General features: G+C 61.4%; 2 protein-coding genes across 3 annotated transcripts; one reads left to right on the top strand and one right to left on the bottom strand.

The window, feature by feature from the left end:
* The first annotated feature begins 522 nt into the window (after positions 1-522).
* Positions 523-102,493, top strand: NOS1AP (nitric oxide synthase 1 adaptor protein). Of its 2 annotated transcripts, none has more exons than XM_084867061.1 (12): positions 523-815; positions 25,687-25,758; positions 64,805-64,894; positions 65,427-65,485; positions 73,125-73,233; positions 80,202-80,343; positions 85,895-86,061; positions 86,904-87,071; positions 91,181-91,346; positions 92,059-92,202; positions 100,766-101,060; positions 101,278-102,493. In XM_084867061.1, the coding sequence occupies exons 1-12, from the start codon at positions 711-713 to the stop codon at positions 101,726-101,728; spliced, it is 1,968 nt and encodes a 655-aa protein (XP_084723187.1). In that variant the 5' UTR covers positions 523-710; the 3' UTR covers positions 101,729-102,493. The 2 variants fall into 2 exon arrangements, with proteins under 2 accessions (XP_084723187.1, XP_084723186.1); XM_084867060.1 differs by having other exon boundaries at positions 65,412-65,485.
* Positions 94,784-98,688, bottom strand: SPATA46 (spermatogenesis associated 46). The gene is made up of 3 exons (XM_084866501.1): positions 96,673-98,688; positions 96,286-96,408; positions 94,784-96,171 (listed from the first exon to the last, which is right to left on the bottom strand). Exons 1-3 carry the CDS (start codon positions 97,006-97,008, stop codon positions 95,320-95,322), a joined length of 1,311 nt encoding a protein of 436 aa, XP_084722627.1. The 5' UTR covers positions 97,009-98,688; the 3' UTR covers positions 94,784-95,319.
* Positions 102,494-121,896: the final 19,403 nt, after the last annotated feature.

Genomic DNA, 121,896 nt, shown 5'->3' with positions numbered 1-121,896 from the left:
GAACCGGCATCTAGCAGCAGGCAACCGGTGCTCCAGCTCCTCTGAAGGCAGAGTGAATGCAGGCCACATGGTGTAATGGTTAGCACTCAGGACTCTGAAGGCAGAGGGCCGGCTCCTGAAGGTGTCCGCCAAGAAGGGAAAGGCCTGAGCCTCCTGTCCTGTGCCCATGGCGAGGCTGAGGCTTCCACACGCCGGGTCCGCTCAGACAGCACTGCTCCCCGGACAGCGCAGGAGTCCGGGGCAGCCTCGGCTCCCCAGAGGGGCCCAGAGTTCATGTTGGGCAGCATGGGCCTTCCTGTGGGGCAGAAACAAAAATGCCGCCCTCCGTCCTGCAAAGCCCAACAAGAGCACAACCAAGCCCGCGCAGGGCTCTGCCAGCCAGGAGGTCTCCCGACCTGGAATCCGGAACAAAGGCAGGGAGTCCCGCGTCGGCCGCAGGGGGGCGCTCCCGCTCCGCTGGCGCGCGGGGCGTGGCCTCGGCGGAGTGGGCGTGGCCTCGGCGCGGGGCGGGGCCGGCGGCCGGAGGAGGAGCGGCCCGCGCTGAGCCGGCGTCTCCGTGACAGGCGCTCTCGCCGCCGCCGCTGCCGCCGCCTTTTCTTCCCGGTCCGGCCGCCCCGCCGCCGCGCCCGCCGCCTCCTCCGGCAGGAACTGCGGCCCAGCGCCCGGGCGGCCCGCGCCCAGCGCCCTGCGGCCCGCAGCCCGTGGGCACCATGCCCAGCAAGACCAAGTACAACCTTGTGGACGACGGGCACGACCTGCGGATCCCGCTGCACAACGAGGACGCCTTCCAGCACGGCATCTGCTTCGAGGCCAAGGTGAGGGCGGGGCCCCGGGCGGGCGACCGCCGACCTGGCCCGCCTGGACCCGGGGCTGCGGCCTCTGCAGAGGGCCTCTGTGGAGCCGCGGCTCCTGCCCCAGATTGTGGAGCACCCGAGAAGTTCGCGGATTGCTCCCCCTCCCTGCAGACCCCCACCCCCTCCCTCTGCAGGCCCGCCCTCCCCCATCTCCCCCCTCCACCTCCCCCCTGCACACTCCTGCCCCTCCCCCTGCAGGCCCTCCCCTCCCCCTCCCCCCTGCAAACCCTCCCCTTCCCCCCTGCAGGCCGGTCCTCACTGGCCACACTGATGAAGTTACTTCCCAGACCCTCACCCTGAGAAGGGCACCTGGTGGCTGGCACAGCCTGGTGGTCCTGGGCGGTGCGGGAGCTCTGGTGTTATTTACCTACCGATGCGGAGCGGTGCTTCAGGAGCGTTCACAGGGGCTGCAACTCCCCCCGGAGGCGATCTTGCCAGCCCCTGGCAGGTTAGGCCCAGGGCCAGCGCTGAAGGGGGCAGGGGGACACGTTTGCTAGTTTTGTGGCACAATGCTAAGTTTCAGCAGCTGGCAGGGCACCACGCTGGTGAAGTCAGGGGGTGACTGGAAATCCCAGGCTGGGCCAGAGCCCCAACCTGCCCTTGGGAGGGGGCGGGGCCTCAGTTGTGGCCCCTGAGCTGTGATGCGCCTCCCCCCCCTCCCGCCCCCCCATGTGCTTCTCACTGAGGAGCCGGTTTCTGGTCTCAGCCGGGCTCCCTTCCGAGGGCGCACCTCCCGGACGGACAGCTGGTGTCCGCGCCCCTGCCCCTCAGGCTGGGTGGATGCAGGAGGACCGGGCCGTCAGGTGGCTGCCTCCTTCCTCCGGAGACGCCGGGGCGGCTCTGGCTGTGCAGGCAGCGGCGCTGGGTCTCCCGAGGCCTGTGCTGGGGATCTGCCGCCTTTGGGCCTGAGCAGCCTTCCCCCAAGGTGGTGGCCGCGGCAGGGCCCGGCCGGACCTCGGGCGCCGTGGCGGGCTGAGCGTGTCCCTGCGGGCTGGGCCGGGTGCAGCCGGACCCCCCTTGCTCTCTCAGGGCAGTCTGGTCGGTCTGAGGGGCGTTTGGGTTAGATTTTGTCCGGCCTGTTGCCTTGGTGAGCAGGTTTTTTACATTTTAAAGTCTGAGCTCCCAGCACTGTCTTAGTGACTGAATCTCCTTGGACACACGCACGCTGGGAACTTGGCTTCGTCGTGTTTGGTTCACTAGCACTCCATTTTTCAAGAAAGAGGGTAAGAAGAGAGAAAATTTAAAATGTTTGTAAGCCTTGTTGTTTCTTTCTCGCAGTCTCTGCATTTGATCTCACAACCTAACGTGCATGAGAACCACCAGAGGAAGCTCTGCTTTCTGGCACCCCGATTCTAACTGGGCGAGTCCTGGGGGAGCCCAGGGCTGTGGGCGTTAACGGGCCACCACGCGACGTGATGCAGGCGGCTGAGGCTGGGCTGGGAAGCACTGGGCTCGAAGCTTGCCTCCAACGTGTTGGGCCTTGCCCTCCCTCCCCTGGCGTCTTTGTGGGGTGTCTAGGGTGTCTGGGGGTGTGCTGTAGTTCCTGTGGCGACCTCCTGGGCTCCCTCCCAGTGGAGCTCCATCAGGGGCTTCTGGCTGGGCTCCCACACAGACCCAGACAGGGGACGCAGCTTCTGCTCTCAGCAGGATGGGGTGGAGGGGGAAGGACAGGCTGACTTTGAGGCCTGGATCCTAGTTCCCAGCTTCAGTCCTTGGTCCTGACACCTGCGTGTTTAAACCGTGTCAGCCAAGACCCCAGCGGAAGCCGCTGTGGGCCACGTGCCCCTGGCAGGCGGGCGCTGGCTGTTCCCACCCTCCCCAGGGCGCCTGCGGAACCACAGTCGCCGGCTCCGGGGTTGAAGGCCTGGCTTGCTCTGGAAAAGCACAGGCTGTAAAATGGAAATGCGCTGCTGCTGCCAGGCCAGGTACCCTTGGTGAGCGCGCCAGGCCCTTCCCCCGCTGGCAGGCTGGCAGGAACAAGCGGAGGCGGGACTGGCAGGTGCCGCTGGCTTCCCGGCTCCGCGGGGATGGAGGCCGTGGCCGGGTGAAGGGCACGGGGTCAGTCTGTGCAGGTCACCGCACACCGTGCTCAGTGAAGCAGAATCCCGTGCTTTTCCTGCACAGCCTCTCGCGGCCCTCGCTGCTGCCCTGGCGCGGGTCCTCTTGTCCCGTAACCCCGTGCACGGCCACCTGGATCGAAAGCTGAAGCTTTGACTTTGGACTCCCCGCCCATGGCTCGCCGAGCTGGGCTGGGCGGCTGAGCTCGGCTCCCTCCGCAGCGGGCCTGGTTCTGAGTGCTGGGCTGGGAGCTGCCCTGGTGGGTGTGTGGCCCTCGGTGCTGCCACGCCCTCCGTCCACGCTCCCCTCGGTGAGGACACCGAACGGCGGCCACCAGGCGCAGCGGAGCGTCCGCGGCCGCTGTGCCTCCGTCCGGAGTGGGTTTGGATTTGCACGGACTGTCACACGGACGGACTCGTCAGTGGGAACAGGACTGTTCCTGTTATCTGCCTTTCTTATTTTTTTAAATTTTAATTTAATTTAATTTTATTTTTAAAATATATTTTATTGATTTTTTACAGAGAGGAAGGGAGAGGGAGAGAGAGTTAGAAACGTCAATGAGAGAGAAACATCGACCAGCTGCCTCTTGCACACCCCCTACTGGGGATGTGCCCGCAACCAAGGTACATGCCTTGACCGGAATCAAACCTGGGACCTTTCAGTCTGCAGACCGACGCTCTACCACTGAGCCAAACCGGTTTCGGCTATCTGCCTTTTTTAGATTAAAACAGCGGGGATGGGGAAGGGCCTGGGCGGAGCCACAGGCCTGCGGAGGCGATGGTCAAGCTGGTGCCTGGGAGCTCTTCGAGCCCCGTGCTGCTCACGCGTGGCCGGGCCCTCACACTCACACTCAGCTCGCACTCCGCTCACGTCCGCGGGGAGCAGGCTGCCAGCCTGGGGAGCACCTCAGCTCCCCTCGCACAGCCTCCTCGGTGAGCAGGGCGGAAGGTGTGGTCCCGAGGGCAGGTCATGGGCACCAGGCCCGTCGCTGCATTGGAACAGGCCGGGTCCGGCTCCCTGCACTCAGCGGGCTCCCTGCTGCTGCCCAGCAAGCGGCCTCCGGACCCGGTGGCCCCAATGGCATCTGTTCCATTTGCCGGTGACTCGCGGTCGGGATTCAGGCGGGCGGGGCCTGTCGCACATCGAGGGCGTGTGCCGTGCGGCAGGGCGGCTGGGGGGCCCTTGCCGCTGGGTCCTTGGGCTCCTCCCGGCACGGTGCCCCCACCAGCAGCGGCTTTCGAAGCGGGTGCTTGGAGCAGTGCTGACCTCCAGGCGACCCAGGGTCCTGTTGGCCATCGGCCAGCGCAGGATCCAGGGCGGGAGAAGGGGACGCTTCCTGCTTCTTGACAGGAGAGTGGGCTCCCTCTGTGAGAGCGCGGGTGGGTGGTAGCGCGAAGCTGGCTCGCCACCAAGCGCGTGCCCTGCCTCCGGGTTCCTTGGCTGCGTGGCCTCGGCGAGTGACTTAAACCTCATTAGCATCCGACCTGTGTAAGGAGGACACGCCGGTCACAGCCGCGGCGGCGAGAGTCCCGCGTGTGAGTGCCCAGCACGGGGCCTGCCCAGAGCCGCCGCGCCCTTTGTTGTCCCGAGAATCGCCGTTCAGTTTCCATCCGGAGCCGTGGCGCTCGGCGCCTGATGAGTCAGGCCCATGGTACACGCCTGGTTAAAGATCTGGCCGTGGAATCACTCCGGTTCCTGAAGCTGCAAATCAGACAGCGTGACTGCTCTGTGGGCCTAAAATAGCTGTGGGCTCTCTGGGCAGGAATACGAGGGGGTGGAGGGCGTCTGTGCCCTCCAGTCCCGTCAGGATCGAACACCGCACCTTCGCGCCCTCTTTCTCTGAAGTTCTTGGGCAGACGTTTCTGTGAGCAGGAGGAGTCTGTGTCGTGGGACTGATGAAGACTTGTGATGCATGCACTTCCCTTTCCAGTTTTTATGTCAGCATCGTGTCTCCTAGGCAGGCAGCAGCTGGCTCTCCGCACCTCGTGCCAGGCCCTGCCAGCAAGCCCTGCGCCCCAGTGAGCCCGGTCCTCCCGCTGGGGGGCCGGTGCTTCTTACTGCGTTTCTGCCAGACCCATCTCACTCCCTCGAACCTGGGACCGTGCTGCCCCCTGGGCTCCGGAAGCGGCGGTGCCTCCAGGGCCGTGAACACTCCACCTGGAGGCTGGTGAGACCTGAGCTCCCCCGAGGGCGGGCGGCGGCAGGCAGGGCCCTGCCCAGGGCACCCCGTGCTCAGTGCGCCCCTGGAGGCAGGCTGTCTATGCAGTCACCCTGGTCTGCTGCTCCCCGGGGCTCTGCCGTGCCCTGTCCGGGCTGGACCACCCGTCCTCCAGGCCGAGGCACACCCAGAGCACCAACACCCCAGCGGGCGCTGAGACAGCCATCGCTGCCCGGGCACCGCGCCAAGCTCTTCTGCGAGAGGCGCCCCGATGGCCGTGAGGGGCTCGGCTCTGAGCCTCAGGGACGGGAAGCTGCTCCGCGGGGCGGTGGGTGCTGGCACATGTACGGCCGACAGGTGCCAGGCAGACCTGCCGTGTGGTGGGCACTCCAGGACCCGCTGGGCGGTGCCTTTTGAGAGCGGCACTCACCGCGGGTCAGCGATTTAGCCTTGCGGTGGCCTGGGAGGCGCCGCCCATTTTGCGGAGGGGGAGACTGAGGCCCGTCTCTCTAGGTTGTGTGGGATGGCGGTGGTCTCAGCCTCTCCCATCGCCGACACGCCTGGGCCCAGGCCTGCCTGCTGTTCTAGGGGAGCAGCAGCCACTGCGCCGCCTGGGCCGCCGCCTGGCTCTGGGCGCGGGGCCGAGGCCCTGGGTTCGGCAGCAGGACTGGGCGGAGAGACGCTGCTTCCGAAGGGGCTGTTCCTGCCCATGTGTCCCCCCGCAGGCCCCTCCTGCTTCCCAGCCCGGCTCAGCCCTCTCGGGAGGGAGCCAGCCCAGTGCAGGGTCCCGGTCGGCCTTCCCGCGCCCCTCGGGCTGACGTGCCTCCGGTGGGAGGCGGGCACAGGACAGCGTTCTCCTTCCTGACGAAGGAGCTGGCTGTCTCCACGCTGAGGACAGTGTGTCACTCGCTGCCTGCTTCCCCGCGCGCGCACACATGACACGCACACACATGACACACAACTCACCCTCCCACAGACACACGCACGCACGCACACACACACACACGACACACACACAACTCACACACATACACACAGAGACACCACACACCACACACACACACACACACAGAGACACGCACGCGCACACACACATACACAGACACAGACACACAGACACATACACACACACATGACACACACACACAACTCACACCCCCCCCACACACAGACACACGCACGCACACACACACACGACACACACACACAACTCACACACATACACACAGAGACACCACACACCACACACACACACACACACACACACGCACACACACACACAGAGACACAGACACACAGACACATACACATGCACACACATGACACACACACACAACTCACACACACCCACACCCCACACACACAGACACACGCATGCACACACACACACACGGCACACACACAACTCACACACACACACACAGACACCACACACCACACACACACGACACACACACAACTCACACACACACACACAGACACACGCACGCACACACACACACACGACACACACACAACTCACACACACACAGAGACACCACACACAGATACACGCACGTGCACGCACACATGACACACACACAACTCACACACACACACACACACAGACAGGCACCACACACACAGACACTACATATCACACACACACACACAGACACACGTGCACGCACACACACATGACACACACACAACTCACACACACACAGACACCACACACACACAACTCACACCCACACCCCCCCCACACACAGACACCACATACCACACACACGGGACTCTCTCACATACACACACGGGACTCTCTCACACCCACACACCCACACACCCACACAGACACCGTACACACCACACACATAGACACACACACACACGACTCACACACACACACACACACCACACACACACACCACACACACACACACGTGCACATACACACACACGGACTCACACAACTCACACGCACGCACACATGAGACTCACACACATGGGACACACACACGCACACACACACACACGACTCCATTCCTGCCTCCCGGGCCCACTGGCTGCCTCACGTCGCCCCACCCTGGTGCCCTGGGCACAGGCCTGCGTGGGAAGCTTTCCCGTGTACCTGGAGCCGCCTTAGCTTCGGGTCACTAGCAGCCTTTCCCCGAGGCCAGGAGCCTGCTGCCCTCAGACAAGGGTCCCCACCGCTCCCTGCGGTGGGCACCGGTCCGGCAGAGCCCGGGCATGGAAGGGGCCGCGGCTCTGGCCGGTTGGAGAGCGGTGGCGGGGGCCTGGGCTCGGGGGTGTGCGTTCGGGAAGGCGGCCTCGGAGACCCGGCGGCTCACGCTGTCGCTCACGGCGTGGGCGTTCTTCCGGGCAGGGTGGGTCCTCCTGTCCTGGCAGGGGGGTGCTGCCACCTTTGGGTGCTGTGTGAGGAGACGGGTGTTAGTTCGGTCTCTGTCGGAGGCAGAGCCTCCCCAGTGAGCCGGCGGGCCAGGGAGCTGCCCGCTGCCATGGGGGGTCTGCATGGCGTGGCTCCGCTGACCCCTCGGGGGCAGGCGGGCTCTTCCTCTGACGCCCCAGGAGGCGGGCGCCTTGTGCAGGGAGCGAGCTGCCCCTGCCCCTCGGCCGTGTGACTCCCGGGAAGAAGGGGGACCCCACCGCCTGGCGAGGACGGTGTCGGTGGGTGGGGCCGGGCCGGCGGACACGGGGCTTTCTCTGGCTTTGGCTCAGTGAGAGCTGCTGGTTGTGAGTGTTCTGCCCAGCGAGGCCCCTTCCCGCCTTTCCCTTCCTGCGGGAGAAGCAGGCTTTTCTGGAGGCGTGTGTGTGTGTGTGTGTGTGTGTGAGTCATGTGTGTGTGTGTGTGAGAGTGTGTCTGTGTGTATGAGTGTGTGTGTTTGTGTGTGTGAATGTATGAGTGTCTGTGTGTGAGTGTATGTGGTGTTTGTGTCTGTGAGAGTGTGTGTGTGATGTGTGTGTGTGTGTATGAGTGTGTGTGCAATGTGTGTGTATGTGAGAGAGTGTGTGTATGAGTGTGTGTGCGTATGAGTGTGTGAGTGAATGAGTGTGTGCGTGAGCGTGTGTGTGTGTGTGTGTGTGTGTGTGTATGTGTGTGGTGTGTCTGCTGGCGTCTCTGGGTCATGGCTTCTCCAGCAACCAGCCTGGGTCTGAGAAAACCCAGGGAGCTCAAGGACCATGCTGTCCTTGGGTGCTGGGGCCCCTGAGTCTGCCGCCTCCTCTCCGTCTGTCCGTCTTACGCGTGCTCTGTACACAGAGCCGGGAGGTTCTGGTAGAACGTGTCTGCTCCATCTTTCTGCAAACGGTGTTCATGTGATGCTTTATTATGACCAGTGATTCCATTTCTGAGAATTTATCTGAAAAAATCCAAAAAACTAGTTCCAAAGAATGCATGCGGCCCCTGTTCAAAGCAGCGCAGTGCACAATAGTTAAGATCTGGAAGCAGCTCGGTGCCCACTGCCGGCGAGTGGTCCGTGGACACCAGGAATCCTGTGCAGCCGTAGAAAGAAGAAAACGCACCACCTGAGGCAGCGGGGGGGACCTGGAGAGCATTCTGCTAAGTGAGTAAGTCCGCGAGAGAAAGACAACTGTCATGTGACCTCACTGTGGAAAGACAAGTGTCATGTGACCTCACTGTGGAATCCAATGGACAAACCGAACCGCCAGCCGCCTCAGAGGGCAGGCGCACAGCTCCGGTGGGGAGGCGGGAGGGAGGCGTTGGGGGTGTGAAGGGATTGAGCAAAACAGGAAAGAAGAGAGAACTCCGGGCCTGATCAGCAGCGTGGTGAGGGGGGAGGGGTGGGTGGGAGAGGGCATGGGCATAAATCAATGGTGGTGCCGTGGCTGCCGGGCCGCCGTGTCTGATGTGCCCGCTCCTGGGCAGCGACCCGTTTAGCGGATGTGCTCTGCGGGAAATGCACGACTGCCCTCCTCGGGCAGGGCAGGCCTCAGCCGCGTGCCCTCCTCCGCTGGAGGGGGCGTCGGGGTGCGCCCCTCCTCCTGGCCGCTCGCCTGGGGCGCCTGCACTAGGAGGGGTGGTGCTGAGCTCACCTCGGAGGCTGCAGGGCGAGGGCCTGTCCCCCTGAGGAGCCCTGGCAGCGTCCTTCCAGCCCTTCTGGAAGGTTCTGTGCGGAGAGGCTGCCGGTGGGGCACACGTGTGCGCGCGCGTGTGTGTGTTGTGAACACAGCCTTGGCAACCAGGGCCTCTCGCACCCGAGGACGGATGGCCCACGTGCCCCTTTGTCGCCTGCTTTCTTCCCCACACGCGTGGGGCGCCTTTCCCGGGCCTCCGGCCGCCCCTCCTGCGGCCTCAGGCTTGTCTGGAGTTGGTGTACTTTGGCTTCAGTTACGACAGCGTGGGCCCCGTGTGCGTGGTCGGCCGTGCGTGCAGAGCCCTGCCTGCGAGGGACGCGCCTCGCGGAGATGGTTAGCGATGGACACTTCCCGTTGCCCCGTGGCGCTGAGCGCTGCTGCGTGTCCCGGGCTGTGCGGGGGCGGGCTCAGCTGGCGGGGTGTGTGTGTGTGTGTGTGTGTGTGTGTGTGTGTGTTTCACTGGGACCAGCCAGGCTCTTGTGAGCGACCCACGTTCTTTTGAGTCGTGGGCCCAAGGAGCTCATTGCGAGCGTCGGCTCTCTCCTCCGCAGGCTGCGCCAAGCAGGCCTCGCAGGCCCGGGGCCGTGGGCCTGGGCGGCGGTTCCGGGTTCCAGGGCCCCGCTGAGGGCCACTCGTCTTGATGTGACAAGTCCCCGAGGAGCTGGCTGGTAACTCGCGTCGCCGGCGTTTGGGGAGATGGAGATGCGGTAGCTGGGCCCGCGCGGAGGGTCCATCTCCCTGTGGGGGCGGCCGGAGGGGCAGCCGGGCCCGGGGGCTAGCGCCTCAGGCCGCCCGCAGGGGAGCAGGGTGGGGTCCGCCGGGCCCTCGCCTCCCGCGGCTGCAGCGGGCTTCGCCCACACTTCATTTCCACGGCACCTGGCCTTCTGGCTCTTACATTGCTCAGGGTCTTTTGGGACGTACTCAGGTGAATTGCTAGTCCAGTCCACTCAACTATCTATTCTCTGACTTCCTTCCAACCACGCAATATTCATTCCTTGTGCATACTTACAAAAGGTTCGTCATACCAGAAAAGAATATTCAATGTCATCTTACATGTTGGCCATCTTCTTCATTCCCCAATGACCCTGAATGAAAACTCCTCAGAAAGTGTTTATGTTCCAAACTGACATTATTTGTAATCTCCTATTTTTAAAAGTGGTAGATTTTCCCATTTCCCATTATTTTTGTATTCTTTCTCTTTTCTCTTTATTTACAACCTAACTGACTGGCTGTTTGTAAGGTGACGTAACAGGTGAGCGCAGCATGGATCTGTGCAGGGAGTTCTGCTCTGCCTTCAGCTCTCCCTCCGGTTCTCTGCGGAAGGAATCCGCTTACACGGGAGCATGGAGCCCGGAGCCAGGGCGCCAGGGCTTCCTGTCAGCTGGCCCGTGGCTGCTGAGTCACGGGCGGGTGGGTTCTGAGGAGGCCCTGGGTTCTCTCTTGGGTTCCGGCGACTCCTGTCTGGCTGGTGCCCCGGCTTGCTGTCACCCTTCCCTCTGCGCAGGCCGGACGGAGCTGAAAGTGCGGCTTTGTGACGTTCTGGTCGCTCGTGCGGGCGGCGGGTCACCGCGGGCCTCCGTCTGTGTCATCCCCGTCTGCAGCGCGTCTGGCTGCGTGAAGCTCTGCAGGCCGGTCCTGACCATCGCCCTCTGCGGTCCGGTCCAGCCTGTCTCCGAGCCCCACCGCCACGGCCGTGATGGCGCGACAGCCTCCCTTCCCCGTCCCCCAACCCGCCTCCCCCTGGCTGCCTCCCCTCCCCCTGGCCGCCTCCCCTCCCCCCGCCGCCTCCCCTCCCCCCGCCGCCTCCCCTCCCCCCGGCCGCCTCCCCTCCCCCCGGCCGCCTCCCCTCCCCCTGCCGCCTCCCCTCCCCCCGGCCGCCTCCCCTCCCCCCGGCCGCCTCCCCTCCCCCTGGCCATCTCCCCTCCCCCCGCCCGCCTCCCCTCCCCCCGCCGCCTCCCCTCCCCCCGCCGCCTCCCCTCCTCCTGGCCGCCTCCCCTACCTCAGCCCCTCCAGGCCCTGTCCCTGCCCAGGCTCATGCATGCTTCCTGCGCCTCCTGCCTGTGTGGCCGCTCTTCCCACGTCTGCTTCTGTTTGTCGGGTCGGCGGCTCAGACATGCCCTCGGGCTGGCCCCAGCTCTGCTCCGTGGGCAAAGTGCACAGTCCTTCCGGCTCACGCCCTCACGGCCCGAGGCGGGGGTGGGGAGGCGCTGTCATCCACCGCTCTGGCATCGACTCAGAGCAGACACGCAGCGCCCTAAAAACAACGGTCCGCTGCTCCCAGCGCCAGGCCCTGCCGGCCCTGCCGGCCGCCTCCCCTCATGACCCACGGGCTCAGGGCCGCGGGAGCAGCACGGAGTACCACGCAGCCGCTGCCGGTGGCTGCCGGTGCTTCCCACAGACATTCCGATCCACCCAGCAGCGGGCTGCTGCACACGCGCCTTGGGCCTAAGAGGGCCCTCCTTGCTGGCCGCGCTGGGCGAGGCGTTCTAGGAAGACGCTGGCTAGGCCTGTCCGCCTCACGCCGCCGCGGCTGTGGCACAGAGGCCTGGCTGCTGGCGGCACTAAGGGCAGCAGCCTGGAGGCGGCAGGTCTCTTGGTGCAGGTCTGGTTCCAGGGTCTCGGCACGATTCGAACCCAGGTCTTCCTTCCTTCCTTCCTTCCTTCCTTCCTTCCTTCCTTCCTGGCCAGGCTGCTTGGTAACAGATGGGTGTTGAGTGGGCTTTATTTCTCCAGCAGAATCGTGGGCACTCCCTGTCCAGCAGCCGCGCTCTGCCCAGCAGAGGGTCCCCTTCCTGCTCGGCTCCTCGGGCGGTGCCACCTCCCGAGAGCGGAGGCGGCCGTGTGGTGTGCCCCGCCTCTCGGGCTGTGGCCGGGGCAGCGCTGTCCAGGGCGGGCAGTGGCCATCAGAGCTCCCTCTCGCCGAGCCGGCGCAGGGCCTCTGCGAGGTGGTCTGTCCGCAGTCTTCGCCCGGACGCCCAGAGCCTGCACACGCCCAGGTCGCCCAGGCTGACAGGGATTTAAAAATGACACTGCGCCGAAACCGGTTTGGCTCAGTGGTAGAGCGTCGGTCTGCGGACTGAAAGGTCCCAGGTTCGATTCCGGTCAAGGGCATGTACCTGGGTTGTGGGCACATCCCCAGTAAGGGGTGTGCAAGAGGCAGCTGGTCGATGTTTCTCTCTCATCGACGTTTCTAGCTCTCTATCTCTCTCCCTTCCTCTCTGTGAAAAATCAATAAAATATATTTAAAAAAATAAAATAAAAATGACACTGCTTCTCGGGCCTCACGCGGCCGCACAGACAAAACTCTCCTTGATGGGCAGGCTCGCCTCTGCCCATGGAGCCCCCCTGAGTTGTGAGCGAAGTGGAAGTGCTTCCCGAATTTCCAGGGCTTCTCCTCACTGCTCTGGGGTCAGAGGCGATAGGTGTGCCTGCATTGGTATTGATTGATGTCTGATGCTTGCTCTGTGCTCCGTGTGCGGATGCAGAGGCCTTGGTCGGGGGGCTGGTTCTCAGGGCAGGTACCTCCATCGCAGGCGCGGATTCAGACGGGAGAGGCTCAGTAGGACGGTGGGTCCCCGGGGAGACCTTTGGGTCTTCATGAGAGCACCGTGACTTCTCATGGGGACAGAAGGTAAGCCGGCAGACCCCGGGGACCGTGTCCCTGGGGACACTCCCTGGGAGGTGGGTTGATGTGACTTAGCAGTTGTCAGCCTCAGCGGCTCCGCCTTCCAAGGATGCCCGGGCTCCGTGCCAGCCCCGGGGCCGGCCTCCGAGCCGCGCTGCTCAGTGCACCTGCGGGCGGCCGGGCGGGGGTGCCTCGGTCTCACCGGGGAAACGGGCGGCGGTGCTGTCTGCTCGTGTGGTGGGGTCGTTACCGGCACCCGGTGAGGAACGTGGGAAAATGCTTTGGAAACGGGCAGCTGCCCACGTCGTCCGTGGTGACCACGGAGAGAGCGGATTTGGTGGCAGTGGCACGTGTGTGTCGTCACGCTGGCCCAGGTGTGCATGCAGGGCCGGCGGCCGGGTCACGGGCAGGGCTGGGGAGTGAAGGGACGTCCCTGCGAGGGCGGGTCCTGGGCGCAGCGCCCCGAGGGCTGCTCCTTCTGGGAAAGTGACGCCGGGACTCGGGGAAAGTGCACCCCCTGGCGAGCGGCCGCTCACACGTGGCTCCGGCAGGGCACCCGGGGACACTCCTGAGGGGAGACTGGCTTCGGGGAGATTGGGTGGACGGAGCAGCCAGTCCGCCTCCACCGGAGCGGAGCACGTGGCCTCGGTGGAGAAGCAGGAGCTTCAGGGTCACGGGCAGACTTCGGCAGCACTGTCTGGTCGGGTGAGAGCAGGGCCACGGTTCTTACTCTGGTAGTTGTTCAGCGTCTCAGCTCGGACGGGGTCTGGTGAGTGAGGTGCTCTGAAGCGGACGCGGGAAGATGCCTGGAGGACGGGCCGGGACCGGAGCGTCCCTTGCACACCGATGCCCCCTGCTTCCTGGCACGGTCCTCTCGCCCGTCCGCTCTCCTGCCAGGCGCTCCTGTTTGCTTTGGCTGTTCCCTCCGCCGCGGCCTTTCCTGTTCCCTCCGCCGTGGCCTTTCCTGTTCCCTCCGCCGCGGCCTTTCCTGTTCCCTCCGCCGCGGCCTTTCCTGCGTTTCCTCTGTGGCGTCCTCAGACCGGCCCCAGGTGGAAACGTCGATGTCAACAATACCAGCGATGGGAGTGGCCACGGCGACGGGATGTCATGATGTTGGTGGAGACCCAGGTCCCCGCCTCAGCTCCGAGGCCAGCCCCGGCCACCATTTGCCCGACCTTCCCCAGCCTGCTCACTGCTGCCGCTGCCTCTGCGTCCTCGCTGCCTGAGCTTGGCGCGGACGGCGCTGACGGCGAAGGCAGGCCTGCTCGCCGTGCTCCCGTTTGTTGATGTCCGCATGTGCCACACAGACCTCTCGCTCCCGGACCCCGTCAGCTGCAGCCACGCCTCCTAGGAAAGAACCGATTCTGGGGGCTCCACCGGCCTGTTCCCTCTGGGCTGGCACCAGAGGCGGCTGTGGTTTTCCTGAAGGTCTCACATGGGGCCCAGCATTCCCTCCGGGCGTTGTTCTGGAAGGGCGGTGTTTTGTATGGACTCGGTTTTAGACTAATCCCCCTTTTTATAAGCTGGCAGCAGTGCGAGTTATTGTTGCTTCTTCCATCGCTTTGTGTGAACGATAACCTGCCGGGGTTTAGCTTCCGGTGACGCGTGTCATTCGCGGCTGCTGTGGCTGGTCGTCGGCATTTGGCTGGACGTCACATACCCCCGGGAGCTCTGGGGGCTCCGTCGCACGGAGGAGGCGCTCCCTCACGTCCAGCGTTCCTTCGTTGCCCCACCTCCTCGGCACGGGAAGCCTGTCCTGGTGGCTCTTCTCGGCTACTTCGTGGCTGGGAGCAGCTGGCGTTCGCCGAGGGAAGCGGAACAAAGAGTCCGTCTGGTTCCTGCCCCGTGAGCTGAGGTCAGATGAGCTGGACAGAGGAGGGAAGGACGGAAAGACATTGTCAGAAAATTGTACTTATTCCCCTGGGGAGAGAACATGAATTCAGTTAGGACGCCTCAGGAATCCAATTAAATGGGGTAAAGCACAGGTGACAGCCGCCGAGACGGCATCTGTGCTAATTAAACAACGCAGGAGTGCTCCTGGCAGTCAGCGGCTGCGGGTGGGAGAGGATGACCGGTCCGAGGAAGTCTCCCTCTGATTGGCTGCATCTGACCACTGCCTCTCAGCTGTCCGCGTCCCATCCCTGGTTTTGTGGCTCTGGTTCTGGTCCTTCTCACCTCACTGGGCTGGCTCTTGCCCTTCCCCCCACCATGCACCAAGCTGCCCTGGAAACCTGGGCACAGTCTGCTCCGCAGGCCCTGAGGTCGCAGGCCAGGACGTGCGTGGCTGAGCGGCCAGAAAGCCGAGCCTCGCTCTGGCCACTCAGGTGCCAGCCCCACAGCCGCCCGGCCCCAGCCCCGTCTCCTGGGAGCCGCACCGAGCTCAGGGTGTGCCCTGTGCCCCCTCGCCCTGCGTGGGCGCTCGCTGGAGCGTGGTCTGTCCACGTGTGCGTTAGCTCTCAGACCGCGGTGGCTCTGGTTTTATGTCCTCGTGGCCGCGGCCGCCGGCTGAGTGGCAGCTGGTGGGGGTCAGGCCGCAGCGCCGCGGGGACAGTGCGCAGGCGAGCGTCTGCTGAGGGGTTTGACCTGCTCTGCGCCGGAAGGACACGCTGCCCACACGGAGAGGGCGTCCTCACTCTCTCCCGTCCGGGGGCTCCGGGCTGGGGGGGGGCCGGAGGAAGGGGTTGGCAGCCGGACCGTGGCTGTGACCGCAGGGGGCCCTGCTCTCTGGGGAGCTGGCGTTTGCCTTCTGCCTCCCCAAGGGCCCTGCAGGTCTGTGCGGGAGGGGCAGGCAGGCTTCTCTGTCCCCTGGCCATTACTGTCTCCATCCAGGCTGTGCATAGCAGTGAGTGGTGGGACGCTGACTCTGTGGGATCGGGGAGGGCAGCTGCCTTTACGACCAGCAGTGGCACCGAGGCCGCCCGCTTTCTGATCGGCCACGGCCTCTCCCACCGGACATGGTGCATGTCGGGCCACGTGCTGCTTAAAATTTTCCACAGAACGGAATATCATACACTGATTTCTTTTGAAGTGGGAACTCTCACATTCACGAATTATCCCCAGACTGTCCCCTCGAGCTCCATGTGTGACTGTCGCAGGGCGCGCTGTGGAGTGCGGCTGGCACAACACGGCAGGGCCGAGGCCGGAGTCCGGGGCAAGCTGCCCTGTGAGCGAGCAGAGCCGTGAGGCCAGTCGGGCTGAGAGTGACAGCACCGGAGCTGCTGGCCTGCAGGGGGTGTCCAGTGGCCAGTGCTGCCCAGGCGGGGGACGGCCCGGAGGTGACCCGGCAGGACACAGCATGCACCGTGCCCACCGTGTGGGGCCCTTCACACGACAGTTACAGTTTATGTGCGATTCTACTGAGTCTTATTCTCCCTGCAGCGCAGCCCCGGGCTGGACTCGGGGAGAGCTCGGCCTGGGACCAGAGGGGCCTGTGCCGGGCCGCCCGCTCCCGGGGGCGCTGTCCCCCTGCTCTCTGCGTGCCCCTCCTGCTTCGGGCTGAGGCCTGGGCAGATGTGAAGCCGGCAGTCAGCCAGAGTTGGAGGAGACACGTTGGTAAAAGAACCATAGAGGACTGTTTCGTACCTTTCTTTTCCTTTAATTACCTCTCAGCTGCCTTTAAAAAAAAAAAATTAAATATATATATATATATATATATATATATATATATATATATATATAATTGATTTTTTTACAGAGATGAAGGGAAAGGGATAGAGAGTTAGAAACATCAATGAGAGAGAAACATTGATCAGCTGCCTTCTGCACACCCCCTACTGGGGATGTGCCTGTAACCAAGGTACATGCCCTTGACAGGAATTGAACCTGGGACCCTTCAGTCTGCAGGCCAATGCTCTAGTCACTGAGCCAAACTGGTTAGGGCTTCTTTTACTTTAAAAACAAAACAAAACTTTTATTGATTTCTGTGAGGAAGGGAGAGGGAGAGAGAGAGAGGAACATCAATAATGAAATAGAACCATTGATCAGCTGCCTCCTGCACGCCCCCTACTGGGGATCGAGCCCACTATGGGAATCGAACCCGGGACCCTTCAGTCTGCAGGCCGAGCTCTGTACCTGAGCCACACCGGCCAGGGCTCGGCTGCCTTTGAGCAGAAGTTTCCTGGGGTCTGGGAAGAGTGAGGGCGCCTGGTGGCCGGGTCCTTGCGGGGCGAGGGGTGCTCTCCTGAGGTCTGGTTTGTAAACTGGGGAGGCGGCCCCGAGGATCAGACTGCTGAGGGCGCGGGGCTTGGACTTGGCACAGAAAGAGGTGCTGATGTTTCCGTGAGGCTGGGGCGTGGTGATGCCGAGCAGACGCCACTCTCCACCGATCTGTCCTGGCAGATGGCGGGGAGGTGGCTGAGTGCCGGGTCCCGTGTGCCTGGACCCCTGTCGGGAGGGGGTGGCCGGGCTCCCGCTGGGACGTCCCGAGGGGCTAGTCTCGCTCTCCCAGCACCTGCTCTCCCTCCCTTTGCTGTCTGCCGCCTGCCGCAGGCCACCAGGTGGAGGGGGGGCGCTGCACCCAGGGCCACCAGCCGCGGGGCTGGCCCGGGACCGGGTTCCGCGATGTGGAACTTCCTTCCGTGCTGAGATGGGGACGCTCCAGGCACCGGATGGCTGGTCCTCCAAGTGCTTCCTGGCGGGCTCGGCGGCCCCACCCTGCCTGCTCCCCGGGAGCCTTGCGGTCAGGAGCCAGGAGTGTGCGGGAGGCGTGCTTCCCCGAGGCTGATGAGTGGCAGCATTCCACCCCGGGTGCCTCTCGGCCATCCTGCTGCAGGCGTGACGGGCGGACAGAGGTCCCCGCTGAGACGTGTGCCCTGGTGGTCGCTGGCTGGAGCCTCCTTGGCTCTGGGGGAGGGGGCAGAGCCCCCGCCAGCCGTCTGAGGGCCAGAGCAGACAGGCCTGTCAGGCTGTGCATGTGGGGGCACCCGAGGCCTCCTGCTCCAGGGACGGTGCCCGGGGCTCCCTGTGGACGGTGCTTTGGAACGGGGGGACACAGGAACTGTGGAGAGGGGTGCCGCGGAGCTGTGTGGCAGGCGCAGGCACTCGGCAGGTGCTTGCTCAGCTCCGGGTTACCACTGACTCTGCCGCTCCATCAGAATCTTGATGGAGACACCACTTCAGCCGTGGAAAACCTGGCATCAGAGCCTGCGGCTCTGCCGGTGTCTCAGGATGGCGGGCGAGGGCGGGCAGCGGGCAGGCTCCCTGGTTTCTCAGAGCTTTCCTCTGCACTCCCCCCCTCCCCGTCCTTGTCCTGGGCCCCTTCCTTCTCCCTCGCTGGCTCCTCTGTACTCACGGCCTCCAGACAATCCATCCAGCCCCGGCCCCTCGTTCGGCTGGAGCTGCCACCTCCCCCACGCCTCTTGGCGGCTTCTCTCGCTCGTCTGGGAAGTGGAAAGCGCAGGAGAGGAGCTGGGCTCTGCTGCCGTCTGCCTGCTGCCCCTCTGGCCTCTGCACCCCGTACAGCCTGCAGGGTCCGGCCCCAGTGAGGGGCACCACACAGGGAGCTACGGCGCTGGGTCTGGGCTTCCAGCTCTGACTCTGTCACCTCGTACCCAGAGCATTGGCTTGGAAGCCACAGTGCCCGCGTCGTGGTCTCACCTTCCCCCGCCACCGAGCGGCCCTGAGCAGAGCACTGCCTGTGCACGGCCGTGTCCGGCCACACTGCAGCCGAGAGACCGAGGAGGAACCTCCAGGCCGCCTGTCCGTCTCCCACAGGAGCTGGCCCCCTGCTCTCTGCGCCCCCGGCCCCTGCGGGCTCTTCCTGCCGATGGCCTCTTTGTCCGCGTGGCTCGTCTTACCCCTTTCCTCCCACCTTTGGGTGACAGAAATGGTGGCTGTGACTTAATTGTCAGGCTTCCTGTTCCTTTAGCTTCCCCGATCACTGTGTCTGAAATCATTGCAATGCTCTGCAATGGAGACAGCGGTTAGGACCGGGTGGGCCCCCGTGGGTGTGAGGCAGCTGGTAGTGGGGGTGGAGGCCGGGCTGCCTGGGGGTAACAGCTGGTTAACATCTCCCGGTTCTGGCTGAACCACCACGGCTGCCCCCACTCTCCCCACGGCCCGCCCCCTCTCCCGCTCCCCACAAGCCCCCTCCCCGTGGCTCCCTCCACAGAAGAGCTGCCACAGGTTAAACATCTGAGGCCAGGCCTCGTACCGGGTGCTTGGGCCGGTGGCTGCACCGGTTCAGGGACGGAGCCCAGGAACAGACACGTAACCACAGCTCTGCGGCGGGAGCCCCAGTGTGAGGACCGAGGGAGGAGGAGTGGGGGCCTCGGGGTAGGCTCTGGCCCGTGCCCCTCACGGTGCCGCTGTGGGCAGAACCAGAACCCAGACTCGGAGCCCAGCCCAGACTGACCCAAGCCCAGGTCCTTCCCCTCCACCCGCCCCGCCCCTAGAGTCTGGTCCAGGCTCTGACAGGCCCACCGCGGCCCTGGACACGGCGGGTGGAGGCGTCCATGGGTGATCCGCAGGCCCTTAAAAGAACCCTGTCCCATCCGAGTCCCATGAGGACCCTGGGGCCAGGGGCTCTGAGGACTTGGGGTTCATGCGATGCCCTGAAGGGTCCTGTGCCATCTGGCCAGCCAGGGAGCGAGGGCTTCTGCTGGCACTCATTGCCCTACTCAGGCGTGTGGGGAAGGGGTGAGCCCTGTGGGGAGTATGGGAACTGCGGGGGATGGGGGGAACCGTGATGGGGTGGGGAGCCACGGAGGGGGTGGAGGAGACTTGGGGAGTGAGAAGGGGAGGGCTGGGTGCAGTGTGCTGGGAGGCGGGAGAGGACAACTGTGAGTGGGAGGGGCCGCAGAGACCAACTTGGCCACCAGGTCTGTTCACATCTAGGATGTCTGCTTTGTTGCCCTCAGAGATACAGTGTGCATAGTGAGAACGCGCATTGTGACAGCGTGCATTGTGACAGCACGCATTGTGACAGCACGCATTGCGACAGTGCGCATTGCGATAGCGCACATTGTGAGAACGCACATTGTGACAGCGTGCATTGTAATAGCAGGCATTGTGAGAGCGCGCATTGAGACCGCGCAATTAAGAACGCACATTGTGACCGCACATTGTGAAAATGCACATTGTGACAGCGCGCATTGTGAGAATGCACATTTGACAGCGCGCATTGTGAGAACGCGCATTGTGACAGTGCACATTGTGATAGCAGGCATTGAGACCGTGCATTGTGACAGCGCGCATTGCGACAGCGCGCATTGTGAGAACGCGCATTGTGACAGCACGCATTGTAATAGCAGGCATTGTGAGAGCGCGCATTGAGACCGCGCATCGAAGAACGTACATTGTGACAGCGCGCATTGTGAAAATGCGCATTGTGACAGCGCGCATTGTGAGAACGTGCATTGTGACAGTGCACATTGTGATAGCAGGCATTGTGAGCGCGCATTGTGACAGCGCGCATTGTGACAGCGCGCATTGTGACAGTGCGCATTGTGAGAATGCATATTTGACAGCGCGCATTGTGAAAACGCGCATTGTGACAGCGCACATTGTGATAGCAGGCATTGTGAGAGCGCGCATTGAGACAGCGCGCATTGTGAGAATGCACATTTGACAGCGCGCATTGTGAGAATGCACATTTGACAGCGCGCATTGTGAAAACGCGCATTGTGATAGCAGGCATTGTGATAGCAGGCATTGTGAGAACGCTCATTGTGACAGCGCGCATTGTGATAGCAGGCATTGTGAGAACGCGCATTGTGACAGCGCGCATTGTGATAGCAGGCATTGTGAGAACGCGCATTGTGAGAACGCGCATTGTGACAGCGCGCATTGTGACAGCAGGCATTGTGACAGCGCGCATTGTGACAGCAGGCATTGTGAGAGCGCGCATTGTGAGAACGCGCATTTGACAGCGTGCATTGAGACAACGCGCATTGTGAGAACGCGCATTGTGACTGCGCATTGTGACAGCACATATTGTGATAGCAGGCATTGTGAGAGCATGCATTGTGACAGCACGCATTGAGACAGCGTGTATTGTGAGAACGCACGTTTGACATGCGCATTGAGACAGCGTGCATTGCGAGGGCGCGCATTGTGACCGTGCATTGAGACAGTGCACATTGTGAGAGCGGGTATTGTGACAGCGTGCATTGTGCTGTGACCCCTCGGCTTGTGGTGACAAGGTGTGTACCCGCTGTGTCTGCTCCACACAGGTTTGCACACATGGCAGCCTGGTGGTGGCCGAGCGTAATGGCCTCGTGGCTCCTCTCGGGCCCTGGTGCTCAGGGCGCCACTCTTCCTCTCCCTTGTTTCTCTTGAGCTGCCCCTTTGTGCCAGGGCACTCGTGGAGACACTTGGCATAGCGGGTGGCACTCGAGATGCCTGAGGAGCATGGAGAGGCGCTGCCCCGTACCCTTTGACTCTAAAGACGGGAAGAGCTGTGAGTGCAGAGAGGAGGCCTGGGAGCCGGGTGGCCGGGATGGTGCCGGGAGCGCCCGTCTGTGTGTTAGGAGAGAGGAGTTGGCTCTGGAGACGGTGCTCGTGCGCGAGGGCCCTTCCCAACAGCTGTGCCCGAGCTGCCAGCTCGCCAGGGGGTGGTGAGGCCCGGGCGGGTTGGTCCCGGTGCACCGGACACCATCCCCTCTCAAGGATTGTCTTTGAATGTTGGAAGTTCTAGTTGGAAACTAAACTTTAATATTCTATTATTTTATCCTCCGTGTATGTCTGTGTGTCTCTCTCTGTGTGTGTCTCCCTGTGTATCTGTGTGTGTATCTGTGTGTGTGTGTCTCTCTGTATATCTCCCTGAGTGTCTCTGTGTGTGTGTGTCTGTGTGTGTGTCTCCCTGTGTATCTGTGTGTGTGTCTGTATGTGTTCTCTCTGTGTATCTCCCTGAGTGTCTCTCTGTGTGTGTGTTTCTGTGCATGTGTGTCCATGTCTTTAAAAATCTCAGCCTGGGAGACTGGTGCTGTTTCTGTTTTGGGGTCACCTGTGAGCTTGGCTCCCAGGCGTCCCAGATGGAGGGGTGTTTGGACTCTCTCTGGCCCACACGATGCAGAAAGAGCTTCAGATTCAAGCTGCTGCCTCGGAGAGGGGACTCTGAGGGGTGGCCATGCTACTACAACGTGGGGACACTCATGTCTGAGGAGGAACCAGCATGAAGAATCAGAACCCCAGCCCAGCCCCTCCCCCGAGGTGGTTCCTCTGGCGAATCAGTGCACCAGTGCAGCTGCAGCGCAGGAGGCCGGGGGCGAGCTGAGCGGCCCGGAGCCGAGACTGCCTCGCCTGGAGGAGGGCACGGCAGAGCCCAGCCTGGTTGCCATTCTACTGTCTTGTCCGTGGCAGACCAAAGCAGGCGGTTACCTACATGCACAGCGACACGCTTACTGAGAGGCAGTTCGCACGGCGGACGTTCACTGCTCAGGGTGTGTGTTCTGGCCTCTCAGCACATGTGCCCAGTGTGCGGCCGTGATCCGACGAATGGCAGAACATTGCGTCATCCATTCACCGTGAGGAGAGCCTGTGCCGTCAGCAGCCCCTGCCTCTGTGCCGATGGGTCTGCCGTTCTGGCTGTTCCTGGGCAGTGGGCCCCTCACTCGCAGCCCTGTCCCTCCGCACAGGCCCAGGTCTGGCTCCTTTGCTGCCCGATGTGTGACCGTGTGCACGCCACCTTTCCCGTGGCCCTCCGCTCTCAGGCAGCAGCAGTGTTTCCCTGTGGGCTGCTGCGTGTGATGCTGCACAGCTTTCTGCACCGTGTGGACCAGAGCAGATCCAGACATGTGTCAGTTTTGTGTGGCCACGGCTCCACTTCTCGGGGTGCTTCTGAGCAGCCTCTGACCGACAGAGGCACAGCGAACCGGTGCTGGCAATGGCACTCCCCCTGGAGGGGCTGAGGGTTGGGGGGTGTAAGAGCCCCTTCCTCTCAGATCCCAGTGAGTCAGGGCAGCACGTGAGCTGTGTCGCCTTTCGGAAGGGTTTCAGGTGTACAGGGGCGGGAGCCTGCCCTGCAGCTGTGGTCATGCTGCAGTTGGGGGTCTGTCAGGACACTCCTGACTGTCCACTCAGCCCTTGTAGTTCCCACTGCACATGCACACGCACACGCACATGCACACGCACACGCACACCTGGGCCTGCAGCGTGTCTGCAGCGGGGACTTGCCTGTCACAGCGCGGGCACGGGCACTTCCCGCAGGCCGCCTTCCTCACTCCTCAGCTTGTGCCCAGCCCGCCCTCAGGGCTGGGGCCGCGGGACCACAGGCACGGTGCAGGCTTCAGCACCCCATCCGCCGGCCAGCCCCCCGGTGCAGACCCGGGTGCTGGGAGGAACCTATGTGAGAGCCGTGGGCGGTCAGGACCAGACAGTGAGTACGGAGAGCCTGGCAGACGCCCAGCTGGTGAACACGTGCCACGTTCTTGTTGGCGTTCTGTGACGTCACCTGGACACGATCCTGCCGTTCCTTTCAGCTGGGAGATCGCAGCTCCTCTCAGGGTGGCGGGTCGTCAGGGAGTAACAGACGGCCAGTCCTGGCTGGTGATTTCTGTACGCTCAGGGTGCTAGGTGTGAGCAGGGTGCTAGGTGTGAGCAGAGCGCTAGGTGTGAGCAGGATGCTGGGCGCTAGGTGTGAGCAGGGCGCTAGGTGTGAGCAGAGCGCTAGGTGTGAGCAGGATGCTGGGCGCTAGGTGTGAGCAGGGCGCTAGGTGTGAGCAGGATGCTAGCAGGGTGCTAGGTGTGAGCAGGGCGCTAGGTGTGAGCAGGATGCTAGCAGGGCGCTAGGTGTGAGCAGGGCGCTAGGTGTGAGCAGGATGCTAGCAGGGCGCTAGGTGTGAGCAGGGCGCTAGGTGTGAGCAGGATGCTAGCTTTCTGGCTGCTTGTTGTGTTTTTGGAGAGAGGATCCAGTGTGGAGGAGATGGAGGGATGTGACAGGGTCGGCAGGGTGCAGGGTAGAGACAGGCCTGTGTGGACCTGAAGGGAGAGGCAGTGAGAACGCGGGCGGGGTGGGGAGGTCGGACTGGGAGCCAGGAGCTGGCCTGCGTCTGCTGAGTGCGGAGCCCTCCTGCCTCTGCTGGGAGCGCCCGCCTGTCCCTGGTGTTTTCAGCGAGACGCGGAGAGCTGCACCTTTCCCCCGGAGGCCTGGCCCTGTTCTGTCCACGGGCCTCCTGTCTGTGCGTCCGGAGCTGGTGGTGTGCACTTCCAATGGGGCTCCTCTGAGACCCTCCCGTTGGGATTGGGGCCTCACTTCACCTCCTCTGGCCATCCCGGCTCTGGGGTCCCCACTAGGATCTGGGCGAGCTCTCGGCTGGAGCCGCAGCTGCAGGGGAGCTGGGGGCTGGCTGTGCAGGTGGGGGGTGGCTGTATAGGTGAGGGCTGGCTGTACAGGAGGGGGCTGACTGTATAGGTCAGGGCTGGCTGTACAGGAGGGGGCTGACTGTATAGGTCAGGGCTGGCTGTACAGGAGGGGGCTGACTGTATAGGTGGGGGCTGGCTGTGCAGGTGGGGGGTGGCTGTATAGGTGGGGGCTGGCTGTGCAGGTGGGGGATGGCTCTATAGGTGGGGGCTGGCTGTGCAGGTGGGGGCTGGCTGTGCAGGTGGGGGATGGCTCTATAGGTGGGGGCTGGCTGTGCAGGTGGGGGCTGGCTGTGCAGGTGGGGGATGGCTGGTGGGTGGCTAGCCATGGTGGGTGGACATGCGCTCATTCTGGGAGGAATCCAGTAGGTGTGCAGCATGGCCAGCCAGGGATGGTCACACATGTGTTTGGCCAAGTTCCTTCCGGGAGGGAGCACCTTTCCTGGACGCCGCGTGTAACATGACCTTGCTGGGTCCTGAGGTCCTGGCACTCACGTGCCGGGTGAGGGAACAGGAAGGGAAGGCCGGTTGCCCAGCTAGTCCTGACCGTTCTGGGTTCGGGGAGGACCGGCAGGCGAGCGTCCAGGAGCAGCGTGCAGGTGCCTGGCCGGAAGGCCTTTGAGGTCACTCAGTCATGAGCCCAGACTTGTCCTTCCTGGCTGTGCCGGCCACTGACGTGTTGACACACTGCGGGGCCTGGCAGAGCTCCGCGGGCAGTGCCAGCACAGGCCGATCTGACTGGGCTTTGTGTGCCGGAGCGGTCGCCAGCTGCTCATTCCCGCAGACCCAGTGTGCTCACTGCTCCCCACGCCCGCCGGGCCCTGCACCGTGTGTCAGCACAGCGGTGGGCAGTGCCGGGAAGCTTTTTGCCGAGTTAGGATTTGAACTCTGCTTGCCAGGGCCAGCCGGAGCTCCACATGCAGGGAGAACCGTGGCTCCCGTGGCTACAGCAAACGCCTCTGGGCTGCAGGGGCTGGGTTACTCCGGCCGAGCTCAGAGGCCCGTGCGGGAGCACAGCCCGGGCCGCAGGCGTGCAGCCGGCTGGGGGGCCTTTCCTGCCGGAACCTCGCGCACCTGTGTGTCTGTCCGTCACACAGCGCTGTGCGTAGGTGGGCCCGGAGACTCTGTTCTCCTCACATACTCCTGGCTGCTTGAGCAGTGCCCAGTGAGGGCTTGTTCCGATATCAAACCCAGCCTGGACAATCAGTGAAAATCTTAATACACATTAGTCCATTCCTTCCCTCCAGCTACTCCCCGGCTCAGGGGTCTGCCTTCACTGGGAAAACCGGCCCTTCCTTCCTTTCTGCTGCCGTGGAGGCTTTAATGTGTGCGGCAGGTCTGTGAGGGGGACACCACCTTGCCTGGCGCGGTCCCAGCTCTCGGGCGAGGCGGCCACGGCCACACCCACTCATCTGCGGGGAGAAGCGGGGCACAAGGAAGCAGGAATGTGCTCATTTCCTTCTCTGCATGTAGCCGGACCCGTACCCCTTTGACCCCTGTGAAATGGGGAGCCGATGGGGCCACCGCCCCAGGCCCGCCTGCAGCTCACAGGCTGTGCCGGGCGCTCACACCTTCTCACCTCCCTCTTCTCCCCACAGTACGTCGGGAGCCTGGACGTGCCGCGGCCCAACAGCAGAGTGGAGATCGTGGCAGCCATGCGCCGGATCCGGGTGAGCACGCGGTGCGGCGGACGGTGGCGGGGAGGCGGGTCCCGCCCAAAGGCAGAGCCCGCCTGGTCAGGGTTAGGGTGCGGGGGCCAGGACCTTCCCCCTCCAAGTTGGGGGCTGACCTTGGTCAGGCCAAGGCTGAGGTGGTGGGGGGCTGCGGGGCTGCCACCTCCTGTCTCCGACCTGCTGCTTCCAAGGTGGCCCCGGAGCGAGAGCTCCGAACGGTGGAAACAAAGCCCTTTACTGTGGCAGCATGGAAGATCAGGCTTACTTGGAATTTTAAGAACAAATATGGGATTTTAACAAGACGTCCTTGGCCGGGTGCTGTAGGCTCCGGAGTGTGGGTGCGGGTCCCCTTCAGCAGCAGCGCGGGGACGGGAGCAGGGTCCCCGCGGGCCAGGGCCCTCGCAGGAACGGGAGTCCAGGCCGTGGTTTCATGGCAGGTGGGGTTGGGCCGGCGAATCACTGACTCTTTGGAGTGGGCGGCCCTGTCCCGGACGCAGCCCGGTGGGCTCTGCCTTTGGGCGGGACCCCCCCCCCCCCCGCCACCCGCCCGCCGCGTGGCTGCAGCCAGGAGCTCCGACGGGGCCCTGCTCCAGTGCCTGTGAGCAGCTCGTGGAATTAGAGCGAGAGTCAAGGGGCATCGCTGTCAGCTGCCCCCACAGCGTGGGCTCTGGGTGCTGTCCACCGCCGCCGCGGGGCCGCGCCCGGCCCTCCTCTCCTCTCGGAGGCCGTCGGCGAGCCCGCCGCGGGGAGGCAGGCCTGGTTCTGGGGAGGGACCGCTCGGCTGAGCGGCTCGAGGCCCAGGCTGGACAGGACAGGGCGGGTTCGGGCTGCTGGTGCTCTTGTGGACTCACAGGCCCCCACCCGGCCGGGGAATGGCCATGCCCCAGCACAAAGGTTGGGACAGGGGTCCCAGTGCCCTGCCTGCCCTGGAGTGCCACCTCCCTGGCCCCGCCTGCCCTCGGCGCTGGGCTCCCACAGCGTGGCCCTGCCTGCCAGCTCCCACTGCGGGTCCCCGTGGCGCTAACGGCGCAGCCGAGGGTACCACCACGTTCCCCCGCCCACGTCAGTGGTTCCCACAGCGGGTCCAGCCGTCCTGCAGCTCGTGGGCGCTCCAGGCTCCGGGCTCTGACAGAATTTCACACGCGTGTGTTTGCCTTGGGCCCAGGGCAGGGAGCCTGTTCCGCCCGCGGGAAGGGCCTCTGCCGAGCTGCCCGCTGCGTCCCGCCCACCGCGTGTGCCGCCATGCGGGGGCGGCGCCCTTTCCCGTCTGTGAGTCCCCGCCGCACGTGAGGCGTGTTTGGCTGCACGTGGGATGCCGGCAGGGCTCCGGTGCCGCCTGCCCGGCGGCTGTGGCTGGGTGTCTGGTGTTGGTTGGGTTTTAGTTCCGGCAGCTCCCCGGAATCGCTGTCCCCTGGGCCGGCCGGCTGTCCGCGGTCTGAGCGTCGCCCTAGGGTGCGTGCGGGACCCAGGGACCCGGTGCCACGCCCCGTTGCGTGGCGAGCAGTGACACAGGTTGTGAGTGACATCTTCCCTGACGTGAGCACCTGCCTTTGAATCGGTTGCTTATATAATTAGTGCTTAGTTGTGAGTTTGTGTAAGACCTGTGTGCATGGTGGTTTCTGTCGGTTCTGTGTCTCGTCACTAAAGGTGTTGTAACAGACACCGGCACCACTTTTCTGGTAACGGCTGTAATGAGACGCTTCGCAGAGCGCGCACCCCGCCATCTCCCAGGCGCGGCGGCCGCGGCTCCCTCCCACCGCGCGAGCCGTCAGTGCCCACGGACGTTGGCATCAGCCACAGACACGCTGCCCGCGGCCGGCACCCCTGTCCCGCCAGGTCACTCCGTGCTGTCGCTCGCACCTGCCTGTCCTGGACGCTGCAGACACACGGCCTCAGACAGCCCTGCCTCGGCGTCCGGCTCCTTCCACGGGCACCATGTGGCCCAGGCTCAGCCACCAGGCTTCCATCGGGCCCCGCGCGGCTTGTCACCGAGGCTACGCCGCAGCGTGACACGGCCCGCGTTCCTCATTCAAACAGCAAGCGCCGGCAAAAGGATCTTCTTTAAAAGAGGCTCAGACTATAGGTTTTAGGGGGCACTTGCTGTGGATGGAGCCACGTGTGAGCGAGGGTCCCAACTGCCTCTCAGCCATGGGAGCCATGGGAGCCGCTGGAGCCACAGGAGCCGCGGGCGCCGGGCTGCCTCTCCTCTGCGGCACAGGGCTTTCTCTGATGAGCGGGTCTTGTTCCGGCCGGGAGTGCTGTCTGTGTGCAGCTCATGTGCGGGTGGTGGGAGGGGAGGTGGGGGAGGGACAGCAGCGTGACTGAAGTGTCATGGGGCGTCTGCAGGGCAGACCGCCAGAGCGGGGTGGGCGCTATTTTTACGATGGCTGGACAGGCCTCTGGGCTCCGGTGCACCTGAGTCTTTAGATGCGAATATGGGAGAGAGAGAGACAGAGGGGGTGGGGAGAGAAAGGGAGGGAGGGAGAGAGAGGGGTCCACCAGGCAGAGAGAACAGTGGCGCAGGGTCCCGGGCAGGAGTGGGCTGGGCAGGCCAGGACAGAGTGGCCACTGTGGCTGCGGACGCAGGAGGGAGTGGGACCGGTGGTTATTTCTATGAGTTCACGCCCGGGATCACACTGCAGGCGAATCTGGTTTGCGGCACAGCCACCAGGTGCCGGCCCCCTGGAGGAATCCTTCATCTCCGGAGTCTGAGCAAGGCGGGGCTGGTGTCCACACCGGGCGGAGCTGCTGAGGGCTCTGTGGCCACAGAGAAGACGAGCAAGAACTGGTTGTTACAGCAGCCAGACAGACGCTGCTATGACAGAAGGCGCCTTCCTGTCCTGCAGCCTCTTACACGAGAGGGGAACAGGCGGTGAAGTTTCCGGCCGGCCTGCCCTACTCTGCGCGGCCCGCAGCGCCTGGTCCTGGGCCGCAGCCTGCTGACCTCTCCCCACGCGCGTCACTGCGGCTCGGCCCATCCTCAGCCCGCTCCCTCACGTCCCTGCACAGCGACAGGCGGCACCTGCCCACGGGCTGCGTGGCTGACTTCTGCGGGTTAAAGCTGTAACGGGGTGTCCCCAAATGTGTGCACACTTTAACCACTGATCACTCACTCCATTCCCGCTCCTTTTGGGGTTTAACTGATTTGAAATAAGGGGTGAAGCCAGACGAAGCTTTGACAAAGGAAATTCATCCCAAAGGGCCACTGGCAGCTTTTCATGGGGGAACATAAAAGGCAAAGTGGATGGTACAAAACCAGCAGCAGTCGAATCGAGGGCCCACAAACACCGAGCGGAGTGATTCTTGATGTTTGTGATTCCATTGCTTCGTGTTATCAGGAGTGTAGGGCCAGAACGGTCATCAGTTTGAAAACAGGCTTTGACCAAAAAAGGATTCATTTTTGTAGATTTTGAAAATTAACCGTATGCTAATAAAATCGACTTTAAAATCATTCCAAGAGTGTATACATTTTTGGGACACCCTGTGTATATACACATGCATACTATTTACTACTCACAGTCCCGTACCCATCACTCCGGTCTGTGCCCCGAGCCTTCCCTCACCCCGACGTAAACCTGTTAAACAGGAATCACCCCCTCCGGTCCCGGCGCCTCCTGGCGGCTCTGACTGGGTGAGCCTCTCCTAGGCTCCTCGGCCCGCAGGTCTCCGCCATGCTCTCCAGTGCCGCCTGACTTCACGAAGGGGTGTTTCCCAGACCGTCCGTGTCGGAGCCTGCGCCAGCTCTTCTTCCGTCTGGGCCGGACGGTCTTCTGTGGCGTTTGGCACATGGCACGGCACTTGGACATGGGTGTGTGGCTGCTACTTATTTAACTTACTTATTTTTAAAAGGCTTTATTGTTGAAAATGTTACATATGCCTCCCTTTCCCCCCAAAGCAGCGTGCTATACAGGCAGGGACATGCAGCTGGGAGGGAGGCTGAGTGTCCAGCTGCTGGGCGGCAGCCTCGGACCCGTGGACAGTGGCCACCCCTATGGTGCCCACAGCTGAGCCAGCTTCCTGTCCACTGCCGCCAGTTCTAGTCTCCACGGTCCCCGCGAGCAGGCGAGGCTCCCGCAGGCGGAGGGAGTGCAGCCCTCGGTCCTCACAGCGTTGCCGGGGCCTCGCCCACAATGCCCGCTCTGTGCACGGTGCTCCCCGCGAGGCCGTCAGCCCACCTCACAGGTGAGGAGCCAGCACAGCAGGCTGGAGGCTCGCCCCGATCCCGGGGCGGGGAGTGGGCCCGGCGGACGAAGGCGAGGCCGCAGTCGGGCTCTCGCTGAGGTCCTGCGCAGGCGTGCTGCCGGCTGGGGACAGTGGCCCAGCCTTGTCTGTGTCCCCGCGGTGCCTTCTCCGGCGTGGGAACTGCCGACGGGCCCAGGTTGATGTAAATGGCCTTCACAGGGTTTATGAGCTTCTCCGCACACTGAGGCTCACCAGCCTGAGAGGCACCATCAGGAGGCCCAGAGGCCCCGTCAGCGTCAGCAGTGGACTCCACATGTCCGCAGCCCCCTCTGCTCCGAGCCTCTCCCCGGCGCTGCTTATGCTTTCTCATCTCGTCGGAAGGCAGTGATCCATCGGGATCTCTGCAAACTCGGGCCTCCCTCCGGCGCCTCTCTCAGCGGCCCCACACCAGCCGCCTCGCTGCCTCCCACGCATTCCTCAGGCACGTCTCCCTCCGACCGCCGGCAGGCCGGTCTGGGCGCTGCGCCTCAGGGGCCCTGCAGACGCTGCTGTGCGGGAGCTTCCCGCCTCCTCGCGCTGCCGTCACCTGCAGGCTGGAGGCTGGCCGCTGCGCAGGGCGTGGGCTCCGCTGGCACCCCAGCCCGTGGCGCCCCACTGCCGGCGCCTTGCACGTGCCCCGGGCGCCCCGCCTGGAAGCACCCCTCCCAGGGCGGCGCGAGTCTGTCATCAGGTGTCCTCACAGGCCTTTGGCTTCCCTCCCTTCTAGAAGCTTCCCTCTGGAGCCCTCTGTCTTGGCATTTCTCGGTTGGTACAGGCCACAGGGGGAGAGGCTCCGCCCCGCCCCGGCCTCTCTGGAGGGTGGAGAAAGGGGCTGCTCCACAAGCGGCTCCCAGGGCTGAGGCCCTGTGGGTTGAAGGCGTGGCTGGTGTGTTCGGGCTGCGTGCCCAGGTCCGCCCCTGGCGTGCAGCTTATGCCCGCGATCCCCCACTGGGGCGTGGGCTGGCAGCTCTGAGCATGGGCATCCTGGGCTCTCCTGCTGGGGTCTGACCGGGCAGCCGAGCAGGGGCAGGCGCCACCTCCAGGTGAGGGCCCGTGCCCGCCCTGCCCACAGGTCTGGGGGCCCAGGGGGCGGAGCCGCTGTGCCCTTCCTCCTCAGCACCTGCCCCCTGGCAGCCTGCCCCGCTCTCTCTCTTCCCATAATCCCTTCCTCCACCCGAGCAGGTTTCCTGGTTGGCTGGCACATCTGGTCTTCATTTAGCCGGATGACGCTTACTAGAGTTTGTCTGCCTTTAACCTCACAGCCTCGCCTTGCTGGGCTGGGCTGGGGTCGCAGCCAGGCTGTTCTGAGAGCAGTCGTGCATGGTTTTCACTGAGTCCTTTCCCAGACACCCTGCATCTCATCGCACAGCGAGCGTCCGCGCCTGGTCCCTGTGCACACGGGGCCGCGTGTGCCCCGACGAGTGTCCCTCTGGCCTCACGGAGCACACAGAGCGGCAGCACTCAGCTCCGGGCCAGCACGAGGCCCGTCCTGACTCTCTAGAACCTTCAGTGGCTCCCCAGTGTCTGAGAGTGAAGTCTGGCCCGAGTTCTGAGGGGCGGCAGGCAGGGCCTCCCAGGCTGGCCATTTCCTGTCAAGGCATGATTCTCGGAATGTGTTCTTCCTGTTTGTTTTTCTTCCTCCTCTTTTAAAAAAGGAGCTTTTTAACAGCCTTAGGCCTGCAGGACCTCCCTGAAGGGCGTGCAGGCGGTTCCTGTCCCCAGCGCTTGCCCTCCTGCTGACACTGCAGAGGTGAGTGTGTCCGTGACAAGTGGGCCGGCCATGTGGGTGGCTGACTAAACCCATCCTGTAGCTCCTTGGCTTTCCCTTCATGTCCCTGTTCGGGCCCAGGCCCCCCTGGCACCTCGCGCATTGGCCATCACAGCTCGTGGGCTCCTCTCCGCGGTGCCGCTGGCCGGTCTGCCGTGTGCCCGCTGACCTCCCAGCACCGAGGCGTTCCTGTCACGTTGGACTGCTCGTCCTTGGGGTCCGCTGCTGCTTTCTCACGTAGAGCGGGGTGATGTGTTTGGAGAAGGCGAAGGCCCTTCTCACACTGGGGCCACGCCGTCCTCTGAGGGAAGGCCGCTTCGGCAGGGGCCTGCCCCTCTCCAGCGGACGGTGGCAGGGCCAGGGTCTGGGCGCTGGTGTGCGGGGGTCTGCTTCCGGTCCACAGCTGACAGCTGTGTGTGTATGTGGCTTCAATGTTTCTGTATGTAACTATCTGTAGCCAAGCCAAGTAAGTGAGTTCCTACCCACACGCCCAATCCTAATCCATCACGCGTGAGTCAGTCTACCTCCTCCCCTTGCTGCCTGTCACTTCCTGTTCCAGCAGTGAGAGCTCCCCACCCACCTCCACTCACGTACCTGCTCGCCACAGCGCAGTGCTCGGCGCACGGGGAGCCCTGGCCGCCTGCGGGGAGCCGGCGTGCAGGCCATGTGCACAGGCTCAGGTGGGGCCTTAGCCTGAAAGGGTCTGAGCGCCTTACTCGTGTCCACGGCTCCTCAGGTGAGCTGCATGGGGACGTGGCATGTGGCGGTGCCGCGGCTAGAATTCTAAGGCTTTGCACGTATGCTGCCCCATCCCCCCCCCCCCCTGCAGACCTGTGCAGGCAGTGGACAGCGGACGCGGGGTCCCCAATGTGAGGGCCTGTTCCTGCTGAGCTGGGCCTGGCTCTGGGCTTGTCGCTGCAGTGGCCCAGCCACGTCTGCTGCCCTGACGCGGGCTCCCAGGTCCGCAGAGTGGCGCGTTGTAGGCACAGAAGTCGCTGTGAGCACGGCCACTCGGGCGGCCTCAGGGACCAGAGCGAGAGAGTGTCCGTTTGAGGGGCCACGGACTGTGATGTGTGACATCTCGTCAGCGTCCCTGCTCTGCCGCTGCAGCAGAGGATGCCCTGTGAGCGTCTCTGTGGCCTTCTGGGCAGCGGGCACATTCTGTCCGGGCTGGTCGTACGAGAGGCCCTCGGTGTTCCTGGGCTGGCCGGCCTGTGCCGTCTCCGGGCCCCTCCATAGGCTCGTCCCTGCCGCTCAGCCCCTCGCCTGCGCAGCGGGGTTTGAGGGTGCGGGCAGCGCTCACGCGCCACAGGCCTGAGCGGCGGCTCTGGCGAACGCGGGGACGGCGAGATTTTCCGGCTTCGGCAGACGGCCATTGGGCTGACCAGGTCGTGCAGGGAGCAGCGGCAGAGGGGCCGCACTCGGCCGCACATGCGTGTCGTGTGCGTCCTCGAGAGTAGGAAGCGGGAGACTCACTTCTGTCACGCGTGGAGCGTGGCTGGGACTGAGACCGAGTGTCCTCCACAAGCACCAGTCTGGGTTTGCGTCACAGCGCGTCACTGGGCCGGACGGCGGGAGGCCTCCGCCTGGGCTCCGCACGGCCCGCCTCCCCTGACCAGCTGCCCAGCTCTGTCGCTCGGAGCTGCCGAGTCGCAGGTCAGATGAGCATCTCAGCCAGACAGGCCTCACCCCATTGAAACCAGGAAAGAGGTTAAGACCCCCTTTGTTCTGCTAGTGGCTTATTTTATATCTTTAAATGTTTATTGTTTAAAATAGTATACATCTCTTCCTAGCAGTAGTTTATTGGTTATGGGAAAACGGGCGTATTTTCGACAGTGGTCTGTTAAGTCTTTCTTGAAGCAAACCACTGTTGTGTAATTCAGTGGCAAAGGAGCACAGGATCCAGCTCTCACGTGCTCAGGGAGGGAAGGTGCTGGCATCCAACAAGCACCCTTCAGCCAGCAGGTGTTCGAGCATCACTGTCTGGCCTACGCTGGCGCTGGGCGCAGGGGAGGCCTCTCTGCAGGACTGTTCTGGGGAAGACCAGTCACGTGGCACCTCTGGTGAGGACATGAGGGCCTGTGGCCGAGGGTGCGGGCGGCTGCCACCCTGGCCTGGGAAGGCCTTTTGGAGGGTGTGGTGGGAGCTGAGTGAGGGTGTGGGCGCTGCCGGCTGGCCGAGCTCTGCTCACGGCTAAGGGGCTGCCGAGGGAGGCAGGGCTGAGCGTGGCCTCTTCCAGCGGCAGAAGGGACGCCCGTGTGGGTGCCGCTGGCGGAGGGACTGGCGTGGGGCTGGAAGGTGGGCAGGCCCAGGTGCTGGAGGGCCTTCACGACTCATGACCCTGGCCCAGAAATTGGCACTTGATGGGATTCTGTGAAGTTTGATCTTTCGTGGTTGGTATGACAATAGTCACATGACTTTCCCGTCTCTACCGGCCTTTCTGCCCTCTGGCCCGTGCCCACTGAACACACCTGTCCTTTCCCATGGAGCCGCCCGCCTCCTTCTCCTGGCCCCTGCGCTCGCCTCCTTTCCTGGGGGACCCTGCAGCCCAGGCGCTCTCCTCGGACGCCTTGTCATGCCAGCGGCTGGGAGCCTCGGGATGGCACCTCAGGGTGGGGACGAGGAGGTGGTGCTGTAGGGCAGCAGGGCCCACCTGCGAAGCGCTTCTGGTCCCCAGTGAGGAGGGGCTGCCCTGGGCGCCCAGCTGACCGGATCTGAGCTGCCCCGGCCACGAGCACCTGCCCACGAGCACCCGCCCGAGAGGGCCTGCTGGGCTGGACACTGACCCTGCTTCCCCAGCATGCAGCTGGGATGGCCCCTGACCCCTCATTGGCGGCAGGGGGCGCTGCTCTGGGCTCCTGCCCAGCTCCTCTGCTTACTGCCTCCTGCTTCCTGGAGCATCTCCTCGGCTCCTCTCGCAGCATCCTTCCTGGGGATTTGCCTCCTGTGCGGCTCTCCGGCTCTCCGGCTCTTCGGGGCAGAAGGAGGCAGCCCAGCTTGTTCCCTGGTGTCTTCTCCAAACCCCCCCCCCCCCCCCCCCCCCCCCGACACACACACACACTGCTACTCCTGCATTTGCAGAGTTTCTTGAGGATCCGTGTTTGGGCTGCGGGGGAAGATAAGGGATTCCAGAAATTCCTGCTGCTCTGGCCCAGATAGCTGGCAGACCCCTCTTCCCCTCCCCCTCTCAAGAGGCCAGGATGAGAGGGGTTGAATGCAGGTCGATCCTGTAACTGACCTCTGCATCTGTCACTGACTTTTCATCTTCTGGTCAAGATAATTTATTGGTCTCTCAATTTTAATAATGATCATTATTTTTGTCTTCGTAATCACACTGTTCCTTTAGCCTGGCTGCCCTACTCACTTAGGATGAGGCAGCGGAGGCGAGTGCTCGCCTGTGTCCTGGCGTGTGGCTGGTGCCCAGCTAGGTGCCCCTCAGACAGGAGGGGCGCCCCTTGAAGTTAAGGGACTTGATTGGGGTGTTCGGTCAGCAGCCGCCGCCAGTCTCCTGTTTCCCGGTGACCCAGCCCCGTGGTTCTCAGTGCGGCCCGGCCTGCAGCGTCTGCTCCCTGGGACCTTGTCAGGAACGCAGCTCAGGCCACCCGCCCTGGCCCTGGCGCTTGGGGTTGGGCCCAGCAGCTGGTCCGTTAGCCCCGGGGACTGCTGAACGGCCAGCTTGGGCAGGAAGGCTTCTGGGCGTAGACCCCCCGGCTGAGGCCGGCTGAGGGCTGGGATTGCAGGCACTGGGCACGTGCACAGGGCCAGGCTAGGAGCCGTGGCCGCTTCCCCCACGGACAGGAGCCGCGGTGCGCCGGCAGGTGGTGGGTGTCTGGCAGGCGCCACTGGGGGCGCTCTGCTCCTCTGTGCCACCACGGCCCCTTCTACATGTGGACACAGAGGCAGGTTTTAAACGACTTCATCTGGTGAGCGTCAGGTCTACCGGCGGGCCCGTTTCCTGCGGTTCCACGTTTCCGCGTGGGTGGCCAGGACACGGTGATCCTGGTGGAGCTGCCGGGGGACCAGGAAACGGTGATCCCCGGTGGAGCTGCCGGGGGACCAGGGCACGGTGATCCCGGTGGAGCTGTGGTGGGACCAGGACACGGTGATCCCCGGTGGAGCTGCCGGGGGACCAGGACACGGTGATCCCCGGTGGAGCTGCCGGGGGACCAGGACACGGTGATCCCGGTGGAGCTGCCGGGGGACCAGGACACGGTGATCCCCTGTGGAGCTGCCGGGGGACCAGGACACGGTCATCCCTGGTGGAGCTGCTGGGGACCAGGACACAGTGATCCCGGTGGAGCTGCCGGGGACCAGGACACGGTGATCCCCGGTGGAGCTGCCAGGGGACCAGGACACGGTGGTCCCCGGTAGAGCTGTGGTGGGACCAGGACACAGTGATCCCCGGTGGAGCTGCCGGGGGACCAGGACACAGTGATCCCCGGTGGAGCTGCCGGGGGACCAGGACACGGTGATCCCGGTGGAGCTGCCGGGGACCAGGACACGGTGATCCCCGGTGGAGCTGTGGTGGGACCAGGACACGGTGATCCCCGGTGGAGCTGCCGGGGGACCAGGACACGGTGATCCCGGTGGAGCTGCCGGGGACCAGGACACGGTGATCCCCGGTGGAGCTGCCGGGGGACCAGGACACGGTGATCCCGGTGGAGCTGCCGGGGACCAGGACACGGTGATCCCCGGTGGAGCTGCCGGGGACCAGGACACGATGATCCCCGGTGGAGCTGCCGGGAGACCAGGACATGGTGATCCCCGGTGGAGCTGTGGTGGGACCAGGACACGGTGATCCCTGGTGGAGCTGCCGGGGGACCAGGACACGGTGATCCCTTGTGGAGCTGCCGGGGACCAGGACACGGTGATCCCTTGTGGAGCTGCCGGGGGACCAGGACACGGTGATCCCTGGTGGAGCTGTGGTGGGACCAGGACACGGTGATCCCTGGTGGAGCTGCCGGGGACCAGGACACGATGATCCCCGGTGGAGCTGCCGGGGGACCAGGACACGGTGATCCCTGGTGGAGCTGTGGTGGGATCAGGACACGGTGATCCCCGGTGGAGCTGTGGTGGGACCAGGACACTGTGATCCCCGGTGGAGCTATGGTGGGACCAGGACACGGTGATCCCCGGTGGAGCTGCCGGGGGACCAGGACACGGTGATCCCCGGTGGAGCTGCCGGGGACCAGGACACGGTGATCCCCGGTGGAGCTGCCGGGGACCAGGACACGGTGATCCCTGGTGGAGCTGCTGGGGGACCAGGACACGGTCATCCCTGGTGGAGCTGTGGTGGGACCAGGACACGGTGATCCCCGGTGGAGCTGCCGGGGGACCAGGACACGGTGATCCCCGGTGGAGCTGTGGTGGGACCAGGACACGGTCATCCCCGGTGGAGCTGCGGTGGGACCAGGACACGGTGATCCCCGGTGGAGCTGCCAGGGACCAGGACACGGTGATCCCCGGTGGAGCTGCCAGGGACCAGGACACGGTGATCCCCGGTGGAGCTGCGGTGGGACCAGGACAGGGTGATCCCGGTGGAGCTGTGGTGGGACCAGGACACGGTGATCCCCGGTGGAGCTGCCGGGGGACCAGGACACGGTGATCCCCGGTGGAGCTGCGGAGCTTGTGTCCCTGCAATGTCCATTGAGTCTCTCCGTCCTTCTCGGAGGTGGACATGGTGAAATGGGGCTTTGGATGGCTTTTGTGCTTCCTGTAAACAGAGCTATGGGGAGACCTCCTGGAATCCCTGGGTAGCCCGGCAGAGCAGAGCATGGGGGCGTGGGCGGGTGAGCCCCTTTTGCCCCTCTCCTGTTCTTGCAGTGAGTGTGGTACCACCCTCCCCTGCAGCCCGGCTCCCAGGCACTCCAGTGCTGGGGTGTCGTTGAATGGACCACTTTTAACCTCTAAGGGTTTGTGGTGAAACTCATAATTCTGGGTTTCAGCATGGTTTGCGCACACTAGCCTAATTGCTTGGTTTGCCCATTTGGGATTAAGAACTGTGACTTCCGTGTGCAGATGCTGATTAAGTGGGAGGCAAATGATGGCTCTGGCCCTGGTGCCCAGGGACAGCTGGCATACCTGCCTCAGGAGGCGGAGCTGAGGTGGGGCCAAGGGCTGGAGTGGAAGCTGCTGGGACAGGGACATCACGATGCCAGCCCTCAGGAGACCTGCTTCACCCTCGGCCTCGGTTTTTCCCTCCGTGAATGGGGGTGGGTGGAATGAGGTGGGGGGGAGGGGGCCTGGCCCGTGGCCTCCCCTCCCAGTGCCTGATCCAGATGTTGAGGTGCTCTGGAAGGAGCCGCTGGCCGTGCTGATGGGAAAGCCTGCCCATGCATGTGTGTGCATGTGTGTGCACAGGTGGCTCTTATGATTCATGCCATCAGGCCCAGGATTCCGCATTTTATTCTTCCCCGAACTTCCTTCTGTGTGATGGCACAGAAATAACACCCAGCGAGGAATGGTATAGACATGGCCAAGGTCCCCTGTGTGTGTCTCGCCTGACAATTAGGATAGAGATACCTGGGGGACTCGTCACCTCCCGGTGTGCGCTGCCCTGGCCTCGATGTCAGGTGAACGCTCACTCTTTCACTCCCTTCCTGTGGGTGTCCTTCCGCTGAGGGGGTATCACACGCCCCACCCCGCCAAGCGGTCCCCGCGCCAGGCCGAGCGTCTCACTGCCGAGTCTGCCGCTGAGCCTCCCGGGACTCTCATTCCCACAGAACTGGGCTCTGTGCTCACTGTCCCACTTACACACACACACTCAGATACTTGCACACATGCTCACACACATGCGCGCACACACTTGTGAGCATCACACATGCTTCCACCTCCTTGGTTCCGTTGGCTTTTCCTGAGACCCGGGCCTAGAGCCCTCCGGACGCAGCGCACAGGAAATGCGGCCACACCCCCTTCAGATTGGCTTTGAGAGCAAAGGGTTCCTGGAATAGACTCGGGTGGTTTTTTCTCTTTGGGAATCTCACTTATGGTCTTAAAACTTTGTGCTGCTTTCATGTTTGCAATTTTGGCAGAAGATGGTGTTTAATTAGCTTAGGGACATTTCTAGAAGTGCCTGCTGTGCCCTCCAGGGCTGGACACTGGTGTGGGGCCCCGGTGTTCCTGGGACTCAGGCTTACCTGCGAGCTTGTACCTGGGCTCCAAGTTGGGAGCAGTGCTGAAGAGAGTGTGTGTGTGTGTGTGTGCATGTGTATACATGTATGTGAGTGTGTGTGCGCGCACAAGTGAGACAGCGAGCCCAGAGCCCAGTTCTGCGAAAATGGGAGGTGCTCCCAGGAGGCTCAGCTGCAGACTCGGCCGTGAGGACGCTCGGCCTGGCGCTGGGGCCGCTTGGCGGTGTGGGGCGTGTGCAGGCGGTTTCTCCTCGGCCTGGCTTCACCCATGAAGGAAGAGGGATAAATGAATGGTCTGCACCATCCTTTCACCTCCAAACACTCTGTGGCTGGACACCCCGAGCCCACGTCTCCCGCTCTCACAGGGCAGGACATACTAGTGAGCAGACTGCTGAGCTTCCGGAGGCGTCACGGAGCCGAGCGGTCTCGGGCCGGGAGCAGAGCCACGTGTTGCACAGAATGTCCAGCCGCCAGCGTGCTGGGCGCCTGAGGGACGGAGCTCTGCACCGGTTTCCCAGCTGTGGCCTCCGCGGTGAGGCGGCTGGAAGTCCACCCTGACGTGTGCATTAAGCCCGCACTTGGTTGACTTTCCTGCTTCCCGATGCTGAGCAGGAAGGGGGAGGGACCGACAGAGCTGCCCTCTGCAGATGAGGCCCTCGGGGATGGCGTGACCTGGGGGAGAGAAAGCGGGAGGCACTTCCTGAGCCTGGGCTGCGGGCGGGGTGCCGTGGCGCGGGGCGCCATGAGGATCTGAGCTGCGAGGGTGCTGGGCCCGCCTGCGCCTGCCACCCCGTCCGCCCGGGGGCTGCTGGCTGGCAGAGCAGCAGCGACAGCCTCGGCACATGCCTGCCTCCTCACGGCCCGGCTGGCAGAGCCGCCCCGAGGCTGAGAGCGCTCCCCAGGCACGGGTGCTGGGGCGTGCTGCCTCTCTGCAAGGACGTGGTGGGCTCCATGGGGTGCCGCTCCGCTCCACCACCGATGGTGCCTGGTCACGGGGCCCGTGGCGCCCTGTCGGCATCGCCCCACGCTGCCGGCCACGGATGGGGGTCAGAGTCTCTCTGGGTGGTAGGATGAGGGTGATGGCCCCAAATTGTCCCGGACCCTGCCTCCTCTTCCCACTGAGCGCCTTCATTCGTCATCCCCGCTGCTGTGGCCAGCGTGGCTCCGTGTGGGCCCACCTCAGCCTGCCCTGCGCTGCGGGCTCCGCACACCAGCTGGGGTGCCCCCACCCTGTGTGCTCGCTGCTGTTGCCCACTCTCGTCCTGCAATGAGGTGAGGGAGCCCGGTGGGCCCTGGTTTGGGAGGGGGCGGGGGAGCCTGCGGGCGACTTGGACCTCTCTGTCTCTGTCCGCTAGGCCGTCACGCAGAACCCACAGACTAAGACAAACCACAGCATTTTAAAAACACATTTGTATTGATTTCGGAGAGGAAGGGCAGAGAAGAGAGAGAAACATCAACGGGGAGAGAGGATCATGGATCCGTGCCTCCTGCACGCCGCCCCTGGGGATCAGGCACACAACGTGGGCGTGGGCGCTGCCTGGGAATTGCTCTGTGGCTCACAGGTTGACACTTAAACACGGAGCCATGCCGGCCGGTGACGGGCATTGCTTTGCTGTGGTCCCGCAGGCTGCAGGTCCAGGTCAGGAGTCAGCAGAGCTGCCGTGTGGGAGGCCTCGGGGGTGCAGGCGCCACCTTCTCTGCCACCTTTCCCCGGCACCCATGGGGCAAAGGCACTCTCTTCCTCCTTAGAGGCCCTCCCTGTCAGGGTGGGACCACTCTTACCACCCATTTACCCCCAGTTCCCCTGAGCCCTGGGTCCAGGTGCAGCCCTGAGAGGCGGATCTTCACCCAGGCGCTTCGGGGACTATTCGGTCCACACACTCACCTCTTGGCGATGCTTTCCCAGCTTCCCAGGGGTGAGCGTGCAGCGGGCGGTGGATCTGCAGAGCACGTCTTTCTTCTCACTTTGCATCTTCCTCATGGCTGTTTGAGACCAGGGGAAGCCACTCTCTCTGCTCCATGCCATTCCCTCGCCTGAAGATAGCTGTTTCCTGGTTCAAGGGCAAAGTCTGGGTGTCTAGACGCCGGGCTGTTGAGAGTGCTGTGGGCCTGGGCCCGGAGCGGCCTCTGTGGGCTGAGCACGTGCCCTCCGCAGCCTCCGCAGCCTCCGCAGCCTCCGCAGCCTCCGCACGTGGTTGTTCAGGCGCTTAGTGCGGAGGCAGGAGCACAGCCTGTGCGGCCCCAGCGGGTGCGGCAGCTGCGGATCCTGGCAGGCTGTGGGAGGAGCAGCCGTAGCGTGGCCCGCCCTGGCCTCGCTCCCCTGGGGGCTTTGTTCACACTCGAAGGGACAAGAGAGGGGGAGGCCGCTCTCCAGGCTGCCTGGTCTGTGGCTGGTGGCGGAGCAGGTCTCTACCTCCTGCCCCTGCCTGGCCTCTGGAACGGGCATGTGGACACGGCCGGTGCTGCGATTTAATGGCACCAACCGTGGCCATCGGCAGCTAGACTCAGTCACCTACGTAGATGCACACTGCGCTCAGCGTTTCCTTAGCCCGCCCTCCCCGACAACAACTCTGCCGCTGCTTCTGTGTGAGGCTCCTCGGGGAGGCCTCCCTCAGCGCAGTGTCCTCCGGGTCCACCTGTGTCGTTGCCGGTGGCAGGTCTCCTTTTGCAAAGCTGATATGTGCCACCGTGTCTCCACACCTCAGCTTCTCCACAGCATCGAGCTGTGTCAAACACTGTCTACTGTGAGTAGTGCCCAGTGAGCCTGGAGCCCGCACAATTCGAGGTCCTGAATTCATTTCCTTCGGATAAATGCCCAGAAGAGGACAGACAGGTCGTTTGGAAGTTTTATTTTTAGGGAGATAAGGATGGGGGAGAGAGAGAGAGAATCACTGGCTGCTTCCTGCATGCCCCCCTGCAAGGGATTGAGCCTGCAACCGGGCATGTGCCCTGACTGGGATTCGAGCGGTGACCTCCTGGTTCCTAGGTTGATGCTCAACCACTGAGCCACGCAGTTTTTTTGAAGAAACTTCTTAGTTTTTCCACAAGAGCTGAACCAGCTTCCATCCCCAGCCACAGCCTATAGGTGCCCTTTTCCGCATCCTTGCCAGCACTTAGCTTTTTGGCGATAGCCATCCTGTCGGGGCGAGGCTTCATCTCATTGGGTTTGACCCGTTTCCCTGACAACCGGCGATCTGAGCACCTTCTGTGTGCCTGTGGGCCGTTTGCCTTCTTCCGAGAAACATCTGGTAGGGCTCTTTTTTTCTTTTTTTTTTTTCTCTAGGTGAGACGCTTTTTGCTATTGAGTGAGAGGAGTTTCTTATATAACCTTAGCAGGTACATGGTTTGCAAATGTCTGCTTCCAGTTCATAGGTTGCCTTTTCATTTTTGTTGGCTTTCTTTGCTGTGCAGAAGCTTTTTAGTATGATGGAGTCTTTCTATTTTTTGTTTTTGTTGCCTAAGCTTTCAATGCCATATCTCAAAAAATCATCACCAAGGCCAATATTAAGGATTTCCCCCCTTAATGTTTTCTTCTAGGAGTTTCGTGGTTTCAGGTCTTTAAGCCTTTGCTGTGTTTCAGTCTGTTGGTTTGAGCGTGGGGACCATAGGAGCCCAGTGTGCATGTGGCTGTCCAGTTTGCCTGACAACATTGATGATAGACATTTTCCCACTGTATGTTCTTGGCACTGTTGTTGAGCATCGGTTGACATATATGCTTGGGTTTATTGCTGGGCTCTCTGTTCTGTTCCATTTGTCTGTTTTTATGCCAGAATCACACTGTCCTGGCTACTATAGCCTTGTAATAGGGTTTGAAATCGGGAAGTGTGGTACCTCCAGCTTTATTCTTTTTTCTCAATATTGTTTTGACTATTTGTGGTTATTTGTAGCTCCAAATGAGTTCTAGAACTTTCCCCCTTTGCTGTTCATGTCTAACTCTGAGCTCTCCGAGGAGCACTCCAGCCCAGGGACGTGTGTGGCAATGCCAGTCACTGGGCGAGCCTGGAAACTGTCCCCGGCAAGGCTGTTCCCCGGCTGCTTTGAGTTCAAGGGACATTTCTGGCCCCTGAGAAGTGTGGGTGGAGCAGGCTCTGTGTCCGGGCAGAGCAGGTGCCCGCGCGTGCCCACCGCCCTGCCTGAGGATCAGGCACAGCTGGGGAGTCGGAGTGCCCTGTTCCCTTAGGAAGGACGTGAGCCTGTGCTCGGGCCCTGTGTTCTGTTGCACACACTGCACCCCTGCGGCTGCCCACATGGCGTGCGTTTCCTGTGCCGGCACCGCCCCGCTGACACCCAGCTCCTCCGTCCTGCCTTCAACCCCCGCAGTCCCCAGGAGCTGCCGCTCAGGAATTTCTCATTAAGGAGGAGACTCCCACTGGCCCTGGGCAGGCATTCTGCTGACAGGCTGCTATGGCTGGAGCTGCCGAATCCAAGAAGCTGACCTTTCACCCTCACCTGGGCCACACACTTTGGGGAGGGGGTGCAGTGAGGACGCCCCGGTTCCTGTCCTCACGGTTGACATTCAGCTGCCCAATGTGGCATCACACCTGACTAACGGGGCTGTTTTCGATCCTCTGGATGAATTTTGAGCTTTCTTGACTCTGGTCAGGCTGCCTGGAGTCGGTCCCGGCTGGCAGTGTGGTGCCCGCTTCCCTGGCTGGTGGCCGTGCCCGTGCCCGTGTTTTGCTGCTGACCCCCAGTGCTCCCGGAAGTGCCAGGCAGAGCCCGGAGAGGCTGCCGCTCGCTGTGTGGACAGGCCGCTTGGTGCTGGGAGCCTCCCGGGCATCAGAGCGACAACACAGCATGTCCTCCCGCTCTGTGCCGCTCTGTTCAGCGCCGGCACCAGCTGAGCCGCACCGAAGGGCTGGGTCAGACACTGTGGTCCTTTGCCTGTGGAACCCGAGGCTCCTGGCGGGCACAGACGTGGGCCCTGGTGCCCCTGGGGAACTCAGCTGGCTCCCAGGGTGCCGGTGCAGAGCCCCCTGCTCAGGCTTCCTGCCTTCCCGACGGCTTCATTCCAGCCCCTGACGCCGCTTCGTCAGCTCACCAGTTGGTCCAACAGACAGCAGCTCGTCCTGCCCCCCAGGCTGGGTGCGGGCCCTGCAGGAGCGGGCACAGGCCCCGCACCGCCCTTCGTGGGGAGAGGAGCAGGCGACGCTGGCATGGGATAGGCTGGCATGTGCTCCGGGGAGGTGCAGTCACTGCTCCGGAGCGACAGGTGAGCGGCTCCAGAATTGCCTTTTGTTAGGAATGAGGCTCAGAGTCCCTGCCCTTCAGCTCTCAGCCCACAGCTGCCCTGTCCTCCCAGCCGCTCACCTGCCCAGCTGGGAACCCCGCCCTCCTGCCACCTGCCTGCTGCTCTATTGTGTGCTGGGCCTCCGGACCCGGGGTGCTTGGCACCCGCTCCCTGGCACTGTCTCCTCCGTGTGCTGGGCCTCCGGACCCGGGGTGCTTGGCACCCGCTCCCTGGCACTGCGTCTCCTCCGTATGCTGGGCCTCCGGACCCGGGGTGCTTGGCACCCAATCCCTGGCACTGTCTCCTCCCGGAGCCTGGCTACGGGCTGCTGGCACCGCTTCCGGGTCTTTGTTAGTCACAGCCCCGCATGCCTCCGGCCTCGGCCAGTGCCTGCAGCGCCTGATTCACCACGGTCCTTCTGAGTTCCTGAAAAGGTTTTGGGAAAATGTCACTCTTTCCCGTCCAGTCCACGTGAGCGAGAGCATGAAAACCAGACAGCTTTAAAGTCCAGAGCTCACATTCCTCACCAGCCTGCTCCCCGCTCTGGCTCTCCCAGCACCTCTGCCCCTCCCCCGGGGAGGCTCCCGGGGACGCTGGCCTCAGCAGGCCCTCGGCCCCTGGAGCTGGGTCTACTGGCAGGACTGCCGGCCTGCACCAGGCCTGGCATGCCGACTCCCCGGGCTCAAAGGTCCTCAGGGACCTTTGCAATAATTAAAAGGTAAAATGACTAAGATTATAAAATATGTCCTTATTGAAAACTTGGAAAAAGGAAAAATAACTCATGGTCTCACCATCAGTGTTTGGTTAGCATGTGGGGTGTTCTCACCAAGTCCCCTCTCACTTGTGTTTTTTTTGTAAAAAACAGATTTATTTATTTATTTATTTATTTATTTATTTATTTTTGTTTTAGAGGGGAAGGGAGATGGAGAGATAGAAACCTCAATGATGAGAAAGAATCATTGTTTGGCTGCCTCCTGTACACCCCATAATGGGGATCAAGCCCGCAACCTGAGCATGTGCTCTGGGCATGGGAATTGAACTATGACCTCTTGGGTCATAGGTTGATGCTTAACCAACCACAAGCCAGGCTCACCTGTGTATGTTTTTTAAAATCTTTATTGTTCATATAATTACAATTGTTCCTCTTCCCCCCACCCCCCATAGCTCCCCTCCACCTAGTTCCCACCCCTTACCCCCTCTCCCCCCCCATTGTACTCATCCATAGGTGTACGACTTTTATCCAGTCTCTTTTTGTATCCCATACACCCCTTTCCCCGCCTGAGAATTGTCAGTCCACTCCCTTTCTATGCTCCTTATTCTAGATATGTATTTGTTATTCATAATTTTTATCTTTACCTTTTTCTTCTTCTTCCTCTTTTTAAAGAATACCTTTTAGCATTTCATATAATACTGGCTTGGCAGTGATGAAGTCCTTTAGCTTTTTCTTATCTGTGAAGCTCTTTATCTGACCTTCAATTCTGAATGATAGCTTTGCTGGGTAGAGTAATCTTAGTTGTAGGTTCTTGCTATTCATCACTTTGACTATTTCTTGCCACTCCCTTCTGGCCTGCATAGTTTCTATTGAGAAATCAGCTTACAGTCTTATGAGTACTCCCTTGTAGGTAACTAACTGTTTTTTCTCTTGCTGCTTTCAAGATTCTCTCTTTGTCTTTTGCTCTTGGCATTTTAATTATCATGTGTCTTGATGTGGTCCTTTTTGGATTTCTTTTGTTTGGGGTTCTGTGTGCTTCTTAGACTTATAAGTATATTTCTTTCACCAGGTGGGGGAAATTTTCTGTCATTTTTTTCTTCAACTAGGTTTTCAGTATCTTGGTCTCTCTCTCCTTCTGACATCCCCATAATGGACATGTTGGTACGCTTGAAGTTGTCCCAGAGACTCCTTACAGTATCTTCTTTCTTTTTGCTTTTCCAATTGTGTGTTTTTTGCTTCTTTGTATTTCAAATCTTTGACTTGATTCTTGCAACCCTTTAGTCTGCTTTTGGATCTCTGTATATTATTTTTTTATTTCAGTCAGTTTATGCTTAATTTCTAGTTGGTCTTTTTTCATATCCTCGAGGGTCTCATTAAATTTATCGGCCTTTTCAAGAAAATTCTTGAAAAACCTTTTAACTGTGGTTTTGAATTCTATATCCAGTAGTTTGCTTTCCTTCATTTCTCTCATTTGTGATCTGTTTCTTTGTCTCCGCATTATAGCTGCTTCCCTGAGTTGATAGAGTGGCTTTGTGTGCTAGGTGTCCTATATTCCCCTGTGACACAGTCTCTCCAATTACCTGAAGTGGACATTCTTGGTGCACCCCTTTGTGGGCTGTGTGCACAGTCTTGTTGTATGAAATACAAAGAAGCAAAAAACACACATTGTTGTTGGTATCACTGGGAGGAATTGATCTCCAGGCCACTTGGGTGTGAAGATCAGCTATTTCTACGATGGGAGAACTTCTGTTCTGGAGACACCCTAATGAGGCAAGACTTGCTTCCATGGGGCTTTGGTGCTCACAGAGTCTGCCCCCTGAGTGTGTCCCTTATGGATCTGAGGAGTTGTAATCTGGATGGTCCCACTCTGACCCTGGGTACACTGGCTCTTGGATCTCCAAAGGGATGCTAATATAGCCTTTGCCTGAGACCACCCAGTAGGATCTATGGAGAGATCTCCAGATTCTTCTTCTTTGTTTGGGTTTTGGAGGTGCCCAGATGAGGCCCAGCAGTGAAGCAATGCAAGCTGTGGGAACCTTGGGCCTTCTTTTAGATGTTCTGGGTCTCTCTGACTCAGCTGCAGTTTGTTAGGTAAGTTTAGATTTCAAAGGACCAGGCCATTCATATGCAAAAGCCTCTATGAACAGCTTGGCTGGGGTGGAGTCTCAGGGCAGACCAAACAGCAAAGGCTTCCTGTCAGCTCTGCCCTAAGAGGCCCCAGGGTCTCAGTGTCCCTTGATAATCGCTAGAAGCACCTCTGAGAGAAAGCTGCCCTCAAGTTCTGCCAGTTTCTGTATGAGTCTGGGTCCCCAGAGTCTCGCCTAGAACTGGAGTTCAGAGCAGTTGGGAGCTTGTGTCTTCCTCCCGATTGAGAAAGACAACCGTGTACTCAGTTGCCAGCCCTCTCCGCACGTGTGCCTCCGTACCTCTGCCTTCTGCACCTCCTTTGAGTCTCAGTGTGCTTTTTTCTTCCCTTTTAATTGTAGAATTTCCACTCAGCCAGCCTTCCTGTGGTTCTGGATGAAGTCCATTTTGAATTTTGGTTGTAGTTTTGAAGTGGTTGTGTAAGGCAGCAAGTTCAGGTGTTTACCTATGCTGCCATCTTGGTTTCTCCTTATGTGTGTCTTTACATAGTTGTCACTTGTTCTCCTGCTGCCCTCCTGTCTGAGTCAGTGTCAGCATGTCCGCCCTCTTTGGGGCAGCAGGGGCAGCCAGGGAGGCCCCCAGTGCTCCTCCTCCCCCCCCGTCTGCACTGCTCAGAGCCCATCGACCCAGTGCACCCGCCACTGCACCTCCTGGCGCTTGCCCCTCTGCTCTCCACATCCTTTCTCATCCTTCCTCACGACTTTGAGCCACAGTGTCCATGTTCTCTCGCCTGCTGGTGACCTCCCTGGGCAGCCTGGGAGGGCCCCCAGGAGGGAGAATGCCCCTGTCCCAGGGGGAATACGCCCTGGCCACCGCCAGAGCCAAGGGCGTGCCTTTGTCTTAACCCTGGGCCTCTGCTGGGATTTGCGTGCACATGCCTCTGTCCTCCCACCCTCCGTGCTGCTCTCTGATGTGGGCAGTGTCTGCCGCTATGACTGCGGCTGCAGATGCATCACACCCGGTGCCGAGTGACAGAACACCGTCTGCCGCGGGGAGAGGAGCAGGCGATCTGGGGGAGATGCAGTCACTCGGCCAGGGGCGAGAGGCAGAGAGGCTCCAGGGTCGCCTTCTGTTCCGAACGAGGCTCAGATCCAGCTCTCGTGCCGGCTCTCATCTGAGCCCATCGGGGCGCCTGGCTGACGGTCTCAGGGCCCTGTGATGTGAGGTGGGGACAGCGGGGACGGGTGGGGTGGGGTGGAGGTGCTGCAGGACAGGCTCTGACGTCTCCCGCCACCTAGTGTCCTCATTTCTAACTGCAGTGGGTCAGCCAGGACAGAGGCCACAGGGTAATGAGAACTGGGAGAATGCAATGACCACTCGCTTCTGAAGGGAACGAGCGCCTCACAGTGCACAGTGTCTGGGGAGTGGGTCCTGAAGCCTCGGTGTGGCCCTCGGAGGGGGCGTGTCCAGGGCCCAGCGGGTGCCAGCACTGGAGGGGCCCCATACCAGTGACAGGAAGTGCCTGCAGGGGACGGGGGAGGCCCCGATTGGCTCGTGCCCTTCACCATGTCCGCCTCCTGCCCTGGAGCTGGTCGCAGCGCCCGGATCTGAGCGACAGGCAGCCGCCTGGGAACCTGCGCACAGTCGGCAGTCGTGACCCCGAGGAAAACGTTCCATAGAATTAAAAATGACACGCAGAAAAGTGGCAAGAATTTTGAGAAAAGGCCTATGTTAAGTCAAATAGCATTTAGATCCGTGTATAAATAGACATCACTTTTGTAATAACCACAAAACACTTATAAAAATGTACAGTAGAAGGAAATGCACCCACATGTTCACAGCAGCTCCCTGTGGGGCGTGGCCTGACTGTTTGGTCCTCAGCGGGCCTTTCACCCGGGGAAGAGATCTGTATGGAGAGGGCCGCTCGTCCTATTAAATGTTTAAAAGCATTTCACCTCCCAGCCTCCGTACCTCCCGCTGCCCCCTCCCAGCCTCCACACCTCCCGCTGCCCCCTCCCAGCCTCCACACCTTCCGCTGCCCCCTCCCAGCCTCCACACCTCCCGGGCCTCCTGCTGCCCCCTCCCAGCCTCATCACCTCCCGGGACCTCCCCCTGCCCCCTCCCAGCCTCCACACCTTCCGGCCTCCCCTGCCTACTCCCAGCCTCCGCACCTCCCGGGCCTCCCGCTGCCCCCTCCCAGCCTCCGTACCTCCCGCTGCCCCCTCCCAGCCTCCACACCTCCCGGGCCTCCCGCTGCCCCCTCCCAGCCTCCACATCTCCCGGGCCTCCCGCTGCCCCCTCCCAGCCTCCACACCTTCCGCTGCCCCCTCCCAGCCTCCACACCTTCCGCTGCCCCCTCCCAGCCTCCTCACCTCCCAGGCCTCCCGCTGCCCCCTCCCAGCCACTGCACCTCCCGGGCCTCCCGCTGCCCCCTCCCAGCCTCTGTTTTGAGCTGCTGACAGGGGTTAGGCTTTGGGATCCACATGAGGAAGAAGACAGTCTAGTCCTGTCTTTCAAGGTCTCCCCTTCACGACGTGTAAACAGGGCCGGTGCAGGACGGCGGCATGGAGGGCGGGCGAGCAGCGGAGCTGGTCACGGAGCTGCTGGCAGAGCTCGGGGCCGGGGCCTGGTGAAGAGCCAGGCGCTGCGGGTGCTCCCTCGATGCTTGGCCGGGAGGGCCCCCGGCACATGTGCCCAGGTTACTAGGAAGCTGCCATCTTGCTGCACAGCGATCGCAGTCAGCGAGTGCAGGGCCGAGTGCAGGGCCGGAACGCCCACGATTTGATAGTCAAGACGGTCAAGAGCACCGGCTTCTGGCGGATCTCTCCGACTCAACACTTACCCTGGCCAGCTCATGACTGTGTCTCTGGGCCTCCATCTCCGACTGACATGAGAGGCCGGAGCCTGTCCGTGGTCAGTGGGAGGCCGGGCTGCGGGTCACGGGAGGGCCGGGGTGTCCGTGGTCAGTGGGAGGGCTGACTGCGTGTCCCGGGAGGGCTGGAGGGTCGGTGGTCAGTGGGAGGCCGGGCTGCGGGTCATGGGAGGGCCGGAGTGTCCGTGGTCAGTGGGAGGCCGGGCTGTGTGTCCCGGGAGGGCTGGAGGGTCGGTAGTCAGTGGGAGGCCGGGCTGTGGGTCACAGGGGGTCTTGAGGGTCAGTGGTCAGTGGGAGGCCGGGCTGCATGTCACAGGAGGGCTGGAGGGTGGGTGGTCAGTGGGAGGCCGGGCTGCATGTCACAGGAGGGCTGGAGGGTGGGTGGTCAGTGGGAGGCCGGGCTGCATGTCCCGGGAGGGCTGGAGGGTCAGTGGTCAGTGGGAGGCCGGGCTGCGTGTCCCGGGAGGGCCGGGGTGTCTGTGGTCAGTGGGAGGGCTGGCTGCGGGTCACAGGGGGGCTTGAGGGTCGGTGGTCAGTGGGAGGCCGGGCTGCGGGTCCTGGGAGGGCCGGGGTGTCCGTGGTCAGTGGGAGGGCTGGCTGCGGGTCACAGGGGGGCTTGAGGGTCGGTGGTCAGTGGGAGGCCGGGCTGCTGGTCACGGGAGGGCTGGCAGAATGAGGTGGCCAGCGCCCCCGCCCGAGAGACCTCTCAGTGAGGCAGCCGGACGGTGTGGGCAGCATGTGGGGTTAGGGGTGTCCGAGGCTCTGAGGCCGCTTCCTGGGAACGTGCTGGGATGTTCCCAAGGGCGCGCTCTTGGTTGGCTCATCAGGAGGGGCCTCCACACAGGAGCCGGGCACCTGGCCGGAGGGTCAGCGGCTCCACCGCCCGGGGCAGGAAGGGCACTGCTGTCCCCCCGGCCCGGTGACCAGGACTGAGGGTCCCACAGCACCTCTGCGAGAAAGAAACTGTCAGGAGCTGAACCTTAGTTTCTTCTCCCCGGCCGTCTCACAGAGGCCTCCTAGTCTCTCCCGGGAGGATGGAGGACAGGCCCTGGCAGCTGTGCGGTGCACATTCCATGCGGCGTGGCCCAGATGTGTTCTCCCTAAAGGGCGTGAGCCACGTGGACTTTCTGGGCCCGTCGCAGGGAAGGGGTTTCTCTCTCATTTGCTTTCCGGGCTCTGGGTCTTCCCCGGCTGCCGCTCTCCACCTGAGATGCCGGGTGTGGGACTGGGCCTCGTCTCCACCTCCCCCACCTTCCGCTGACCTCCTGCGACAGCGACATCTTGCTCCCCGGGAAGCACAATCCCGGACGGCTGCGGGGAAGGGGTGGTCCCGCCTGGATCCTGCTCGGGCCTCAGAGTCCATCTTCCACCCGGACTCTTCGCGTCAGTGGTTGTTGGGTTCCAGCTGTTTTCCAAGCAGAAAGTTGGATGACAGAGGATTCACCATTGAAGTCAAACCTTCGCTAATATGGTGTGCATTTAGGTAGCCGACACCGTGTGCCTGGCGTGGGCAGTCCTTGGTGCAGCTTACCCATGGAGGGGCAGGCAGTCCCTGTCCCTGCGGAATGAAGGGGCACGGAGGCTGAAGTTGCACATGCTTAGTTCCAAGGCTGACCTTCGCGTCTGACCTTCAGACGTGAAGCTGAGCGGCCCGTGTGCATTTCTGTTACTGACTCACCTGCGAGCTGCGAGCTGGAGTCTGAGAGGAGCTGTGGGTGGCGGGTGCTCCGGGCTGCAGCAGTCACAGGCCTCCTGGGCCTCCCACCTGGAGGCTCAGTGGGAGCGGCCAGACCACCGGGGTGGGTTCCGTGGCTCGGACCACGTGGAGACCCACAGAGTGTCTCTCTGGAGAGCCTAGGACCAGCAGACGGGGGAGGTTATTGTGGGTGCCACTCAACTAACGCACCCCGATTCCACCAGCACAAATGGTAGGCGGGCAGCACCCACCTCGTCACTCCTGTGGCGTCCGAGGCCTCCTCACACAGGCCAGACTCGTCGTCAGAGCATCCATCAATGCGTTTTCTCTGTCCTGACTTAAATTCAGCTCTTCTAGTTCCCTCTCCATCGACACGGTCCCACCCCCCGCCTTCCATCATGCGGTGATGGACAATGGACGTAGCAACAGTTTCTATGGTGACGGCTCCTTGGAGAGCTGCATAAAGACCTCCATCTCCAGACCGGAGTGCAGCTGGAGGCCACGCAGGCTGCCCGGGCGTGGCCTCCGGCTCCCCTCGGCTCCCGGGCCGTGGCACTTTGGGTAGAGACGCAGATTCCACTCATCGTGGGGGTCGGTGGGAGTGGGAGTACGTTTCTCAGCCCAGCCCCTGGCCGGGTCATTGGCCCAGCAGCAGAAGCCAGCCGATCCCGCCTGGCTCCTCGTGAGTGTGGACCCAGTGAGCTGGCCACGCTGCCTGCCTGTGAGAAGCCGGACAGGACACTGGCACTGCTGGCCACGCTGCTGTGCCTGCGGAGAAGCCGGACAGGACGCTGGGCACTGCTGGCCACGCTGCCTGCCTGCGGAGAAGCCGGACAGGACGCCGGGCACTGCTGGCTGTGCTACCTGCCTGTGAGAAGCTGGACAGGACACTGGGCACTGCTGGCCGCTCTGCTGCCTGCGGAGAAGCCGGACAGGACACTGGGCACTGCTGGCCGCACTGCCTGCCTGTGGAGAAGCCGGACAGGACGCTGGGCGGCTGCTGGCCTCTCTGCCTGCCTGTGGAGAAGCCGGACAGGACACTGGGCGGCTGCTGGCCTCTCTGCCTGCCTGTGGAGAAGCCGGACAGGACACTGGGCGGCTGCTGGCCATGCTGCCTGCCTGCGGAGAAGCCGGACAAGACGCCGGGCACTGCTGGCCGTGCTACCTGCCTGTGAGAAGCTGGACAGGACACTGGGCACTGCTGGCCGCTCTGCCTGCCTGTGAGAAGCCGGACAGAACGCTGGGCACTGCTGGCCACGCTGCCTGCCTGTGAGAAGCCGGACAGGACGCTGGGCACTGCTGGCCACGCTGCTGTGCCTGTGAGAAGCCGGACAGGACGCTGGGCACTGCTGGCCGCTCTGCCTGCCTGCGGAGAAGCCGGACAGGACACTGGGCACTGCTGGCCACGCTGCCTGCCTGCGGAGAAGCCGGACGGGACGCTGGGCACTGCTGGCCACGCTGCCTGCCTGCGGAGAAGCCGGACAGGACGCTGGGCACTGCTGGCCGCGCTGCCTGCCTGCGGAGAAGCCGGACAGGACGCTGGGCACTGCTGGCCTTGCTGCCTGCCTGTGAGAAGCCGGACAGGACACTGGGCGGCTGCTGGCCGTGCTACCTGCCTGTGAGAAGCTGGACAGGATGCTGGGCACTGCTGGCCGCACTGCCTGCCTGTGGAGAAGCCGGACAGGACGCTGGGCGGCTGCTGGCCTCTCTGCCTGCCTGTGGAGAAGCCGGACAGGACACTGGGCGGCTGCTGGCCATGCTGCCTGCCTGTGAGAAGCTGGACAGGACACTGGGCACTGCTGGCCGCTCTGACTGCCTGTGAGAAGCCGGACAGAACGCTGGGCACTGCTGGCCGCTCTGCCTGCCTGTGAGAAGCCAGACAGGACACTTGGCGGCTGCTGGGCGCGCTGCCTGCCTGTGAGAAGCCGGACAGGACGCTGGGCACTGCTGGCCGCGCTGCCTGCCTGTGAGAAGCCGGACAGGACGCTGGGCGGCTGCTGGCCGCGCTTCCTGCCTGCGGACGCCCCGTCTGTTCCTCCGATGAGGCAGACGGCTCCGGCAGCCAGGACGATGAGCCTCTGTCCGTCCGGAGCAGGCGCCGGGCTCCACGGCTCTGTGCCAAGGCTTGTCACGCACTGGCCGTCACCGCTCTTACCGTTCTAACAGGAGCTTCTGGTGAAATGTGTGCACTCTAGTCTAATTTTTAGTCAGGACCTCACGGGGCTGGGATTTCCAGTGACCAGTGGTGGGAATGATACCGGTCATGCTGGTGTGACTGGGTGACAGGGCCCTTCCATGTGGCTAACAGCCCTCCAGCATACCCAGGCTGACCCCTTTTCACCCGGAAACACTGAATGTTGTCACCGATGGGCCAGAAGCCACGGGTGCCGAGCTGCTCCCAGGAGTGCAGGCGGCTCCCAGCGCGGCTCCGTGCGGGGTGGGGCCGGAGGTCACCTTGGCTAACAGGACTCCCCGGGATGATGCACTGGACGCAGTGGCGGAGGGTTTGAAGTGAGCTCCGGCAGCGCGTGGAGGAGCTGGGAGCCGAGCGTGTGTCCTGGCGGGTGGGGGGCGGAGCTCTTCTTGCTGCCAGGAAGGGGCAGCATGTTGGTCACTGCAGGCACGATGTGAGGCTCTGGGGCCGTGGGGGCGTTCCCCGCAGAGGCTGCAGGAGGGCTGAGGAGCCGCACAGCTCACTGTGCAGCAGGCCACGCCCGGAGACCTCGTGGCCCGGAGACCTCGTGGCCCGGAGACCTCGTGGCCCGGAGACCTCGTGGCCCGGAGACCTCGTGGCCCGGAGACCTCGTGGCCGGGCCTGTGCCAGCACCGCCCGCGGTGGGGCCTGGTGTCCTCCTCCCGCAGGGAGTCGCTGAGGCGGGGGGGTCCCGGCTCCTGTGCTGGCAGCCCGATGCCGTTGGGACCAGATCTTTCTGCAGCCCTTGTTCTGCCCGCTCTTCTGGCGTCCTCTCAGGAGGCTCCGGGCCTTCTCCATCGGACGTTCTGAGGTGGTGCCGAACGCTCTTCCTCCTGAGCCTGTAGAAGTGGGCAGAGCTCCGGACACCCCGGAGTGCACCCCGATAGTCCCCTCCCCCGTGCTCCCCAGATAACACTCCTCCCCCCACATGCTCCCAGATAACACCCCTCCCCCCCCGTGCTCCCAGATAACACCCCTCCCCCCACGTGCTCCCCAGATAACACCCCTCCCCCCACATGCTCCCAGATAACACCCTTCCCCCCACATGCTCCCCAGATAACACCCCTCCCCCCACATGCTCCCAGATAACACCCTTCCCCCCACATGCTCCCCAGATAACACCCCTCCCCCACGTGCTCCCCAGATAATACTCCCCCCCCGTGCTCCCCAGATAACACCCCTCCCCCCACGTGCTCCCCAGATAACACCCCTCCCCCCACATGCTCCCAGATAACACCCTTCCCCCCACATGCTCCCCAGATAACACCCCTCCCCCCACATGCTCCCCAGATAACACTCCCCCCCAACCCCTACCCCCGTGCTCCCCAGATAACACTCCTCCCCCCCACCCACACCCCCGTGCTCCCCAGATAACACCCCTTCCCCCACGTGCTCCCAGATAACAGCCCTCCTCTGAGGGCCGCCAGGGCTGCAGGTTAGCTCTGCCAGGTCCTGGTGACCCTCAGGAGCATCCTGGGTCGGCCCCTGCTCTCCTCTCTGGGAGCCTGTCTGGGCGGTGGGCACTGGGGTCTGCACCACCCTGTGCTCGCCTGTGCCACACCCTCCCCAACACGCATCTTCTCCCTCTGCCTCCACTCGTCCATGCAGGAGGGGGGTTTCAGATGGGTCATCTCATCAGCTGATGAAGCCTTTATTTTAAAAAAATATATACTTTATTGATATCAGAGAGGAAGAGAGAGGGAGAGAGAGAGAGAAACATCAATGATGAGAGAGAATCACTGATTGGCAGCCTCCTGAACACCTCCTTCTGGGAACCGAGCCCACAGCTGGGCATGTGCCTGGCCTCCTGGTTCACAGGCCGCACTCAGACCCGGAGCCCGCTGGCCGGTGGGGAGCCTTTTTCTCGGGGGAAGCCATGCGTTGCTCTGAGCTGCCCACGCTCTGGGCTCTCAGGTGCCGTCACCCCGGCTGCTGTGCGCAGTTGCTGGCCCGGGCCGGAGCCCAGCCGCGGTGAGACTGGGGTCAGGCTCGGGTGGCAAGCAGGTCAGGGGGCCCTGAGCGTCCAGGTCACTGCGTGGATGTCGCCTCATAACAGGGACGCAAACCGTGCCCGCACTTCCTTCCTGCGGGGGCCGCGGGGCAGATGTCAGGGTGAGACAGGGAGGCGGGCATGGAGTGACGGGGACGGAGTGCGGACGGGCCGGCCAGCATGGAGGGCCGGTGTGGGCATCCGGATGTGTGCTCTGCTGTCCTGAGGGGGCGCGTCGCAGCTGCTCCTCCCTGGCTTCCGGATGACCAAATCCAGCGGTTCTCCGCCTTCCTCATGCCGCCCCCTTCAGTACAGCTCCTCAGGTCGTGGTGACCCCAACCATAACTATTTCCGTTGCTACTTCATACGCAATTGTAACTCTGCTGCTGTTATGAATCGTAATGTAAATATCTGTGCTTTCCGATGGTCTTAGGCGACCCTGCTAGCGTTCTCAACTATGGGTTGCAAAAATTACAGTTATGAAGTAGGAACGAAAATAATGTTATGGTTGGGGTCAGCATAACCTGAGGAGCTGTGTTAGGAAGGCTGAGAACCGCTGCCATGGTGTGTCCTTCCGAACGGCCTTCGTCCCATTGTGCTCCTGGAGCCGCGGGTGCTGGCGGCGGCCGGACCACATGCTGATGGGGGGCGGGCAGACGCATGCCCTCTGACGAGCGTGTGAAGCGACCTCTCTCAGGGCCACGCGGTTCCCCCACGCTGCCAGGCGGCCCTCACCTGTGGGCCCATCCCCCTCTCACACACGGAGCCAGCGTGTGGCTTTTCCGTGGAATGACAGCGTCTCCCATCTCTGAAGAGCAGAGCCGTTTCTCCTGGGCTCTGGGTCCCTTGTGCATCGGCCTGCGCTGCGGACGTGGCTGTGTCACCGGGCGCCTCGTGCGGGCGAAGCTGCTGCGGCTGTGCCTGAAGTGGGAGCCCCCTCCATGGCCCGCCATTCGCTTCTCTTCTTGCTCCAGAGCACGTGGCGGTGCAGCTGGCTCTCGTTCAGCCTCCCAGCCATCGGCCAGGAATCTCGGGTCCCAGGGCTGACGGCCCCACGGGAGGGGCAGGGAGCACCGAGATGATACAAACTCAGCTCGGCCTCAGCCACGACAGGTGCCACAGCGCCTCTGGTGGGAGGAGAGTGCCGGAAGGAGCTGACGGGAGCGTGCCCAAAGCCGGGCGGGAGGGCAGGAGCGTGGCTTCCCTGGGATCTCCCGTGAGCTCAGCCAGCGGTGGCTCCCGGGAGGAAGAAGCACAGGTTGCCCTCTGGGCAGGTGTGGCGGGTGGCGGGGACCCGGAGCCCAGCGCCACCGTGGGGCCGTGGGCTCCGTGGCTGGCATCCTGGCGCCGTCGTCGCCCACATCTCTGGCCGTGCTCTTTTGTCTGAGTTTCACACAGGACAGCTGTCCGTTCTGTCCAGGCCGATTGCCTTGTTTTGGTTGCTTCAGAGCTGGCTGTGCACTGCCGCTGGCTGCTTCCCAGCACATTCCTGACCACACCTGCGCCCCTTTCCTGAGGATGAGGGCTTTTTGCACTCGTGAACTCTGCAGGTGGGCCTGGGGGCCACTGCACCCAGCCCCTAGCCCTCTGCACCCCTTCCCGGTCTCCCTGCCAGTCTCTGCCCTCCGTCCCCTTCATCTCAGTGTTTATGACGCTGGGCCAGTACGGTCACACACCTGTCTTCCTCGCGAGTCGGTGGCTGTGAGCTCAGGGACCATATCTCCCTGCTTTTCGCATGCTTGTGGTGAAGACTGACTCCAGGTCTCCCTCCTGGACCGTATGGGTGCGGGTGCTGCTGGGAGAGTTGAGTCAGTGAAGTCCTGACACTGGATGCATCGGGTGCCATCTGGTCTGTCCTCTTCCCTCTGAGGCCTCCTCTGCTCCCCTCACAGCTCCTTTCCTGCCTCTGTTTGTCCCCAGGTGGACACTGCAGTGGTCCCCACGCCCCATCCACGGCTCCCTCTCAGCTCCAGGCGGCTCTGCCCCTAGGCCAGGCCCACGTGGTCTGCAGGGAGAGGCTGCAGGCCGGCTGCAGGCGGGACAGGTGATGTCCCAGCGATCTGACGGGGCGACGTCCCAACGGCTGGCGTTCTGATGTTGGCGCTCATCCCGCGTCTCTTCTTACCTGCCCCTGAGTGTGAGGTGGTGGTGGAGGGTGCCCCTGAGTGTGAGGTGGTGGTGGTGGGTGCCCCTGAGTGTGAGGTGGTGGAGGGTGCCCCTGAGTGTGAGGCGGTGGTGGTGGGTGCCCCTGAGTGTGAGGTGGTGGTGGTGGTGGGTGCCCCTGAGTGTGAGGCTGTGGTGGTGGGTGCCCCTGAGTGTGAGGTGGTGGTGGTGGTGGGTGCCCCTGAGTGTGAGGCTGTGGTGGTGGGTGCCCCTGAGTGTGAGGTGGTGGTGGTGGTGGGTGCCCCTGAGTGTGAGGCGGTGGAGGGTGCCCCTGAGTGTGAGGTGGTGGTGGGTGCCCCTGAGAGTGAGGTGGCGGTGGTGGGTGCCTCTGAGTGTGAGGTGGTGGAGGGTGCCCCTGAGTGTGAGGTGGTGGAGGGTGCCCCTGAGTGTGAGGTGGTGGAGGGTGCCCCTGAGTGTGAGGTGGTGGAGGGTGCCTTGAGTGTGAGGCTGTGGTGGTGGGTGCCCCTGAGTGTGAGGCTGTGGTGGAGGGTGCCCCTAGTGTGAGGCGGTGGAGGGTGCCCCTGAGTGTGAGGCTGTGGTGAAGGGTGCCCCTGAGTGTGAGGTGGTGGTGGTGGGTGCCCCTGAGTGTGAGGCGGTGGAGGGTGCCCCTGAGTGTGAGATGGTGGTGGAGGGTGCCCTTGAGTGTGAGGTGGTGGAGGGTGCCCCTGAGTGTGAGGCGGTGGTGGAGGGTGCCCTTGAGTGTGAGGTGGAGATGGTGGGTGCCCCTGAGTGTGAGGCGGTGGTGGAGGGTGCCCCTGAGTGTGAGGCGATGGAGGGTGCCCCTGAGTGTGAGGCTGTGGTGGAGGGTGCCACTGAGTGTGAGGTGGCGGTGGTGGGTGTCCCTGAGTGTGAGGTGGTGGAGGGTGCCCCTGAGTGTGAGGTGGTGGTGGAGGGTGCCCCTGAGTGTGAGATGGTGGTGGAGGGTGCCCTTGAGTGTGAGGTGGTGGAGGGTGCCCCTGAGTGTGAGGCGGTGGTGGAGGGTGCCCTTGAGTGTGAGGTGGAGATGGTGGGTGCCCCTGAGTGTGAGGCGGTGGTGGAGGGTGCCCCTGAGTGTGAGGCGATGGAGGGTGCCCCTGAGTGTGAGGCTGTGGTGGAGGGTGCCACTGAGTGTGAGGTGGCGGTGGTGGGTGTCCCTGAGTGTGAGGTGGTGGAGGGTGCCCCTGAGTGTGAGGTGGTGGTGGAGGGTGCCCCTGAGTGTGAGGCGGTGGTGGGTACCCCTGAGTATGAGGTGGTGGAGGGTGCCCCCGAGTGTGAGGCTGTGGTGGAGGGTGCCCCTGAGTGTGAGGTGGTGGAGGGTGCCCCTGAGTGTGAGGTGGTGGTGGAGGGTGCCCCTGAGTGTGAGGCTGTGGTGGAGGGTGCCCCTGAGTGTGAGGTGGTGGAGGGTGCCCCTGAGTGTGAGGTGGTGGAGGGTGCCCCTGAGTGTGAGGTGGTGGAGGGTGCCCCTGAGTGTGAGGTGGTGGTGGAGGGTGCCCCTGAGTGTGAGGCGGTGGTGGAGGGTGCCCCTGAGTGTGAAGTGGTGGAGGGTGCCCCTGAGTGTGAGGTGGTGGAGGGTGCCCCTGAGTGTGAGGTGGTGGTGGAGGGTGCCCCTGAGTTTGAGGCTGTGGTGGAGGGTGCCCCTGAGTGTGAGGTGGTGGTGGAGGGTGCCCCTGAGTGTGAGGTGGTGGTGGGTGCCCCTGAGTGTGAGATGGTGGAGGGTGCCCCTGAGTGTGAGGTGGTGGTGGGTGCCCCTGAGTGTGAGGTGGTGGTGGGTGCCCCTGAGTGTGAGGCTGTGGTGGAGGGTGCCCCTGAGTGTGAGGTGGTGGTGGAGGGTGCCCCTGAGTGTGAGGTGGTGGAGGGTGCCCCTGAATGTGAGGCTGTGGTGGTGGGTGCCCCTGAGTGTGAGTTGGAGATGGTGGGTGCCCCTGAGTGTGAGGTGGTGGAGGGTGCCCCTCAGTGTGAGGTGGTGGTGGGTGCCCCTGAGTGTGAGGCGGTGGTGGAGGGTGCCCCTGAGTGTGAGGTGGTGGTGGGTGCCCCTGAGTGTGAGGTGGTGGTGGTGGGTGTCCCTGAGTGTGAGGTGGCGGTGGTGGGTGCCCCTGAGTGTGAGCTGGAGATGGTGGGTGCCCCTGAGTGTGAGGCGGTGGTGGAGGGTGCCCCTGAGTGTGAGGTGGTGGAGGGTGCCCCTGAGTGTGAGGTGGTGGTGGTGGGTGTCCCTGAGTGTGAGGTGGCGGTGGTGGGTGCCCCTGAGTGTGAGCTGGAGATGGTGGGTGCCCCTGAGTGTGAGGCGGTGGTGGAGGGTGCCCCTGAGTGTGAGGTGGTTGAGGGTGCCCCTGAGTGTGAGGTGGTGGAGGGTGCCCCTGAGTGTGAGGCTGTGGTGGAGGGTGCCCCTGAGTGTGAGGTGGTGGAGGGTGCCCCTGAGTGTGAGGTGGTGGTGGTGGGTGCCCCTGAGTGTGAGGCGGTGGTGGTGGGTGCCCCTGAGTGTGAGGCGGTGGTGGAGGGTGCCCCTGAGTGTGAGGTGGTGGAGGGTGCCCCTGAGTGTGAGGTGGTGGAGGGTGCCCCTGAGTGTGAGGTGGTGGAGGGTGCCCCTGAGTGTGAGGTGGTGGTGGTGGGTGCCCCTGAGTGTGAGGCGGTGGTGGGTGCCCCTGAGTGTGAGGTGGCGGTGGAGGGTGCCCCTGAGTGTGAGGCGGTGGTGGAGGGTGCCCCTGAGTGTGAGGCGGTGGTGGAGGGTGCCCCTGAGTGTGAGGTGGTGGAGGGTGCCCCTGAGTGTGAGGTGGTGGTGGTGGAGGGTGCCCCTGAGTGTGAGGTGGTGGAGGGTGCCCCTGAATGTGAGGTGGTGGTGGGTGCCCCTGAGTGTGAGGTGGTGGTGGGTGCCCCTGAGTGTAAGGTGGTGGTGGAGGGTGCCCCTGAGTGTGAGGTGGTGGAGGGTGCCCCTGAGTGTGAGGCTGTGGTGGAGGGTGCCCCTGAGTGTGAGGTGGTGGAGGGTCCCCTGAGTGTGAGGCTGTGGTGGTGGGTGCCCCTGAGTGTGAGGTGGTGGAGGGTGCCCCTGAGTGTGAGGTGGTGGTGGTGGGTGCCCCTGAGTGTGAGGCGGTGGTGGTGGGTGCCCCTGAGTGTGAGGCTGTGGTGGAGGGTGCCCCTGAGTGTGAGGTGGTGGAGGGTGCCCCTGAGTGTGAGGTGGTGGAGGGTGCCCCTGAGTGTGAGGTGGTGGAGGGTGCCCCTGAGTGTGAGGTGGTGGTGGTGGGTGCCCCTGAGTGTGAGGCGGTGGTGTGTGCCCCTGAGTGTGAGGTGGCGGTGGAGGGTGCCCCTGAGTGCGAGGTGGTGGTGGGTGCCCCTGAGTGTGAGGCGGTGGTGGAAGGTGCCCCTGAGTTTGAGGTTGTGGTGGTGGGTGCCCCTGAGTGTGAGGCGGTGGTGGAGGGTGCCCCTGAGTGTGAGATGGAGTTGGTGGGTGCCCACTAAGTGTGCCATGTGCTGAGAGGGGGGTAAAGCCTGCGGGTTTGACGCAGGTCGGTGACAGAGGGAGAGTCCGGGGGGTGGGTGTGTAGGTGACCATTGGTGGCCCCCTGGGGACCTTCCCTCCACCTGTGAGCCTTGTGGTCTCCTCAGGACTCACGGCGGGAAGGGACAGCCAGCGGCATAAGGGTTCTGGGGGCACTGCCTGGGACAAGCTCTGGGGGTCCCATGTGGCCGAGCACACGCACGGACGCTCACCTTCTGAGCTGGTGTGTGTGACAGCCTTGGGCTGTGTGTCCGGTCTTCAGAGAGGACCTCTCACACCCAGAAAGGCCCGAGCTGGTTCGGAGTTGCTGCTGTTCGGACTGTGGACGATAGCACGTGGAGCCTGTGTGGGCGTCTCTGCGAGACAAGCTGGTTCAGGCTCTGGGGACGGGGCCTGAGGAGCGCCAGTGGCCGCGTCCGTGTCCGGAGCTTCTGCTGCCGTGGCTGTGTGAACGTGACTTGTTCCAGTTCTACCCGTGCGTCTGCTTTGCCCGCTGTGTCCACTCCGAAAACGTACTTCCCTCATCCCGTAGCCACCGCTGGGGTGCTCTTTTATTTTCTTGTGCAATTTGATTGCATCTGAGGTTGCTTTTTTTTCTTAGTTGAATGCCAAACGTCACTAACACTGACTTGCAATTATGTTAAGTTCTCAGCATATAAGTACATGAAGTCGAAGGCTTTTAAAGGATTTAGAAAGCATTGGAGCATGGATGTGCATGTGGACCGGGCTGCAGTGATTTTCCAGAGCAGAGGGGTCACACTTGCCTTTATTTCCATCTGTTTGTGATTTCTGCACTTGTGATTGTGTTTTCTGCTAAGAAATGAAGGCCCCTAAACCCAGCCTGTGGGTCCCCAGTCCCCAGGGTGCGTGGCCCCGTGGCCTCGTGCAGGTCTGTCCTCGGGGTCCCGTGGCTACTCCCTTTGGAAATGTGGCGATTTGGTTTCCACGGAAGCAGTGGTGGGAAGTGTGAATGGGCCTCAGTGACCAGGGAAGTCTCTCCCGCCGGCTGGCCAGGGCCTGGCCTTCCCTGTGGAGCTGCCACCGGGCTGTGTCCCCGCACTGGCTGGGCGGGGACACCAGGGCTGGGTGGCGGCCGGGAGGTGGGGACAGGGAGCTGGGAGCTGGGAGACGCTGGAGTCCAGCCACGTTCTCCGTGGCCCTGGTCTTCCTGGACGTTGTCCCTGCAGGTTGGGCCCTGCAGGCTTTATCTGTCCTTGCTGTGGGGCTCGGGCTGGCAAAGTGGGCGCATGAGTTCGGCCTGGCCGCCCTGGGGAGAGAGCAGACTGTTGGCACTGACTCCGGGGCGAGGCTGCCTGAGCCGACGAGTGTGGCACCCTGCCAGCACACCCGAGCTGACCCAGCTCCTCTCCTGCGGGACTCAGGTGCTTCCTCCCGGCACACCTGCCCCGAGCAGCAAGGCTGGGAAGAGGGAGGGCCAGTCCCGAGAGCCTGGCTCTGCTTTCCTCACTTCATCGCTGGTCCTTCCCCTGGTGGCAGAGAGCTTGCTTACCAAGGCGGCGCCATGGCTGTCCTGCATGGGGTTTGAATGCAATGGGCTTTTCAGAAACCGATTTCCTTCCGCTTCTGTGGTTTGCAGCAGAACCACACCTTGGTTAGAGAGGGTTGGTGACACCTGGCAGGTAGGGTGGATGCTGCGTGTCCGGCCAGAGAGCCCAGGCTGCTTGGGCCTCCGGTGGCCCCTCCCCCCAAAGGCTGTGCCTGGCACCCCGGCTGTGAGGCAGGGACTCCTGGGCGGCTCTGCCCCTGAGACTCCGGGGTGCCCTCTAGTTGTGCTTCCCCACGGGGTCCCCGCTTCCCACAGACCCAACGTGCACACAGTCACCTTCAAGCTGCTTCCGGTTCTGAAAGGAGCTTTAGCTGCATTTTGAGTTTTTAGGATGCGGGTATTTAAACATTTGGCCAAGTTGTCCAAATGCAAGCTATAGAAGTAGTTAAGGTTTCAAGTACACAGGTGAGGAGCTGGCAGGTCCAGCCTCTTCCTTGCCATGGTGAGGCATCTTGATTTACAAAGGGTCCTAGAGACAATGGAACTGGCGGGGAGGCGGCCAAAGAGGGTTACCACAAGGCCTTCTAGAAATCGAGATGGGCGAGGGCCTGGTTCTTGGGCACCTGCTTCTAAGACCAGGAGGGTGGTGGGATCTGCAGTATTGCACTTCTGTCTGCTGCTGGACTTTGTTGCCAGGGAAGGGGAAGAAGAGGGATGTAGAGGAGACGATGGCACAGCTGAGCACTGGCCCATTCAGCGGAGACAGGTGGATGGGATAGTCTGGAGCCAGGGTGGGAAGCACTAAGCTGAGCTCGTAAAGCCACAGCAGTAAGAGTCACAGCCCAGGGCGGCTGGGGCTTCTCATGAGATTATCTCGGTGGGGGCATTAGGTCCATTCCTATCAACACACTAACTGGAAATTATTAGGTCTTAGAGGCACAGGCAACAAGCCGGAGCCCCCTTACCAACTTGGGTGCTGGCAGTTGGGAAGGGCCGGGGAGCAGGGCCTGCGGGCTGCAGTGCAGGTCACGGCTCTGGGACCTGTTTTATTATTATTTTTTATTTATTTATTTTAAAATATATTTTATTGATTTTGTACAGAGAGGAAGGGAGAGAGATAGAGAGTTAGAAACATCGATGAGAGAGAGTCATCGATCAGCTGCCTCTTGCACACCCCCTACTGGGGATATGCCCGCAACCAAGGTACATGCCCTTGACCGGAATCGAACCCAGGACCTTTCAGTCCCCAAGCCGACGCTCTATCCATTGAGCCAAACCGGCGTTGGCTGTTTTATTATTTTTAATCTGTAACCCAGATGTCTGATTAGGGAGTTTGGCAGGTGCGTTTGTTAGGTAGACACACCACGGTGAGGACCAGGTGAAAATGGGTAAGTGCTCAGAAGGAGGCGCAGTGAGGAGAATGCAGAATTATGCCACGGATTCTGAGCGTGTGCACAGCATAGGGAGTAGGCCACTGTGACGAACTGTGGACAGAGTGGAACCGCGCTGTCTGCAGTGTGGGCGCTAGGCTGTGCTTAGAGGGCTCCGAGGGTGGGGCTGAGGCAGGACCGTCACTGGTCAGGTTTCTGAAGACTCTCCACCCGGGCCTTTAGCAGTGGGTGACTGCTGTGGGAGACCCAGCTGCAGATGAGGACGTGGGAATGGAACTGCAGAGAGAGACGGAATTCATGACCGTTCCTGTGTGCGGCCAGGGAAGGCTGGTCCTCGCTGCTCTTCCCGAGTCGCCTGGCGGACAGTGGCAGTGAAATCGCGGGTGGAATCACTGAGGGACGGCTCTGGCGCCGAGGAGAGTGTCCACGTGGGCAGGATGGTCAGGTCCATCCGCGGTCCTGCCTGAGGGCTGAGCAGTGAGCCAGTGGCCTTTCAGGGTCCCTGTTCTGACCCAGAGTGTCCGTGTCCCGGGGCCGCACCAGGCCCCAGGCCGTCTGTGGCCTCTGTCCGGTCAGAGTCTGATGGTCTGCATTGCTGTTCCTTCTCTCCCGCAGTACGAGTTCAAAGCCAAGAACATCAAGAAGAAGAAAGTGAGCATCATGGTTTCAGTGGACGGAGTGAAAGTGATTCTGAAGAAGAAAAAGGTAGGACCTCTGAGGCGGGAGCTGGGAGGATGGGAGGGACTGGGCCCTTCCCGTGGGTCCCGCTCTGGATAGAAGCTTCCTTCCGCGGGTGGTCCGCTCCGAGCAGCCTGGGCAGGTCAGCCGTGTCGGTGTCGTGGTGGCCGGTGCTCTGCTGTCCTCCCCGCGCCCCAGCACACACCAACACCTTCGCCTTTGTGGGGGACAGCGAGTCCTGTGAGGACAGGCCGGCTCGGGGGGAGGGCGAGGGTGGTGCATTCCTTGTCAGGCTCCCTCCCAGCACCCAGCTCCCCCCACCTTGGAGAGGGGAGGGAGGGTCTGCGTCTCCGGCCACTCAACGGCGTCCCTCGCCCCGCCTCTCCGTGACGTCCTGACTGAGAGCTGCCCCTGCACCGGGGCAGACGCCCGAAGGGCTGAGGGGCGGTGAGACAGGCCTGGACCTCACGTGTCCTCTCGAGAACATCTGTGGCCGATGTGGGCCTGGTCTTGGCCGAGGACAAGCCTGGCTTATTCATTACAGTTTCTCTTGTTGCAGAAGAAGGAGTGGACGTGGGACGAGACCAAGATGCTGGTGATGCAGGACCCCATCTACAGGTAGGCGCCTCCTTGTGGCCGCTGCGCCCTGGCCCTCCGGGGGGCACACAGCCCGGGGCCGTGTCCGTGGACAGCACAGCAGCGGGGGCTGCCGGTGTGAGGGGGGTCTCAGGTGCGCTCAGAGCTGATTCCAGCCTTGGGGGTCCGGTGTCCCATGTCCTTGTGTGTCCCTTTGTCTCACATGGCACTTCATAGCCGCGCGTGAGGCTCAGAGCGAGAGAACCGGGTCCATGGCCTCGCTGCTCCCGCCCTCAGACCGGCACGGGGCTTTGGGGTCGCTGGGATCCCCAGAAACGGTGTCCACGGTGAGGAAGTGGTTCCCACAGATCAGGCGACCACCCCATGCGTCCCCGCCCCGGGAGCGGGTGCCCAGGAGGGAAGCACCCCGAGTGCCAGGCTCTCCTGGGGACCAGGGCAGCGCCCTTCCTGTCTTCTTCCCGGGGCGGGCGTTAGCTGTTCCTGCAGGACTCGCGGGCAGAGCGGCCAGGGCAGGGCCTCACCGGGGCGCTGCGGCAGCCGGCCAGCCGGGAGGAGAGTCAGCCTGCGGGCCGGGAGGGCGGTGAGCAGGGAGGGCGGTGAGCAGGGAGGGCGGTGAGCAGGGAGGGCGGTGAGCAGGGTGGGCTGGCCGTCACTGCAGGGACAGGGCCCCGGTCCCGGGCTCACGTGTTGCTGAAATGTTTCTTTGCCACCGACTAGGAGACTCTTCTGGGGAAGTGCCAGCTCCTGTGCCTCCAGCTCCCGCCCGGGGCCTGGCCACAGGGCGCGTCCACACAGTGTGTGCGGGTGTGTGTGTGTGTGTGTGTGTGTGTGTAAAGGCTTTGCGTGTCTGGAAATAGTGCCCGTGCGGAGATGTGCAGGACAGTGAGGAGGCACCCAGTGGCCTCTGATGCGGCAGTACTGGGTGGGGGTGTGGGTGCGGGGCGAGGTGGGGGGCAGAGGGCTCTCTGGCGTGCTATCCTGTTTGGCTGGGGTGGTGGTGTCTCCCGCGCATGGAAGTGACTCGGGGACACGGGTAGGAGCCGGTCTGGCCCGTCAGCCGAGGCGCAATGGACTGGAGGGGGATTTTTGCAAAGGAGATGGGGTCCTTTTATAAAGGGAGGGAGCTCCCTCGGGGGAGGCGCAGGGCGGTTAAAACGTGTATAGTTTCCAGCTCTGTGAGGCCTAGAATTAGACCTTTGTCCCGGGGTGTCGGCAGGGCCACGTGAGGGGGGAGCACAGGGCCCCTCGTTTTCCCGAGCCCGCCTCCCGCCTCCCGGTTCTGAAAGGTGCTCTCCACAACCACTGCCCTCCTGCTGCCCCCCCCCCCCCCTCGACAGACACCCGCCCCACCTGCCTGCGACCCCACACCCAGCCCGGCTCAGCTCTGCTCCCTTGTCACTGGCTTTGGGAGAGGGGGGCCAAGGGGCAAAGGGGAGAAGGATCCAGAAGCGCCAGTCTGTGCCTGGCTCATTCCCGCTTGGTGGTGTGGAAGGCGCCCCGGCCCGCACCCCAGACCTCTCCTGCGCCTGGGCCAGCCCCCCAGAGGAGCATCCCTTCCTCCCGGCAGAGCCACTCCCCACCTCCTCTCTGAGAGCCCTCCAATGTGCCCACGCTGCTCCACGACCTCTGACCCTCCCTCACGCCCGTCTGTCGGTGCCCCCTCAGGGCCCCTGCCACCTGGGAGAGCCCTCAGCTGCCCTCCCTCACATCTTGGTGTCCCTCTCTGTGTTCGGGCCCCGCCTTCACTTGTCCTCTTCCCTCCCTCGCTCCCCAGACTGTCCCGTCCCCACAGCTGAGTCTTCCCCCTCTCCGGAGGCCCCTCCTCACCCCTGCTACCCACTCAGGGCACCTCCTCCCAGCCTGCCTGCCGCCCAGCCTGTGGACCTCCCAGCCTGTGGTCCTCCCAGCCCGGGGTCCTCCCAGCCCGGGGTCCTCCCAGCCTGTGGTCCTCCCAGCCCGGGGTCCTCCCAGCCTGTGGTCCTCCCAGTCCGGGGTCCTCCCAGCCTGTGGTCCTCCCAGCCCGTGGTCCTCCCAGCCTGTGGGTCCTCCCAGCCCGGGGTCCTCCCAGCCTGTGGTCCTCCCAGCCCGTGGTCCTCCCAGCCTGGGGTCCTCCCAGCCTGTGGTCCTCCCAGCCCGGGGTCCTCCCAGCCTGTGATCCTCCCAGAATGGGGTCCTCCCAGCCCGGGGTCCTCCCAGCCCGGGGTCCTCCCAGCCTGTGGGTCCTCTCAGCCCGGGGTCCTCCCAGCCTGTGATCCTCCCAGAATGGGGTCCTCCCAGCCCGGGGTCCTCCCAGCCCGGGGTCCTCCCAGCCTGTGGGTCCTCTCAGCCCGGGGTCCTCCCAGCCTGTGATCCTCCCAGAATGGGGTCCTCCCAGCCTGTGGGTCCTCCCAGCCCGGGGTCCTCCCAGCCTGTGGGTCCTCTCAGCCTGCCTGGCACCCAGCACTTGGCAGGAACTATGCCCCGTTCCCACCTCCAGACTCACTTCCAGTCCCTGCGGTGCCCCCTCTTCTGCCCGTTCCTCCCTCACCCACTGAGTGGTGCGTGTGCTCCCTCTTCCTGAACAGCCTCTGCACCGGCTCTGGGCCTCCTGCCGGGTGCAGGGCCTCCTGCTGAGCACAGGCCTCCTGCCGGGCACAGCCCTCCTGCCGGGCGCAGGCCTCCTGCCGGGCGCAGGCCTCCTGCCGGGCACAGGGCTGGTCAGTACACGGACCTCTCCATCCTCCCCATCCCCCTCACCCAGCCCCATTCGCCACTGAGTCCAAAGCGCCAGAGCGCAGAGCCCGGGCGTGGCCCCTGCTCATGGTCCTCACAGCACCTCCTGCTGCCTCCGAGAGGCCTCAGGTGAGTGTCCGGGGTGTGGCCGAGGACATGGCAGAAAATGGCCAAGTGATTCGGCTTGTCACTGAAAATAAAGCAGCGGAGAGGCTCCTGAGGGAGAGGCCAGACGCCCTTCCTCCTCGCCCCCTCCACACACCAGTGCACAGCTTCGATGGACGACGGAGCTCGCACAGACCAGTCGGGGCTGCCCCAGCATCGCAGGGTCCCCTCGGGCCGGGGCTGAGGCTCCGAGGGGAGGTGGTTGGCCGGGAGCAAGCGTGCCCGAATGACAGGGAGAGGCTGGGTCACCTCAGAAGGCACAGGAGGGTCGCTGACAGTCTGACCGCAGAGAGTGGGTGTGGGAAAGCCATCTTGCCTGGAAGCAGGACAGAAACGTGTGGCCTCAGTCCTGCCACAGGAGCAGACACTTGTCCTGGAAACTCTGAGCACAACTCTCCGAAGTGGGACACATGTGTTTTGAGCACTGTAGTACCTGAGGCCTGGACAGGCCAGTAGCACATAGTAGGTGCTTCATAAGCTGCATGACACACTGGGCGCATGAACCTCCTGTTGGCTGCACTGGCATGCTCAAGGCACTAAGCCTACCCCAGCCTCCGGAGCCAAATCACAGCTGAAGGGAGACGTGGGCTCTCGGCAGCCAAGCAGAAGCTGTCCGAGAGGCCCCCTTGGCCCCTGCGGCCTCAGGGCGCCCCTGCCCTGACAGGATGCCCTGACAGGACGCGAGCCACAGCCAGGGCCACCACAGAAAGCCTCCTGTTAGCTGCCTCCAGAGGGCGCTGTGGGGACGGGTCAGGCCTGCCCCTCCACTCGGCCCGCGCTTGCAGGTGTCTCGCTCTTGTCTTGAATGAACAAAGGGAATGGATGTAGAATTTGGGAAAAGCCCTGGAGAGTCTTGGATGGGACCGTGTGCAGAGGTGAATGCTGTCCTGCCCTGGCCACTCTCCCCACCGCCAGGGGCACTGGCCTGGCGTGGGCAGGTGTCGCTGACCGGCCTCTGAAGACCTGGAAGAGCCCAGAACAGTTCATTGCTTTACATGCTCCCAAGATTTTGGGTGTCAGGACAGTGTATGGGCCCATGGAGGGTCATCAAGTCCGGGTAAGACGGGCCGTCCGGAGCGTCACACCTGGAGCGGGCCTGCCCCCTGTCCTGCTGCGGAGGGAGACGGTCACCCTCCTGACGTCGCACTGGGACGCGTGGGACCTGCGTCGGTGGCTTGTGAGGGGAGCTTCTGTCCACCAAACCTCGCGTCGTGGGTGTAGGTCACAGAAGGGGACAGGCCCTTGTGGGAGAAGCCCCTGGAACCACATGGGTTTGAGGCTTGGCACTGGGCGTGGCGCTGGGCCTGGTCAAGTCCCGTCTTACCCGGACTTGATGACCCTCCATGGGCCCATACACTGTCCTGACACCCAAAATCATGGGAGCATGTGAAGGACCACGGCATGGCCAGAGGAAGGGCCGCTGTGTGACCAGCGTCAGCCCGAGGGCAGCGAGGGAAGGCTGCCCTGGGTCTGGAGCTGCAGCCCTCAGGCAGCAGGATGGGGTAGGACAGTGTCTCCGCGTCCCCCGCTGCATCGGGCCCCGGGCACCCGCCCAGGGCGGCGCTGTCTCGGGCAGGGTGGTGGGCCACCTCAGAGACCCCTGCATGCGGTTGCCCTTCTGCTCAGACAGGCCGCAGTGTGCGCAGGGACGGCGGAGGCCTGAGGCCATGCATGGAACTCAGGAAAAAGGGGGAAGCTGATGGATGCGGTCCTCACACCCTCGGCCCGGAGGCCCCAAGCGGCGCTGTGGCACCGGGTGAAACCGGATGCGCGGGGTCTGGTGGCCGGTGCACCAGTTATCGCTCCAGGTCTGCTTTAAGCCCCAGTCCCTGGCTGTCCCTCCCCACAGGGCCCACTCCGGCTTCTGTGGAGCCCCAGGCTGTCGCCATCCTGTGTCTTCTGTGCTAATCTGGTGGGAACAGTCTCGGTCCTCGGTCTCTGCCCTCCATACACAGGTGTCCTCAATGTGCATTTGGTCGATTGAATTCATTTCTTTATATATATATATATATATTATTGATTTTTTACAGAGAGGAAGGGAGAGAGCGAGAGAGCTAGAAACATGGATGAGAGAGAGACATCGACCAGCTGCCTCCTGCACACCCCCTACCAGGAATGTGCCTGCAATAAAGGTACATGCCCTTGACCGGAATCGAACCTGGGACCTTTCAGTCTGCAGGCCGACGATGTATCCACTGAGCCAAACTGGTGTTGGCTGAATTCATTTCTTAACTCTTGGCGAAATTCCCAGGCAGAACATTCATTCTGTAGACGTTTACCCGGAACTGAGCGGGTGGATGAGTGAGCCAGCCGGCCAACCTGCACACACCTCTGCTGAGGCTGAGCGCAGCCCGCAGGCATTTGGTGGGTGGCAGAGGGTTCCCTCTGAGAATGGCAAGGAGGGTGTGCGGCCAGGTGGTGACGGAGGCACACAGAGATGCTAAAGGGCAGCGTGACCCCTGGGACGGGCGAGAAGAAGGTGACCTGTTCCGCTGTACGGGGAGGGGCAGGCGTCTGGGGCGGTGGCCCCGCAGGGCTGCCTCTGGAGGTGCCCGGCCTGCTGCAGGCGAGGGTGCGGCCCTTCCCGCTACGGCTCATCGCCTTGTTCCTCGCTGGCCGGTGGGAGGCGCGGAGGAGGCAGGAACAAGAAGAGCGTGGACGGGGGTCGGCAGTTGCACAGGAGCTCTGGGCTGCGTCTTGCCTCCGGCTCTGCGTTGCCTGGGTGCCCGCAATTCCTCCTGGGTGGGCTGCTGTGTGGGCATGGGGTCCTCGTACCCAGGTACACTTACACAAGTGTATGTACACGTGTCCACATACACCTGCCCCTGGGGACCAGTCCCTCCCTTGCCTTTGTTCGCTGCTGGGAAGGCGGAGCCCTGAGACCACGGGGCTGAGGAGGAGCCGGCGCAGCCTCTGCGGCTTCAGCTGCTCTTGCCCGGATGCTCTTCTCCCCACAATGCCGCTGAGGAGCTGGGCGAGAGGGCAGGGCACAGCGGGCTGCTCTGAGCACAGGGCACGGCCCCGGGGCGGCACTGGCTGGGCGCGGTCCAAGCTCTGGTGATGGTGCTTTCCCCCGAAGGTCTGTGCTGACCTCCCTCCACAGGAGGGGCAGGGCTCACTGCCTGGGGAGCACGAGGGTAACTGTTGGGGAGGGCAGACTGGGAGGGAGGGCCTGTCCTCAGGAAGCCAGGTCCTCGGGACAGGCCAGGACCAGCCGGCGGCCTCGCAGACCTGGGCTTGAAAACAGCAGGCGACGTCACGGAGCAGTCCCCGCGCTGAGAGCACTGAAGCCTCAGCGTGTGGACAGGTCTGTCAGTCTGCGGCTGTGCGCGCGGGCGAGAGGAAGGAACTGCCTGGAGCTTGGTGCCCGGGAGGGTGGAGGTGCATTGGCCCGGGGAGCAGGGGAGACGCCAGTGGGACTTGCGGGAGAACCTGTCACCGCTGTGAGCTTAGCCCCCGAGAGGCCGGCGGGCTGCGGACAGGCTGCCGAGGCTGAGGGGGCATTGCCGGGTCTCTTTAGACTTTGAACCAGTTGGCAGCTTACTCCTCACGCAGGGCAGCAGGAAGTGTAATAACTGGGACCTCTGGGTGGCCTTCCCCGAGGGACCGCCCCAGCGCCCGCCTTCCTCCCATCGCTCTGCCCAGAGCCCAGGCTCTCCCAGCCCCTGCGGGGCCTGCGCAGCGCAGCCTGAGGGTGAGCGGCTGCCCGTGAGGACTCCCCGGCTGTGAAGTGAGGACGCCCGCTCGGTGCCTGGCGCAGCACCCTTTCCCCATGCCTGGCACAGCCGGGGGCCTGGGGATGCAAGCGGCAGAGCCCACGGGACTCCAGATGGCATCTGACGGGCAGAGTGTCGGCGGGGTCTGGAGGAGTGGCCACGGGCAGCCGCTGGCGCTGGGCTGCTGGCATGGGCCTTGGCCTCATCCTCTGTGTGTAAACCTCAGCCAGGTGTGCGCCAGGCACAGGCGGGCCGCCACCCTCCGGCAGCCTCAGTGTGAGTCCGAGGCTGCAGGGTGTCATCACTGCCACGGAGGCAGGAAGTGGCACGTGGCCCGTCTGAAGGGCGGGCAGTTGGCACTCGGAGGAGACAGAAAGGACTTGGGTGGCTTTTAGAGGGAGATGGTGCCGTCTGTGCTTTTAAAAACACCCCTGTGCCGGCAGCAGGAAGCGGCTCGGTGTGGGGAGCTGGGAGTAGAGACGGAGGCTGGAAAGATCCAGGCATGAGCTAAGGGGCTGGACACAGGCAGCAGCGAGGCCCTGGGCATGGAGACCGGGATGCACTTCAAACAGGAGCACCAGGCCCTGGGGACGGAGAGGGGCCGGGGTCTTGCCCAGGACCCGCACTGTGGCTCAGGAGAAGGAAGACACACTTGCTGGGGGCACAACGAACTTAGGGAGCTGGGGAGGAGGCAGGCGGGCATGCTGGGGAGAAGGGCCAGCCTGGAGCCCTGGCAGTCTGTGACCAGAATGGTTGTCACTTGAGACCATGTGGCTCAGGACAGAGGTGATTGCTTTTGGGAAAGGGGTCCGCCCCTTGAGGGGAGAACTCGAGCCGGGACCAGGGCCACCTTGTCTGGCTCCGCAGGCTGATGGCTCCCACGGGGCGGAACGGTGTCTGGGCAGCACAGGAGTCGGATGGGCACTGCCGGTGACTGTGGGACCCTGTCCGGCGCCACCGCCCGGTATCGTGTCTGGAGCTGTCTGCTTGCAGGGCGCCTCGTGCAGAGGCTTCCTCACGGACGTTGGCACCGACCGAGTTCTCGGGTTTCCTGTGCTTTCCCACAGGATCTTCTACGTGTCTCACGACTCCCAGGACTTGAAGATCTTCAGCTACATAGCACGGGACGGAGCCAGCAACATCTTCAGGTGCAACGTCTTCAAGTCCAAGAAGAAGGTAAAGGGCCGTCCCAGCCCCTGTTTTCCTGATGGACCTGGTGCCCCGCCTGACCGTCTCCCTGGTGCAGACAGGGTCTGGAGGCCCCGCTGCCATGGGGACGCCTAGGATGTGCCACTGCCCTGGGGTCCTGCTCTTTAGTCTCCTCTGCACTCTCTGCCTGTCACGTATGGACACTGGCAGGTTCCCTCCCTCTGGAGGGCCTGGGCTGAGCAGGGGTGGCAGCTCTTCGGCCTTTCCTCTCCACGCTATCCACCGGTGAGGCTGCGAGGCGACACGTGGCACGTGGTTTAGGTGTGGAGGTGACCCTGGTCCTGGGGTGGCTGCCTTTGCACAGTAACCTTAATCTGGAGGAAGGAACTTGGGCAGCTATGGGCTTGCTTCTCTTGCCCCCTCCAGTCCCACACACACTTCTCGCCGCGCCCTCTGCCGCCTGCACAGTGCTCTGTGGGTCACTGTCCCCACGGCTCAGCGTTCCTGGCTATAAAGCCGGGAGGAGGTTACCCAGATATACCGTGAGGCACTGGCACTGAGTGCCCATCTCAGCCTGCCAGCAGCTCCGGAGTTGGCAAAACCCATGTGACCTGGTTTAACCCAGCGTTTCTCACACCATCGTGGCCGTGGATTTGTGCCTCCCGTGGGACGTGTCAGCGCAGACCGTTCTGCAGGAGGGGTGTTGGGAGGACCGTGTGCCTGGAAGGTCTGTCCACCAAGCCTGGCCGTGCCCACCACAGGCTCTCTGCGCCCTCCTTCAATGCGATGACGTCTTGTGCGGCACCTGGTCAGGTTGGGGCAGTAGGAGTCACAGGTGACAGGCAGGGTCTGGGCCACCACCCGCTCCACAGAGACTGCACTTTGCTGAGGCAGCTGAGCTCCTGTCCCAGGCGTCCTACTTGATTGTGGGCCTGGACGGAAGGGAAGAGGGAGGCAGGCAGTGGAGACCACGAGGCTGGGGGCCCGAGAGGAAGTGGGGGCTGTGTCAGCTGTGTGTAATGGGCCATGGTGAGGGTTGGGGGGAGGAGCAGAGCCCGCATAGCAGGTTGATGCTCTCCGGCAGATGCCACAGAGAGGGAGTGCCTCTGAGTTCCTCTGGGCTCGGCCCGTGTCTGACGTGGTTTTGTTCAGAGACTGAGCCCCAGGGCCTTGCAGTTTATCAGAGACAAGTAGCAGGTTATAATTTACAGAGTACTTCAATATTTAATCATACTTGGTTCTTGTAGTGCCTACTGAAGAAGACACAGATTCTCACCCACCGTTTGCAGTGAGTAAACCGAGGCTCCGAGAGATTGAAGGGCCTGCCCACCTCTAGGGAAGAAGCACAGGTTTGGGTCAGAGAGCCACAGAAACTGACTGAGCCTGGGAAAGGGAGCTTTTGCCCTTGGCTTTGCCTGTCATCTCCTTAGTGATGCGGACAGTGGGGTCAGTCCTGTTTCTGCCAGGATGGATTAACCCAATGAGAGTCCTGCCACCCAGTGACAAAAAGTGGTCATCGTTCCCTGTCACTCCCAGCTCTCAGCTGATTCTGACTTCTGGCTGGTCTCCTGTTCCTGTGCCCTCAGCTCTGAGGCTGGGAGGCCAGGAGCAGCTTCCAGACCCTAGGTTGCCATCAGACTTCTCGGTCTGGGAGCCCCTCGCTGAGCTATAGCTGGAGGGGCGGTGTCCATGCCCAGAAAGAAAAGGGGCTTGTTTAGCAAAGGAAGCAGGATGGGGAGGCAGGGCTCTACTGGGCGTGCTTACCTTTCGGGAAAGAGTTGTAATGGCAGGTCACAGGAGTGCTTGAGGGTGTGTCGCAGGCACACCTCTAGGTTGTGGGAGGTCAGCAGGGAGAATGCTCGCCTGGAGCTTCACGCTGTTGGTGGCGGGGGAGAGCCTCGCTGACCGGGGCGTGGGAGAGCCTCACTGACCGTGGCGTGGGAGAGCCTTGCTGACCGTGGCAGGGGAGAGCCTCACTGACCGTGGCGTGGGAGAGCCTCGCTGACCGTGGCGTGGGAGAGCCTCGCTGACCGTGGCGTGGGGGGTCCTCGCTGACCGGGACGTGGGAGGCCCTCGCTGACCGTGGCGTGGGAGAGCCTCGCTGACCGTGGCGGGGGAGAGCCTCGCTGACCGTGGCGGGGGAGAGCCTTGCTGACCGTGGCGGGGGAGAGCCTCGCTGACCGTGGCGGGGGAGAGCCTTGCTGACCGTGGCGGGGGAGAGCCTCGCTGACCGTGGCGGGGGAGAGCCTCGCTGACCGTGGCGTGGGAGAGCCTCGCTGACCGTGGCGGGGGAGAGCCTTGCTGACCGTGGCGGGGGAGAGCCTCGCTGACCGTGGCGTGGGAGAGCCTTGCTGACCGTGGCGTGGGAGAGCCTTGCTGACCGTGGTGGGGGAGAGCCTCGCTGACCGTGGCGGGGGAGAGCCTCGCTGACCGTGGCGTGGGAGAGCCTCGCTGACCGTGGCGTGGGAGAGCCTCGCTGACCGTGGCGGGGGAGAGCCTCGCTGACCGTGGTGTGGGAGAGCCTCACATGAGCTCCTCACTGCTGGGTGTTGCTGTCCCCGACATGTCCATGCCTGGTGCAGGTACCCATGGCATCTTCTCATGTGGGGTTGACCTAACCTCACAGCTCTCCGTGGGGACAGGTTTGTCTCTTGCTGGTTGAGAATGTGGGTCAGGTGTCAACTTTCCTGGCAGAGGGTCGCCCTGTGCCTGGAGATTAGACCCACTTTAAAGCAACGTTCTGGTGTTGCATCAATCAAATGATATGATCAAGTCCATTAAAGAACCTGCTGGGCAGATGGGGCCCACCTCCCATCCTGGAGCCAAGGACCCTGGCTGCTCCTCTGTGTCAAAGCCACACACCCTTTCTTGCTTCAGGGATCGCAAGTTTGCAATCATGATAGACATAGGCCTCTGTCTTTACTAAAGCTGATCGTGCATCCTGCCTGTTGATCCTGTGGGAGGTGGGGCCTATGTGGGGGTGGAGCTTATTGCTGTGACGGATGGCCCACAGCTGCTCCCAGGCTCCATGCCTGGCACTCAAGCACCCGCGGAGAGTCCTCACTGCTCAGTAACGGGAGTAGACTCAGTGAGCCTGGAGGGCATATAGACACTCACTTGTGAGACCTTCTCAGTCTCCTCACTCCTCCCACCCTCATCACCATCATTGTCCTCATCTTCCCAGGCACCTGCATTTTCGGCTGCCAATGATGCCAGGGCCATCAGGGTCCACGTGAAGTCAGCTGTAGAATAAGGCTGATGACTACCCTTCTTCCCGTGTACACAGGGCTGAGATCCCCAGAGTTTGCAGGACCAGCTGACAACATGGTCCCTTAAGATAAGAACAGAAAACAGATTCACGAAAACTGGAATTACAACCAGATATATATATATATATATATATATATATATATATATATATATATATATATATATATATATTATTGATTTTTTACAGAGAAGAAGAAAGAGTGATAGAGAGCTAGAAACATCGATCAGCTGCCTCCTGCACACCCCCCACTGGGGATGTGCCCGCAACCAAGGTACATGCCCTTGACCGGAATCAAACCTGGGACCTTTCAGTCTGCAGGCCAACACTTCTTTTTTTTTTTTTCCTTCTTCTTTTTTTTTTTTAAATAGTCGAATAAAGAGCTTCCTGTACAAAAAAAAAAAAAAAAAAAAAAAAAAAAAAAGGCTAAAGGAGTATATCATCACCAAGCCAGCATTACAAGAAATGCTAAAGAGACTAGTGTGATGAGAAAAAGAAATAGAAAGAGAAACATAGGCATACAGAAATAACATGGCAATAAATAAGTAACTATCAATAATAACCCTAAATGTAAATGGAATAAATGCTCCAATCAAAAGGCATAGGATACCTGAATGTATACAAACCCATAGAAAACTATGACACAACTATATGCTGTCTACAAGAGTCCTACCTCAGAACAAAAGACGCACACAGGATGAGAGTGAAGGGATGGAAAAAAATTTTCTATACAAATGGAAACAAAGGGAAAAAAAAGCTCGAGTAGCAATATGTTTGCAGATACCTCTCCTAGGGCAAAGGAAACTAAGAATAAAACAAATAAATGGGACTACATCAAAATGAAAAGCTTCTGCATAGCAAAATAAAACATCAACAAAACGAAAAGGGGACCCACTGTATGGGAGAACATATTTGGCAACAATACATCTGATAAAGGGTTAATATCCACAATATATAAGGAACTCATATAATTTAACAAAAGGAATACAATCTAAAAGTGGCCAAGAGACAGGAAAAAATGCTCAAAGTCACTAATCATCCAAGAGATACAAATCAAAACAATAATGAGGTACCATCTCATACCTGTCAGAATGGCTACCATGAACAAATCTACAAATGACAAGTGCTGGTGAGGATGTGGAGAAGAGGAAACCCTAATACACTGCTAGTGGGAATGCAGACTGGTGCAGCCATTATGGAAAACAGTATAGAGTTTCCTCAAATTAAATGTAGAACTGCCATTTGACCCAGTCATCCCAATTCTAGGAATATATCCTAAGAAACCCAAAGCAACAATCAGAAGGAATATATGCACCCCTTTATTCATAGCAGTGCTATTTATAATAGCTGAGATCTGGAAACAGCCCAAGTGCCCATCAGCAGATGAGTGGATAAAAAGCTATAATATGTTTACACCAGGGAATTCTATGCAGAGTTAAAAAAGAAGGATCTCTTACCCTTTGAGGCAGCATGGAGGGGCCTGGAGAGTATCACGTTAAGTGAAATAAGCCAGTCTGAGAAAGACAAGTATCACATGACCTAACTTATATGTGGAATCTAATGAACAAAATAAACTGATGGACGGAGTGGGTCCAGAGGCTGGAAGCATGGAACAGAGTGTGGAACCTCAGGGAAGGCGGGGAAGGGTGGGTGGGTGGGAGGTAATCAACCAAAGACCTTGAACGCACATACGCATGGCGCATGGACACAGACAATAGGGTGCTGAAGGCCTGGCATGGGAGGGAGAGGATGGTGGTGGGCTGGAGGGGGTCAGTGGAGGGAAAGTGGGAATATGTAATACTTTCAACAATAAATAATTATTTAAAAAAAAAACAAAACACAACAGATTCACGATTGACTAATTTCTCTTAGACCAGGAGTGCCGGAAGCAGCCTTTGAAATGCGCTGTCCGCTCCTGCCTGGGCGTCCCTCACTCTGAGGACAGACACCTGGAGGGAGGCCCAGAGGCAGAGCTGTGTCTGTGTCTGTCTGGACTTCAGGGCTAGACGGAGGGGTGGCTGGGGGCTTTGTCAACATGAGTCAGTAGGTGGTTTAAAGAAACTGTGTGTCCCAAGGGCAAGTGGTACAAGGTCAGTCTCCAGTCACCAGCCTCTGTGCTCCCTGAGCTCCGGTGTCTCCATGGCTGCTGGGAGCATCCTGTGGTCTGCGTGCCCGCCAGCTCTGAAGACACCCACGCAGCCCTTGCAGCCTGGCCCATAGCGGGAGCCCACGCTGCTCTGGGGTTGCTAAGAGAAAGTGGGTTTTGGATAGAAGACAAGTGCTTTCCAGGCTTATGTAAAACCAACCTCGATTGTTCAGAAATGACGCTTTCAGAGAACATCCAGTAAATTCCAGACAATGGCCAGACCCTGGAGCTGGCAAAGGCTGCCTGTCCCCTCCCATTGGCTCTGCATCGTGCTGGCTGCCTCGCACCAGGCCTGTCCCGAGGGGTGAGCGCTGCTGCAGGCGGCCAGGGGATGTGCAAGCCCCTACAAGGCCTCTCTTGGTCAGTCCCCGAGGCTTGTTAACTACGCAGGCCCAGGGCGGCCGACAGCCAGGGGCCCAGGGGCCACCCACCCCGTCCGCAGCAGGTTGGCCCTCCTTGCCACCTTCAAGTCTCTTCCCCGAGATTCTGACACTCCGGCGCCATTTCTGAGGCTGGCACGCTCTGGCCTTGATCGGAGCAAAGAGGCCTCCGAGCCCCCAGGCTTGGGAGCAGCTGGGAGCTCAGGTCACACCCAGAGCACGGCCTGGAGTGCTGCTCCGGGTGAGGTTCCGGGTACAGAGCGTCCTGCGGACGATGGTACAGAGCAGAGCGGTGTGAGAAGCACGGGTTCACAGTCACCCTTCGGGGCTCTCTGCCTCTCAGCCTGTGCGCTGCTCAGCTGTCACTCACCAGCTGTCACTCTTCGGCTGTCACTCATTGTCCGTCACTCATTGGTTGGTGAGGGGACTGCGGTGTCGCCACGGGGGTTGAAAGTGGGGTCACCAGGTGGTCACAGCTGACCCGAAGCTAGATCACTGAGTGTGACTAGTCTGAAACTCAGGTGTAGAGTGATGGCCACATTTGAGGTAAATGAACAGTAGTCCAAGGTGGTGCGTGCACTGAGCCCCGGCCTGAGCCCAGATTCCCCTCCATCTCTGAGAGGCAGAGAGCAGACCCCCCCCGTTACAGTGTGGGATCCGCCTTGCTCAGCGCTGGCTCCTCTGGGTTCCTCCTCTCCTGGCCATCCCTGATCCCGCCTCTCGGGCATTTCCAGGAAGAGGTTAAATAGCAACACAAAGGAGAGGGGGCACCAGGGACAGCTGGGTGCAGGCTCCCCAAAGTCTGAGCTGCGGTGTGCTCCAAGGTCTGCGGGTCTGGGGCTCCGGCTTCCGCTGCTTCTCTGCTCCCTGGCACCGCAGCCTGGCTGAGGGGCGCCAGGCCCCACGTCTCCAGCAGAGGGCGCGATCAGCAGAGGGTTCCCGAGAGGGTGGACCCCTTCTTCTCCCTTGGAGGAGGCGCTGGTGTTGGCTGAGATGGAGTGGGGTGTTGGCTCTGTCCCTTCCGCTGGCTGACGGTGCCGGCTGGGGTGGCATGTGTGCATGTCCAAACGCCTTAGGTTTCGTCTCTCTCCTTGGCTGGCCCAGCTGCTGGCCACCTGCGCCAGTGACGTCCTGCTCCCACCCACCCCATGTCCTCACCGAGGGCCCCGCCTCCTTCACCCACATCTGCCCTCTCCTCCAGAGCCAAGCCATGCGGATCGTGCGGACAGTGGGGCAGGCCTTCGAGGTGTGCCACAAGCTAAGCCTGCAGCACACGCAGCAGAGTGCGGACGGCCAGGAGGACGGCGACAGTGAGTGGCACAGCCACGGCTCCGGGGACCCAGGTAGGCCGTCGCCACGGGATGTGGCAAGCAGGCAGCCCCGGCGTCTCGGCACCTAAAAATGCTTATTTTCCCTGCTTCTCTCTAGATTCCAAACTTTCTTTAAGGAGCGTGTACCTTATAGCAGGCGGGTGATGTGTGTAAACTGTCAGACAAGGAAGCCTTTTAGGCGTGACCTCAGGAACCACATTGTAAAGGCAGGGCCGCTGCTGCCAAACCTGACTCCTGGGCCATTCTGTCCCATCGGAGGGCAGAGCTCACCACCCACGTGGCTTCTGCTCCTTGTCTGAATCCCGTTGTCCTGCGAGCTCTCACCGCAGACACTTTTCTGATAGCTTCCATTTTCTGTCTGAAAAACTCAAGAAGAGAAACTGAAACAATTAGAAACAATAACTCCTTTTTGGTGGCAGTTTTCTCCAATCACAGGACTATACCTGAGATTCAGTGCATGGCATTTTCTGAACCCACCGCCGTGGAGAATGTCTGGTTTCCTCCGCGTAGACACTTCCTGTCCGTTTAGGAGAGCCCGCAGCCCGTGTGGTGCCTCCAGAGTTTAGGACGAGAAGCAAAGCACTGAGCGGGCTCTCCCGGGAGGCAAGCGGGGCAGGCGGGGCAGGCGGGCTGGGCTGGCGGTGCTCCCTGCGTGGCATGTGGGCTTCTGCAGACGACAGGAAGATGTATTGTAGATGGGCCTGTGGAGCGATCTCAGCTGTCACCAGGGCGGCACGCACAGGTCCATGCCGAGGCTGGCAGGTGGCTGAGGTGGGAGAGCCACAGTGTGCAGACGGGCCGGAAGCTGGGCGGAGCACAGTTCGAGCCCAAAGGCGGTCTCCCTCCTGCTCTGGGAGGTGGCAGGCTGTGTTCTCCTGAGACCTTCCCCGATGGGGCAGGGCCCACCCACACCAGGTGGGTAAACGGCTCTGCTCACAGCCCGCTGGCTCACATGTTGGCCCCTCCTGGAAAACACCTCCTCAGCCACGTGAGCATGGTCTTGTTTAATGCCATGTTGGCACGCATCACTCACCATCACAGAAATGGCCCGGCGGTGGTGGGGGTGCTGGGCTGGCAGCCCACAGGGCAGCTGACCACGTCCACTTCCCTGGTCTCTCCGGATCTTCCTTCCTCACCTGCCCGGAGTCGTGAGACGATGCGTGTACGTCAGCATAGTGCCAGCGAGTAACAGTGCAAATGCGTACCAGCTGTTGGCGGGCTCCCCAGGGCTGAGTGAGCTACAGCACCGGCCCTGCAGGGGTGCCCTGGCCCTGGGGACCCCATAGTGCTTAGCCGGTGCCTCCAGGCAGTGCCGGCCAGCAGCGGCCTGCTTCCAGCGCAGTGCAGGGGCACTGCCTGTCGATGGGCGTTTCCTTGGCGAGGAGGGCTGCCTCCCGCCTCCTGGTCACACATTTGCAGCCGCACATGCTTTCTTCCTGCCACAGCCGTTCGGCGACACCTGTCCTCTCTGAGCACCTTCCCAGCGCGTTGCCCTCCGCCGGGTCCTCTGTGCCGTGGGCGCCCGACACCCACAGCTGGCCTGTTGGCGATGGAGCAGGCTTGTTTTTGTTAAAGAATCTCCCGCTACATCAGGGAGTTTTCCATCCCGGGAGTCCCTGAGAGCCACTGCCCGAGGCCACACTGCAGAGAGAGCCTGTGGAAGCGGGCAGTGCACTCCGCGGTCCGGGGCCTGGCGGCGGCCGCTCTGGGCCTCAGCAGCGCTAGGGGAGGTGTCCTCAGTTACGAGTGTCCTCTCCCCATTCTCCCACGTCCCGACCCAGGGCTGATCGCCCTTTGTCTGTCTTGGCAGCAGCTGCCCAGGCCGGTCCCGGGGCTGGGGGCCAGGCCGCTCTGCCCTCGGGTTTCCTTCACTCCCAAGAGGGTTCCTGAAAGAGGCACCGTTCCCTGGGAGGCAGCCGGCCTCACACACAGCAGCCAGCCCGCCCTAGGGAACAGGCATCTGAGAACCTCCCCATGTCCATGGCGATTTACTATGTGCCTGTCGCCTCTGATGGCCCTGGGCGTCCTGCTCACCTGTGCACACCATCACCATGCCCTCCAGGCCTGTACCCTCTCACACACCTGTTCATCCCCCAACCTGTGCCCCATATTTCCTTTATCTCCCCACACACCTGTTCCTCTCCACACACCTGCTCCTCTCCCCAAACCTGCTCCTCTCCCCACACCTGTTCCTCTCCCCACAACTGTGACTCTCCCCAAACCTGCTCCACTCCCAACACCTGCTCCTCTTCCCACACCTGCTCCTCTCCCCACACCTGTTCCTCTGTTCCTCTCCCCACACCTGCTCTTCTCCCCACACCTGTTCCTCTCCCCACACCTGCTCTTCTCCCCACACCTGTTCCTCTCCCCACACCTGCTCTTCTCACCACACCTGTTCCTATCCCCACACCTGCTCCTCTCCCCACACCTGCTCCTCTCCCCAGACCTGCTCCTCTCCCCAGACCTGCTCCTCTCCCCACACCTGTTCCTCTCCCCACACCTGCTCCTCTCCACACACACCTGTCCCTCTCACTACACGTGTTCCTCTCCCGACACACCTGTCCCTCTCACCACACCTGTTCCTAGCCCCACACCTGCTCTTCTCCCCACACCAGCTCCTCTCCCCACAACTGTTCCTCTCCCCACACACCTGTCCTTCTCCCCACAACTGCTCCTCTCCCCACACCTGTACCTCTCCCCAAACCTGCTCCTCTCCCCACACCTGCTCCTCTCCACATACCTGCTCCTCTCCCCACACCTGTTCCTCTGTTCCTCTCCCCACACCTGCTTCTCTCCCCACATCTGCTACTCTCCCCATACCTGTTCCTCTCTCCATACCTGTTCCTCTCCACACACCTGCTATCTACCCACATCTGTTTCTCGCTCCACACCTGTACCTCTCCCCACACCTGCTTCTCTCCCCACACCTGCTCCTCTCTGCACACCTGTTCCTCTCCCCACACCTGCTCCTCTCACCACACCTGCTCCTCTCCCCACACCTGTTTCTCTTCCCACACACCTGTCCTTCTCCCCACACCTGCTCCTCTCCCCACACCTGCTCCTCACCCCACACCTGCTCCTCTCCACATACCTGCTTCTCTCCCCACACCTGTTCCTCTCCCCATACCTGTACCTCTCCCCACACCTCTTCCTCTCCCCACACCTGTTCCTCTGTTCCTCTCCCATATTTCCTTTTCTCCCCACACACCTGTTCCTCTCCCCACACCTGCTCCTCTGTCCACACCTACTCCCCTCCCCACACACCTGCTCCTTTCCCCACTCTGTCCCTCTCCCCACACCTGTTCCTCTCCCTACACCTGTTCCTCTCCCCACACCTGCTCCTCTCCCCACACCTCCTCTCCACACACCTGTCCCTCTCCCCACACACCTGTTCCTCTCCCCACACACCTGCTCCTCTCCCCACACCTGTTCCTCTCCCCATACCTTTTCCTCTCTCCACACCTGTTCCTCTCCCCACACCTGTTCCTCTCCCCACACCTGTTCCTCTCCACACTCCTGTTCCTCTCCCGACACCTGTTCCTCTCCCCACACCTGTTCTTCTCCCCACACCTGCTGCTCTCCCCACACCTGCTCCTCTCCCCACACCTGTTCCTCTCCCCACACACCTGTTCCTCTCCCCACACACCTGTTCCTCTCCCCACACCTGCTCTTCTCCCCACACCTGTTACTCTCCCCACACCTGCTCCTCTCCCCACACTTGCTCCTCTCCCCACACCTGCTCCTCTCCCCACACCTGTTCCTCTCCCCACACCTGTTCCTCTGTTCCTCTCCCCACACCTGCTCCTCTTCCCACACCTGCTCCTGTCCCCACACCTGTTCCTCTCCCCACACCTGTTCCTCTCCCCACACCTGTTCCTCTGTTCCTCTCCCCACACCTGCTCCTCTCTCCACACCTACTCCCCTCCCCACACACCTGCTCCTCTCCCCACTCTGTCCCTCTCCCCACACCTGTTCCTCTCCCCACACCTGCTTCTCTCCCCACACCTGCTCCTCTCCCCATACCTGCTCCTCTCTCCACACCTGCTCCTCTCCCCACACCTGCTCCTCTCCCTACACCTTCTCCTCTCCCCACACCTGCTCCTCTCCCCACACCTGTCCCTCTCCCCAGACACCTGTTCCTCTCCCCAAACACCTGTTCCTCTCCCCACACACCTGCTCCTCTCCCCACACCGGCTCCTCTCCCCACACACCTCCTCCTCTACACACCTGCTTCTTTCCCGCACACATACCTTTTCTTCCCCCACCTGTGGCTCTCCTCACAAACCTATGCCCCCACACTTGTTCCTCTCTCCCACACCTGTGCCTCCCCACTGCTGTGCCCCATCTCATCAGACCACCGCTGCCTGATCATTGGTTTCTCCTTATTCCCGTTCCTTCCTTCATTGGGCAGATGTTGTCCAGTCCCCTGACAGAGTTGGGTGGGGACGCAAACTAGCGACCGATCACCTCCACATTTTGGAGAGTGCAGACAGGCCGGTGAGCCGGGGAGGACTCTGGCCCGAGGCAGGTGATGCCCTGGTTCAAGGCACTGAGCCTGGGGCCGAACTGGCGGCTTTGAGCCCCAGCCTTAGCGGTTGTGTGCCCCGTTCTTTATCTGTCCAATGGGGGTAATGACAGTGTTTGCCTCTTAGGTGGATTATGAGGGTAAATAAATTAATAAGTATAATACCTTAAATTTAGTACATAAAACATAGTGCGTGCCATTAAGCAGTAATACTGCAATTTTGAGGCCAAAAGTAGCCATTTCAAGCCTTTTGGACTGAGCTGGTCACCTGTGTGTGTGATGTGAAAGAACGGTGTCTCTTGGTATTGCTGCGTGCTTCTGTCTTTCACGAAGACCCGCCCTTGCTGGGCCCCTCCCCACAGGCCCTTTGCAGTCCTGTGTGCTATGCCACCCGAGCCCCTTCCCCCGCATCACCTGAACCGCTGGCTCTCCCTGCAGGGTGCTGCCCTCTGCCCCGCCCCCACTCCTCTCCCGTCTCATGGGTGACAGCCTCCTGCAGGCTCTGGCTTGTGTCCAGCGCATGAGAGCTCGGATGTGGCTTCCTCGTTTGTGCCGTAGGCTCTGTCAGAGCCATCCAGGCTGCTTCCCGCGTCCTGGCTGATGGGTGACTGAACGCAGCCTGCCTCACTGTCTCTCCTGCCCTTCGGGCCTCTGCCCTGGGGCAAGGTCAGAGCAGGCTCTGGGGCCTCGAGCCTCCTTGTCCCACTCTGCAATCACACAGCCCCTCCATCATCTGGGCCTGACAGCCCCAGCGAAGCTGGGAGGCCCACCTCGCTGATGCCTCCTGGGCTGGAATGAGGCGGAGAGGACTCAGCCCTCTGTCAGGGTCCCCACCCCGTCAGCAGAGACAGAGGAAATGCCATCTTAGCTTCTAGACTTTAGAAGTAGACTCTGTCTTGCTGGGGTGGGAGCGGATAGACTTGCTGGGAACAGGTGAGGAGCGGGGCAGCGGTGTTTGCCGGCGTGACCCAGCGACTGCCATCCAGGGGGATGCACTCTTGGTGTCCCACCCCTTCCCGCCTCTCTGTTGCCCTGCAGGCCGCCAGCTCCCTGGAGCCGAGAGGGCCTCCCCGGCCACTGCGGAGGAGACCGACATCGACGCCGTGGAGGTCCCCGTCCCGGGCAGCGACGCCCTTGACTTCAGCCGTGGGGTGACCGACCTGGACGCAGTGAGGAAGGACGGCCCCCCCCACACAGACTCCAGGGTAGGCAGAGGCGCCTCTCACGGCAAGGCCCCGGGGCCCCGGGCTCCTGGCAAGCCAAGTCCGCCGGGACTCAGCCAGCCAGTGGGTGCGCGGCCCGCCTCAGCGACTGGGGTGTCGGCCAGTTCGCCAGGCAGAGCCTGTGCCCCGTAATCTGCTGTCCTCCCGGTGCCCTTTGCCCCGCGAGTGCCGCTCTCCTGCCTGAGGGCCAGCAGCTGGGGTCGGGGACAGCCTCTCCTGCAGCCACATCTCCCTCAGGGCTGTCTTAGTGGAAGTGGCCACCTGCCGGGGCCGGCGGGAAGGGACAGGAAGTGCTTTCCACGGACAGGGAGGACCTCCCGGCCTTTGGCTGCATCGGTGACCACTTCGTCCCTGTCGCTCCGAGCAGGGGCTGTCGCCTTGGCCACGGGGCTTCCCGGGGCCACGCCCTCGGTACAAGCAGATCCTGGGGGCGAGCTCAAGGACGCAGCAGAGGAAAGGCGCGCTGCCTCCGTCTGTCTGTCTGTCCGTCCTTCCGTCCCACGCTGGGGGTGGGAGCTGTAGAAATAGCCGCATGTCCGGAAGCTGAAGGAGCCCAGCATGTGGCACGGTCAGAAGCGGGGCAGGTGAGGGGATGTGTCATCCTCTGGGGTGCATCATTGCGTAGCCGGTGGGTGCTGAGCGTCCGAGTGGGACTTCCCGCCAGCAGCCCCGCCGGCGCCACACCAGCTGCCCGGCCGTCCGCTCCACCCGGCCCCTCTCCTGAGCCTTGGTGATAGGTGGGACCCGCAGGTGCCCCACACAGCACAGAGTGAGGGTCCAGGAAGCGCTGCCCAGGGTCACACACAGTCTCCTTTGTCCCGCAGGTGCCGCCCCAGGAGCCTGTGCCCACAGCCTCGCCCCGGATGCCGCTGCCCCCGCCCCGCGCACAGGCCCCGGGCGCGGACACGCCGCTGTCCTCGCAGCACCAGCTGCAGCTCCTGCACCAGCTCCTCCAGCAGCAGCAGCAGCAGACGCAAGTGGCCGTGGCCCAGGTCCTGCTCAGCCTCCTCCCCGCTGCCCGGCTCTGCTCGCACGGGCTGGATGTGCCCCCCCGCGAGGGCCCAGGGCAGGTGTAAAGCCAGAGCCTGTGGATCGCTCGGCCGGACCCATGCTTTGGGCTGGGGGGTGGGACGGCGGGAGGGCGTGGGGCCAGTGGTTTCTGCGTGTCCCGCTGAGCTGGGTTTGGCTGCTGGCTGGATAGGGGGTGGGGGGCGTGAGTTGAGGTGACCCGGGAGGCAGGTGCTCCGGCCCCTCTGCTCTGCCTTGCTCCCTGCGGGGGTGGGAGGTGGCTCTGTGCCAGGCTGTGACCCTGAGGCCCCTTCCAGGAGCTTAGTGTGAATTTGTGCTAAACGCCTTGGCAGAGACCTCTCCTTGCGCCCGGCGCTTGTCTACACGGCCCCCATGCCTCCGTCAGCGCCCTGGTGTCTCACTGGGTCTGGCACCTGCCGGGCCCGGAGGTCAGGCTGGCGGGAGCTCAGCTGTAGTGTCATCAGTCGCAGCGAGAGAAGCTGGCTGCAGCCTGCGAGCAGGATTGGTGGGGCCTGGAGGCTTGCCTGGGGCCACTGCTTGCAGAGGAGGGCAGCGAGTGCCCACTGCTGCTTCCCCCTTCCTCTACGGAGGGAGGGCTTCTGCATCCACGTGGCCCTGGGCGGCGGGAGCAGCGGGACGAGACCATCCATCCCTGTAAGGCTGACTGATCCTGAGGTGGAGTCCTGCTGTCCGGAGGGCAGAGGCGGAGGGCGGTCCTGGGCCGGGAGGCGGGCTCGCTGTGCGCTGAGGGTGGTGCCGGGCTGGCCTCAGCTCGGGCCTGAGCAGATGGATCTGTGACAGCCACCCTGACCGGCCTGAGGCCCAGGCCCTGGCGCCTGGGGCAGCCAGGCTTTGAGACGGGCATCCGTGGGCACGGCTCCCACATGGTGCTGCCGGAAACGCCCACAGGAAGGAAGAGGCTGCTGCCCAGGCTCGGGGTGTTGGGTGCGCAGACAGGGCCACGCGTGCATCCGGGAACACAGCGTGCTGCCGGCGACAGAAGCCTTTGCTGGGAGTGCCGTCAGCAGAGCCTGGGCGCCGGCCGCCCGCCACTCACCCTCCAGAAGCTCCGGGAACACGAGTCACTCAGCACCTCCGCTGCCGAGTGGTGGTCATTTACCAAGAGTGGGCTTGGGCACGTCCCGTGCGTGTCGTCAGATGTGCCCGACCTGCAGCCTGCTGAGACTGACGAGGAGCCATTTCATGTGCCATTGACAGCAGAGTGCAGTGTCCGGGGCACCGCCCGCGCCTGCAGTCTCCCGGGCTCGGCAGGCCCGGCTGTGTGTAAGGCACGTGGGTTCATAGACGGCCTCCTGGCATCCCCCGCGCCTTCAAGCAGATGGACCCACTGCGCCGGGTCTGCACCGGCAGCCTGCCTGGCCAACACTGCTGCCCCGCGCCGGGGTCTTGTCTGAGACTAGCGGCCCTGCGGCCGAGAGGGTGTGCGTGGCCGCCCACTTCAGATGGCGCGTCGGGCCTCCAGGAGACCCTGAGAGCCTGTGATAAAGACACTTTCTCGCAAACATGTGCCCCCACCCCGGGGCCCTTGTTATTTACCCCCCACCTCCTCGCCCTCAGGGCAAGCCCAGCTCCGCTCGTCACCGCGGTGGCCTCCTCCCAGGGGTCACAACGTGGTCTCAGACTCGGCCTCGGCCACTCCCTGAATTGGCCCCGAGCTGGGTCGGAGGGCCGCCTGGCTGGGAGGCCCTGGGCACAGGTGGTGCGCCCTGTCACCCCTCCAGGTCAGACCTGTGTCCCTCGTGGACACAAGCCCCTCTGCCCACCTTCCCCACCCAGCATGAGGCTCACCTGGCTGCCCTAGCCCCTGCTTTTCGATGTACCAGTCAGGCAAGGCTGTGACGGGGTGGGAGGCTGGGCCCACCTGCTCCCGGTGCTCTGGGCCTGGCGCCTGGCTGCAGGGGGTCAGCCGCCGCCTTCCTGGAGGCCGGCTCCTGGTGAGCTCTGAGGAGAAGGCTCTCCTACTCCGTGTTGCTGCCTGAGACCCGCCCTGCGCTTGATGGAACTAAGTGTGGTCCCAGGCTCGCGGAGGCCTGCGCTGTGGTGGTTAGAGCCGAGGTGCTGAGTCCTCTGCACCGGCCTCTAGTCAGCGTCCGTGCGTGGCTGCTCCCTCCCAGCGCCTTGCCTGCCCCTTGCATGCTGATTCGCCGCCTCTGCCTGTTTGTCTGGGGTGGGGGCCAACAGCCATTCCCAGGCCAGTCTCCCCAACTCCAGCCTGGCCCTGCCCCCACTTCTGCTGGAGGAGCTGGAGTCCAGGCAAGTGGGCAGTGGTCTGGCGCTGGGTGGGCTGAGGGTGGGAGCGTTCTGGGAGCTGCATCAGGGGCCTGCCCAGTGCTCTGTGCCGGAGCCATGGCCACCGGAGGCCGCGGCCTGGCCGGGAGACACGCGCGCTGTGCCAGGCTCAGCCTTCCGAAGGGAAAGGGCTGAGGCAAGTGCAGGGCGGGTGTGGGGACCGAGCGCACCTCTGCAGTGCTTCAAGGCCTGCCGGCCTGCCGGGGTCAGAGTGCGGGCCATGGCGGGGCTGAGCCTGTCCCGTGTGCTAGTGGGAGCGGCTCCCACCGGTTCCCGACAGGCAGCTGCGTGTTCAGGCCCCAGGGCTGGGGACCCCTGGGTGTCCCCACGTTCGCAGAGCCACAGTGCTCACTTCACCCTGTGTGCTGTGCCCGCCAGAGTGCGGCCACCTGCAGAAGAAGCTGCATTTTTCCGAGCCCGGGCACCGGGCACCGGCCACTGGCCGCTTCCACCGGGGGTGGGCCATGGGCCGGCGGAGCCGCCAGGCAGCCTCTGGGCTGGGAGACGGAGATGGAGACAGTGAGCTGCAGGGGGAGGGGCGTCGCCTGCGGGAGCCAGAGGCCGCTGCTGGCCGGCTCTCCGTGCTGGGGGTTCAGGTGCAGGAGCCCCGGGGCGGGCTCAGTGGGCAGAATTCTGTGCTTTGTGCACGGAAAGTTGCGTCTCATGCTTCCGTTTTTTCCTGAAGAGCCTAGACTCTGTCTGCTCAGCAGGCCCCTCTCAGCCACAGTCAGCCACTTGCAGGTAGAGTCCTCCTGTCCCTCCCACAGCCCCCTGTCCTGTTCCTCGGGACCAGCAGGTTTGGGGACTTACCTCTGTGCCTCCATTTGCAAGGGAGATAAAGCCTTACAATTGTCTGCCCTGACCACGGTTCACAGTCACGGGAGTCAGCTGAGGCCTTGGGGATGGCAGATTTACTTCGAAGGTCCAGGCTCCCTGCTTCCCCCGGCCTCTCCTGGCACAGGGAGGCCCCGTGGGAGCCTGCTGATCACCTTAGTGGCTCCACTTAGAAGCAAGGTCCACCGCAAGGGCATGGCTGAAATCTGCAGGAGCGAGGCGGCCACCCCTCACAGGGGGTCTGCTTGCTGCCCTGGGGACAGGCTGTGGCTGCTGGCCCTCGTTCAGATTGGATGGCGGGGGTGGGGAAAAGGGGGTAGGGGGCTGCCATCTTTACTCTTGGAGAAACATAGGTTTTTCTGGCTCAAACTGCTCTTCAGAAATGCAGAGCCTTCCTGCCAGCTCCCCGGACCCTTTCCCACTGCCCTCGCGCTCCTGCCCCTCATGCAGGTCTTTCTCTGCACCCGGCCCACGGCGGCCACATCCACGAGACCCCCCCACCCTGCAGCGACCCCTTCATGTCCTAGGCACAGGCCACCTGTGTGAGTGTCCTCCTGCCTGGGGCTCCATTTCCTCGGGGTCCTTGGCTCAGTGTGTCCCCCTGAGTTCTCTAAGAGCCGCCCGGGACACGCAGGCAGCGGGCCCGTCCTGGGGCCACAGACATAAAAAGGGGTGGACGGTCAGGGACGGAGCTGACCCACAGGCGTGAAAACAGACGTGGTTGGGGCACCTCACAGCTTCGAAAGGGCCACAGGGGCCGCAGTTTCTCGGTGTGTTGGGTGTGACTGCTGTGAGCTGGCGGTCAGCGTGTAGGTTCTTGGAAACATCCGGATTACAAGCCCAGGTGATGCTTCATCTTGGGTTGAATGTGGAGGTCGTGTCCTCTCAGCTCCTCTCTTCTCCACCCTCTTCTCTGCTTCCGCTTCAGGTTCACTTGCTGAAGGACCAGCTGGCGGCGGAGGCGGCGGCGAGGCTGGAGGCGCAGGCCCGCGTGCACCAGCTCCTGCTGCAGAACAGGGATGCCCTGCAGCACGTGTCCCTGCTGGTCAGGCAGGTGCAGGAGCTGGAGCTGAAGCTGTCAGGACAGACCACCAGTAAGTCAGGCCCGTCTGCCGGCCCTCGCTGCCTGGGCTGGGCCACCACAAGCTCTTTCCCAAAAGCTCTTGGCGGTGCTGACCTACTTGGCATTCCAGCAGAAACCCAAGGTCCACATGGGGGACCGGCATGTGCAGGGCCCGACGGGTCCTGGCTGCTCTGACCCAGTGCCCAGGCTGCCCATCACCATCACCATCACCAGCATGATCCCTGCCTCCCTGGGCCCTCAGCTCTCCACTCAGCCCCCCCCCACACACACACACACACACCGCCAACACACACACACTCCGGGGACAGGCTGGCTGGCGTGGCTCGCTGGTCTCCCTGGCTTTCCCTCCCGAGCACGGAGAGAGGCGGAGGCGCCGCTGGGCGGAGCTGTGCCTGGTACCGGCCTCCGTGCCCAGCGGTCTCCGGGCCAGACCGGGAGTCGCAGCCCCTCACCGCCCTTGGCCCCTGGGGCTGACCGCTCCATGTGTCCAGCTCAGAGACGAGGCGGTGGCTCGGCGGGTTGGGGACGAGAGGTGTGGAGCCAGGTCAAACCCGGTCTAATTGCAAAACTAGTGCTTTTCCTGTGACCCCACAGTCCCCCAGACACCCGTGGCTTCCTGAAAACACGCCTCACCAACCCCCCAGGGCTCCTCCCCTGCAGCCTGGCGGTGGCTGTGGGCGGACGGGCTGGGGGCGTGCCTGACCCTCACCCTCTGTCCGCAGTGGGCTCCCAGGACAGCCTGCTGGAGATCACCTTCCGCCCCGGAGCCCTGCCCGTGCTCTGCGACCCCACGACCCCCACTCCAGAGGACCTGCCTTCGCCACCCCTGGGCGCCTGCCCGGCCCTGCCTGCAGGCAGCCCCTTAGGTAGGCGCGACTGCTTGGTGAAGCTGGAGTGCTTCCGGCTGCCGGGGGCGCGGGGCCCGCCGCTGGGTGGCCTGGAGCTGCTGCGCTTCCGGGAGTCGGGCATCGCCTCCGAGTACGAGTCCACCACGGACGAGAGCGAGGAGGAGCCGCCGCGCCTGCTGCACGTGCGGCCGCGCCCGGAGCCGGGCGACAGCCTGGAGGACACGGCCGCCGTGTAGGACGGCAGCCCGGCCGCAGCCGGTGCCGTTCAAGGCACCAGGTTTTGCTCCAGAGAGTGAAGTGGAAGCCATTGGAGCCCCCGAGGGGATGGCTGCGGCCAGGGCGGCTGCAAAGTGGTGGCTTTGGGACGGTCCCGGCCCGCAGGCTCCTCCGTGTCTGAGGCCTCCGTGGTCGGTGGGAGGGAGGCCGCTGCCTCGCCACCCCGGGGGCGGGTGCCCTGCAGGTGGGGTGCTGAGCTGGTGCGTGCCAGGCAGGAGAGGGGCCTGCTCCCGGACGCTGTCCGCTGCGCCAGCACCAGTGTTTCCCAGGAGACGGTGTGGCCTCTGCTGCCACATCACCCTCTGCCCACGCCCTGTGAGTGAGCCGTCCGCCGGGGCAGAGGTTGTCCTGTCCTCTGAGCCCTCTCCCACCCTCCGCTGGACAGTGGTGGTCGGTTCTTACTGCAAAATGCCCACCACAGGCTGCTAGCTGACCTGCTATGTCCAAGGTCCGGAATCACTGCCGCTTGCCAAGACCCCTGCCTCGTCTCCGTGGGCCGGGCCTCGAGCAGCCGGCAGTCCTCCCACCTGAGCCACCGGGGCCTTGCCCGCGCGAGACTGCTGGCGGCCGGGCGGGGGACAGGCTCCTGTGCTGCCCGAGGGCCGGTCAGGGCAGAGGGTTCAGGGGCATCCGAGGCGGCTGGACCATCCGGCAAGATGCCGTCGGCCTGTGGCGCACACTGTCGGCAGGGTGTGTGCGCGTGTGCGTGTGACGTGTGGGAGGGAAGGGGTGCCTCGGCGTGTGAGTGACAGACAGGTGAGGACAGATGTCCAGCGTGTGCATTGGTGGAGAGGGTGGCCTGTGTTTGCTTCCTCTTCCAGTTCACCGTCACACTGGAGGTGGGGCGGACCCCAGGGTGGAGGGAGCAGGGTGTGCGACCTGGCACCGGAGGGAGGACATGGGCACGGGGGCTCCGGGCGCAGCCAGCTTCTGTCCAGAGCTGAGCTCAGGCAGGCCTGGCTCTGAGGCCAGCGGGTGACGAGGTGGCCGTTGGACATGATGGGTGAGGAGGAACAGTTTGTAAGAGGACCCTGCGGAGCCGTGGAGGGGACGGCATTGGGGGCACGGCTCCCTGGTCCTGCCGGACCACCCACCCCTGCCCTCCGAGTGCCCTGGGACCCGAGGCCGCCGCCCCGCCCTCTCCAGGTGGCAGCACCGGCGGAGTGGGACTTGGGCGATGGAGGCCGGCCTGTCCTCCCGCCCCGCCTCTCCTCTAAGCCCGGCCTGCCCTCCATCCTGCTCGGCCCCGCGTGGAGGACGAGTGGACACGGGCAGCGGCCTTGGGGTCCAGCCCACGAGGCCTGCATTGCGGACGGACAGACAGCACCTCCCCGCAGGGCCCCCACAGCCCTTGGCGCCTGCTTTTCTCCGCTGCTCCTGTGCGCGGGTCTCTTTCCCACTCCGCCTGGCTCCCCTCCTGGGTCCCCCCCACGGCCGTGTGGGTGGCTGGGCCTGCGCTCCAGACGTTTCTTCCTGTAAGTGCACTTACTCCGGGGCCGCCGCTCGCCTGCGGCTCCACTAATAAACCTTCTTACTCTCAACGCTCTCCTCTCGTCCTCTTGCTCTGTCCCCCGCCCCGCCCTCCCCCGTGACACTCCCCCGGCTAAGGTTCGAGGGGAGTTCACGTGACACGGTTGTGTGGACACGGACCGGCCTGCATGCTCACCCAGTCAGCTTTGCTACCCAGGGGACCATGTCCCTGTCGGGCTGTCTGTCAGCGCGGGAGGGTGTTGGCTGGTGGTGGTGGTGGTGGTGGGCAGCAGCCAGGGTGAGTGCTGGGCAAAGCTGGACGTCAGCCGTTGGAGGTAACACTGAGACCACCAGGCGACAGCAGCCCAGCGGGTCTCTGACTAGTTGTCTCGTGTGGGTCAGGTGGGATCTGAGTGGGTGCATCTTAGAGAGTCTGCTCCGGGGCCATGCCAGCTGCCCAGCGAGGACTGTGGAGAGCGGGAGGGAAGGGACAGTGGGAAGGGACAGCCGGAAGGGACAGCGGGAAGGGACAGCGGGCGGGAAGGGACAGCGGGAAGGGACAGCGGGAAGGAAGGGACAGTGGGCGGGGACAGCGGGAAGGGACAGCCGGAAGGGATAGCAGGCAGGAAGGGACAGTGGGAAGGGACAGCCGGAAGGGACAGCGGGCGGGAAGGGACAGCCGGAAGGGACAGCCGGAAGGGACAGCGGGAAGGGACAGCGGGAGGGAAGGGACAGTGGGTGGGGACAGCGGGAAGGGACAGCCGGAAGGGACAGCGGGCCGGAAGGGACAGCGGGAAGGGACAGCGGGAGGGAAGGGACAGTGGGCGGGAAGGGACAGTGGCTGGGCAGTGGGCAGCCGAGAAGCCAGGCTTTAGTTGGCAGCCTCAGCTGCGTGGAGGGCAGAGGCCGGTGGGGGGACCTGGTGGGGCCCAGATCTGCGGGGAAGTCAGGGGCTCAGGGTGAGGTGGCCTGTGACGGGCGTGGCGGGTGCGGGGTGAGGAGTGGGGAGACCTCATTCTGAGAAGCCCTGCAGAGCAGAGAGGAGCGGAGCGGCCAGGCGGGGCTTGCTGGGCACACCTTCCGCGTCCCAGGCCCCGGGAGACCACACAGTGCGACAGGGCAGCACCTGTCCTCAGGCCGAAACCCCGGACGTGGCACCCGCGGGACGGCTGGGCGCCTCCCTGAGAGCTCCCTCTTGGCGGCTCTCCCCAAGCCCTGGGTGGTGCGAGTCCGGGTGTGGGCCTGGGGTTGCTAGGCAACTGGCAGCCAAACGGGATGGAATGGGTGGGACTGGAGGGGAGCGGCGGGGCCTGACGGACTGCACGGGCTGTGCTAACGGGTTTATTGGCCTCTCCCGGAGTGCAGCGGGGCTCGGGGCCGGGCCGCCGGCTACTTGCGGGCCGGGCCGCCACCCAGAGGCAGCCGGTCGGCGGGCCGGGCCCACAGCGCCTTGAGCTTGCGGTAGAAGATGTGGCAGCTGAAGCCCTCCCGGAAGCCGCACTTGAGGTGGCTCTTGAGGGAGCACAGCGTGGGGTACATGCGGCAGCAGGCCGCACACTTGAAGCCGTTCTGCTGGGCCGGCAGCCCCCGCGAGGCCCTCAGGATGTCCTGGGAGCTGATGTGGTCGGCGTCCCCGGGCCGGGCCTTGGCCTCGCGGGGGCTGGGGGTGTCGGGGGAGGAGGAGGACGAGCGCAGGCTGTCGGCCGCGTCCTCGGGGAGGCAGCTGTCGCCCCGGCCCTCGTCCCGCGGCAGCTCGGGGAAGCCGTGGGCCTCCCGGGGGCTCTCCTTGTCCACGCACACGAAGTAGCTGTAAGGGGAGAACCACGGCCGGTAGATGGTGCAGCTCCGCCTCGGCTGCTCCCCATTCTGGGGGTCCCCCAGCATGTAGTCTGCAAAGGAAAGAGCCGGTCTGAGCCTGGGAGCCTGGGCGCAGGCCGGAGCCGTGGGCAGCAGGCGGGCGGGGCCCCATCTCCTGCTGGGAGGCGGTGTGACCGGTGGGTGGAGGCGCCCATCTCCTCTCGGGACAGACCACCAGGTGAGACACCGCGGCCCCTGCCACAGCCCAGCAGCAGCCCTGGGAGGTGGGAGAGGAGAGGCCGGGCCTGCACAGCCCGGATCTCTGGGAGGGAAGACAGAGGAGGCTGCACGGGGAAGGCAGCACCTGCCTGTCCCAGGCAGTCCCGGGCCTTCTTCTCTCACACCGTCCTGGGGCTCACCTGGCATCCACCCCAGGGGGCTCACCTGGTGCCCACCCCCGGGGGCTCACCTGGTACCTGTCACCCACCCCAGGGGGCTCACCTGGTGCCCACCCCCGGGGGCTCACCTGGTACCTGTTACCCACCCCAGAGGGCTCACCTGGCGAGAGCACCACCCCTTGCCGCAGAGCGCTGCTCGGGTGCTGGGGCAGCGGGGCCTGCGCTGGGCTGGGTGCGTCCGTGGGGAACGCAGTCTTGGCAATGTCTGGGGACAGAGGAGATGCTCTTAGAGCCGAGCGAGAGGGGATGTCCTCCTCCTGGACCCCCCGAGACAGACCTCCAGGCCCCCTCGGGCGCCGGCACCAAGTGGCAGTGAAACGTGGCCTCCTCTCCTGCCTAGCGGGTCTGGCCACGGACCTGTGGCTGCGGCGTGGCCCCTCCTGAGGAGAGGAGGCGGCTTCTTTGGACACATCTCCCCGCAGCAGAGGGAGCAGGGGGCCCGCTGTCCGTCAGCTGGTGGCTAGGGCTTGGATCAAAGCTCCAGGACAGGGCCCTGCTCGGTCCAGCCAGGCGTCTCGGTGCCTGAGCCGAGCCGCGGGGTGGGGAGCGTGCCCTGTGCGCAGACCTGGTAGGATGGCCACCCTGCGTTTCTGTGGCCATCCCGGCAGGACCCACCTGGCAAGCCGGGGCCTCGTGGGGACATGAGGTCAGGAAAGGCGCTCAGGGCCGAGGAGGGGACCCGGGGCCCCGAGATGCTGAGGAGCGAGAAGCTCTCCATACTCTGCCTGTCGCCGGGCACGCTCACACGCCTGCCCCAGGAGCCTCCCGGTGTCCGGGCGATGAGCATTCTGAGCACAGGTGACCTCACAAGCAGCCCCAGCATTCCGCCCGCGGCGGCTCACCGCTCAGGGCCTGTGGCAGGAAGGACTGCCCTTCCCAGAGACGTCCCACCTGTGGCTCCTGGCAGCTGCCCGGATGGAGGTCCCAGCGCCAGGGCCCGGCCCCCCGTGGGGCTGTCTGTGGCCACTCTGCTCCTTCGTTCCATGTCGCTTCGTTCCCAGCTCTGGGGGCCTCTGTCCTCGGAGGTCCTCCCTGCTCTTCTCCACACCTGCTCCACCTCGGCCCGCCTCGCCAGTGGAGTCTGCTGTTTCAGTGTCTGGGTGTTCCCCAGTCTTGGTATGTTTTCCCCATGTTCTTTGGAAAGAATTCCAAACTTATAAAAAGTTGTGAAAGTAAAACTAGTACAACGCACATGCATAAGCCCTGTCCCCCGATCCTCCTAACGGCGCCATCTCCCTTGTTCTGCGGGTCCCGCCCTCCCCTGTGCACAGCACGCCCTTCCCGGAGCTGCCGGAAGCCCTCGCCCGCACAGAGCCGCTTTGTGTGCTGATGCTCGTGCGTCTCCTCGGGAAGGGAGGGGGTAAGGGGCGGTCCGCTTACTCCACGCTGCTTGTGGCAGGCAGCCTGGTCCGTGGGGGCTGTGAGGGGGGAAGGGGGCAGGGCCTCTTGTAGGTCAGCTAGAGGCACCCCGTTCTAGACAACTGTGAAGGGTGGCCACTCGGTGTGAACCGCGCTTCAGGGCACGTTTGTGCCAAAGAAGCTCGCCCACTTGGGGAGCAGCAGAGTGTGGGCGCCCCTGGGCCTCTGTAGCTGGCCGGGCTGCCATCCGGTCTGGGTCATGCTCCGCACCAACGTCTGCAGGACGGCACCTCTGTGAGCCTCACCGGGCCTGGGAGCCGGTGCGGTGGGGACTGGTGCCCGCACCGTGGCCGTGGCTCCGGGCCTGGGAGCCGGTGCGGTGGGAGCCGGTGCCCGCGCCGTGGCCGTGGCTCCGGGCCTGGGAGCCGGTGCGGTGGGGACTGGTGCCCGCACCGTGGCCATGGCGCCTGGGCCTGGGAGCCGGTGCGGTGGGAGCCGGTGCCCGCGCCGTGGCTGTGGCTCCGGGCCTGGGAGCCGGTGCGGTGGGAGTTGGTGCCCGCGCCATGGCTGTGGCTCCGGGTCTGGGAGCTGGTGCCTGCACCGTGGCTGTGGCTCCGGGTCTGGGAGCCAGTGCGATGGGAGCCGGTGCCTGCACCGTGGCTGTGGCTCCCAGGCGGGGGAGCCGGCCTGTCATCCCGCTCCACCCTCAGCCTCGTGTGCTGGGCAAGCACCTGCCCGGCTCCCCGCCCCGTGTTACATCAGACGTTGGCACAGACAGCCCTCCGGGTCTGGAGTCTGGCAGTTGGGAGTGGAAGAGACATCCGGTAATGAGTGACATGCTCGTGGCCAGAGGATGAGGCGGCTGACCGCTGCTGCCGCTGGGCGCTCAGGCCCGGGTGCGAGGAGCTGTGGGAGGCCTGGCCATGCTGCTCCAGGGGTTAACTGCGGTTCTTTGGTTTCATTTGGAGGAGCTGGTGGGAGCTGGCCCCAAGCTCTGTGACAGCTGCGGGGTCTCTGTCTCCTCACTCTGCCTTGGGTGGCCCTGTGGTGGCTCAGGCCGAGGGGGCACGTCAGGTGGTCCGTCTACATAAACTGTCTCTCTCTTGTTTGCTCCCACCTGCTTTCTGAGCCTTTCTCGGTCACACAGGTAAGAGACCGTCTTTCTTACGAATCGCTGTCCCCAGACGTAATGTGCATGTTGGGTGCGGGGAGAGCCACGGGTCCCCTCGCCACCCTTTTCTGAACCACCAGCCTCTGCGAGATGGGACAGAGTGGGGTAATCAGTGAGCCGGAGGGGGGTCTGCTTGCCCCTCACGGGTGTGGGTGGGGAGCCCCAGGCAGAGCCCACGTTGGGGAGAAGGGCAGCTTGGGCAGGCCCCCAGGACCCGCAGACACCCGGGAGGAGCAGCCTTGGGAGCGGAGAAAGGCTCGGGAACGGTTCTGCGTGAGCCCCAGCCCGTAGTGCGGCAGCTTTAAGTGTCAAGTGAAAACCCCATTCGGTGGCACCAGCTGCTCAATGCCTGCGTGTGCCAGGCCTGTGCTGGGCACCGCAGAACATGAAGCCATGCAGGAGCCCCGTCCCGAGGACTCAGTGGCCATCAGACAGGCTCAGGGCTGTAAGGGGCGTACGGGAGCCCATGGGCACACTCTGAGGGCAGCGAGGGAGACACAGGGGGCGGGCGCCTGGCCACGGATACTTCATGTTCCTGGGAGAGGGTTTTGGAAGGAACAACAGCCCCGCAGTCTGCAGAGCACTGCGTGCTTCTTTCTAGCTGGTTGCTCGGCAACGCACGTCAGCAGCGGGAGGGCAGGCCGGGCGCCAGGGGGCTGGCCCTCCCACACTTGTGGCCAGACCCTCCCCGTTTGGTGGAAACAAACAGGCTAGCGCCTAGCCTGCGGCCGTCTCTGCTGGTGTGCAGATCCGTGGTTACAGAAGGTGACGGGATGTGGGATGTGGTAGGCAAATCAGCCAAAAGAACACGAGCCGCCCTCGGAGGGAGGGCCGCGGGGGGGGCCGTTTGGGCTGAGCGGGGAGCTCCTGCCAGGAGTCTCCACCCCACGCTTCCAGGGACGCCCTCATTGAGTCCCCACAGGTCCCCATGCTTTCCTGCACAGAGGTCAGGGGGCGTTTCAGAGGTCAAGGCTGTGCAGTCCATCCTGGAGGGAGTCTCCACGCCTCTTCCCACAGGCGCCTCCTGCCGCCCAAAGACCTTCCCAGGTCGCTGGTCAGGAGGGTGTTCGCTCAGACTGCTCCTGCAGGACCCAGCAGAGAAAAGGGTGCCCCCACCTCAGCTCGTCTGAGGACAGCCTGGCGAGGGCAGGCGGGCGCAGAGGTGCTGACCCGACAGGAGCTGGGCCAGCCAGACCTCTCCCCAGACTGAAGAGCCCCGTCTGGCTGCCTCAGTGTGAGCTGGTGTGCGGAGGGAGGGTGCCCGGGCGTGTGGGCAGCACGGCATGGAGTTCTAGCCGCTCTCATTACAGACCTGGAGCTGCACGCTTGGCCTCCACACTTCTCCATCTGCAAAATGGGCTCCGAATCAAACTCAAAATAGTTATTGAGCACCTACTGTGTGCAAGACCAGGCCCGCTGTTGGAGATACAGAGATGAAGGAGGCATCCCCTGCCCGCTGAGTGGACTGTGCTAGCAGAGGGGCCCCGGGGAGGACAGCACCAGGCAGGCGTAGGGGCTGGCAAAGCAGCCAGCGAGAAAGCCGCATTCTGGCTCCTCCTCGGCTGTCACGCTCGGGCGCCTCGGGCAGACTGCTCCTTACCGCCACTCTGGGGCGGCGTGAGCACTCAGGGGGTCGGGGTCAGAGCTGACTTCCCTGGGGAAGCGCCCACGCCTGCCGCCTGCTGTGCTGGCCAGGCCCGAGGCACCGGCTCACCCCGCTCTCCGGAGGAAAGAGCGCCGCCCCGTGGCTCGTCCCGTCTCCTTCACTTCCAGGGGCGCGTGGCCCTGGTGAGGGGACCGCGTGAGTCTGGGCGGCGGCTTCAAGGGGTGGGCTAGCCCTTCCCCGCTCCAGCCGTCACCGCTCACCGGGCGGGGAGACCAGGCTTTCCGGTCCCACGTCCCATCCAGGACCCGCACGGGGAGGTGGGGGTCTTGCTGGCTCTGTCCTGATGTCCCTACATCCTTACCGGCCCTGGGCGCGCGCGTGCGCGGCGGGGCACGCCGGCGGGGTGCATGCCTCCGCTCACTCACCTTCTCTGTCTGTCCCCAGCGGGCCACAGCATGTTTGAGAATCCGAGTGCGTCCCTCCCCCCGAAGCCGCCGTCCAGCCTCTCTGGGCCCCCGGTGTCCCGGTCGGAGCCCCTGGGGTCCGTGGAGCCGGGCGGGCCGGGCCTCTGGGGGGGCAGCAGCCAGCACCTGCGGAACCTGGGCAAAGCCATGGGGGCCAAGGTGAACGACCTCCTGCGGAGGAGGGAGCCCTGGGGCCTGGGCGGCGTGGGCGCCACGGAGGTCAACTGGACGGCTGAGGCCCAGCTGGCCGGCGCGCCCGGCGGGGCGGACGACGGGTGAGTGCCTCCCTCCACCCCGGGGTCCTCAGGCACCGCTCTGACCTCTGACCTCTGAGCGAGATGTCACAGCGGAAGCCACTGCGCTGGAGCGCTGAGCCCAGGCTGCGATGGGAGGGAGGGCAGGAACGGGTGCTGCAGGGGAGCAGGCGGGGGCAATCTCACAGCCGGGGGGGTGGGGGGTCGTCAGGCAGGTGCGTCACTGTCACCCCTGCAGGTCGGCCCTGCCAGAAGCCGTCCCTCGGCTGGACCCGCCGCCGCCCACCAGCCGGAAGCGGACGCCCCGGGCGCTGAAGACCACGCAGGACATGCTGATCTCCGTCCAGCCCGTGCTGAGCAGCCCGGAGTGCTCCCCGCCCCCCGCGCAGCCTGGCCCTGCGGGGACTCCGCCGCCGGAGGCCACCGTGGACGGCGCCCTGCCCAACGGCGAGGCGTCCCTGTCGGTGCCCGACCTGATCCACCCGGAGGGCTCAGGCGAGCCCCGGCTGAAGGGCGCCCCCTGCAGGAGGGCCTCCCTGCCCAGCCCTGCCGAAAGCAGCAGCCTCCAGCCTGGCCCCGGCCCTGGCCACCCGGCTGAGCTGCCGCCGGACAGCAGCCCCCGCCCCGGGGCGCGGACCTGCAGCCTGGACAGCGAGGGGCCTCACCCTGACCTGCTGTCCTTTGAGTAGAGCCCCCTGCGGTCTCTTCCACCCTCACCCCAGCTCCACGCCCCCCCACCCGCTGTCCCCACATCCCTAGCAGAGCCCCAGGCAGGTGCAGGGCCGGCCCCACATCCTAGGAAAAGGGCGGAGCCGGCCGGCCCTCACCTCATTCCTGCGGGCCTCTGCTGCTGGCTGAGCTGGTGGACACAGCTGCTGGCCCCTGGGGAGGGACTGGGGGTGTCTCTCTGTCTGTGCCACACACACCTGACCCCCACGTCCCACTCTCCTGCCTCAGGAAGGGGCTGGGTCAACAGTTGGGCTGGGTCAGGACTATGGTTTTGGCTTGATGATGCACCAAGACATGGAGACCCAGCCTCTGACTGCAGCTCTGCAGGTCGCTCCTGGTCCTAAGTCCCATCTCAGAGGAGGAAGGTTGCAGAGCTGTCCAGGAATTTTTAGAGATTTTATATTTATATAATACTAGAGGCCCGGCGCATGAATTCGTGCATGGCTGGGGTCCCTCAGCCTGGCCGGTGATCGGGGCTGATTGGGGCTGTCTTGCCCAGTCCAGATTGGGGCGGCTGGCAGGCGGGAGAGGCCACAGGAGGTTGGCTGTGGGAGTGCACTGACCACCAAGGGACAGCTCCTGTGTTGAGCATCTGCCCCCTGGTGGTCAGTGCACATCACAGCCACTGCCTGGTCATCCAGTTGTCAGATCATAGGCTTTTATAGAGAGAGATTTTTAGTGATTTTTCTGGTAGAGGACGATGATAATAAAATGATCTGTTGGTTTTGCTGGTTTGGTCTTTCCTCTGGTGTGCGGGGAGCAGTTGGTTTTCTGAATCTGAGGTGTCACCAGAAGCGGGGAGTCCGTGCTCCTGAACAGGGCACAAGGGACGGAAGCTAGAGGCGGCGGCAGTGAGACTGCCAGCCTGGGCCCAGAGAGGTGGTCCCCTAACTGGCCGCTGAGTACGTGTCCCTCTCCCTGTCCTGTTTCAGGGTGTCAGCATGACATGCAGTAAGCCCCGGGGGAGGCAGGAGGCAGGAGACGGGGAGGGGAGTGGCGGCCGGTCTCCCTAGCCAGCCAGTGACTCTCTTTAAATTGAACGTATTGGGTGACATTGGTGAATGACAAGTTCAGGAACGAGGTCATAATGTGACACCCATGTGCTCCTACCCACAGTCTAGTCTTCATCACCGTGTACTTGAACCTTCACCCTCTGGTCCTCCCCTCCCTCCTCTCCGTCGGGTGACCTCCCCGTCACAGTGCCTGAGTCGCTGCCTACATGAGAGTGAGTGAGGTCGCTTGGTTTTCGTCCTTTTCCATCTGACCTCACTTAGCGTGACGTTCTCGAGCTCCATCCATGCCGTCAATGTAGCCTCCCCCTTTCTCGCGGCTGGCAGGTCCCTGGGGCACGCACCTTCTCTGTCAGTCCTCCATCCAGGGACACTCAGGGTCTCCATGTCTTGGCCACTGTAAAGAATGCTGCAATGACCTCGGGGGTGCACATATCTTTATGAATAAATGTTTTTATTTTTATTTTTTGAGCAAACACCCAGAAGTGGGATTGCTCTATTCTTTTTCTTCTTGTTGTTTTGTTAATCCTCACCTAAGGATATTTTCTCATTGATTTTAGATGGAGTGGAAGGGAAAGAGGGGAAGAGAGAGAGAGAGAGAAACATCGATGTGAGAGACACACTGATTGGCTGCCTCTTGCACACACTCCTGACCGTGGTTGGAGATCAAACCTACAGCCCAGATACATGCCTTTGACCAGAAATTGAACCCAAGACCCTTTGGTGCACAGGCTAATGCTCTAACCCCTGAGCACACCGGCCAGGGCCATAGCTCTAGTGTTAATTTTTGAGGAAACTCCACACAGTTTCCGGCCAGCAGCGCCGAGGGCACTGGCCTGCCCGCGCCTCGCCAGCATGCGCTGTTGGATGCCAGCATTGTGGCCGGTGCGTGCAGCTCTGCTCTGCATCTCCCTGACTCCCTGCCCTGCCCACCCAGGGGGCTCTGTGAGCCAGGCAGACTCTGCAGGGAGGGCAGAGCTGCCAGGACGCTCTGTCGTCATCAGCCTGTCAGTGGGACCCAGAGCTCACCTGGTGTACCTTCACCCAACAAGCCGGGCACAGAGCGGAGCTGGCCTGAGTGACCCCAGTGGAGAACTGACCAGGCCTTTTGCCTCCTCTACAGGAGAAAGAGGGGGAGCAAAAGAAGAGGGGCATGGGCCTGTCACTGAGCTCCCAGCAGTCCCTGGATCCACCCAGAAGCGTCTCAGCACCATCACTGACCACACAGCAGGGGCCTCCGGCACTGACCACACAGCAGGAGCCTCCGGCACTGACCACTAGTGGGGGGGCCTCCGGCACTGACCGCACGGGGGGGGCCTCCGGCACTGACCACAAGCGGGGGGGCCTCGGCACTGACCGCACAGCGTGGGCCTCCGGCACTGACTACACAGCAGGGGCCTCCAGCGCTGACTGCACAGCAGGGGCCTCCGGCACTGACCGCACAGCAGGGGCCTCCGGCACTGACCGCACAGCAGGGGCCTCCGGCACTGACCGCACAGCAGGGGCCTCCGGCACTGACCACAAGCGGGGGGGCCTCGGCACTGACCGCACAGCGGGGACCTCCGGCACTGACCGAACAACAGGGGCCTCCGGTACTGACAGCAGAGCAGGGGCCTCCGGCACTGACCACAATGGGGGGCCCTCCGGTACTGACCACACAGCAGGGGCCTCCAGCGCTGACTGCACAGCAGGGGCCTCCGGCACTGACCGCACAGCGGGGGCAGCTCCAGCACTGTCCACAGAGTAGGGGCCTCTGGCACTGCCACATAGCAGGGTCCTTCGGCACTGACCGCACAGCAGGGGCCTCCGTCACTGACCGCACAGCAGGGGCCTCCGGCACTGACCGCACAGCAGGGGCCTCTGAAACTATCCACAAGCTGGGGAGGCCTGTGGCACTGACCACACAGTAGGGGCCTCCAGCACTGACCACACAGCACGGGCCTTCTGCACTGACCGCACAGCAGGGGCTTCTGGCACTGACCGCACAGCAGGGGCCTCCGGCTCTGAACATAAGCGGGGGCGAGGGCTGCCTCTGGCACTGACCGCACAGCAGGGGCCACAGTCACTGACCACACAGCATGGGCCTTCTGCACTGACTGCACGGCAGGGGCCTCCGGCACTGACCACAAGCGGAGGGGGGGGCCTCCGGCATTTACCACACAGCAGGGGCCTCTGGCACTGACCACAGAGCAGGGGCTTCCGGCACTGACCACACAGCAGGGTCCTTCAGCACTGACCACACAGCAGAGGGTCTTTTGGCACTGACCAAACAACAGGGGCTTCCGGCACTGACCACACAGCAGGGGGATCTCCGGCACTGACCACAAAGCAGGGGCCTCCGGCACTGACCACAAAGCAGGGGCCTCCAGCACTGACCACAAGCGGGGGGGCCTTGGCACTGACCGCACAGCGGGGGCCTCCGGCACTGACCACCAGCAGGGGCCTCCGGTACTGACCACACAGAGGGGGCCTCTGTCACTGACCACACAGCAGGAGCCTCCCACACTGACAACACAGCAGGGGCCTCCGGCACTGACCACACAGCAGAGGCCTCAGGCACCGACCACACAGCAGGGTCCTTCGGCACTGACCGCACAGCAGAGGGTCTTTTGGCACTGACCAAACAGCAGGGGCTTCCGGCACTGACCACACAGCAGGGTCCATCGGCACTGACCACACAGCAGGGGCCTCCGGCACTGACCACACAGCAGGGTCCATCGGCACTGACCACACAGCAGGGGCCTCCGGCACTGACCACACAAAAGGGGCCTCCGGCACTGACCACACAGCAGGGGCCTCGGCACTGACCACACAGCAGGGGCCTCCGGCACTGACCACACAGCAGGGGCCTCCGGCACTGACCACACAAAAGGGGCCTCCGGCACTGACCACACAAAAGGGGCCTCCGGCACTGACAACAAGCGGGGGTGGGAGCCTCCGGCACTGACCGCACGGCGGGGTAGGCCTCCGGCACTGACCACACAGTACGGGCCTCCGGCACTGACAACTCAGCAGGGGCCTCCGGCACTGACCAAAGAGTAGGGGCCTCTGGCACTGCCACATAGAAGGGTCCTTCGGCACTGACCGCACAGCAGGGGCCTCCGGCACTGACCGCACAGCAGGGGCCTCCGGCACTGACCACAAAGCAGGGGCCTCTGGCACTGACAACACAGCAGGGGCTTCCGGCACTGACCACACAGCAGGGGCCTCTGGCACTGACCACCCAGCAGGGGCCTCCGGCACTGACCACACAGCAGGGGCCTCCGGCACTGACCGCACAGCAGGGGCTTCCGGCACTGACCACACAGCAGGGGCTTCCGAAACTGACCACACAGCAGGGGCCTCCGGCACTGACCGCACAGCAGGGGCCTCCGGCAATGACCACACAGAGGGGGCGCCTCCAGCACTAACTACACAGCAGGGGCCTCTGGCACTGACCACCCAGCAGGGGCATGACGAGCAGCAGAGGGCCCGGGTTGCTGACCGTGAGATGCAACGTCAGGTCACTCAGTGGTCAGGGACCTGATGGGACTCAGTGGCTCCTCTCCCTATGGGAGGGCCTGTGGAGTGGAATCTGTTGGTTAAAGTAGGAAACACTGGGCTGGCTTGACCTGGAAAAAAAAGAGAACAGCCCCACACAGAACTTCCCTCAGCGCCTGCAGTGGCTCTCTCTGGATCTGTGTAGCCAGCCTGTGTCTGAGCACAGCCTGTGCCTCCACCTGGTGGTGGGGTCTTCACTGGCCGGCCCCTCCCAGAGTGAGGGCCCTCCTCACCCCAGCACAGGATGGACGGCCCACTGGCCCAACTGGGAGCCAGTCCAGACGGACCACCTTGTGCAGCCTCCCGTGGCCTCTGGCGTCTGCCCCTTCCTTGCTCGGTGAACATCCTGGGCCCGCTGTGCCGCCGCGGTCCGAGGCCTCTGCAGCCACTGGTGACTCCCGGGCCTGGCATGGCAGGCAGGAGCTGAGTCTGGGACCTCGAGGGTCATGGAGCTGAAGGATGAGACTGTGGTCATGGTCACCAGCCTGCCCAGGGTCTCCGCGAGACCCTGTCCTCGTCCACCAGCAGCTACACGTGTGTGGCTGTGACTGGCCGGGGCTTTGAGCACCTGAACCGGGTTCCCTGCACCGTCCGTAGCCCTGCCTGGCGCTCCCCTGTGTCACCTGAGCTGCTGCCTCTGGGCTCAGGCCAGGTGACCGCTCTGTCTGAGCCCCGTGCGCCTTCTTCACGCTGCCCATCTGCCCTCTGCCCCCTTCCTCTTGTTGCCAAGCTTTCATTCATCCTCCACACTCCAGCCCCTGCCCCTTCCTCCAGAACCCTGTCCTGGACCCCCAGCTCGTCTGCTCCCCAAATGCCCAGTGATGTGGGTGTAGCTGCCTCAGTGTCTCTCCCATGAGGCACTGAGCTCCTTGAGGGACAGCCATGTTGCCTCCATCTCTAGCTCCTCAGTCCCAGTCTCCCCCCCCCCCCCCCCCCCCCCCGTCCCTCTCCCTCTCCCCATCGCAGGAGCTTGTTAATTGTGAGCTTTGAATGGAACTCAAGGAACTTGTCATTTAACTTTGGCGATTCTGTGAAGATGCGCGTGTGCACAGACACATGTACGCACACATACACATGCACACATGCGCGTGTGCACACATGCTGCAGGGCGTGGAGGAGCTGGACTCGGCCCCTCCTGGGTCCCTGCACTGGAGGGGGAGCGGCGAGGGCTGAGGGAAGCCACTTGCAAAGTGGGAAATGCTGTGAGCTGTGTGCTTTCATCTCCGTCCAGCCAGAGCCAACGCAGCCCCAGTCCCTCATGGGTTCCTGGCTTGTTGCTGGCAGGAGAGGGCACCGATGCCCACCTGATGTGCAGAGGCCACACTGGGTGCCAGCACCCGGCCTCTAGTCACCACTTCTCCAGCTGCCCTGAACCCCAATTCTCATCGGGGGCTCTGCTGTCATTGGGCTTTGCTGCCTCTTGTCAAAGGCTGGGCTCGCCCAGGGCAGCCTGTCTCCAGGGGCTCTCACTGCCCTCCTGCATGAGTGGAGGCGAGCCCACAGCCCTCCGTTAGATGCAGGGGCATCTTCCTGGGTTCAGACATGGGATCTTGTCAGGCCATTTCACAGATGGGTAAACGGAGGCTGGAGAAATGATTGAGCCAACTGCTTTACAACTGACAAAGGCAGAGACCTAAAGGCCTGCGTTTCAAAGACTTGGGAGCCAGGGATTCCCCCATCACACCAGCCAGGAAGTCCCAGGAGGTGTGTGTGGCCCAGAAGCATTTCATTCAATAGGACCGTCTTCAGAGGTGAGTGTAATTCCACGAAACCTTGAAAGTCCAGGAGGAGGGAATTTAGAGACCCAGCCCAGCCCCACCCCGACAGCAGAGGGAACAGGGCAGATGTGGTTTATTCCACGCTCACCCGTGCTCACCCATGCTCACCTGTGTCACATGTGCTCACATGTGTCACACATGCTCATCTGTATCACCCACGTTCACCAGTGTCACATGTGCTCACCCGTGCTCATCTGTGCTCTGTTCCCAGCAACAGCCCCTTGCTGTCAGAGTCACGGTCCCCTTTCCTTGGCGAGGTTGACAGAGGCTTAGGGAGTTCCAGCACCTTGTCCAGTCACCCCACCAGTGAGGGACACACTGACCCAGGGCCCCTTGGGGACATTTGCTCTTAGGGTATGAGTGTGAACATGCTCTGTGAACTGCAGGGATGTAGCCCAAGAGCATCATGGGAGGATTTCTATTCACCTCAAACTGCAGACTCCACAAATGGGCTGGTGTCACCCTGGAGGTAAGACCCTCCTGCGATGTGAGCATGTTCTGTGGACACGGTGGTTCCCATGGTGAGCATGTTCTGTGGACAGGGTGGTTGGTGAACATGTTCTGTGGACATGGTGGTTCTCATGGTAAGCATGTTCTGTGGACACGGTGGTTCCCACAGGTGAGCATGTTCTTTAGACACAGTAATTCCCATGGTGAGCATGTTCTGTGGTCATGGTGGTTCCCATGGGTGAGCATGTTCTGTGTTCATAGTGGTTCCCATGGGTGAGCATATTCTGTGGTGACGTGGTTCCCACGGGTGAGCATGTTCTGTGGACACAGTGGTTCCCATGGTGAGCATGTTCTGTGGTCATGGTGGTTCCCATGGTGAGCATGTTCTGTGGACACGGTGGTTCCCATGGTGAGCATGTTCTGTGGTCATGGTGGTTCCCATGGGTAAGCATATTCTGTGGTCACATGGTTCCCATGGGCAAGCATGTTCTGTGGACACAGTGGTTCCCACGGTGAGCATGTTCTGTGGACACAGTGGTTCCCACGGGTGAGCATGTTCTGTGGACACAGTGGTTCCCATGGGTGAGCATGTTCTGTGGTCACGTGGTTCCCATGGGTGAGCATGTTCTGTGGACACAGTGGTTCCCATGGTGAGCATGTTCTGTGGGCACAGTGGTTCCCACGGGTGAGCATGTTCTGTGGACACAGTGGTTCCCATGGTGAGCATGTTCTGTGGACACAGTGGTTCCCATGGTGAGCATGTTCTGTGGACACAGTGGTTCCCATGGTGAGCATGTTCTGTGGACACAATGGTTCCCATGGTGAGCATGTTCTGTGGACACAGTGGTTCCCATGGTGAGCATGTTCTGTGGTCATGGTGGTTCCCATGGTGAGCATGTTCTGTGGACACGGTGGTTCCCATGGTGAGCATGTTCTGTGGTCATGGTGGTTCCCATGGGTGAGCATGTTCTGTGGTCACGTGGTTCCCATGGGCAAGCATGTTTTGTGGACACAGTGGTTCCCACAGGTGAGCATGTTCTGTGGACACAGTGGTTCCCACGGGTGAGCATGTTCTGTGGACACAGTGGTTCCCATGGTGAGCATGTTCTGTGGTCATGGTGGTTCCCATGGGTGAGCATATTCTGTGGTCACGTGGTTCCCATGGGCAAGCATGTTTTGTGGACACAGTGGTTCCCACAGGTGAGCATGTTCTGTGGTCATAGTGGTTCCCATGGTGAGCATGTTCTGTGGACATGGTGGTTCCCATGGGTGAGCATGTTCTGTTGTCACAGTGGTTCCCATGGTGAGCATGTTCTGTGGACATGGTGGTTCTCACGGTGAGCATGTTCTGTGGACAAAAATCTTACATCTATGGATGAGGACAGTGGCAGGGGGTAAGGCATAGGGTGAGGTGGGAAATCAGGTGGAGGGGAGCTATGATTGGTAGGGGGAGGAACACCTGTAATAATCTGAACAATAAAGTTTTATTATTAAAAAAGAAAGAAAGAAAGAGAACCAGGGGCCGAGGGTGGCAGAGGGAGGAGTGTGCTCAATTATTATATAACAATGAAATACTGGCCTCCTGAATCCACCAGTGTATTGAAGGCCACACGATGCAGCTAAGCAGGCTGTTAAAGAAAACAAAAACAAAACAAAACCAAAAACACACATTAAAACCTGTAAAGAATTTTTTGTGAGTTTATTTGAGCCTTACTGTCGACATATGCCGGGAAGCAGAACCTCAACGGATTGAGATAGTGCTCTGGAGAATGGTGGGTTACATTTCTAAATTTATACATTGCAATCAAAGGAAAGGGACGTAGGTGAGTTACATGAAATTCATTGGTGATAGATTAGGGAGGTGGGACAGAGCGAAGTGGGGGGGACCTCTGGGATAGGGTAAAAGGTGAAATGATGGACATGAGCTTCCTTTACAGAGATGGATACAGGATACTCCAACGTAATTAACAGTTGACAATTAACTTGATAACAATAACAATGAGGAATGTCTGGAGGCCATTTGTTGTGCCCTGAGGGATCCGGGGTAAAAAGGAAGTTACAAAATTACCCAGACATCTCACAGATATGTTATCTCAGATGCAGGAAGGCAGAGGGCTCAGTAAAAGATCAAAGTTGATGTTTGTCAGGTGAAATATCTGGGACATGACTACCTACTATAACCTGTTAGATATTTAATTTTTAAATCATCTTTTGTGGTTATCTTAGGTCTCTGGGTTTGCAAGACTGCCACGCAGGCCTTCCCTGAGCTTGTCAGGTCAGGATGTGGCTCTTTTCTTTCACAAGGCCATCCAGTGTGGTGCAGCTAAGCAAAGCAACGTCAGTGCTTTATTAGTGTGACTAACACCCTTAACGCAGTGACGGAGAGACAGGCCCACACTCGGTTGCTGGAAGCAGCTGTCGGAGGATAAGTCCTTGCTCCCCAGTCCCATGTGCCCGGACCCTGAGTTGTTCGATCTTCTAAACAATCTCAAGGGCACCCAGCATGGCACCGGCTGGCCCACTGGAGAAGTGGGCCCCATGGGGACGGACATGGGTGCTCGGGGAAAAGGAGCTCGTGATCACAGAGCTGTGGTTGAAAGATCTTGAACGACGTCTTGTTCTCCTGGATTTTGAAATGTGTGAAGCTCAGACTCATCCCTGCCTTCAGGACTGACCACGCATGTGCCGAGCAGCAGGCTGGTGGGAATGGCCAGCGAGGCTCCTCCAACAGCCGGGCCCTGGCTCACGGCATGGCCTCCGCACTCTGCCAGCTCTGCCGGTTCTTGGGACCAGCAGAGACGAGCCATGAGTCTGGCCCTGGAGCTGCACTGACCAGCCCGGTGGGAAGGGAGGCCTCTCCCGGGACAGGGCAGCCTGGAGCTTACCGTCCGTTCACAGGGCAGCGCCAGGACCGCGCCTGGCCACACTGGCCTCTTTAGAGTCACGCAGCAGCAGAAACCCTGGGGGCCCAAACTGTGGCAGCCAGTTCTCAGGAGCCGTGGGGGGAGGGGAGAGGGGAGCTGGAAGACATGTCCCACGTGGCCACTGAGGAAGTGGGGCGCGCCCGCTGGGCCACCACGCGGGGTGGGGGCCGTCTCGCCTGGCCCTCCTTGGGAAGGCTCTAAGGGGTTCTCCTTGGGGACCTGCGGTTATTTCCTCGCTGCTGAGAGCAGTCCTTCCTCCTCCCCCTCCCCCTGGCGGCTCTCAGGCCCCTGCCCTGGGCTTCCAGCTCCATCCCTCAGTCTGCTGGACCTGGCACAGACCGTGTGGTGGAGGGATGGAGGGTGCCTCTCTGAGAGCGGGGCCCAGAGCAGAGCCGCCTCGGGTGATGGCGGGTGCGCCTCGGCCATCTCTGCCCTGCATGTGGCTCGACGGGACCTCTGAGGACAGCGTGAAGGAGGACACAGTAACCCTGAGCTCAGGGGCCAGGAGAAGCCGGGAGGGGCTGAAGCAACCCCCACATTGGAATGTCTGCCTGCATGTCCCTCTGATCCAGAGCCCGGGGCAGGCTGGTGTGGCTCTGGCTGCCCTGCGCCACCTCAGGGGCTCGAAGGACAGCCCCCAACCAGCTGGGACAAGCTCCACCGACAGGCGGGCTTCTGAGCCCACCCAGCAAGAAAGGTGGCTGTGCCCTGGGTTCTTCAGGGATTAAGGCCTCCTGACCACGTGAGAGCTTCCCCACAAATGTCTTCCCAGCCACCCTGGCTCTCCCCCTCCGCCTCGCAGGGCTGTTCCTGATCGGGTTCAGAAGAGGGAACACCAGTCCTCAGCTTGGCTTCTCGGACTTGGAGACCAATTCCTTCAGGTGGGGAAGACCTGTGTGGGGCGCCTTCTTCTGTCTGCACACACAGGAAGGGCCCCGCTGGCCTGGCTCAGTGACTAGAGCATCAGCCCCAACACTGAAGGGTCTCGGTTTTGATTCCCAGGCAAAGACCTGAGTTGCAGGTTCGATCCCTAGCCCCTGTCAGGCACCTGCAGGAGGCAACCAATCAATGTCTCTCTTCCCCTCTCACTTCCCTTCTACTCTCTCTAAAAATCAGTGGGAAAAGTAGCCCCATGTGAGGATTAACAACAACAAAAGGCACAGGAAAGAGAACACTATTACAGCATCATCGCACAGTGGCTGTGACACAGACACTTCTCACAGCGGGGGCTCTCGGGAAGCTGCCCCTGCGAGGCCGGCATACGAGGGGGTCCGCCTGGGGCAGAGCCACCATGTCGGAGCTCTGACCACCTGTGAGGCTCTCTGTGTGGTTCAGACAAGAGGCCAGCAGGGGTAGGAAGTACCCAGAACTTCCCCAGCATGAACAAGAAAACGAACATTTCAAGATAAATTGCTTTCACATAGCCAGTGTGGCTCAACTGATTGAGTGTCAACACATTCAGCAAAATGTCACTTCAATTCCTGGTCAGTGCCTGTGCCCAGGTTGTGGGCTTGATCACCACTAGGGGACGAGCAGAAGGCAGCCGATCAATATTTCTTCTCACATCAATTTTTCTATCCCTCTCATTTTTCTCAAATATCAATAAAAATATATTTTAAAAAAGATAAGTTGCCTTATAGAAAACATTGTATTTAGAAATAATTTCAAACTGGAAGAAAAATTGTAAAAATATTTTTTCAATTTCCATCTATATCCCTCGCTCACACCTCAAACATTAACATTTTACTATATCTGCTTTTTATTCTCTCTTTATAAAAATATATACATATAAATTTGCATAAATATACATATACTTTAAAAATTTTGGGGGGGAGAAACCAAGATGGTGGCCTAGGTAAGCACCTAAGCTGCCGTCTCACACAACAATTTCAAAACAACAACTAAAAGACAGAAAGGACATCATCCAAAACCACAGGAAAGCTGGGTGAGTGGGAAATCTACAACCAAAAGAAAGGAGAGAGGCTCACGGATCAGAGGAGCCACAAAGCGCTGAGGTAGGGAGACGTGTGTGCAGAGAGGAAGGGCGGCTGAGTACCTGGCAGGCAGGAGGAGAAAGGAAGCCCCAGGCTGCATTGAACCCCGGTTCAGACTGCCCTAAACCCCAGCCCCGGCTAAAACCCCGTGGACCCAGGTGCATATGGGTGGAGTCTGGACTGTAGAGAAAGGCACCCAGAGACTCGGAGACTAGGAGGCTAAGGGGAGTCAGGAGCCGCAGTGGGCAGGGTCTACAGTCACACACGAGTGAGTGCGCACAAAGAGGTCTGACCGTGGAGGTTGCTGCAGCCTCGCCATAGCGGAAAGAGTCAGAAGCTTCAGACTACAGAGAGTTAACCCAGTTCCAGGCAAGCCCCTGGGGCACCCATGCTCTTACAAGGGGAATCTGGACTGTCAGGCAGAAACTTAGGGGAGCCACGGAAGGCAGAGATCTGAGGTGCGCGCACAAGGGCAGGGCTGACAGGAAGCCAAGATTGTTGGCTCAGCCCTGAGACTCCCCCCCATCCAAGCTGAGCATAGGGGCTTTTGCAATTTTGCAAGTCTGATCCTATAAGACTGTCTCCAATACAGAAGGTATCCTGGAGTAGACACAGCTGATATTCACATTCAATTGGCCTGAAGGTCAATTCCTTCCAGTGATACCAACAACAATCAAGACTTAACTACAACAAGGCTGTACATGTAGTCCACAAAGAGGAGCACCAAGAGTGTCTACCTTAGATAACTGGGGAGGCTGACCGCCCAGGTCATATAGGATACCAAACACACAAAGCCATCCTACCAACTCAGGGAAGCAGCGAAAATGCCGAGATAAGGAAACAGATCTCAAATGAAAGAAATGAAGGAGATCAAAAGACTTGATATAGAGTTCAAAACCATGGTTATAAGGTTTTTCAAGAATTTCCTAGAAAAGACCGATAAATTTAATGAGACCCTTGAGGATATCAAAAAGGACCAACTAGAAATTAAACATACATTGACTGAAATAAAAAATATACAGAGACCCAACAGTAGACTAGAGGAACACAAGAATCAAGTCAAAGTTTTGGAATACAAAGAGGCAAAGGACACTCCTCTGGAGAAGCAGAAAGAGAAGAGAATCCAGAAAGTTGAAGATAGTGTAAGGAGCCTCTGGGACAACTTCAAGCGTACCAACATCAGAATTATGGGGGTTCTAGAAGAGAGAGTGCAAGATACTGAAAACCTATTTGAAGAAATAATGTCAGAAAACTTACCCACCTGGTGAAAGAAGTAGACTTAGAAGCCAAGGAAGCTAACAGAACCTCAAACAAATGGAATCCAAAGAGGACCACACCAAGACACATCATAATTAAAATGCCAAGGGCAAAAGACAAAGAGAGAATCTTAAAAGCAGCAAGAGAAAAACAGTTAGTTACCTATAAGGGAGCACCCATACGATTATCAGCTGATTTCTAAACAGAAAAATGCAGGCCAGAGGGAGTGGCAAGAAATATTCAAAGTGATGAATAGTGAGAATCTACAACCAAGATTACTCTACCCAGCAAAGCTATCATTCAGAATTGAAGGTCAGATAAAAAGCTTCACAGATTAGAAAAAGCTAAAGGAGTTCATCACCACCAAACCAGTATTATATGAAATGATGAAAGGTATTCTTTAAGAAGAGGAAGAAGAAGAAAAAAGATAAAAATTATTATCAACAAATACATATATATCAACAAGTGAATCTAAAAATCAGGTGAATTAAAAATTTGAGGAACAGAATAAACTGGTGAATATAATAGAATCAGGGGCAAAGAAAGGGAGTGGATTGATAATTATCAGGGTAAAGGGATGTGGGGGGTGCAAGAAGAGACTGGACTAAAATTGTACACCTATGGACTAGAACAATGGGGGAGGGAGGAGGTAAGGGCAGAGGGTGGGGTGAGAACCGGGTAGAAGGGAGCTATGGGGGGGGGGAGGAGAAACAATTATAATAATCTGAGCAATAAAGATTTATTAAATTTGGAAAAAAGATTTTTTTGGTTAATTCTCATTGGAGGATATTTTTTTTCACTGATTTTTTTTTTTTTTTTTTTTTTTTTTAAGAGCGAGTGGAAGGCAGGGAGGGAGAGGGGAGAGAGATAGAAAGAAAGATCAATATAAGAGAGACACATCCATCATTTTCCTCCTGCACTCACCCCGATCAGGGCCAGGGATCAAACCTGCAACCCAGGTACATGCCCTTGGCCTGGAACCAGATCCGCCATTCTTCTGTGCTCCATGCATGGTCCACACTCCCCACTGAGAAAGCCAGCCAAAGCTAAACAATGTTTGACAGTAATTTTCAGATATGACATTCCTTTAAACCTGACATGTCAGATTATCTTTTAAAGCAAGGACATTGCTTATCCACATGACACCACAGATGAGGAATAATCTTGATGCAATGTTTTTATTTACTGATTTACAGACTTAGTTCAAACTCCGTCAGTTGTTTTAATAATGTCCTTTTTTGTTGTTGTTGTTAAAGAAACTGTTTCTGTGTCCTTGTGTATCTGTGTGTGTATGTGTGTGTTCTTGTGTGTCTGTGTGTCTGTGTCCTTATGTGTCTGTGTATGTATCTTTGTGTGTGTGTGTCTGTTTTTAAAAAAATATATTTTATTGATATTTTACAGAGAGGAAGGGAGAGGGATAGAGAGTTACAAACATCAATGAAAAAGAAACATCAATCAGCTGCCTCTTGCACACTCCCTACTGGGGATGTGCCCACAACCAACGTACATACCCTTGACTGGAATCGAACCTGGGACCTTTCAGTCCACAGGCCAATGTTCTATCCACTGAGCCAAACCGGTCAGGGCTGTCTGTGTGTCTCGTGTGTGTGTCTGTCTCTGTGTGTGTTTGGGGATCATGGTCTATTCCAGAACCAAGCCATGAACATGGGCATTGCAGGTTGGAGAAAACATTCAGGAAAACATCTGCACGCAATCGTCAGAAAGGGGACTACCAGGTTCTGTTGGCAATTTAAGATTCAGTGATGTCCGTGTCACTCTGCCAGACCCAGGGAAGCAAATTCAAAAGAAGCAAACACGGTACCTGCTGAGCTCGGTGAGCTGGGAACAGGAAAGAAATCCAAGGCAGCCACCTGACCACTCTCATTCACCGCGAAACCACCTGACTCCCAGTTTCCATCCCGCCCTTCCTGCTCCCCGCTGTGTCCTGTCTTTCACAGTGGTGGGACTGGAGCCCAGAGCGCAGTGACCAGAGGAACCAGGGTATGTCTCTCTCCTAAGAACCAGCCCTGGCTGTTCACAACACTGTTCACACCGGCTGCCTGGCACTGCCGCTCCCGTCCCTGTGGACAGCCAGTCTCAAGTCCGGGGCTCCCGCCGGCCCCCCTGCCTTTAGCTGCTCCAGGAGTTCTGTAAGAATGTCCATGCCTCTGTGTGGTGATGTCCGTGTTTCTCCACGAAGATGTGCTGAGTGCAGACAAAGCTGTTTGCAATCCCAGGTCACACCTGCCGTTACATCTCGTGGCAAGGACAGCACTACTCACGGGTCCAAGGGGACTGCCTCACTCCTGGTGTGTAGCAGCTGGAAAGGGACGAAGATTTTGAAACGGGAACCTAGTTCGGGCTGGAGGTCCGGGCTGCAGCCAGGGGCCGGCAGGGAATTCACAGCCTCCATGAGCCTGGCTGTCTCCCGGGCCTCCCTGCGCTCCGTGGGTGTAGCTGACAGCCCTGGGCCTTCCTGCTCCTCAGGGGGCACCACTGCCCATGGAAGTGGCGGTGCGGTGCATGGAGATGGCAGTGTGGCCCGTGGAGGTGGCAGTGCCACCTGCAGAGGTGGCAATGTGCTGTACTCCAAGGCCGAGGCGGAGCTTTGGATTGTGTCTGGTTCCTGGGTGAAACCAGAATTTAGGTAACAGGCCAGCTGAGCAACTCGCACAACAGGAAAGCGCCTGCATTGCCAGGGTTGCCCCCACTCCACGGCGCTGGCCACCAGGAGATACGGGGTCCGCTGAGCAAGGCGCTCCCGCAGAGAAGGTGCCGAGGCATCTCGGAGGCCGTCACACAGGCCCTTCGGCTGCAGAAATGTTAGAATGTGAAGCAGGAGACTCAGAGTCGCTCCTTTGAGGTCCAGCTTACCGGACGGACTCTCACACCTGCGTCCATCCAGAGGATCAATGGCCTCTGGGCAGAATTGAACAGCCAGACCCCATGCAGCCCGGCAGACAGGAGGCCTCGTCGCTGACTATCTGGGACTTTGGGCTCCTGTCCTGTTTGTGGGGTTTCCCGAGGCCAAAATAAACCAGTGGTGGCCCCAGATCACAGCCAGCAACAGAAGGTTCCCACAGTCCTGGTCCACGTGTGGCCCCTTCAAGTCCCCGGAGTCTGCGGAGAAGCCTCGGGGGCGCCTCCTATAGGAGTGCTGTTCAAACTGGGCCCAAACCAGGTTCCGACAAGGCACTAGGCCAGTGGAGTGATTTGTGGAACCAGATGTCACACAGCCCAAGTCAAATCTTCAGCGAGTGACTCCGTCATTGCCCCCGACCCAGAAATAAAAGCAGGACAGGGCACGTAGCATGGTAACTCTCTGGGAGAAAGTCTTGGTGAAGTGAGATAGGAAAGAATGTGTTAGATATGATATTAGATATGAAGAATTGATTTTCATTAAAATTGAGAACCTCTGTTCTTAGAAATATACTGTGAAGAGGATGAAAGACAGGTCACAAAATGGGAGAAAATATCTACGAATCACCTACCTCATAAAGAATTTGCATCCAAAATAGGTAAAGAATCATTAAGACCCAACAAGAAAGTAATACAAAAATAATTTAAATTGGTTAAAATATTTGAACAGACAATTTATTGAGGAGATAAATGGGTGACAAACAAGCATGTGAACAAATGCTCAGTCTCATGAGTCATGAGTGAAACGCAACTAAAACCACAGGGAAGCACGGCTGCGCCTCGCGGAGGGCAGGAATGGAAAAGGTGGGCAGAGCGTGTGTGGCAGCGGCAGAGCTCACCCAGCCAGCGGGAGTGAAGTCACTTTAGAGAAGAGCTTGGTTATTTAAAAAAATATATTTTATTGATTTTACAGAGAGGAGGGGAGAGGGATAGAGAGTTAGAAACATAGATGAGAAACATTGATCAGCTACCTCCTGTACACCCCCTACTGGCAACCAAGGTACATGCCCCTACACCAGAATCGAACCTGGGACACTTCAGTCTGTAGGCCTTTGCTCTATCCACCAAGCCAAACCTGTTAGGGCAGCTTGGTCATTTAAAAAATATATTAAACCTGCCCGGAACACATGACTCAGTCGCCCTCACTTTTTCCTGTGAGAGAAGTGGATCCATGTCCACAAAGGGAGCCAGAGATACTCGCCTTCGTGGCTAGTATGTATACCTGCGTGTTCCCTTGGTAAGAAGTATCTGACCCTGTTTGTTCCCATGGTAACCAGTATGTGTGTCTGCCTATCCACTTGGTCACAAGGATCTGACCCTGCCTGTTTTCTTGGTAACAAGTATCTGACCCAGCCTGTTGCCTTGGTAATAAGTATCTGACCCTGCCTGTTCCCTTGGTAACACGTACGTGATCTGATTGTACCCTTGGTAACAAGTATCTGACCCTGCCTGTTCCCTTGGAAACAAGTATCTAACCCTGCCTGTTGTCTTGGTAACAAGTATGTTACCCTTGGTAACAAGTATCTGACCCTGCCTGTTCCCTTGGTACAAGAATCTGACACTGCCAGTTCCCTTGGTAACAAGTATCTGACCATAACTGTTGCCTTGTTAATAAGTATCTGACCCTGCCTGTTCCCTTGGTAACAAGTATGTGACCCTGCCTGTTCCCTTGGTAATAAGTATCTGACTCTGCCTTTTTACTTGGTAACAAGTATCTGACCGTGCCTGTTCCCTTGGTAAGTATCTGATTCTGCCTGTTCTCTTGGTAACAGGTATATGAACCTGCCTGTCCCCTTGGTAACAAGTATCTAAACCCAGCCTGTTCTCTCGGTAACGAGTGTGTGTGTCTGCCCGTCCCCCTGTTAACAAGAATCTGACCCTGCCTGCTCCCTTGGTAACAAATATCTGACCCTGCCTGTTGTCTTTGTAACGAGTATGTGTGTCTGCCATTTCCCTTGGTAACAAGTATCTGACCCTGCCATTTCCCTGTGTAACAAGTATCTGACCCTCCGTGTTCCCTTAGTAACAAGTATCTGACCCTGCCTGTTCTCTTGGTAACAAATACCAGACCCTGCCAGTTGCCTTGGTAATGAGTATGTGAGTCTGCCTGTCCCCTTGGTAACAAGTATCTGACCCTGCCTATTCCCTTGGTAACAGGTATCTGACCCTGCCTGGTGCCTTGGCAATGAGTATTTGTTTCTGCCTGTCCTCTTGGTAACAATTATCTGAACCTGCCTGTTCCCTCGGTAACGAGTATCTGACCCTGCCAATTGCCTTGGTAATGAGTATGTGTTGTCTTGGTAACGAGTATGTGTGTTTCCCTGTCCCTTGGTAACAAGTATCTGACCCTCTCTGCTTCCTTGGTAACAAGAATCTGACCCTGCCTGTTGTCTTAGTAATGAGTATGTGTGTCTGCCTGCTCTCTTGGTAACAAGTATCTGACTCGATCTGTTCCCTTGGTAAAATTATCTGACAATGCCTGTTTCCTAGGTAACGAGTATCTCACCATTCCTGTTCCTTTGGTAACAAGTATCTGACCGTGCCTGTTCCCTTGTAACAAGTATCTGACTATGCCTGATGCCTTGGTTGAAAGTATCTGACCCAGACTGTTGCACTGGTAACGAGTATGTGTGTAAGCCTATACCTTTGGTAAGAAGAATCTGACCCTGACTGTTCCAGTGGTACAAAGTATCTCACCCTGCCTGTTGTCTTGGTAAGGAGTATGTGTGTCTGCATAACCCTTGGTAACAAGTACCTGACCTTGCCTGTTCCCTTGGTAACAAGTATCTGTCCATGCTGTTGACTTGGTAATAAGTATCTGACCCTGCCTGTTCCCTTGGTAACAAGTATCTGACCCTGCCTTTTCCCTTGGTACAAGTATCTGACATTGCCTGTTCCCTTGATAACAAGTATCTGATCCTGCCTCTTCCTTGGTAACAAGTATCCGACCCTGATTATTCCCTTGGTAACAAGTATGTATGTTTGCCTGTCCACTTGGTAACAAGTGTCTGACCCTGCCTTTCCCCTTGGTAACAAGTATCTGACCCAGCCTGTTTTCTTTGTAATGAGTATGTGTATCTGCCTGTCCCCTTGTTAACAAGTATCTGACCCTGCCTATTCTCTTTGTAACGAGTATGTGTGTCTGCCTTTTCCCTGGGTAACAAGTACAAGACCCTGCCAGTTGCCCTGGTAATGAATATGTGAGTCTCCCTGTCCCCTTGGTAACAAGTATCTGACCATGCCTGTTTCTAGGTAATAAGTAACTCACCATTACTTTTCCTTTGGTAACAAGTATCTGACCCTGCTTGTTATGATGGTAATGAGTATGTGTATCTGCCTGTCCCCTTGGTAACAAGTAACTGACCCTGCCTTTTGCCTTGGTAATGAGTATGTGTGTATGCCTGTTTCCTTGCTAACAAGTTTCTGACCCTGCCTGTTCCCTTGGTAACAATTATCTGACCCTAGCTGTTTCCTTGGTAACAAGTATCGGACCCTCACTGTTGCCTTGGTAATGACTGTGTGTGTCTGCCTGTCACTTCGTAACAAGTATCTGATCCAGCCTGTTCTATTGGTAATGTGTGTCTGCCTGTACCCTTTGTAACAAGTATCTGACCCTGCCTGCTTCCTTAGTAATAAGTATCTGACCCTGCCTGTTGCCTTGGTAAGGAGTATGTGTGTCTGCATATCCCTTGGTAACAAGTACCTGACCCTGCCTGTTCCCTTGGTCACAAGGATATGACCCTGCCTGTTCCCTTGGTAACAAGTATCTGACCCTCACTGTTGCCTTGGTAAAGTGTGTGTGTGTCGGCCTGTTTTTTTGTTAACAAGTATCTGACCCTGCCTTTTCCCTTGGTACAAGTATCTGACCCTGCCTGTTGCTTGGTAACAAGTATCCGACCGTGATTATTCCCTTGGTAACAAGTCCGTGTGTCTGCCTGTCAACTTGGTAACAAGTCTCTGACCCTGACTGTCCCCTTGGCACAAGGATATGACCCTGCCTGTTCCCTTTGTAACAAGTATCTTACTCTGCCTGTTTCCTTGGTTACAAGTATCTGACCCTGCCTGTTCCCTTGGAAACAAGTATCTGACCATGCCTGTTGCCTTGGTAATAAGTATCTGACCCTGCATGTTCGATTGGTAACAAGTATATTACCCTCACTGTTTCCTTGGTAACGAGTGTGTGTGTCTGCCAATCCCCTTGGTAACAAGTATCTGACCCACTGTGTTCTGTTGTTAAGGAGTATGTGTGTCTGTCT

Source organism: Pipistrellus hanaki (assembly GCF_964339955.1).
Source record: "Pipistrellus hanaki genome assembly, chromosome: 18".
Classification (NCBI taxonomy): Eukaryota; Metazoa; Chordata; class Mammalia; order Chiroptera; family Vespertilionidae; genus Pipistrellus; species Pipistrellus hanaki.
This window is presented reverse-complemented; position numbering and strand designations above follow the sequence as displayed.

Bases quoted from the DNA above. Each gene is read 5' to 3' on its own strand.
- NOS1AP (XM_084867060.1), top strand. From the start codon at position 711: ATGCCCAGCAAGACCAAGTACAACCTTGTGGACGACGGGCACGACCTG. The intron at 25,759-64,804 runs GTGAGCACGCGG...TCTCTCCCGCAG, and splicing joins CAGCCATGCGCCGGATCCGG to TACGAGTTCAAAGCCAAGAA. The intron at 101,061-101,277 runs GTGAGTGCCTCC...TCACCCCTGCAG, and splicing joins CCCGGCGGGGCGGACGACGG to GTCGGCCCTGCCAGAAGCCG.
- SPATA46 (XM_084866501.1), bottom strand. From the start codon at position 97,008: ATGCTGGGGCTGCTTGTGAGGTCACCTGTGCTCAGAATGCTCATCGCC. The intron at 96,409-96,672 runs GTCCTGGAGCTT...CGGCTCTAAGAG, and splicing joins GCTGGACCGAGCAGGGCCCT to CATCTCCTCTGTCCCCAGAC. The intron at 96,172-96,285 runs GTGAGCCCTCTG...GGTGGGCACCAG, and splicing joins AGGGGTGGTGCTCTCGCCAG to GTGAGCCCCCTGGGGTGGAT.